Consider the following 144,179-nt stretch of genomic DNA (forward strand, 5'->3'; position numbering starts at 1 on the left):
TGCAATGAACATAGGGGTGCATATATCCTTTCACATTAGTATTTTCTTTCTCTTCAGATTGTCTCATTCATTTTTGTTATCCGCCAGGGCCCAGAAGCTGAATTTTCTACCCTTGTGCTCATTTTTACTTAATTATCTTTGCACGTCTAATACCTAATATATCACCTGGCTCCTAGTAGTGTACTCGATAGTATTTGTGAAATGAATATATCTGTATAGCTGAGGACCAAAATTAAGTTCCATAGAGAAGGTCACTAAGTCACACAACATGAATAAAAAGCAGTAACCTGTTATTGAGTTTATCTTGAATAAAATTACACATTTACACTTACTTGAGGGACAGCTCTGAACTGTAATTCTGGGGCATTGACTTGTAGGCTTTGACAGTCTTCGAAAAAAATGTTAATGCTTTAATGATTCAAACCAATTGGTACTTTCCTTTCTGTGCACTCTCCTATACTTCAGAGCAACTATATCCAAAAGAAGGTTACACTGCCTGGAACACAGGCTACAAAGTAATTTCACTCTACATGCTATATATGAATATCGACAGTAGATGGCACTTTTGTGCTCTGCTTGAATTTTCAACTTTTGAAATGAATTATCTGAAGAATGACTGGAACTAAAACAACCCTTTACAGTGTTCAAAGGGATAAATTTAGTTTCCGATTTGAGGGGGGCTTGAAAAAGGAGGGTTAATTAAAGGATCACTTTGCCCTACCTAGTACTTGGCCTTCAATGATACCTTGTAGATTTTCAAATACTGTGAAATATTGTGACTTCCATTCAGATTAACAAGTTTGCAATTTAGGGAGGTCACGAATAATTGTTGTAGCAATTACAAGAACTCGAGCAGACTTGAAGTTAGGAAAAAATATCTCCAGCCTTGGCTACTTTGCAAATGTCCATCTGAACTTTTGATGTTTGCAAAGGTGAGGAACAGCAGAGAGAAATAAAATCGAATATTAAAAAGAACTATGGGAGGGGCAGTTTGAAGTAATAGATGAGAACAGTGGAATGGAAACAAAGATGTTACTTTTTTCCTTTTTGTGAAACACTGTTAGGCTAAGATACTGAATTTTACACATTTACAATATGCTTGAAATCAATGCAAAAGGCATCATGACTCAGTGATTGAGAGAGAGAAGTTTGCACAAATGTAGAGGCCAGAGGGGAGAGACGTTGAGGGGCTGGGAGATTACAGTAAATGGTTTAAAAAGTACAAATTAGTGATTGATAGATGGTCACAGAGTTGGAGAGCATGGCATAGGGAATGTAGTTAGCATTAATGTAATAGCTAGGTGGAGAGCCAGAGGAGAGACAGAGCAATTAAAGGGATCATTTTATTAATTATATAAATGTCTAACCAATGTAATGTATATTCGAAACTAATAATTTTTTTCTTTTTTTTTTAAAGAGAGAGAGTTAAGTCTGGAGGCACCCACCAAAATTTAAAGCTTAGCTACTTCCTAGCTGTATACCGGGCAAGTAACTTAATGACCCTGCACGTCGATTTCCTCATCTGTAAAATGGAAATGGCAATAATAGCATCTCTCTAATAAGATTCTTATTAAATGTCAGAATTTGTAAGGTACTTAGAAGAGTACCTGGCATGTGGTGAGTATACTATAGGTAGATGATAAAAAATTTTTAATTCAACTTTTAGTTAGTGGAACAATAAGTAATTTTCTTCTGATGGATTAAGAACATGTATTTTTGATAACTGAAAAAAAGGTATTTTTTTTTTTTACTAAAAGACTAGAGGAAAAACTGTATTTAAAAATCTCTGTGTTCTAATAAGCTAGTTTCTACATCTGCAACTTTTGCTTTTTCTGTAATCTACTGTACCCAATTATTAGACATATCTTGGCTGTGAGAAAGCCTGAAGTCTTGGTTATTCTCAGAGTTTCTAGAACTAGTTTTTATTGTTGACAAATATACATACAAAATTTACCATTTTAACTATTTTTAATTATACAATTCACTGGCATTAAGTACATTAATTGCAATCATCGTCATACTTTTCCAGAACTTCGTTATCTCAACCAGAAATTCTGCACCCATTAAACAATAACTCTCCATTTTCCCTCATCCCTAGCCCCTGATAACTTCTATTCCATTTTTTATCTCTATGAATCTACTTGAGATACCTCATATAAGTGGAATCATACAGTATACGTTCCTTCATGTCTTACTTATTTCCTTAGCATAACGTTTTCAAGGTTCATCCATGTCACAGCATGTATCGGAATTTAATTCCATTTCATGACTGAATAACAGCCTATTTTATGTACATATCACATTTATTTATGGATTTATCTGTTAAACATAGAGTTGTTTCCAATTTTTGGCTATTGTGAATAATGGTATGAGCAGTTGTGCACAAGTATTTGCTCCAGTCCCTGTTGTCAATACTTTGGGGTATATACCTAGGAGCTAACTTTTTAGGAACAGCTGAACTGTTTTGCATAGTGCTATACCATTTTACATTCCCACCAGAATCCAGCATTATTTTTAAATATGTCAGCCTTAAAAACAAAACTAAACAAACAAACAAAAACAAAACACCATACCTAGACTGGGTAATAAGCAAATCTTAGGGTCCTGATGCAGTTTGCTGACAAATTGCTGCATCACTTCCTAGACTAGAATGTACATAGCTGAGACTCCCATAGCAATCCCTTAAGGGGCTTATCACATCTTATTACAACAAGTAGGACCCTGGAACCCACCCCATATGTGTTGAATCAGTATCTCTGGGAATGAAGTCTCCTAAGTTATCATTATACATGTTAAAATATGAGGCTCAGAAATGTAAACTGTTGAGTTCTTGAGGGCAGGGAAAATATCTCAGTCACCTTTACATCCCTCAGAGCAAAACATAAGGCAGATATTTAACAAACATATATTCAAATTAAACTCATACTGCAATCTAAAGCTATTTCCTATCTGCCTAATTGCTGTGTACAGTATTTATTAAAACTAAATTGTATCACTTAGACAACAGTTAGAGAACTTCTAATTAAGTTGTGTAGTATACCTTTCATTTGCATAGATTTTACCGGCTGTGATCTATTATGCCATCTTCTGTTGACAAGAATTCTTATTCTATATGTAATTTTCAGCTGAGTCCTTCATGCTTTAAGGCAGGGTAAAAACGGATGTGGACTTGGAATTGGAAGAGCTGCCTCTGTGTGATCTTTGACAAGTATATGTAAAATATCCAAGAATCAAGTTTTTAATCTGTATTCGTTGGTAACACTTTGTAAGTTTATCAGCTTCATAGTGTTGCAGAAGCACAAATGATACTATGTGTAAGAAAGCCTGCTGCAGAAATTGCTATAGTTAATAAATATGTGGCCTAATAATTTAAACACACACACACACACACAAAATGTTTATTTTTAAGTCTTCCCAAAGACTAAATATGCTGCTGTATAACTTGGCTGCTATAAAACATACACAAATGAGCAGATTGAAATAGAAACACATAGGAGAAAAGTTTCAAACGGAGGGAAAACATCCATTTATTATTCATCACGTTGATATCACGCAGGGCATTGTGTGAAAAATAGTAATTAAACAAATTCAAATCTGTCCTCTAGACGTTTAGTTCCTTTTTATATATTAGCAACCAGCAAGCTGCCATAATTCACATCAAAGCTCCATTGCCCGTCCTAACAAGCTGACGCGGACCTGCTTGAAATTCGCAGACGCTGTCACTTTAATGTGTAATAGAACTCTGATTGCATCGATCATAGATAGACTCATTATCCTCTCCCTCCGAATCCCCTCATTCCTATCCTAGTTACTACCCTCCTTCTTGGGGTCAAGCCGCGGGAGTGCGAGTGTTAATACACATTGGCTTTGGTGTGTGGTCGCACAGGACCCTGGGGCGTCCCGCCTGTCAGCGTGCTGAGGCCGAGCCGTCTCCGGCGCCCGCGGAGCCTCGGGGCTCGGCTGGCCACGCCTGGAGCGCGGGGTTTGACTGGGCCGCCGTTGTTGTAGAGACCGGGAGGCGCCACCGCTCTGGGCAGACGGTTCCGGGCGCCGCACGGTCCCCCCTTCCCACCCTATCCCCTCCCTTCCCCGTTTCCCCCACCGACAGCAGCCGGGAGCCCACCGCTCCCCCCATGGCCTCCGCCCCGGTAAGGACGTGCTGGGGGGCGCCTCCCGGCAGCCAGTACTGCGGGCTGCGGGGCAAGGTCGGGGCCGCTCCCGCACCTGGCGGGAGGTGGAGGCAGGTGTCCGCAGCCGAGTCCTGAACCTCCTCGCCCCGGGCGCCCGCGTCTCACCCTCTGCTCCGGGGGCTTTGGGATCGCCCAGCCCTGGCCGGGCTCCCGGGCGCTCCTCCCCGCGTCTCGGAGCTCGGGACTAAGTCCCTGCAATCCCATGGCCCCTAGAATTCTCTGAGGGTTTCCGTGGAGCGCCTGCGTCAGAATCACCTGGGAGGGTTTTTTAAAGTACTAAAGCCGGGGCCCCGCCATGCACCTGTGACTGCTGTGCCAGCGGCGGGGCCTGGGAACCTGCATTTCGCACGAGCAGCCCGAGAGGTTTCTCAGGCGCGCTCGATCCTGGGAAGTGCTAACAGAGGATTTTGCAGGCTCTGCGGTGGTGGCGCCCCTCGTGTGCTCGTGCGGGGCATCCTGCTCCGCAGACCCACGGCCTATGTGGCCGTTCCTAGGCCGGACCCCGCAGGAGGGGACAGCGTTCGTCCCCGATCCCCTGAATTCGAGGTCTGCACCTGCTTTCAAAACTTGACAACTTTCCTTCCCAGGAGGACCCCGTTTTGGAGCGTTATTTTAAGGGCCACAAAGCGGCGATCACCTCCGTGGACTTTAGTCCCAATGGCAAACAACTTGGTAAGTTTCTTCTTTTTTTTTTTTTTTTTTTTGGTGATCGGCAAACGCTCTACTGGTCTAGAACCTTGCCTCTTGTCAAGCCCCCAGGAGACTCACCGAGGACCAATGTGGGTGTTGAGGGCGACCGGAGACTCGGGGAACCCGGCGCAGCCGGGTACAGTGAGAGCCAGAGTGGGCCCGAGCCAGGGCCACCTTGGTCACACCGGTCCCGGACCGCCATCCTCTCCCGCACAGCCTTCTCGTGGGCCTGGGCTGGCGGGCAAGTTTCACGAACTAACCACTAGGAGGAGCGAGTGGGAAAGGAAGGGGTTTGTCCTCGGCCGAGGGAGGGTGGGGTGTTGGCTAGAGAGTTTGTGAAAAGTTGTGAGACGTGCAGGAGGAAGTGGGGAGAGAGGAGTTGGGGCTGTGCTGCAGGCGGAGGACTGAGAGGTCTCAGGTGACCCTCGGGAAGCCCCCGTGGATGGAAAGGAGACGAGCGCCTACACGAAAGGACGGACCTGCTTGAAAGTTTACCTCTACCTGTGCTGGGAACTGAAGTTGCGGATCCGCCAGCCCTTCCCCTGCGTGGTGACTCTAGTGGCCGCGTCTGTGCTCTGAGGATTCCGATGGCCGTGAGGTGGACCTGGGCAGGCAAAAGCTGCCTGCTGCTGGCGCTTTTAACAGTGGCCTATATCCTGGTGGAACTCTCGGTCTCCAGTTTCCATGCCTCCCCAGGAGTTGGCCTTGCCTGGGAGCGGGGGCCAAGGCAGCTCTCAGACCCTGAGAAAATGACAGAGGATTTGTCTCGACCGCTTTATGAGAAGCCCCCTGCAGATTACCATGCACTTGGGGAGTGGGGGAAAGCCAGCAAACTCCAGCTCAACGAGGCTGAACTGAAGCAGCAAGAAGAACTCATTGAGAGATATGCCATCAATATTTACCTCAGTGACAGGATTTCCCTGCACCGCCACATAGAGGATAAAAGAATGTACGAGTGTAAATCCAAGATGTTTAACTATAGGAGACTTCCCACCACCTCTGTTATCATTGCTTTTTATAATGAAGCCTGGTCGACTTTGCTCCGCACCATCCACAGTGTTTTAGAAACTTCTCCTGCAGTCCTTTTGAAGGAGATCATCTTAGTCGATGACTTGAGTGACAGAGTTTATTTGAAGACACAACTTGAAACCTACATCAGCAATCTCCAAAGAGTACGCTTGATTAGAACAAATAAGCGGGAGGGGCTGGTTAGGGCCCGCCTGATTGGGGCCACTTTTGCCACTGGGGATGTTCTCACTTTCCTGGATTGTCACTGCGAGTGTAATTCTGGTTGGCTGGAACCACTTTTGGAAAGGATTGGTGATGACGAAACAGCTATTGTTTGTCCTGTTATAGACACCATTGATTGGAATACTTTTGAATTCTATATGCAGACTGGAGAACCCATGATTGGCGGGTTTGACTGGCGTTTAACATTCCAGTGGCATTCTGTCCCCAAACATGAAAGGGACAGGTGGAAATCAAGAATTGACCCAATCAGATCGCCCACCATGGCCGGAGGACTATTTGCTGTCAGTAAGAAATATTTTGAGTACCTTGGAACATATGACACTGGAATGGAAGTGTGGGGAGGCGAAAACCTCGAGCTGTCTTTTCGAGTGTGGCAGTGTGGAGGTAAATTGGAGATCCACCCGTGTTCCCACGTGGGCCATGTATTCCCCAAGCGGGCACCATATGCTCGGCCCAATTTCCTACAAAATACTGCTCGGGCAGCAGAAGTGTGGATGGATGAGTACAAAGAGCATTTCTACAATCGGAACCCTCCAGCAAGGAAAGAAGCTTATGGTGATATTTCTGAAAGAAAATTACTACGAGAACGGCTGAACTGCAAAAGCTTTGACTGGTATTTGAAAAATGTGTTTTCGAATTTACATGTTCCAGAGGATAGGCCAGGCTGGCACGGAGCTATTCGCAGTATGGGGATCTCTTCTGAATGTTTAGATTATAATTCTCCTGACAACAACCCCACAGGTGCTAACCTTTCGCTGTTTGGATGCCATGGTCAAGGAGGCAATCAGTTCTTTGAATATACTTCAAACAAAGAAATACGGTTTAATTCTGTGACAGAGTTATGTGCGGAGGTTCCTGAGCAAAAAAATCATGTAGGAATGCAAAATTGTCCAAAAGATGGGTTCCCTGTTCCAGCAAACATCATTTGGCATTTTAAAGAAGATGGGACCATTTTTCATCCACACTCAGGACTTTGTGTTAGTGCTTATCGGACACCAGAGGGTCGACCTAATGTTCAGATGAGAACTTGTGATGCTCTAGATAAAAATCAAATCTGGAAGTTTGAGAGCTAGAAGAGCACAACAGCACTTTCATCCTGAGCTGATGATGATATATTTAGGAAAGTCAGAGCTTCAGTGAAGATTGTATTTCATCAGCAATCACCCAATGGTCATCTGCGAGAGCACTGTAGAATCTGTGGTTCATTTTGGTCTAGAACACTGAAGCTGGGTGCAGGGAGAGCTGCTGTTTAATGTTTCAAGTGCCTTAAAGGTGATTTTATTTTACAACTCTGTCATTTTGGTTTCTTGCTTCTCAATAAAGAAGTCGAGTATGAATAGAGATACACAAAACAAATATTTAAGTGCCAGACTTGATATTAAAGAATGTAATAGTCCAAGAAAAATAAGAGGTGATTTATGTTGATGGGTAAGTTCACCGCACATCCCATTTTTTAACCAAACTCATAAATGTGCAGTTTGGGCTATTGTTATTTTGATTGTATATGGAATTTGAATTTAGCTAGCACATTAAATTTTAGGTTTTGTTTCTTTTTTATTCTAATTTTTCTTTAATCAAATGGAAATCAAAGAGTCGATTTTAAGAAGAAAGACCTAGTTTAGATGTATGTGTCATTAGAAGAGGGCGTTAGTTCGAATGTGACTTTGAAAGTTCTTAACACTTAGACATCTCTAAAATATACCAATATCTGAATGAAATGGGGACATCTTTACATTCCACACTCTGTAAACTTGGACTTAACTTATCTATATTGATACCTCAAGTTGCTCTGATTTTGTAAGCTGTCCTATTTGTGAACCTGTTTGTATGTTAGGGCATTTTTTGATTGCACTTCCTTAAGTTGTGAATGTACTAGAGAGAGACTCATTCAGAATACTGTACTTCCTTCCTTTTGTTAATGCTTAATCACTTAAAATAAATTCAGTTGAGGCCTCTTTGCAGTTAAACTCAACTGTGTTTGCTGAAATGTGTGAAACTGAAAGTGGGCCGAATTTTACAAAGGCTGTGGAACTCTTCTGAGTTCTTGCTGATTAGGGCATTTAAGCACTTATCTTAAGAAAACAAGGGGAAAAGACTGTCTTGACAATGGTGAATGCTGCCTTCCAGCTTGTTTTCAGCACCTGTTAGGAGCCTGGAACTTAGGCAGCTTTCACTAAGTGGGAGAATGAATGACTCAGAGGAGGAATGAGACTTTGGTTAATCATTTGACCAAATGACTCAGTTTGGGCCTCAGTTTCCTCATCTGTAAAATGTAGGTGCTGGATTAGATCTTAAAGATTCCTTCCAACTCTGAAATGTTATGATTGTACATTACTCTCAACACAGATAATTTGAGCAATGCTCAGTCCAGTTGTAAAGCTGGTAAAGGGAACTGGTTTTAAAACTTAAGTGAGCTGAGCTCATGCTAATCGGTTTCTTTTGAATTGAATGGAAAGTTGTGGTCAGTATTTGTATTCATTTCGTTTTGACAACTGTTGAAACAGTTTTTGTTTTTATCTTTAAGATTTCGAACTCTAAAGATAATCTTTTGGGCTAAGAATATAAGTATTTCCCAAACTAAATTATTTGAGAAGTAAACTGGTTTTATGCCAATATTATATCCAGAAATCACAGGCTAAATTTAGAATTAAATCTCAATTAGTTCACTTTGGTCTAGATTTTTGAAATATTCATGCTTCATAAGGAATTAGTTTACAGTATTCATAAGTAGTTTTTGGTGTCTACTTAATGACTCAGTAGTAGTAATTTTGCAGAATTTGAATTTAAGAAAAATTTTTAGGATAACCATTTCATAAAGTAAAATTGCTATGTATGTTGAATATATTGTTTCTTTTTTACTTCTTAAAGTGAAAATGTGGTAATAACTTTCTGTAAGTTATCTCCCAATTGTAAAGTTTATCAAAAAATTGCCCAGATTCCATGTGCAATGTATATGATCCTGGGTATAATTTAAGGAGGATTTATAATAATGTTTCTAATTTTACAAAAGGGTTGATTGACAATAGATATTTTCATAAATCCACCTTCTTTCTTTGCTCCATCTGCCTTTTTAAAAAATTAAATCACCCTTTTTTTTAAAAAAAAAAAATTATCTTTGTCGTTCTTTTTAGCACCCTATCAAATGAGAACTAAAATTGTTATATTCTGGAAGTACTTTTTGGAATTATTTTTATTCTAGTATTGTGCCGCTCATGTCAAAAGGAAAGGGAGCATTGAAAAGTAAAGTAGTACTTAATTCTTTATTTACCTTTTATCTAAATTGTAGAGTGTGACCCATTAATCTTTTTGGAAGAAATTTTAGGCTAGGTAAAGACAAAAGGTTATTTTTAAGTTGTGTAATACTAGTAGGTTTAGGGTCTCAATTTTAATTAATAAATTACTTAGTATTGACTCATTTCTTTTTTTTATTTTCTGTTTTAATAATATTTTTTAATGGGCACAAAGAATGCTAAGGTTCAGATTAATGTCTTTTAAATGATGAATTTTCTTCTGTGTGAGCAGTTTCCATCTTTTTTTTCCCTTTTGTTAATTGTATTTGCAATATTGATTAAGATATATAAAATAAAACATGTGCCTGATTATTTTCGCAAGTGGATTCTGATGATTTTAGTCTATGGGATCACATTTATTGATGGGAACAGATGTAAGTTAGCTTGTAATTCTTTAACTTATTTGAAAATGCAGACAGAATATTAAAGAATTAAGTTTTCTATGTTATTTTGCAAGGTGCCATTAACCAGCATGTATTCTGGAGTGGTGTTAACACTATTTATGCACTCACTACTCATAAGCTTGGAATGATCGGGGATCTTTGGGACCTACTGGGGGTACTATAAAAGGAAGCAAGTGGGTACCTGGGAACATTAGTACTAATTTCACTTCCCTGGCTGAAAAGCAATATGTCTGTCTTATAAACCCCAGAGCCTCACACTTCCTTCAACCTTCTCTCTGCATCACCCTGTCCCTAAGTGCAATTTCTATCCACCAGTAGCATTTCTCTTTCTCTTTAGTGATTCCTCCCTAACATCCTACACTCTCGCCTGACACAATGCCTAGTAAATACTAACCTAAGGGCTTAGCTTTATACATCAGATGTCTTACAGCCACATTTAAGATATGTATAGGTAAGCGAAACATATTTTCACTGATCTCTGCTTTTTTATACTGTTTAAAAATTACTGTCAATACATGTGTTTTAATCTTGCTTTCTTACTGACTGCAACCCTGTGAAAATCATTTCATCTTTGTGTTTCAGTTTCATGAATGCAAAAAAACAAACTGCAAAATCCATAGAGACAGTACATTAATGATTGCTGGAGGCTAGGGGAAGGAAGACTAGAGAATGATTTCTAATGAGGATGGGTTTTTTGGGGTATTGTCGTGGTGGCGAGAATGTTCTGGAATTAGTGACAGTGATTGTACAACTTTGGGAAAAACAGACTTGCACACTTTAAAAAGAGACTTTATGATATGTTAATTATATCTCAATTTTTTAAAAATGGGGGGGGGGAGGGAGGGAGAATTTCATATGCCCTAGAAAAGATTCTCTTTTCTATGTTCCTCTATGCATACTAGACTTTAAAACAAGCCAGCGGTATTATCATTAATACTTGAGTCATTTTGTAATTCAGTAGAATTAAGAAAGATAGATATTATTTGAGTCTCCCAGTTTAGCGTTAGTCTGTGGGTGGAAATCAATTTGTATTGGAGTCTTTCCTAAAATTCAGAAATGCCTCAATCATTCTTTTTTGAACAGCAGGTAGAGATTATTATAAAGGTGAATGAGTTCCCGAGGTGTATAGTTGTTCATGGCAGAACTGAAGAGCAGCGAAATCCTTAGAACTTGCTAATAATCTGGTACTATTTTTCCTTTTGTGCAGAGTTTGATCACTTTCTCAGGCTGGCCTGGGAGAAATGTCTACACTACAGGCCAGCAGTGTCCTAAGCTGTCTGGTCTGCATTCTAAGCCCCTTATTTGCACTTACTTAATCCTATTCGAAAGGGGAATGGGAGGTACCCTTTTTATTAAGTACTCCTTTTTTAGTTAATGCTACTATGTGCCAGATGCTGTCTTATGCTTGGGTATACAAACAGAAGTTAACAAAAGAGGTGTGCCAGAGATGTTATGAATTCATAGACCAGCAATAGACACAAATAATAACAAACACACAAATTATGTGCAAGTACAACTTGAAACAGGAAAATTATTGAATGATGTGAATAAAAGGGTGCTTTAAGGAAAGAGTACCATGTCAACATTTAATTTTATGAGGTCATAGAACACATCTCTGTGGAAGTTAGATTTAATTCAATGCCTGAAGGAGGAGTTAGCTAGGTAAAGATTGAGAGAGAATAGCATATGCAAAGAATATCATATACAAAAAGGGTGAGGAAGAGTCTGTCATTAATCAAGAAAATAAAAGGCAGCCAGCATGGGTAGAGCCTATAAACCAAGGAAGAGGGAACTTTGAGAGAGAAAGTTGCAGGGGGAGGCAGAGACAGCTTGGGTAAGGCCTTGGAGGATATAGTAGGTTAAATGGTAGCCCTCCAAAAGATATGCCCATGTCTTAATTTCTGGAACCTGTAAATGTGACATTATTTGTAAATAAAGATTTTTGCAAATATAATTAATTTGAAGATCTTGGGAAGAAATCATCTAGAATTATCTGGGCGAGCCCTAAATCCAATGACAAGTATTCTTATAAGAGACACACAAAGAAGATATGAGAAAGCCACATGAAGCCAGAGGCAGAGACAGCAGTGAGTGATCCATAAACCAAAGAGCTCTTGAAGGCACCAGAAGCTGGAAGAGGCAAGGAATGAAATCTCCTCTAGAGTCTTAACAGGGAATATGGTGCTGCTACCACTTTGATTTTGGACTTTCAGTCTCCAGAACTGTGAGAGAATAAATTTCTGTTGTTTGAAGCTCCCAAGTTTTTGGTACTTTGTTACGGCAGCCACAAGAAACTAAAACAGAGGCCATGTTTTAGGTTATTCTGTGAATTGTGAATAGTTGTAAGGAAATGACATGATCTGATTTGTATCTCACAAAGATCATCTATGTGGAGACTGTGAACTGTTAGAGAAAACTATTTAGAGTTTTTATAGTAATACCTGCAGGAAATGATGGTATTTCAAAGTAGGATGGTGATCTTCAAACTAATGTGGGAGTTAATAGTATACAGATGATATTTAAAGCCAGGCAAATAGATAAGATCACCTGGGAAGAACAGAACAATGAGGGCAAAGGCCTGCCTATGTCTGAGGCCTAAAGATCTCCAACCTTTAGATCAGAAGAGGAAATAACAAAAGAATCTAAGAAGAAATAATCAGAAAGATAGGGGGAAGCTATTGTAGTAGAGTGTCATGACAGCCAAATCTAGAGTGGGTAGAAACGTTGACAGGAGCAGAGAAGATATTAAATAGTCATTAGAGAGATTGGAGGAGGGAACTATTATGGAATTGAGCATTGCCGGGCAGAGTAGGAGATCCATGTAAATTAGCCATCATGAATTTATCTTGATCCCAGTCTGTCTGGGGTCGTCACGTCTAGCAGTTCTCACTGGCACAGAGATAGTCTCAGAGAAAGCAGAGTGATTGAGATTTTTGCCAGGTTAACTTGAAGGAAGAAGAGAGAGTCAGGGGTTGAAAATATATGTAAGAGGGTAATTAGAAATAGGATAGTTGAGTGAAAATGGTGAAAAGAGCCTCAGTGGAGAACAGTGGTCAATAGATGAGAGTTCTGGATGAGATGGAAGCTACTGAACAAGTGAGCTGTAAGAAAAGAAAGTTGTCAGAGGATGACCAGTTTCAATTAGTATTCAGGTTTTGTTGTGTGACCACAGAATAGATTGCTGAGGAAGAGAAGGTCTTTTGGGAGGCCTGGTTGTCACCTCGATCTGCAGTGTTCTTTACCACCTCATTTTTTGCTTGGCTGGCTCTTTCTTATCCTTCATGCCTCCACTTAAAATGCTACTGATCACTCCATTTGCATTAAGTATTCTGACCCGAACAAAATTCTCATTATGACTTCCTGCTTTATCTTTCATGTGTTGCTTGTTTCCCTCTTCTCCACTTGAATGTAAGCTCCCCATTTAGAGATTTTGCTTATTTTGTAACTTAGGATGTCCTCCGCCCTACCCACAATGCCTTACATGTCAGAGGAGTGAGATACTTGTTGAATGAACAAATACCAGGAGTTGAAATAGAGAGACTCCTAAAGTAGGTGAAATATGAAAGAGAAAATGATTATCACTTGAAAGGGTTTCAGCAAACTTGGTGTCCCCAAGCAGGATCAAGGTTTAAGTAGTTAAGGACAAGGAGGAACTTTCAGAGAGGAAGACGTGGATATAAGGGCAATTATCTAGAGGGTGCCCCACTGGCTCAGTGGTAACTTTTGGGAAGGAGAGAAGTCATGGGTGTCAGGTTCAGCTGAGGGCCTATCCAAAGCATGATGGACATGAGAATGCACAATGATTGATGATCAGAGGGGCTTAAGGCTTAAACTTATGGAGAAAATAGATCATGAAGCATCATGGATTCTTTTTTTCAACTTTTTTTTTCAATTACAGTTGGCATACAACATTATTAGTTTCCGGTGTACAACATAGTATTAGGCACATACTATACCTTACGTAGCGATCACTCTGGTGAATCTAATATTATTGACTGTATTCCCTATGCTGTACATTACATGATGGATTTATTCTTGATAGCCTTTTGGAAGACGGTGGGCTCTTGGGTTTTACAGGATAGGTTGAGAGGTAATCAGAGGAGAGAGAATGGGAGAAAACAATAACCAGTGAAGTGTTATCATCTCTTTTTATGGGTGTAGAAACTGAAAGTTCAGTGACTTTTCTGAAGCTTATATAGCTAGTTAGCAGCAGAGCCTGGTTGAGCCTGGTTTGGAGTCTGATTCGAGAACCACACTCTTTTTCCATTAGTCAATCTCTTTCCCAAAGGACCACACTCAAGTTTATATAAACATTAGAAGAATATAAAAATATTTTCACAGAGTTTGCAGAATCTGAGCTGCAATTTTGAAGTTTCAATTTAAAATTTTTAAATTTTAATATTGAAGTTGACAATTTTTCCCCTTTTTTTCCCTGTAAGTTTACCCTGTCCTTGACTCAATCTCTTTAATATGCATGCGATGTTTATAGAATAAATAATTACAGAGGACATGTTCATTTCTCCTTTTTTCTAACTGAACAGAAGTGGAATTGTTACCGGAGAGTAGGGATCCTCTCCCCGCACGTTGTCCAGGTTCTTGATGTCTCAAATAAAGAATTGAGCAAGACACTGAAATATGGTAGAAAAGAAAAAAAATTATTAGAAGGGAAAGTACACTTCCAGAAGGGGAAGCGGGCCTGAGCAAGAGAAGCGTTGACTCAAAAGGCCTAGTAACAAAGCCTCTGGGGTTTTTATCCCTCTTTGCTGTGGCTTGTTACTTTTCTTAGAGGAATGGCCTTTCTTGATTGACAACTAAGATTGACAGGACTCAGTGATTCATCATTTTGCAGTCTGTCCAAGGTTGTTCCAGAATTCAGCCTGTTATAATGATATTAATGAATTCCAGGCATATGCATCATATTATAATGACGGTATAATGAGGTTCAGGTGAGTTGGTCTTTGGGGTCTTCATTGCTCAAGTGCGAGTGACTAGGCTTAAATTGGCACCTAATCCTTTGCCTACTTGTTTCTTTGTAAGAGTTTAAAAAATGCCTTTTGCTTGCTTAATTGTGGGCTGATTAGGGCGGACCCCTTCTAAGATAGGATGACCTCAGTGTCTTTGCAGGCAGACTGGAAACCCCCTGACTTTCCTGCCTAACTCTTTTCTAAGAGTCATGAACCCCGTTATTATTAGTATGGATGTTGAGGGATGGCAGGTCTCTTCTTCCATATGTGCTTCCTGCTGAGAATGGCCGTAGTCCTTACCTACAGGGGTTTCATGGAGCTCTTTCCCTTTCAGGCTCAGAGTGGGATCTTCAGTTTCCTGCTCAAGTGCCACCTCAGTCCCTAGACAAGGAAAAGAAGATACAAACTTATCGTTTAAGTCATATATCTATTAATTTCTATTATTAATCTGCCTATTGAGTAAAGGAAAACAGATTTGGTTAAAATATTTCTTAAACAGTAAAAAAGACCTTCGGCCTAAAGGCCCCTCCCCTCTCAGACTCTAAGGGCTGGTCTGATTAACACGGTTTCTGCTTACAATGGGGCTGATGATGACCCTTATCTATAGCCAAAAGATCTGAGTCACCAGTTTGGGGCAATTATCAGAATTTGAGGGAGAGGGCCTTTTTCCCAAAGAAAGGAAGGAAGAAAATTTCTAGGTTTAGTAAAAAGATTAAGAACTCTGCCAGAGACGTCCCATTTCACTTCCTGCTAAAAGATTAAGAATTTTACAAGTGATGTTCTTCCTGTCTCAGAATTACATTTGGAATTTTAAATTATTTTTCTCACAGTGAAACCATAATAACAGTTTGCCAGAATTTTTTTTTTTTTTCCATTATGGTTCTTGATGGCAACTTGTATAGTAGCTTTGTTGAAGTTTCTCTTATTGTTATAGTTTTTAAAATTACTCCCAAGTGCTAAAATAATCTTGTGTCCTAAGAGGGAGTAGTAGAGTGCAGTATTTCTCAAATTTCGATATATATCAGAATTAAGTGAGAAAGTGGTGAAAAATTCAGATTCCTGGGTTTCACTCCCAAAGAATGTAACTTACTAAAATTATACATTTTAAGATCCCTAATAATGGAGATAATTTATAAATCCCCAGGGCTTTGAAAGGCACTGGGTTATTGGTTAAATGCCCAGGCTTTGGAGTGTGATGGAACTGGGTTTAAAAATGGAGCTCTGCTACCTTCCATCTGTGTGACCTTGGGCAAGTTACGTAACTTCACTAAGCCTCATTTCCTCATCCATAAAAGAGGGATAATGATATTTACCTGACCTGTTGTGAGGATTAAATAAAAGAATGCTTATGAAGTTCTTAAAAGTACTTGGGCCACAATAACAGTAAAGGTTTGTTGTTAACACTCCCCATAGAGATGTGGAATTTGAATAAGTTCAATTAAATTTCTCCAAATTGTCATTACTAAAGATTATTTTTAAGCACTCACACATTTCGTTTTGTTTTGTTTTAGGCCATGCTTACACTACCAAGATAATTACTTTGTGTCAGGTGGTAGGAAAACATGCTTAATTATTTCCTCAGTCAGGGCAGAGAAATTGAAATTAGTGCAATCACTTAATTATACTGTTATACAGTACTAGGAATGTATAAACTGATTCTGAAAGTGTGAGATTGGGTATTCGATTTTATCTAATTAAGATCAGAATATTGTGTTTTTGTTGTACAACCCTCTCCTGTCTAGGTTTATAGATGTGTATGCCTGGGGATTGCATTTTATTTTTCTTTTCTTAAAAATATTTATAGTCTACGGGCATGTTGCCACCCTCAACATGCCCGATCTCATCTGATCTCGGAAGCTAAGCGGGGTCGATCCTGGCTAGTACTTAGATGGGAGACCACCTGGGAGTACTGGGTGCTGTAGGCTTAAAAAAAAAAAAAAAGTTATAAAGGATTCCTCATAGATTTTCTTGGAAGATTTCTTTGTTTATTTTTCCTGAAGAAGGCAGTACAGTGTTTCTTTTGTGCCCCAAAGACCACCATGAACCTGGAAATGCAACAAAATAATGATGCTCTCAAACTAGAAAGCTAAATTTAATTTTATAGGTATATTTTGAAGTAGGACATAATGAGGGTAGAAAATATAGAGAGGGTCTTCTGAAGTAATTGAAAAATTCAAGAATTTCTATAGGAAGGTGATTGAATTATTAAGACTCTCCTGAATGTGGAATGAAAAAGCTTTATAAAGTTGTGAAAGATACAATATTGTGAACACAGACATTTTTAGTAAAATCTAAAATATATACGCTTTGACCTATCAATAATTCTTTGGGGGAATTTATCACGATGATGTATTGCACATGTCAGATGACATGTATATTACAGCATCATTTATAAAAGTACAAGACTGTAAACAACCTAAATAGGGGAGACTGGTTAAATAAATTAAGGTATAACTATACCGTAGCATACCATGCAGCTATTAAAAAGAATAAGGCAGAACTGCCTCCAGTCATGACAGAGTCATTGATAACTAAACTTGCCCTCGAGCGGAAAACAACTGATTTCAGGCAGTTAGTAACAGAAAGTACAAAACTGTTATTATTTCAAGAAGGGAAACACATCACCATAGCTGTCTTGCTGGGGCACTCCTGCTGCACATCAGAGAGGCAGAGCCAAAGCAGAGTGACAGCCTGGCTACACTGAGGCAGCAGAGGTCATACTTCTGGCTGTGCCAGGTCTGAAATTTGCATGGCAGGATTCCTGCGTTGTTACTAAGGGTAAACAGCCACAGAAGTCTTTGGTGGGTGGTTATAGTTTTGGCTGAGGGTCGTGCAACACGTGTGCAAGTTGAGTATTTGTGAGGTCTAGCAGAGACTGCTTACTTACTGCTGGACTGAAGTGGAATGGTGATCCCAATGACAATGCAGGATATCTCTACATTTCTAGCTTGGACAAAGTGGGGAAACCTCACTGAATACCACATGTATGTACTTGAGGCATCAGGGAGGACAGGTCTTAGGAATCAGGACCACACCTGAAATAGTGTGTAGGCCCTAAGCCTAAGTTCAAAACTGAAATAGATTTACTCTAACAAAGAATAAAACCAATTCTGACTTGACCAAAAAGGATGAAACTGGATCCTGAACTCTGGCTAATAGGATTGTTTTTGCAGAGATATAAGTTAGTGATTATCATCCTATTATTTGTGTACTGTAGGCTTGAACAAAAACATACTGTGCATAATTGGAGCCAGGTTTATTACTGTGAGGAAAGTTATAAATATGAAGGGGGGGCACTAGAATGTATTCTGATAGATTGAAATTGGAGTTATCAGTATGAACTCATGGTTTTTAATATCTTTACATATAGATAGATATAGCCTTCCTACATCTAATTTCTTAGTTCTGCTCACTGAAATTTCTCATTATATCTTATTTCTTAGCTCTATTTGCTGCCAGACATACTGATAGCAATGAGCAAACATAGTCCCTAGATCTTGGTTTCAAAATGCCATTCTCCACTAATAGGAATCAGAGGTTCTTGAGGGAAAAGAAGCCAATTCCAGATCTGGGGCAAAGGAAGAACATCTTGGAACATTTTCTAATTCTAGAAGTAAGAAAGTACTCAAAGAATGATGGACACATATCAGAAAGTCCCAGAGGCCAGCTTTAAGGGGCTCATATGAGCCAAATCTGGAAAAAATAAGAGTCTAAATAAATAAGGATAACTATGGATTATAACCCATTGAGTAAAATAATCTATGAGTCCACACTGATAAATAAGTAAATTAATAAGTAAATGGAGAAAGAGGGAAAATTCTGTCTTACAATAATAAATTAACAAATTAAATATTAGTTTATTAAATAATTTAATATAATTGCTAATTAATTAATAAATTATGGGTTGGAAAATCACTAAGGGATGCTAAAATTAGTGTGGGATAGTTTTTTGAGGAAGAGGCTATTTATATAGTCTTAAAATATCTCCCCACAAACTTCTTATTAATTACAAAGAGGAAAGATAGTAATTTCACAAGGCAAAATCCACCTAAACCAAGTGATCAAAGTGAATGTTACCAACATTGGGACAAACAGACATCACGTGCATCTTAATACAATGCACTGATCAGAGCACAACATAACTTTTGTTATCAAAAAAAGATATGTCCTGAATCTAACACAAAAATAAGGCTTACAATCGTCAAGAATATCAAAGCCAATAAAGACAAAGAATGACCTAGGAAATCTTTCTAGTTCACTGGAGACTAAACATACATGGCCATTTATGCGGTGCATATCCTGGATTACATCATGGACTGGGGAAAATAGCTATAATTGGCAAAATCCATATATGGACTGTGGATAAGATAAGAATATATTAAAAAGTATTTAATTTCCTGACTTTGTTAATTGTTCTATGGTTTATGTCAGTGAATGTCCTTGTTCTTAGGAAATACTTATTGAAGTATTTGGTGGTAGAAATGTTATGATTCTAATATTTCAAATGGTTAAGGTTTTATGCATATATAAAAGTATATATGTAGAGAGAGAATGATAAAACAAATGGACAAAATGTCAACAAGAGCAAAATCAAAAGTAAAGAATATAAGGACATTTCTTTTTTTATTATTAAATTCGTTGGGGTAATGTTGGGTAATAACATTTCTTATACTACATTGTAATTGTACTATAAGTTTGAAATTGTCAAAATTTCTTATACTACATTGTAATTGTACTATGAGTTTGAAATTGTCAAAATTTCTTATACTACATTGTAATTGTACTATAAGTTTGAAATTGTCAAAATAAAAATTTATCAAAATGGGGCAGGGAGAATAAGGGCAGCTCTATGTACTAATAAAGCATGATCTTCAATATATTATACTAAGTGGGCTGGACGAGAGGAGGATGGAGAGGCAACATGCAGAATGGTGGGAGTAGCATGCTACCATTTTTATAAAAAATGCATGTTAATAGATGCATATATTTATTTAAGCAAATAGGTGGATACTCTAGAAAATGGTTAACATTGGTTACCTCTAGAAAAGGAATCAAGTGGCCAATGGGTGGAAGGAGATTTTAGTAAATACTCTTTAGTAATGTTGAAATACATGTATCATAAGTACATGTATTACCAATTGTAAAGATAATTTAACAACAAATGTAAAAACTGGAGGCAGTACTATTTCTTTCCAGAAAATAGTATTCCTGACAGGGCAGACTTCTAAGTAATGGTAGTTGATTTTGGTTAAAGTAACAGGTGAGAGAGCGTGGGTTGACTAAAGAAAGTTATTGCTGCTTAAGGTGATAAAATAACTGTGGGCCTTTTGGACATTATGGAGAGCAAACATGTTCTCCATTAGTGTGTTCTTTGTGTTACGTGGGTTGAGTAAAGAAAGTTATTGCTGCGTAAGGTGATAAAATAACTGTTGGCCTTTTGGACATTACGAAGAGCAAACATGTTCTCCATTAGTGTGTTCCTTGTGTTACTGCCAGAAACAAAGCACTGGCGTAGGCGAGCATGGACTTTGTTCTTTTTTTTTTTTTATCCTAAGGAAGATTTCTTGAAACAATGAATTATTGTTGTAGAATATAATTTTTTTAATGGGCAGAGTTACCAGTTAACCTTTTCTCTTAACTTCCTTCCTTTGACATTTTGTTTCAAAATAGACCAGCCAGGTGATGAATGGTACAGCTTTGACATAATGAACTATGTGCTAATGTTTATACAGGGTGTGGTTCAATGGAAATGGATGAAAGCAAATTCCAAGTTGATACCATATGGCACTGACATTGATAATCAGATACCTTTTATTATCATGGTATTAAGGTTTGGTGGGATGAGGTTAAGGGAGTAAGAAGAAAAACTCAGTGTTGGTTTTCACAATTTTTAATGAGAATACATTCATGAGGTTTTTAAATATTGTATTTTTTTTCTATTTTCCTGAAATTTGCAAGAAAATATAGTGTGCCCTGGGCCACACACATCTCTGTTTCTGGTGTTTTATAATTAGTAGACCTCTGAAATGCCACCTTACCCTAAGGTCAGGCTGTCCTAGTCCTTTAAACCTTTGTTTATCTTGCTCTTTCAGTCACTTCTTTTTTGTAGGCTTCATGCTGATAATAGCAAAGGTTGCTTCAATGTGGGTATGTAGCTATCAATTCTATAGTTTTGAGGGTCCACTCTGGTCCAGGTGCCCTTTTCCTCTTCTGATGAAGTATGTGAAGTCCCAAACCCTGGGTCGCCTTCTCAGTTAAGCTTCATATTCCTCTCTCTCCAGCCCACCGCCCCCCCCTTAATTATTTGTTGCTTTACCATGATACTATAATAACATATTTTTCTGCTCCTTATCATATTGAATACTAGGGACCCTGTAAACCTTCAATGAGTTAATGAATCAATTGTGTTTACTAACTCTCTACTCCTTCCCTCCCATTTTCTCCTCTATTCACACCATTGCAACTTTGTTTCTACCATTTCACTGAAACAATTCTTACTGCGAAGCCAACACCAACGTTTGATCCTCGGGCCCAGGGCTGCCTTCATGGGCATATAATCTGTGTAGTTGTACAGATCCCCACCCTTAGTTTAATGCCCTACGATTTCTGTCTTCAAATTCTTACTTTTTCTACCAGTGCCCCACATTTACATTTTACACGGGACCCTACAAATTATGTAGCTGGTCCTGTTCAGGCCTCATCTTACTAAATCTCCTCAAAGCATTTGACACAGCTCATTACCTTCTTGGAACATTACTTTCTTAACTCCTGAACACTACAGTCTTCTCGCCCCCCTCCTGCTTTATTTATGGCTCCTTCCTTTGCTCCTCATTATCTCAAGGGTGAATATTTTCACCCTCTTCTTTATCTGTACTCACTTCCTGAGTGATCCCATCCAGTTGCCAGCCTTTAGTGTATTATCTAGACTCCTGTTGCTGCTAACAGTAACAAAAACAAAAACTCTAGTAAAAATAGCTACATTTGAGTGTTTTCTATGTGCTTGGCATGATTGCCAGGCATGGATTACTAGTATTATATTCACTTAATACTTTAAATACCTCATCTTGCAGATGAAATGTCCCAGGCATAGAGAGGTTGAATAAGTTGCCCAAGGACACACAGCTGGTAAGCCTGGATTTTAGTCAGGAAGTCTATTTTGCTTTTTTAACCACCACACTGTATAGTCAAATCCACTTCCTGAGCTTCAGAAGGGTATATCCATCTCCCTGCTTGGAATTTGAACTTGTATGTCAAATAGGCACTTCAAACTTTATATCCTAAAAGGAACTCTCGATTCCCACCCTATCCTGCCTCACTCTCAACCTCCTCTCCTAGTCTTTCTAGACTCATTATTAAATGACACTGAAATTCACCTGGGTGCCCAGGCCAAAAGCCTAGCACAACTACTGCTTCTCTTTTCTCTCCCTCACATCTAACCCATTAGCAAGGCTTATAAGCTCATCTTTACCAAGTATCTTGGTTTCGACTACTTTTCTTTTTCCACAGCCTCCAGCCAGTCCAGATCACCACCTACTCCTGACTAGATTATTGCAGTAGCCTCCTAATTGATTTCCTTCTTCATTTCTGTCCCCCTATATATTCTGTACACAACAACCAGAGTGATATTTTTTCTAAATGTTTTATTGAAGTATAAGATATGTACCAAAATTGGACAACTTGATAAATCTTCACAATAATGACATGCCTATTTAACCAACACTCAGAGCAAGAAAATTACCAGTACCCCCAGAAGCCCCCTTTGTGCTCCCTTCTAGCTACTATCCTCCCACCGTTGCCGCTCAGATGATCTCTATGCTGACTTCTTACTTCATTGATTAGTTTAACTACTTCTTGAACTTCATATAAATGAACTTTAATTGCACAGTAGCTACACAGTATGAATATACCACAGTTTATGTATCCATTTTGCTTTGATGGATAGTCGGGTTTCTAGTTTTCATCTATTTTGAGTAGTACCAACACAAATATTATTGTACATCTTTTACTAAACATACATACGAATTTCTGTTAGGAGTGGAATGGCTGAATCAAATGGTAAGTCTATTCAGCTTTAGTAGATATTTCAAAAATAATTTTCCAGAATGATTATAATCACAAGCGTTATTTGAGAGTTCCAGTTGTTCACATCCTCACCAAGATTTGGTACTATTTATCTTTTTCGTTAAAGCCATTCTGATGAGTGTCATTGTGGTTGTCATGTTTATTGGCCAGTTGGATATCCTCCTTATTGAAGTGCCTGTTTAAGCCCTTTGCCTATTTTCCCGCATTTTCTAATTGATTTGTAGGGTTCTTTTATAGTCTTTGTTATATGTTAGATGTATGTATTGTAAATATCATCATCTGCTTTGTGACTTGCCTTTTCACTTAGTGGTATCTTTCAATGAATAAAATTTTTTAATTTAGTGTAGTACAAATTATTATTTTCCTTTAGTAATTTTAGTAATTTAGTAATTTTCACATCTTGTTTAAGTAATTTTTGCCTTCCTTATTGGCCATGAAGATATTATCCTATGTTCTCTTCTAAAAGCTTGTTTTTCCTATCACATTTAGACTTACAATCCATATAGAATTATTTTTTAGTATAAAACGTAGGAATCAAGATACATTTTTTCTTTATGAATATCCAGTTGACCCAATATCAGTTTTTGAAAAGACCATCTTTTTCTCATTGTCAGGCAATTGTCTTAAATCAGTTCATGAGACCCCCCTGCTCAAAATCTTCCCATTGCACTTAGAATAAATATACACCTGTTACCATGGCTCCTTGCCTGGCATCTCGGCTTCCACCTCACTATTTGCTTGCTCCTTGGCTTCCTGCTTGCTTGTTTGCTTTCCGGCTTGCTTGCTTGCTTTCTTGCTTGCTTCTCGGCTTCCATCTCACTATTCTCTTTTTCTCCCCTCCACCGTGACCTCCTTACTGTTCCTTGGTCTTCCAAGTGCATTATTGTCTTAGGCCCTTACACATGGGGTTCTTCTGGCCAGAGTGCTCTTTCTTCACATCTTAGCCTGGATCATTTCTCATTTCACTCAAATAAAAGTCTGTTCAAATATCCTTTCCTCAAAAAGGACCACTAACCACCCCATGTAACATTAAGAATGAATAACATAAAAGTCCTCTGAACATGTATAATGTTATTTTTAAAATTGTAATTGACATTCAATATTATTTTATTTTAGTTTCAGGTATACTCCATAGTGGTTTAAACATTTATATAATTAACAAAGTGATCCCCCTGATAAGTCTACTACTTACCTGGCACCATACATAGTTATCACAATACTATTGGCAATATTCCCTATGCTGTATTTTATATCCCTGTGACTATTTTATAACTGCCAATTTGTACTTCTTAATCCCTTCACCTTTTTCACCCAGTTCCCAACCTCCCTCCTATTTGGCAACCATCAGTTTGATTCTGTATCTATGAGTCTGTTTCTGTTTTGTTTGTTTGTTCATTTATGTTGTTCTTTAGATTCCACATATAAGTGAAATATATAGTGTTTGCTTTTTTCCAACATATTTCACTTACTATAATATTCTCTAGCCCCATCCACGTTGTTGCAAGTGGTAAGATTTCACTCTTTTTTCTGGCTGAGTAATATTCCATTTATATATATACCACATCTTCTTTATGCAGACATCTATTGCTAGACATTTAGGTTGTTTGCATATCTTGGCTATTGTAAATAATGCTACAGTGAGCACAAGGGGACATATATCTTTCAAATTAGTGTTTTAGATTTATTCAGATAAATACTCAGCAGTGAAATTGCTAGGTCATAAGGTAGTTCTATTTTTAATTTTTTGAGGAACCTCCATATTGTTTTCCATAGTGGCTACACCAATTTGCAATCCTATCAACAGTGTACAGGGGTTTTATTTTCCTCCACATCTTTGCCAACACTTGTTGTTTGTTGATTTATTGATGATGGCTATTCTGACAGGTCTGAGGTGATATCCCGTTGTGGATTTAATTTGCATTTCTCTAATGATTAGTGGTGTTGAACACCTTTTCATATGTCTATTGGCCATCTATATTTGGAGAAATGTCTATTCAGATCCTCTGCCCATTTTTTAATTGTAGTGGGGTTTTTTTGGTATTGAGTTTTTATAAATTTCGAATATTAACTCATTATCAAGTGTATCATTGGCAAATATTTTCTCCCATTCAGTAGGTTGTCTTTCATTTTGTTGGTGATTTCCTTTGCAAAAACTTTTTAGTTTGATGTAGTCCCATTTATTTTTCTCTTTTGTTTCCCCTGCCCTAGGAGATATATCAGGAAAAAAAATATTACTAAGAGCAGTGTCAGAGAATTTACTGCCTATGATTTCTTCTAGGAATTTTATAGTTTTGGGCCATACATTTAAGTCTTTAATCCATTTTGAGTTTATTCTTGTATATGGTATAAGAAGGTGGTCTAATTTCATTATTTTGTATGTATCTGTTCGGTTTTCCCAGTACTGTTTCTTGAATAGTCTATCTTTATTCCATTGTGTATCCTTGCTTCCTTTGTCACAGATTAATTGATCATGCAAGCATGGGTTTATTTCTGGGCTTTCTGTTCTGTTCCATGGATCTATGTGTGTTTTTATGCCAGTATCTTATTGCTATAGCTTTTTAGTATAGTTTGATATCAGGTAGCGTGATACTTCCAACTCTGTTTTTCTTTCTCAAGATTACTGTAGCTGTTCAAAGTCTTTTGTGGTTCCATATAAATTTTAGGATTATTTGTTCAAGTTTTATGAAAAATTCCACTTGTACTTTGATAGGGATTTTATTGAATCTATAGATGGCTTTGGGTAATATGGTCATTTTAATGATATTAATTCTTCCTATTTATGAGCACAGTGTACACTTCCATTTATTTGTATCTTCTTTAATTTCTTTCTTCAGTCTCATAATTTTCCTAGTACAGGTCTTTTACCACTTTGGTTAATTTTATTCCTAGGGGTTTCTTTTTGTTTGTTTTGTTTTGTTTTTTTTTTTTTTTGGTTCAATTGTAAATGGGATTGTTTTCTTAGTTTCTCTTTCTGATAGTTCACTATTGGTGTATAAAAATGTGATCAGTTTCTGAATATTAATATTGTATTCTGCTTTACTGAATTCATTATCATTTCTAATAGTTTTTTGTTGGACTCGTTAGGGTTCTTCATGTCATCTGCAAATAATGACAGTTTTACTTCTTCCTTTCCAATTTGGATGCCTTTTTTTCTTGTCTGATTGTTGTGGCTAGTATTTCCTAAACATGTATGATGTTATTAATGAACTTTTTCCCCTACAATATTGTGATTCCTTGAGGTAAGGGATTGTGTACTATTTTCTTTTCTATATCTTATTCGCAACACAATACATTAGAACTCAAATAAGCACTAAGTATAATGCACATAATTCATTGTTTTCAATATTTTGTCTACATTAGCCCCATATAATTCAGACACTGACATAAATATTTAATAATTTAATGAGCTGTGATGGAATATCAACTTTTTATACTTATTAAAAAAAAGGATGTAGCATACAATATTACAGTTTGAAACTTATAAACTCATTTTAACTGTTTTACATGGAAACAATGCATAGGCTAAGTAAGCCCAAATAAATTTTACCTGTGGCTGAGGACTTAGAAGGTTTTCAGTGACTTTATATATCTTGTCTAACAGTAATACTAATTTATAAAGTTTCATTTCTTCTAAGCATTCTGTAATCTAGACTTACTGATTCTCATTGACCTGATTCCTATTATTAGGAGTATTTTGGGGGCTACATGCATATACAAAATTCAGTCTAGGGGCAAGAGTTAGACCTACTTCTCATTTGTTTACTTGTTCATTTCTTTTCCAAGGCATTTATTTCCACCATTGATTGCATTGTTTTCTTAAAGCCTTAAGCTAATTCTGACACACATAATTATTTTATTAATCATAGAATGTTGTGAATTAACAGAAGAAAGAGACTTTTAACATCATCTTGTCTAGCTATAAAAGACAGTATTGGGTCAATTGACAAAATTGGAATACAGTTGTTAGATTAAAGCATTATCAATAATAAATTTCTTGAAGTTGATAACTAACTGTGCTATGGGTATTTAAGAAAATATCTTTATTCATACTGAAGTATTAGGAATCAAGGTGCCATGATGATATATTTACTTACTCTGAAATGGTTCAGGAAAAAAGTTGTGTGTGTGTGCAAGTTTATGGAGAGAGAGAGAGAAAGAGAGAGTGAGTGAGCGAGTGAGCAAGCAAGTAAGTGCAAGAGTGAATTATAAACCAAATGGAGCAAAATATTAAAAACAGGTAGATCTGGTAATGGATATGTTAATATTCTTTATACCAGTCACGTAACTTTTTTATAAAAGTAAAATTATTTCCACAAAAAAAATTTTAAAAATATCGTCTCATCCATCCTTTCAGGAAAACTATTCAGTCCTCATGACACAGAGATTAAGTAACTTTCCCAAGCCACCCTGAGAGTTAGAGACAGAACTGAGTCCTAGTCTTGTGTACGCTGTTATACTGTGCTGCGTTCTAGTAAATAGTCACTGAGCTCTAAGGGAATGTAGAGGCCAGCAATCTTGTTGTGTGTGGTTACAGCCAAGCTTACATATTCATGATGTAGCTTTGGCTTTCATTTAAAATATTTTTACTATATTACCTGGTCAGTCTTTCAAACTCTAGCCCCTCTGTTATCCTGACATCTTGTTATTAGATATGCTATGCATCGTAACGAGACATGCCTACATGTTTAGTTTTAATAAACAGTGGTTTTATTCTTTTTCTTGATAGCTACTGCTTCTTGGGATACGTTTCTCATGCTATGGAATTTCAAGCCACAAGCTAGAGCTTTCAGATATGTGGGTCACAAGGATGTTATCACCAGCGTGCAGTTTTCTCCGCTTGGAAACCTGTTGGCATCTGCTTCACGAGACAGAACCGTTAGACTCTGGATTCCCGATAAGTAAGAGAAACAAAGAAACACCTAATATGCTCTGGATTTAGAAATGTGAAACGAAACTAGAGCCTGGTTGCCCTGGACGCATTTCTTGGGAAGGCCTAAACTCCACAGTTACCTGCACTGCATTTAGTCTTAGTCACACACGAGGTATCGAGTCAAACTATTTCAAAGCACTTTTCCTTGTCTTTAACTCATAATTATGTCTTCTATTTGAAAATTATTTCTAACCATGGAAATATGCTTAATATGTATTAAGTGTTTTTTGGGTGGGTGATAGTTATCAAACCCTTTGTAAATCTGATGTACTTTTATTGTCGCCCCAGAGAGATGGACATCAGCATGTATAACCAAAAATTTTACAGTTTATTAACCACTTAAAGCTCATTCAAGGATCTTTAGGGCTTTTTGGGTCCCTATTAAAAACTCCTGTGCCAGAACTATTTTTTGATGCATATTATTCATAATTGGGCTCCAGAATTTTCTTTAACAAAATTTTTGACAAAAATGTAAATCATTGCATTTGTTGTAATGTCCTATCCTGTTATAACAAATCTCTCTGTAAGAAGCTTTTCAAACCCTAGCTGATAGCTCATTAATTTTAAGCAATTATTGAGCTAAATTTTTAAAAAAAGTTTTTAAACTCTTAATTATATAAATTTTCAAATACACTTGAAAGAGAATGAATAACACAAAGACTCCCTCACTCCATACCCATTGTCCAGATTCAACAGTTACCTGTATTCTGTCAATCTTGTTACATCTGTTCCCCTATACTTGTCCCCTACCGTTTTTGCTGAAATATTTTTAGAATAAATCTCGTACATCATATCATTTCCCCCAGTAAATACTTAGGAGAATAAGAATTTGAGCATTTTCCATGACTCGATTGTGGCGGGATTTGATTTGTGGTATGTGACTGAACAGGCTCAGGCACTCCCAAGTGAGAACTCATGGAGCATTTCCCTGTCAGTGGGCACTTTTTCCCCCTGCCACTGCCCAAGGGAAACGCCATGCTAAGAAATCTGAATATTATCCTGATGACAGCAAAAACTATTGAGGAGAAATGACACTGCGGATGGCAACATAAAGGGTTATTGTAAGGATGAGAGACTGGTTTGGGGTCCAAAAGGGAAAGCATTTTCTAAAATCCTTAATTTGGGGAATTTAGGACCAATACAACACAACTTCAGTCACCTATTACTAATTCAAAGAAATCTCAGTGAACAAACTATACACGGGTACATGAGCTAAAAAGCACAATGTATCATTAATCTGTACTGGCTAATCTAACAATTAAGCTTGTATAGATATCTCTAGTTCCTCTTTCTGAGTCTATCATAGTGGGACCAGGGCAATAGTGGATCATGGCAACAGGAAGGAAACTGATATATCAGCTATCTATTGCTGCTTAAAAATCTTCAAATCATAATAGCTTAATATAATAACTATCATTTCTCACAATTTTGTGGGTTGTCTGTATAATTCTTCTGCCCCATTTGGTCTTGCTACCACTTATGCAGCTTCATTAAGTTGGCAAAAGGGCTGGCGGGTCTAATACCTTGCTTTTATTCTTAGTGCTTTGGTGCTATCTCTTGGCTAGGGCTCCTTGGTCCTCCATCTGCCCCCTTTCTAGTAGGATAGGGACTTCCTTATAGCTTGGAAGTTGGGTTCCTAGGTAGTAAAAGCAGATGTTGTTAGACCTTTTAAGGGCTAGGCCAGAAACTTGCACAGTCACTTCTGCCACATTCTGTTAGTCAGAGTAATTCACAACACCAGCCCAGATTCAAAGGGAGGAGAAATCAGCAGATTCCACTTTCTGTGGGGAGGATGGTAAGTGTATACAGAGATGAGAGGAGTATTGGGCAGCCGTATGTGCAGACAAACACCCCAGCTGGTGACTGGAAGGCTAAGAAATAATAGTAGGAGCGAGTATGGAAGCCTGGAGTTTGTCATGGTAGACAGTCAAGAGAATTTGGGCAGAAAAGACAGGTATGTGGGAGGCAGAGCACCTATATTACGGGAAGGTGAGGAACTAGAAACCAGTTAAGCACTAGCACATCGAACACAAGGCACTGCTATCTTGGTTTTTTTTTTATATGCTTCCTGTTGAGACCGGATTCAGTGGTTAGGCTAGCATACAGCTGAGCAGAGACACTTTTAGAAGGGAAGTAGGATAGCCCACTGGAGTATGTAGTGTAGAACTAAAGATCAGGGAAGATTTTGATGATACCGTCTCCTGGCTTCCTGGTCAGAGCAGACACCAAGGCCTTCTTTGTTTTCTCTAAGCCTCATACTTGAATTCAAGCCAAACTGCACTCTGACTTCTACTCATAGACTTCCCTTGAAACCGCACTGAACTAGTTCCTGAATGCTTCCTCCTATATTTTTCAAATATTGGCTTTTAGTTATTCCTGGTGTAATATCAATGTGTCAGGTGATAGAGATTTATGACAGTTGTCTTTGCCTTCTGTAGGAGGGATTTAAGAACCTTTATGTATTGACTCTTCCACTCTTCCTAGTAGAATTCAACAAAGTGTATTGAGCTCTTTGTATATGCCTGACATTGTGCTAAATGCTGGTCTTACAGAGATGAATTAATCACCATTCCTGTCCTCAAAAAACTTACTGATTAACAGGAGAGAAGCGGATCTTTTTTTTTTTTTTTTTTTAAAGTACTATATAATAAGCAAAATAGATGTAGCAGGTACAGACCAATTAAACCTGTCTGGGTTAGTCAAGGAGGTCTGGTAATAGGGGAGGTAGTTCAGGCTGAGAAAGCAGAAAACGCAAAGCCAGAGGTGTGTCTAAAACACTGGGATTGTTCTCAGAGTACAAAGTTCAGTGTAGTGGCAGGATGCTTCACCAAAAGGCTTGGGTATTGTACCATTTTTTGGAGGGCAGCCAGTAACATGTTTACACTGGGATCTACATGCTCGGAGTTACTTTTAGCAAGGTATTAAGCACAGTATGTGGGTGACTGGAGGGAGCTGAAGGATTAAAGCAGGAAGACCAGCTAAGAGGCTTTTGCAATAATCAAGGTGAAGGATATTAAGGGTACGTATATTTACCTACCTTAATGCAAACATTAACTGGGATAGAAAGAAGAAAGATTCAGAAGAGATTTAGACAGTGATATTACCATCACTCAATAGTTGCGTGACCTATTGAATGTAAGAGGAGAGGCAGAGGAAGGATTGAGTGTAACTTCCCAGGCTTCTGAAGATTCTGTTGCCCGATCTTTTTCAAACAGTTATTACAACTTTCCTCATAAGTTATCACCTGTATAAATAGGACTTTCCGAATGGAAAAATTGCTAAGTCTGGATGTAGTATAAAGTGAGAGTGCCTTGGGTGCTTGGGAACTCTAACCCAAAATGGTATTTCCCAGATGTCACCTTTTACCTCCAGCGTTATCCAGTAGCCTGCCCCTAACTCTTTGAAATTTTTTTCCTCCTGCTTCTCCTTCAGTGCCACATATTATTTTCTCTATCTGTTCTTCCTATTCTCTTTCCCCACTCTAGTGAAGGAAAAAAAAATGCATCTGAAATTTCAAGGTGTTGAGAACTGAAGTACTATGTTATTGCTAATTAACCTTTGTTTTGCTTGCCTTAGGAGTGAGTAAGGCCTTAGGTACAATGCAGGGGTCTCAGTTCTTATTACTGGTAAGTAGAAATGCAAGTGGAAACTGAAAAGGGAAATCACCTAGAGATATTCTGTATAGTGTCACCAGTTCGAAAACATTGCTTTGGAGCTATTTATTTAATCAGTCTTAGCTTTTCTAGATAGCACATTCTTTATATATTGCTCTTCTAGAGAAAAAAACAGGAACTTAAAATGCATGGTAGAGATTTGCTCAAAATATTATTTCCCTAGCTTTCAATTAAAACAAAAACAAATGGAATTAACAAAGCCATCTTGAAACAGATTGATGAAGAATGCAATACAATATAATCTTTCATGCTTTTGTTAGTTTTACAAGAGTTAAACTATTTTATATGTTTACTGATGAGTTATTGATTATAATTAAATCAAATGTTGTAAATATTAAACTGTTCATTTCCAGGAGAGGGAAATCCTCTGAATTTAAAGCTCATACAGCTCCAGTTAGAAGTGTGGACTTTTCAGCTGATGGACAGTTTCTGGCTACAGCTTCCGAAGACAAATCCATCAAAGTATGGAACATGTATCGCCAACGCTTCTTATATTCCTTATACCGACATACACACTGGGTACGCTGTGCCAAGTAAGTGCAAAAAAATTCATAACAAGATTTCCACATTTCCCCCGTGCCATAGTCCGTGTTTGTACCCTAACTCCCCAAAAAGGAGACTGTGGGAAAAATCCTTCCTTCCTTCCTTCCTTCCTTCCTTCCTTCCTTCCTTCCTTCCTTCCTTCCTTCCTTCCTTCCTTCTAGTAAATATTTATTTTGTGCCTGGGAACAGAACAGTGATGGGAACAATGATAAACAGTTAAAAATCCCTCCTCTCATGAAGCTTATGCTCTAGAGAAGAGAGACAGACAATAAACGAATAGGAAAATGGATATGGTAGGTCAGATGGTGGTAAATGTTAGGATAAAACACAGCTAAATTAGAATGGGGCCTACAATTTTAAACAGGGCATTAAGCAACTGCCTCACAAAGTGAGTGACCTTTGAGCAGAAACTAAAGGAAAAGAGGGAATTGAGGCTTGAAGATATTTGGGGAAAGAGTATCCTGAATAGAAGAAAATGGTGTGAAAGCCCTGAGGTGGGAACCTGGTGACTGATTGAGGACAAGGGAGGAGGCTGGTGGGGAGCAGAGCAGGAGAAGGGAGTAGGAGAGGCCCAGGGGAGAGGAGGCGGGTTAGGAGCAGCTCTGACGCAGACCCTGAGTGCAACGAGATGCCGCTGGCGCATGTTCATCTCTCTGGCTTACGCTTCAATGGGATCACTCGACTGCTGTGTGAAGAAGAGACTGTGAAACAGCGAGGTGTTAGGAGGCTGTTGCAGTGGTTCACATCCTGGCTTGGACCATCCAAGGTGGTTGAACTGGAGAGTTTGAGAAGTGGCTGGATTCTAAATATCGTAGTTTGAAGTGTTACAACCAATAATACTTGCTGTCACATTTCATATGACAGAGAAAGAGAGGAACCAAGAATGACTACATAATCTTGGCAACATTCTGTTGGGACAAGTGCTATTGCTGGTGTCATTAACTGTCAGCCAACAGCCTCAAAGACTTTTCTATTCCTAAGACACACTACTAAAGTACTTGCAGTATATATCTTGTTTCCCCATCAGAAGCACCCTGTTGTTTTATTTTCCCCCACTTTGCAGATAAGGAGACTGAGTTTCAGACTTAAAAGTTAAACTCATGTAGTCAAAAGTGACAGAAACGCAAAGAAATACTTTTTTTTTCTCTCAAAGTGGTTTATTGGCTGATGTGTTTTATAAACTTGAAGACAGGAAACAGGGACTCCAGTGCCCTAAGGCTTCTCTCTAGGTTTCTCTACATGCTGGCTCCATTCTCTCAAACACCCTGGTACTGAAGTCACTGCAAACTCTAGGCTGAAGTCCTCACAGCTTTGTGACTGGACAGGAAAAGCTCAAAGCGCCAGTTAGAAAAGTACCAGGGGTGACTTTTAGCTCAGGCCCTGTGCTCATCTCTTTGCCAGGCAGTGAGATGCTGTGGTCTTCTCAGTTTCAGCAGCCACCTGACCGAGACCAGTTACCCTGGCCAGGGAGGAAGGTTCATACCAACCCCAGGTTCTGGTGCCAGAGAGAGAGGACAGTTCTCACAAGAAGGAGGCTGGTACAGACATGGTCCCTGGGGAAAAACTGAACCCTGTAGCCGCTCAACTTTGTGCCCCCTCAATGAAACAACATGCCAGGTGACCCCCGCTGGGATGTGGCGGAATGGGAGTATGAGCCCAGCTCTACTTGTCTTGCCTTAGAGTCCACACTCTTAACCCCTGTTATGCTCTCAGTGTGACATTATCACTCAGGAGATGTTGATTATAGCCTGTGGTAAAGAGTGCAAGAAGAATAAAAAAGACCAAAGTCTATACCTTTAGTTAATAGTATTTTTATTCTAAAGGTCTCTGCTACTTTGGGCTCCGGCCATCTCAGCATTATTTCTATATATGCCACATAGCTATGCGGTTAAGAACATGGACCTGGGACCTAAATATATAGGTGAAAATCCCAGCCCTGCCACTTACCAGCTGTGTGACTTTTGAGAAAGTTACCCAACTTTCAGTGCTTCGATTTTCTTACCTGTGAAAGTAGGGTGATGATGATAATAGTTACCTGCCACATAGACTGTCATGGTATTTAGCTGAGCAAATACTTATAGAACATACACATAGTAATCACTAGATAAATTTTAGCCTTCATCTTCATCACCATCATTGACATCTGATTCTTATTTAATTTTTAAAAATACTACATACCTTGAATTAATAATTTTTTTTCCACCTAAGGAGGAGACGTGTGATGGTCCCAAGAGGCTGGTTAAATCATTTATTTGTTTTATAATAATGAATACATTATTTATTTATCAGTGATACTATAAATAAGAAGAGGAGGCAGAGATCTATCATCTAGTAAATCAGGCTTAGAGAACAGATAGGCAACTGGGCTGGGTTCTGGAAAGTTATTTAGCTCCCGCTATATGTCAATTCTGAATATCTTTATCAGGGAACTCAGCACAGCAAAATCACTGAATATTGATTTAATTAATCAGGATAGAATGTTTCATGTGCATTCTGACTAATAATAAATAAATAACTGTTATTTATCTCAATAGGCTGGATTCAAACGCATTCTCGATACCCTTCTAAAAGCAAATTGAGGTGGTTTGTAGTAATGGTCATACCTGTGTACATATCAGTCATTGAAGGGAATGCAAACATAATCCTGCCTAGAGCCATGCCCAAATAGGGCATGATGTTTAACCCGTTTCCTGCAGCAGTGGTATTAATGGAATGATGGTGTCTGAAATATTCTAATTTTCTGAAAAGGAGGAATTCTGTCAAGTTGTTCAGATGAGAGAAAACTTTTCCTGGAGTAAATTTTAGGAGGTACTTTATTCCTTGTCCTTGTATCGAATCATCTATGTGTAACATAAATGGAAAGAGAGAGAGAGAGAGAGAGAGAGAGAGAGAGAGAGAGAGAGAAGAAAAGAAAGAAAAGAAAGAAAAGAAAAGAAAGAAAGAAAGAAAGAAAGAAAGAAAGAAAGAAAGAAAGAAAGAAAGAAAGAAAGAAAGAAAAGGTAATGATAACGTAAGAAAGAATTTAAGAAAAGTTGAAAGGTCACCAATAAAGTGAAATTTTAGTCTTCAGAATATTCCTTTAATAAGCATGGCCCCCACTCTTTACCACATATCTGTGCTGGATGTAGAGCTGAAAAACACAGTATCAGCCTTGAGGAGCTTTTACAGTTCAATTGAAAAAAATAACAAATAATTATAAAATGGTGTGTACTATGGGAAATTGATATATAAGATGATAAGGGAGTGTGTGAGTGGGGCATTGAACTAGATAGACTCTGTGAGGAAAAGTCAAGGAAGACATTCTAGGCCCAGAATGGAGGCAAGGGAAGAGGAAGAGGTGGAGGTAGTGTATTTTCAGATGGGAAGTAGATGGCAAAGAACTGACCTGAGAATGATGTTGATGCCGAGAAAAGCAAAGCTATGAGTGAAGACAAGAATGAAGCCGTCTAATCACATGGTACCGTTTCTGGATACAGCTGTACCTGGAATTAGAGTAGTGGGGTGGGGCAGGGAGGAGAGACTGGAACCTTAAAAAATTTCCTTTTGATTTTTTTTTAAGGCACTTTCCATAGGAACTGACAGTGGAGCAGAGTTTTGGGAAAATGGGACTTATCCTTGCATCCAGTCATGTGCACTCAAGACACCCGTTTTATCTCCATCTCAACACCATTGCCCTAACTTTTAGCATTACTGGCCCTTGTAGAAGCTTTTGCAATAATCTCCTAAATATTCTCACTGACTACAGATTTGTCTTCATTCTACCTTTCCCTCTACTGCCCTACCACCTCCAAAGAGACCTTTGTGAAATGCAAATATGGTCATGCTGTTCCTCAGCTTAAAAGCACGCAGTGACTCCTTGCCCTGGCATGTTTGCTCTGCCTTTCTGTTACGGCCTCATGTTTTATCCTTTCAACCATCCACTTTGTTGCAGCTATGTAAGATTCCCAAATGTGTGAGGGTCCATTACGATCTGTGCCTTTCCACATGCCGCCTACCATGTCAGGAATGCACCCAATTCCACTGATCCTATTGTGCATCTCTTCCTCCAAGAAATGTTTCAGACTCTCCCAGACCACATTTTGTATGATTTCTTTATGCTACCACATTGCCCCGTTTATGAGGTCTGTCAGTTGAGGCCTCTCTTTCCTATCAGACTTTAAATTACATATATTTTATTCATGCTGTATTCTCTTTCACTGTTCTGAATTCTATATATACCACAGAAAGAAAAACAGACAAAATTCCTTCTCTAATGGAGCTCCTTCTACCAAAGGGAGACAGACAATAAACAAATATATTAGTGATATGTGCTCTGCAGAAGAATACTATAAAGTAATAAGGTAGAGAGTGATGGGCCTGAGGTGGTCTTTTACATATGATGGTCAGGGAAGGCATCTCTACTAAGGGACATTGACTGAAGTGAGCGAGCTGGAAAGATGGTATTGGGAAGATTGTTTGGAAGAGAGTCAGACACAGGGTGAGAAGCACTGTAGAATGTTAGCTGTAGAGGGGGAATGCTCAGAAGAGCTTTACAAAAAAAGTAAGTCAAATGAATCAATGAAAGGTCGACCTCTAATGTGCAAGTTACTATGATTGGAGTTTTCATAGACTTCTTCAGACAAGAGTATTTTTGTGGATTTTTCACATCAAATTTACAAGTACTGTACATGCATCTTATACATAGAGAATGTTTATGTAGCTTTACTACTTTCTTTTTCCATTTTGATCTACCTCTATTTAGACTGATAATTTTTATACTCAGCATACCTGGTTGTAATGGAATACCTTTATCTTGCTGGTACCTTGTGGTTCTGAGTTTTATGTTTTTTGAGGTTGTTAATCAGTTTTTTTAAATAAGTTTTTTTGTTTGTCTTATTACTGTTTGGAGGGAATAATTCATATGAAATTCTGCAGAGGCCTTTCTGGAGGAATGTTCTTAAATAAATAATTTGGTTGAATTTAATGAGTAAAGATTTCATCTTCTTGGCAACTTTCCATGTATGTTCTCTACAACATGCTTAGATATTCTACCCACTCATTTATTACATACAGTCTTTTTTTCTTGGCTCATCTTATTGCAGTTAGACATCAAGAGAGTTGAGAGGGCCCAATTGACCACTTGGGCCCAGCTTCTCAGAGTGTTCGTGCGACTTCCTATGAAAACTCGGCCTTGATGGGGTCATCCCAGTGCAGGAATTTCTCCCAAAAGTCTGAAGGACCAGAAGTCCTGTTCCCACTCTTTATTCAGAGGTGGGAATGCTCAGAGGGAACTGAGTCACATGTAATAAATTTAGGAGAGTCTGAAACATAAACCCGATACCAGTTTACTTATTTACAATGAACATGCTAGCTTTCAAAGGGACTGAAAGATTGGTGTGCCTCAGTCAGAGTCTTCATCCTTCGCTAACAAATTCAAGACCTCTATGGGCCTTGGAACTAAAGGAAGAATCTTGATGGATAATTTTCTTAAGTAAGGATAGTGAGATGTGCCTATCTCTGCCACATATAATACCTACAAAGGAAACTGCGTGATCAGTTCTGTTGGCCAGGTACTTGCTCCCCTGCACTGACTGCTCTTACTCTTGCCTCTTGCCTCTTGCCATTGCTGAACATCGCCTCTCTGCTGACACAGTATCTTTCAGATAGTGCGGTATTATTGATTAGTTTCAGCAGAAAGACAGCATAGGGTAGTTAAGAACGTGATTCTGGGAAATGACATAACTTCTTTGGGCCTTCATCTGCTCCTCCGTAAAGCGGGTACAAAAGGGATAACTTCCTCATAGAGTTGTTATGCAAGTTAAACAAATTAATGAATGTAAGAAACGAGGTCAGCTATTAACTACCCTCACATTCCAATTTTTTCTCCTAGGGATTATACTAGAGTCACCTTTAGCCTGTGTCCAAAAGTCATTTCACACACTTGCATAGTTTTGGGGTTACTACATACAGGTAATGAATGCATTTTATGTATTTAAATATTGAAGGATAACTCTATTTGCAGGTACTTAGATCTGAAAATCTCTGCCTTTTAATTGGAATGCTAAGTCTATTTATTTTATGTAAATAGTCCTATGATTAGGTTTAGTCTGCAGTCATACTATTTGTTTTCTATGTGTCCCATTTGTTTATTTCTTTTTCTTCTTTTTCTTTTGGATTGAGTATTTCTTAGTATCTATTTCATCTCTATTGACTTTTTAGCTTTACTCTTTGTCCTGTTTGTTTGTTTATTGGTAACTTCTAGAGGTTGCAATATGCATCTTTAACATATCAGTCTACTCTCGAATTAATTTTATGTCATTTTATATGTCATGTCAGAACTTCTAAAAGTTCTGATGTTCAAACTTACAAAATTATATCTCCATTTACTCACCTACTGACAGTTTTACTTGTATATATGAAATAAGGCCACAATACATTAGCAACCATTTTCTCTTTTAAAGAAAATAAGAAACAAAAAAAATATTTTCTATTTACCCCTATATTTACCTTTTCTAGCACTCTTTATTCCCTTGCATAGATCCAAGTTTCCATCTGGTATCATTTCCTTTTAGTCTAAAAAACTTTATTAACTATTTCTTATAGTGTGGGTCTCCTGGTGATAAATCTTCTCAGCTTTTTGTTTATTCTTTTTAAATGATATTTTTTTCTGAGATGTTACAATTCTAGTTCAGTGGATAATTTTTCTCTTAGCACTTTAGAGATGTTGTTCCATTGTCTTCTCATTTGAGTTTTTTAATGTGAAGGCAGTAGTCATTTTTACTTTATAGGTATTGTGCCTTTTTCCCCACTGCTCTTAAGATTTTTTGTTTTTAGTAATCTGCCTATGTATGGTTTTGTATATTTTTCTTGTGCTTCCCTGAACAGTATAAATCTATGGACTGATATTTTTTTCACATTTAGAATACTTGTGTCTTCATATATTTTTTCCGCCCTAATCTCTTTCTCATCCCTTTCTGAGATTCTAAATTCACATAATGTTTGACCGTTAGATCATGTACCATAGTTTATTAAGGCTTTGTTCATTTTCTCAAACTATTTTTTTTCCTTCTTGTGCTTCAGTTTAGTTTCTATTGACCTGTCTTCAAGTTCACCAGTGTTTTTTTTCCTTGCCATATCTCGTCTACTGTAAGCTTATCCATTTCTCTGATGAGATTCCCCATTTGTTTGTTTATTATACCCATCTTGTCTTTTAAATCTTTGAATATATTTATCATAACCATTTTAAAGTTATTGTCTGCCAATTCCAACATCTCTGTCATATCTGGGTCAAATTTTTTTTTTTTTGTATTTCTCATGATTTTTTTTTTCATCGTGTGCCCATTCATTGCTAAATGAGATTATGAATTACTTTATCATCTTCTAAAAAGAGTTGAATATTGTTCTGGTAAGCAATTAACTTTCTGCTGGCCCAGCTAGACTCTGTTGATGCTTGGATTTAGATTTTATAGGGTGAATCTAGAGTGGCCTTTACTCTTAGGCTATAGTACTAGTGGCCTTTCTACAGTCTCAGCTAAGTGCCTGGAGTATTTAGCAAAATCTGCTCAAACTTGAACATCTCTCAGTGCAAAATAACCTCTGCAATCTTTGTTCAGCTCACAGTCTCCCAGTAATTGTTCTCTGCCAAGCCTCATTGTCCTGTGCATTGTGCATAAGCAGTTTTATATGTGACCAAAGACTCAAGGGGACTTGTAGGCAGACTTTTGGGGGGGTTTCTGCTCTTCATAGCTTCTCTCTTATACCCTGCCCACAAAATTCCAGCCTCTTAGTAGTTCTGAATTTTAATTTGTTTCCTTTGCCCAGTGAGACTGTTGCTGTCTCTTTGGGCTTTATGTCCTTGTGCCATGGTCTGAAATCTGGTTTGGATTTGGTGCTCATCTCATTTATTTCCATCTCTCAGGATTCACATCCCTGTGTCGTTTCTGCACAGTGTCTAAAAAGAGTTACTCCATATATTTTGCCCAGTTGTATCATTGTTTATGGTAGGGGTATAAGTCTGATAACCATTACTTCTCCTGTCCAGACCTGAAAGTTCTGTGAAAGGAATTTCGTAGAACCTGGCAAGCTAATTTCAAAATTTACATGGATGAGTTAAATGTGCAAGAATAGCCAAGAAAAAAATGAGAAGAAAAATAATTGGAAGAAACTTATCTAGCCAGCCCTCAGAACACAGTATAAAATTATAGAAATTAGAATATGATGATAAGGGCGCAGATTAGGAAAATAGGTTATATAAAGCCCAGAAGCAGACCCATATATGTGTTATGATAGAGTTGGCATTTCTAATCATTTTTAATATGTAGTTAAGATAATTGGATTTCTATTTGTAAAAATTTAAAGTTGGACCTTTATTGCACATAATACATTTATAAAAATTGCAGATGAATTAAACAGTTAAACATTAAAAATAATCCAAGTGATACTGCATGGATAATATATTTGAATGAATATAGAGGGTCAATAGAGCAATTTTTTCTTCCTTCATTACTTGAATCTTAATTGTATACTGTAGACTTAAATAACTGCAATTCAGTGTCTCTGTGCCCACTACTTATTATGAGCTTTTTTCTGGAGCCCAGACTTACTCCATGTGGCACGGAGATGCTGTCTATCAGTGTAAAAAGAGATAAATAGCTATGTTCCCTGGACTAACCATTGATTATGACCATGCATCTTATTTTACAAAAATATTTTTAAGCTATACCATATAGTGAGAAATATATTCATGCTTTTAAAATATAAATTAGTATATTCTTTTTAGAAATCAATGTGCAGAATATATCAGCAGTCATTGTTACAGTGATTCCATAAGAAATTTATCCTAAATATTCTTTTGTATTCAAAGGAAAAAACTTTATGTTCAAAGATATTGCTTTCAGTATAATTTATAATGGTGAAATACTGGAAATAACCATTTTTAAAAAATAAAGAAAGCTAGTTAAATAAATTTAGATTATTATGTATTCATTAAAAGCAGAATATATGCAAATAATGACATGAAAACATGTTTATGTTGGGGGAGGGAGAGCAAAATTCAGAACTCTTGACCAAAAGATAAAGTACCTGTCACATACAAAATATTAAATGTAATGGGATTATGGATTTTTTAACTTACTACATTTCCCAGTTTTTTTAACAAGTAATTTTTCTTTAATGAGTAATGAAGAAAACATTTATTATTATATATATGTAGATAGACTGATATATCTATATGTATATAATATGGAGGTGAGAAATATCTCTTTAGTGATTAAAGAATTCTTCTAAAAGTTAAAATTATTGTAGCCCTTATTTTTTTTAAATAATGTATGCTGTGAGATAACTTATGTTTCTTTATGGTGTCTTTAGTCAAAAAAAGAAAGAGGCTAATGAGACAACTTTTCCAACATTATTGCTTTTCTAGCATTATTTTTTAGGGGGGAAATCTTTCACCTTTCAGTTGTTGGTAGTGTTACAAGTGATCTTTGACCTGAATTGCAAAGATTCTCTTTTATAATGGTAAAATATATATAAAATTTACTATTTTAACCATTTTCAGTATACAGTTCTATGGCATAAGTGTGTTCATGTTGCACGACAAATTGTAAAGATTTTAATTGTCAGCTCCCATTGTCTATAATATTCAGTTAGTCCCAATTCTCTTAAAAAAAATTTTTTTTAATGCCTTAAATGTTTACTGAAGATGTACTCAGCACCATGCACTGTGTCTAGGATATGACAGTGAATGAGACAGATGTGATTTCTCTCTCCTTGGAGCTTACATTCATTAGGGAAGCAAACAGAACATGTGGTTGCAAGGGTGATGTAAGTGTGAGTATGAGATATGCTAAGAATACCTCCTGGGGAGCTAACTTACTGTGGGGTGGGGGTGGGGGGTTCAGGAAGGCTTTTCTTGAGAAAATGAAGGGAGTAGAGATTTAAAGGATGAGTCAGATTCTTTTAGGTATTTTAAACTAGACAAAGAGTAGGGAGCAGTGTTCGAGGCACAGGAAACAAACAGCACAGCACGTGAGGAAATGCCTGAGGCAGGAGGTAGGAGGACCCGAATAAAGAGAGATGTGGTATCAGAAAAAGTAGGACATTGAAGGTGAAGAGTCAGGAGAACAGATCCTGGAGAACCTGAGAACTAGTGGTAAGGATGTCAGACATTTTCCCAAGAGAAATGCGAAAGCACCAAAGGGCTTTAATCTGAAAATTTTAATTTAAGATTTAAAGATCACTTTTGTCGCATGTGGAGAATGGAAGAGAGCAAGGCCTATTATAGTTTGAGGAGACTGGGGCTAATAGCGGATTGATATGCGGGTATGTGGAGTAGAAAGAGAAATCAAGTATGACTCTTAGTTTTCTGGCTTGAGAAACTATTTACAGAGAAAAGGAACACTGGAGAAAGAGCAGTTTGGGAAGGAAGATGGTGAGTTCAGATTTGGACAAATTCAGAGTTGGAAGTGCCTGCAGGATATTCCAAGAGGAGACACCCAGTAGGCAGTTGTACTTAAGGGTGGAGATCCCAAGAGAAGTCTGGGCATGTAATTGGTAAATGACCCAACAAATGATTAGCATGTTTTATGGCATGCTTAAATCTCTTTATGTCTCTTTCATTTGCTTTTTGTCTCAGCAGTTGCAGGAATGAGTCCTATTACTGCAATCAACAACAGATGGTTTCTCTTCTAATGCTGACCAACACTTAAAAAACATAAATGTTTTGCTTATTGCCTTGAACTTCACCTTCCAGTATGTAAACACAAATGCCCATCAGATCCCTCTGAGACTGCCTTTTTTTTTTTTTTTTTTTTTTAATGAATCTATGAGAGTTTTAAGTCTGAATGCAATCCAGACTCTCTCCTTATCTTAATAGAAAATGGTGGCTAGGGTGGTTGTGAGTTTCACAAGGTTACAGAGCTGGGCAGTTGCAAAATTGGTCCTACAATTTATGATTCTGTACTGACTGTGCAGTCTTATTTCTAGTCATTTTTACTGCTCCCCCCTCCTATTGAATGGCTGCTGGCTTCAGAGTTCCTTCTTACTAATGATTTGTCTCTTTAGTTGACATGGAACATGGTGGTGAATGAGACCAAAATCTCTGTCTTCATGAGGCTTTTAAATTAGGGAGGAGGTAGAAGCAAGAGGGCACATGTGAACTCTGTGAACCAGTTTTTCTAAAAAGAAGTTCAAGAACTTCCTCATTTTCTCGAATAAGTACCAATACATTTTAAGGGATTAAATAGTAGTTTAGTTAATTTCTCAAATGCCTCACAGAATGTCCACATCTACTGATCCATTAGTCACTTGATTAACGTAGTATTCATCTTGGTGACACACTCTCTGGAAGTTTTAAAAGGTAGACGTGAATAAGAGAAATCTGTTAAAGTCTAGGTAGAAATTTTATATCCTCTTACCATTCTAAAAGTCAACAACACAGATGTTGTTTGAACCCTAAAAAAGGAAGGACTGTCCTTTCCTGATCAAAGTCAGGGCAAAGAGAAGTGTATTTTATTGGTGCTGACTTATTTTTGATGTATCTAATTAAAAATGAAAGTAGAGAAGAGAAGATGAAAACCACCATCTTTAGCTCCTCCAAAGGCAAAATACATATATGGAGAGTAGTATATGCAGGGATTATAATGTAGTGTCCAGAGGAAGGCCTTAACTGAATCCCCCTTTGACCCTGTGGGGTTAGAGATAGAAACCTCTGCTCCCTCTAGTGCCAGCTTCTGTCCAACCTCTTCCACTCTCCACTTGTCTGATGTTCACGGTCCCTTCATTTCTTTAGCACATGGGAATTTCTCTCAGTCTATAGCCCCTCCTGCTCGGGGTAGATTTTAGCAGGCCAAGACACCTCCTTTTCCTTAATTTATAAGTTTCTTTAAAATCCTATTTCTTCTATGGAGCTTCTAATGTCAAGTTGGCATATTTTTTGTTACAAACTCTTTTTATTATTATCTAAATTATATTATTTGTGTGCCCTCCCACCTTTCTCCTCCCTAGATTAAAAGCCTCATGAGGACAGGGATTTTACTCTCATTTGGCACCATATACTTATGACCCAGAACAATGCCCAGTGCCTGCTTCTGGCAGGTGCTCAGTAAATATTTAGATGAATCAGTCAATGAATATCCTCACCCATAAACTCCTCAGGAATTCTGACAGCATTTGGTAGCTAGCACACACAGATTTTTATTAAAGTGTAGTCTAGTGGTTAGCCTGTCAGTCAGAGTTCAATCACATAGCATCTGGCTCATGGTTCTCTACTCTAGGACTTTCTGTGCTTTAAATACTTTGGCTAGTAGAAGAAACCTTCCTTTCTGTCAAAGACTTAAGCAGAGTGACTGAGAGATTTGGCTACTGAGCCAGATTGTCTAGTTCATACCTTCTTGATTGTGTGACTCTAACAGCTTATTCATGAGTAAATTGTGACTAGTAGTACCACCTGTTTTGTAGGGTTAATTAAGGATTAAATGAGTTGCTGTAAATAATGTATTAGGAACAATTCTAGAACTACAGGCACTCAACAAATGTCGGCAAGGATAGTGACGATGATGATAGTGGCAGGATTTGGCCAATAATATTGTAGGGTGAATATTTTTGTACTTTGTTTTTAATCTGATAGTTCCATTTTATTAATTTTTTTCATCATTGCTTTCTTGAAATGTAAGAATCAAGTCATCTCTTAGAAATATTCTTACCATTTGAAATACTCATATTAAGTAATTTTTTTAAAAGATAGCTTATTAAGAGACATAATTTGATTCCTTGCATTAGTTGTTTACATTATTATGTAAAGTTTATTTTCATGGGAACACTGAGTAGGTTTTTCTTCCCCAGGGTCTATGTAAAATAAATTTCATCTTTTTGAAGCATTTCTATAATATTGCCCTTCATATTTGAATCTTCAACACCTATTTTCTGGTGGATAAGATTAATAAAATATGTTGTTATACAAGTAAGCTGAACTACCAGCATGGAAGGTATTTTCTTGCAAGGTTATTTTCTTGAAATTTTAAAGATTATTTTACATAGAACTTAATTATGCTACTATGTTCCTTTTTAAAATATGGTGAATCCATAAGTGCTAGATCACAAATTTATGTTTAGCCTTAAGAACAGAGAGGGAGGAGAGAAGAGAGAAGAGAGCGAGCAGAAAATTAAAATCCTTTAATTATAATCCACACCTGTAATTGATGACTTTTATTGTGATCTAGGCGTAGAGGGAAATACAAATAAAATTGTAACATAATTAGGTTTTTGTTATTTCTGAAACATTAATAATAGAAATACTATTCATAGCTTTCTAATATTCTAAATTTTTTTCTTTTTTCTTTTCTTTTCTTTTTCTTTTGGCCCTCTGCTCTTCCATCTATCCTTAAAAGGCACTTAGAGGGGAAAATAGAACCTTGGAAAGGCTCTTAAATGAAAAGATAGCATAAAAACAGTAGACAAGGTGTCTGAGAATTTTCTCATTTACTTTTTAATGGGGTCATGTGGATGATAGGTGTGTCCATACGGGAACTTCAGTTCTTTATAAATGAGTTAACCTATTTCCAGTCCATTGGAGCTCTCTGGCCTCCCCATGTCCAAGAAGTTACAGGCTTGGGGAGCTGGGTCTTTTGTTGGGGTGGGAGTGATTGTGATTATTAGGACCCTTTCACAAAAATAAACTTCTTTCTTGTGCTTTCCAGATTTTCACCTGATGGAAGACTAATTGTATCATGTAGTGAGGATAAAACTATTAAAATTTGGGATACCACAAGCAAGCAGTGTGTCAATAACTTCTCAGATTCTATAGGGTAAGTCTGTGCTATTCGTACATTTATATAGAGTAGTTTGATAAGGAGATGCTTAATTATTACCATTTGAATAAAGAAATGAGAGTAAAGAAATCAAAATATTAGATCATATTTTTCCTCCTAGGTTTGCGAATTTTGTGGAATTTAACCCTAATGGTACATGCATAGCTTCAGCAGGTTCTGATCATACTGTGAAAATCTGGGATATAAGAGTGAACAAATTACTCCAGCATTATCAAGGTAACAATGTCCATAACAAGAGAATTCAATTGTTCAATGATTTTCTCTGGGAAACCCTTAAAGTGACAGACTATCCTTCTCAGTGTGGTCTGACCCTCTTAATGAGAGTCATGAGCTGCTTTTGAGCTGATTAGAGAACAGTTAACCCCCATCAACAACATGCTCTGAGAAGCTGGGGTAGATGCCAGAGTGGAGAGGGAGGTGGAGGGACCTTAAAAACGATGCCAAGACTGTGAAAAAAAGAAGTTATTGTGAGATTTTTCAGACTGTGCTTGTCTGCATTATGTGAGAAGTCAGGGGTAGAAATGGACTCAGAGGAAGTTATATGAGCACAAATACTTGTTATAACTGGTAGAAAGCAACATCCTACTGTGCCTATGTATTGAAGTTGAAAAAGAATCAATTTCTTGGTTTATATTAGATTTATATTAAATCCACATTTCCCTTTCTTAATAAGTGTAATATTTTCCAGGTAGCCGACACTGTTAAATCCTCACAACAGCTCTAAGATGTATTATTATTACCTTTGTTTTATTTTATATCATTATTATTTTTTACTCCTGTTTTAAAGATAAGGAAATTGAGGCTTGCTAAAAGAATTGATAGAACTGACTTGGGTCTTTATGTTTACAAAGTACAGCTAAGAACATGTCAATCACTGTGTTATACTGCCTCCTATTGGAAGGATGGTGTCCAGAAATGAATTCTCAAGCTGGCAAGACTCCCCTTCTCCAAATGTATCTCCACACTCTTCACCATCTTAGTACCAGGCCATTAATTGGTTAATTTAGTTGAAAGCTAGGTTATATACCTTATGGGAGCCAGTAGTAATCAACTGTTGGTTATATTGGTAATATAGCTGAAGACTTAATAGTTATGTGGTTAACAAAATTATCTTTCCATGACACACTCTCATTTTTAAAGCCATTCTCTCTCATTAGCTGGAAGCTTAAGCTGTATGATGTCAAACTACTTATTTATTTTAGCGAGCTCTGTGGACTTTTTGTGTTCTGAAGACATGGCCTGTGATTCTTGTTTTCAACCTAATATTGCTAATAGGGCAAAAGGGCATCTTTAGAATTAAGAATTGTTCTCAGAAATTTTTACTTTGTTTTCTTTAGCAATTAAGATTTGTTCTCTGAAACTTTTGCTTTGTTTTCTACAAATCAGTTCACAGCTGTGGAGTTAATTGTGTGTCATTCCATCCTTCGGGTAACTATCTCATCACTGCTTCTTCAGATGGTACACTTAAGATTCTGGATCTCCTAGAAGGAAGGCTCATATATACACTTCAAGGACATACGGTATTAACATTAAGATTTTTGCTTTTTAAATAATATATGTTTTAAAGTTTTGATCCATTTCATTACATGTCTGTTATTTTTCCAAGTGTACATACACATTACCACTATTGTAAAATTTTTTTTGGCCTTAAAGGCAATGTTTTTATTCTCTGGAAAAAACTCTCAGAAATATTATAATTCTTGTCTAAATTAATGTGTATCTTTCACTGGCCATTAAATTAATCATCCACTGGTATCTTCATCGGGATGTAATTTAGATTTGACTGGGTAAGTGGTGATAGATAAATTTTTTCTTCTAATCCTTCTTCTCATGTGGAGGCCATCCCACTAACTCTGACATTCTGAGCCTCTCATACTCCCTCAGTCACTTCTTCCTCTAAGCTGGTGACATTAAAAGAAGTAGAGCCCAATACCTTCTACTCTTGGGAGTAAGCCTGTTCTCGCTGTTTTTCTCTGATACTTTTCGTAGGGAGGCCTTTCCTTGTCCAGTCTTGCCTGTGACGGGACACTCAAATCTGTCTTGTTCTGGAATTCAATTCTAGAAAGCCCATTTTCCCACAGATAAAGCCACATTCTTTCTTTATAAGTCTTTATTAGTGAGAAAGATGACATTCTGGCTCCCATTTGCCTTATATATTTGTCTTATACCTCGATTGGTTTAGAACCCAGTAGGAGGAGAGATCCTATTTATTGAGCCTTTTCAATTTCTCCCTTCCTCCCTTCCTCCCCCCCCTCCCCTCTCTCTCTCTCTCACACACACACACACACACACACACACATACACACACACACACACACCACCTGGCATATAACACACTAAAGATAAACTTTTTTAAGTATGTAAACTGTTCTTCCTTTCTGGGTAAATATTCAAACTTCTCTAATTTTTTAGAATGCATCCTCTTTTTCTTTTTCTTTTCTTTTTTTTTTTTTAAGTAGTAGATACTTCTTTTAACCAAGTATAAGCAATTTATATCCAAAAATAGAGTGGGCTTTGTGGTCTAGAGGAGAAGGGGTTCTTTCTGGCTTCCTGTGTCCTACCTGGCTTCCTGCTTTGCTTTATCATTTGTTCTGCAGCTGTGTCAGAGTGAAGCAGAAATAGATACTAGCCAAACGTGTACATATCCACAGATTTAAGTTGAATAACAACCACTAAAAGTAGCCAAGGATTAAAATGTCTATGGAAATAGTACAAATTAATAGAGAATAAAGATACTATTTTAGGGAAAAAAGTATGTGTGAAGATGGGATCTTTTCATAGTCTGGAGGAGAAGGTGTTTATAAGGCTACAGTACTTAAGTGTATGGGATGGTCTACTTGAAAAATATATTTTTCCCCAAAAGTTTTCTTGCATAGATTAAGGACATATTTAAAAACCAGAATACAAGGATATTTTTGAATTGAGAAATAATTACTCTTATCTGGATTGAAAAATTGACCTACAGGCTGTGCATCTTGCAACTGTGCCAAGAGTAGTTTTGTCTAACTTCACAGTCATTGATCAGTTTCATCTGGATAATTGCCCTAACTTCCTAACTGGCCTCCATCCATTCATTCTTACTTCATTATTCTCACATCAATTTTCATCAGTCACAGTTCTCTTCCTATATATATCCTATTTTTAAAATTATTAGTAGCTCACTATTACCCACATGAAGGGCTAACTCAGTGAAGCCTGTTATGGTCAGGAAATGGCCTTTGTTCATATAGCTTCATTCCCATCACTCACAGGAGTTATCATTCAGTTTCTGCTAGTGACTTGTTGAAAAAAGAGTCCAAATCCAGAAAATCTTAACAGAAATTCTTAACTTACACATGTATAAACTTTTCTTTAAAGGAAAAAAAAAGCGTATTTTCTCATTTTTATTAGAATTTCTTTTTCAGTAAGTATCATTTGCATATATTTTAATATAATTGGGTTCGTTCTTTGATTATCTTGCCTGCATTAGTTGTTAGCAACTGGATATGTTCTCTCAGACTTATTATGTAACTAGTCTACATAAATTAGGCCCCCAAAATTAATATTCACAGTCCTCTTGGCCATGAGAAAGCATGATCAAGTACTTTTTCTTTTATCTCCATTTATTTCTTAGGGACCTGTCTTTACTGTTTCATTTTCAAAAGGTGGAGAGCTATTTTCATCAGGAGGTGCGGATGCACAGGTTTGTAAATCTTTCAGCCTTCTCTTTGATTTGGTTAGAGTAAAGGAATTCAAGACTTCAGTGAAGACTTTTACAGCCAACTAGATGACATATGTGAAGATGAGTACTGAGTTTATATTTTAGTTTAATGCCAGGAAGTTCGCTATTTCATAGCTGAAATAGTGCCAATTCTAATAGGTTTTGGAAGTCAAGCAGCAGTTATTTTCTTTTGCTCATCTACACTTAATTATACATGTAACTAACGTTGAATGCCCAATGTCGCTGTGGAACTTTCACTTGAATTATTGCCTAATATTTTGTCAGTATGTTTTATTTTTCAAATGTTAAGATTCTTGGGGATGGTAAATTTAAATTGTTTTTGTAGAAAATTTGCTTTTATTCGAAAGTCATTTATAGTCAGATTTATTGAATAAAGTAAACGACATGGTTTTAGGCTTTGAAAAAAATAAAATATTAAGGTAATAATATGAATTTAATATGAATTTTAAACTGGGCGTGAAGGCGATTCAAAATGCTAAATCTCTGCCTCCCACCCTTAAAAAAAGCATCAAGAAGTAGTAATGTTGAAATCTATGTCTAGCCTTTCTGACTATTTTGAGGGACAATTCTGTGTATATAAATTTTTTAATTCTATAGTTTGCACATGCAAGTTAATAACTGCCAATGTGATTAATTTTTAATAGGTTTTATTATGGAGGACTAACTTTGATGAACTGAACTGTAAAGATGTTTATAAAAAAAGTCTCAAAAGATTACATTTTGATTCACCACCACATCTTCTTGATATCTACCCAAGAACACCACATCCCCATGAGGGAAAAATTGAGACTGTTGAAGTGAGTACTTTATACATATTTCTCCTGCTATTTGTAAATGTACATTTTGGGGCTATGGGTTACTAGGTGCTTGAAATTATACTTAATTATATAGTATAAGCAGCACTTCAACAAATAATTATTTTCCCTAATGCAACTATACATATGGTAGTGTGTAATAATTCTAAAGCCATTCATATTTGCTTCTTGAAGGCTTAGAAATAGAACTTTAAAATTGTATTAATAGTAATAGGAAATGAGGACTCAAATCTAAGGCCTCTGGAGACTGAAGTCTGAACAGGCTTCATATTCTTGATTTGTTTAGGGAGCTCATGTCATGGTTGTCATGAGAAGAGGGCTGAAGGGTAAGAATTTTTATAACAGTTATTGAAATAAATATAATCCATTTGAATCCATTTTACAGCAAAGAAAAAATCTTATGGACAATAAAAAGAAGAGATTTGGGCATTAAACTTAATAATTGAGACTATTTTACTATTTGCTTATATATATTTTCAGTATATAATTATCTAGCTATAGGTTTTTGTTAACAAGTTCCTTTAGGTTCTATAGATTTTAATGTTCTACTCTCTTCAAAGGAAATACTCATTTTTGCTGGATACCTAGCTGGTATTACTCTATTTCTTTTCATTTTGCATGATTCTCCTTAAGCCCTTGTCTCTTCTAAGAGTCGATACCAATCATTACTTCCTTTTCATTGGAATTTTTAATTTTGTCATTGACAGAGCCCTTCTTTGCTTTTAGTTTAAGTATTTTGAGTTCATAAAGCTTATTCCTGAGTGACAATTCACAGTTGCCTCATGCACTATTTGGGCTATGGTTCTGTACCCTTTATCATGGTCTGTGTGCCCCGCCCCCCTCAATCATTTATTTAATTTTCGTTTCCTTAGTCTAGGTCTTTTCTGTTATCTCAGGTATTTCTGTTAGTCTCAGGGTGTGTGTGTGTGTGTGTGTGTGTGTGTGTGTGTGTGTGTGTGTGTGTGTTGAAAACTTTTAAACTTTTGGGACTATTTTCTATATTTTATTTAATCTATCCACATTTTAGTATTTATGTCCAGTTTTTCCTTAGTACTATTTATTTCCAGTTCTTTGCTACAATTTTGGTCCTTTCCAACTTCTGATTATCTTCTAAATAAAGTATTTACCATTAGACTTTACTACTTCTTCATGCTACTTATTGTATCATTTTTTTCTTTTCATTTCTTTGAAAGAAAGAATATAATGTAATTTATGTGTGATTCACCACATTTGTGTTTTAGTTTCTACAATAATGGATGTATTCTTTTGATCCCCTGTGATCACATGTATTCACATAAAATATATGTGAAAGATATCTTAATTCGAGTTTCCTTTCTTGGTTTAACCCAAAACAGTTTTATTGACTCTCGGTGTTTTTTATTCTAGCATTTCTGTGGCTTGGCTGAGCTTAACCAACAGTGTGTTGCTGCCCTGTCATCCACCCAGCCACCTTTCCAGAGTGATTGGTTGGCAGAGCTACAGACTGAGCCTGAATCTCCTTTCTCCTAATGCAGTGATATTTCCATCACACCACACTACCTCAGTGTTGGTGGTTCGAGCCATTCAGGCCATTTTCTCTGTGATTTGCTGTCATTCTCACCTCATTTAAGAGTGCTGGGCTTTCTTTAAAATGTCAGCAAATTGTCTGAGGAACTCTTCTCTGACAGTCCAGCCAGAAAGCAGTCAACTAGCTGGGTTGCTTTGTATGACCAGGTCAGGATGACCCAGGTGGCGCAAAGCCACTCTCAGCTGTGATTTTAACATATACACTTAAAAAAACTATTAAAAACTAACTTTTTATCTTGGAATTAGAGTTCAGTTAACATAGTACAGAATTTTGAGCATTGTCACTAAAATTACATTGTGGCCTTAAGAAAGTCAGCCTTTGTGTTCTCAGTTTAAATGATCTATAAGCACTCATGGTTGCTTAAAATTAAGTAAACAATATTACTTACATGTGTATAACGCCTTCATAGCCTGTGATATACAATGCCAGAAAAGTGATACGATTCTGCATTTGAACAACCAGTTGTTCAATTTATTTTTCTTAAAAATCTCTCCTGATAAAGCAAGGTATAAAGTTTTCGGGACTGAAAACATAATTAATGTTATGAATAAATAATCGTTAAATATCAAATTATTTTTAAAGACTTCAAATTAATGTCTGTGGATGTCTCATAGAGCCATGAACTGTTAATTTGAAAATATCACCTAGAATAGAATAGCATGAATCAGACTAGAAGTTGTGCTGTGTTCATTTAGATTAGGTAAACTTTACTTTGAACTACTAAATTTTATGGGTTGAATTTTTTTCAAAGCTTTAGGCAAGGTCAGTTTATATATGTTACTTTGAAAATATTTGAAAAGTAGCAAAACCTTTTTTTTTTTGAGGTTGGAATTCATGGTTAAAAGAATAAAATGTATTATTAGATGATAAATGGCATCTAAATAATCTAATTTCACCAACTTTCTCTTTTTGAAGTAGCTATGAATGTTTCATTTCTGAGTTTGAAGCAACATAGCATTCCTGCAATTTACATTTTACTATGTTTTTTTCTATGAAGCTTATTTGAGTTGCATAATTTCAGTCTTCTGGGTGAGATTGTTCTTTTGCAAAAGCCACCCATTTGCCAGCCTCAAAGCTCCACTTGTTTGAAGGTGGGGGACCCTGTGGAATCTTAGACCTTGGATACCAGCTGACTAAATATATAAATTAGTAATTCTTACATGGGTAGACAGGGTGTTAGCAGGTTGCTTTTAGAAGTGATGAGAGAGATCACATGAAAGAAGGTATGAAACATAAAATCCTCACCCTGGCTGTGTGAAACAGACCCCTCCTGTGTCCTTTCTATTGATGTAACTGCGGATCCTTTGTAGCATTCCTGGCCTAGGCACTCCATCTTAATTAAAAACACGAAAACTTTCTCTTTTTTGGTGGGAAAGAAGCCCAATTATTATTTTCAAATAATGTGTCTTAACCCTACCCACAATCCTCTGTGGCACATTACTAGGTCATGCTGACTTTATCTTCTTCAGACTGCCATGAGCCAAATTGCACAGTTAAAAGCAAACTTTCCTTCTTTAAGGAGAAACTTAATGTATAATAATATTTCTTGAAAGTCTGGCCACAATTCATTGTTTAAAGCTATAAGTAATCAATTTGTCTCCAAGTTGGAGATGGGTTTTTATCTCAATCATCTGTAAAGGTTGAGAACATTATAATTTGTGATAAAAAATGACTTCTCTACCAATTTTGTATTTTGGTTCTTGTCGTGATATATGTTTTTATTGTTTTGGGCCTCAATAAATGTTCTTCAGCAATTACATGATAATAATAGTAATTATAATAATAATATCTAATACAACTTTATTTTAATGGCTTTACATAAATGAAGTCATTGAATATTTTTATCCCATGAGAAACTGAAGTATGTGCAAGTTAAATCTTAAAATTAGTAAGTGGCAACATTAGAATTTCAACCCAAGCACTTTGGTTCCATTATGTACTTTTAACCATTTTGATGTATTGCTTTGATATATTCAAAATTAAATTTCATCCTATTAGCAGATATTAAGTATCTATGTGCTGGACATTGTACTAGGTTTACAGTATGCAGCAGGGAACCAAATAGCCAGATTCTTTGCCCTTCCGAATTTGTTAGTAGCAGTGTTTGTGTTCATGGAATACTAAGTATTCTGGATACAGAGAACCTCAGAGTGGGATGGTTCTTTTTGAGATCATATAGACTAACCTCTCCCTCATGCATGAATCCCTCAGTTATATGCCCTTGTTCAGTGATAGATTTCTCAAGCTCCCACAAGGCAGCCCACTCCATTTCAAGGCAACTGTAGTTGTTAAAGCGTTCTTCTCTTTAATAAAAATAGAGAGCTAGAAGGTACTGATAGTGTTCCTGGAGGTTAGCTAGCAAAGAACTTAACTGTGAGTGTCCCCCGCTTCAACATGTGTTCTTTATGGAGAAGACTGTAAACTTTTACTTAGTACGAATTTCCTATTCCATTTACAGTTTGTGGTAGCAACTCGTGCCACAATACAGTAAAATACTGTTGTATCAATAGTTTCACAACTTGTAGAAGCTTAAGGATTTCTCTATGAGAGATGCTGACCATTAATTTCCATGTCATTTAGAATTTTTGAGCAGTTCCAATTTTAGGTGATACTAGATTGTATTTTTCATAGGTAAACAATTCCATATCTACGCTAGGTGGCAGCAGATAAAAGACAATAAAATGTCTGCAGGCAGTCTCTTTGGACAGCGAGTCTAATACTGAAAGGAAAGTGGGCCATCTTTAGGCTTCTTTTCTTTGCCTTAACTCTGGACTAAGAGCTGATAGGAGGGGGGCTTGTGTTCTGCTTTATGGAACAGCCAGAAAGGAACGAAAGTGTTGACAGACTGCGTGGATAGCCCCCATTCTCACCCTGCACAGTTCTGATCTCTTCTGTAGCATGGGGATTACCGGGTTTGTACACCTCCGCCTCTAACACAATTGACTGGATAATTATAAAAGCTTCTTATTATTTCCAAAACTACAGCTATGCCCATCAAACATGATAAGTGCTTTTAAAATCATTCCACTCCTTTTACCTCTGGCTCAGTCCTTATCACCACGGTCCAGGACTGTTGCAGTGGTGCCCTCCTTGTTACCCCTGCCTTATTCTTGATACTCAACACGTCTCTGTCAGGTTAATCCTTCTAAAGCACATTACGCCTCCAATTTTTCTGTGCCTTCCCAAATTCCTTCACCGTTCATAATTTGACCCTTGGCAACCTCTCTTATTGCTACTCTATGCAAAAGTCATGTCAGCATTCACCACTCTGCTCAGGAATGCTTTTTACCTCTTCTGTGCTCTTGCTCTGTTTTTGTTTTTGTTTTTGGTTTCTAAACCTTCTTTAAAGGAGCCATCTTAAGCTCTGCTCCACGGGAAGTCTTTCTCACTAAGGTGCTCAGTCAACAGTTTCTTCTTGAGGTTCTTCGGTGCACTTATTGTTGGTTATCATTCATTTCATATGAAGTTCTGCTATCTTTGTTACCCTTTGTTGACTTCTTAGTATTCATAATGTTTACTAAATGTTTGATGATGTAGTTTCTTTTTCCTTTTTTTTTTCAGTCTCCTCAAATTCAGAAAGAACCTTTCTCAATTTTCACCACTCTAATTAGTCCCTTGCCTTTTTTTTTTTTAATTTACTTATATGTTTGAATCTATATTTAGTTTTGGATGGTTTTAAACTTTATATAAGTGAATATATTTTCACTTATATAATATACTGAATATATTTTCCTATAACTTTTTCATTTAACATTAAAATTCTGAGGTTCATACATATGGACTCTGAATTCGTACACTCATGTGTTGTTGCACATAGTTGTATTTCATTTCTTACGCTGCTGTACAGGATTCCAGTGAATTTACCACAGTGGGAATTCCCACAATTTATGTAATTATTCTAACGTTGATAAATACTTGGGGATTTCTGGTGGTGGGTTTTGTTGTCCTTGTTGTTTTGCCATTACAAACAATGCTGCTGTAAGTAATGTTGGCATCAATGAGCTTTCAAGTTTTTGTAATTTAATAGGTATCAAGTTGTATGTAGTTTACTTTAATCTTTTTTTTTAAATCTAATTACTAATATTTCTGAAAATTTCTGCATTTGCTGGTTAACTGTCAAGTTTTTTTTCCTATAGTTTTTTTCTTGGGATTGCTGTGTTTTTCACATTTGTTTTTGTAAGTTTTTCTTACATATTTTAGATATTTATCCTTTTTTGGTTTTAGACATCATACTATTTCCTTCTATTCCATTATCTGATTAACTTTGTGGTGTCCATTGTGAAATAGAAAACCTTAATTTTGATATCATAGATGCATTGAAAAATTTTTTCTTTATGGTTTTGCTTTTACAGCTTCGGGTTATAAAACTGTAACTTTTGGGGTTGCAAAGATATTGTAAGAGATGTATTTTTATTAACTCTATAATTTTATCATAGTACTTGGGTTTCTAGTTTATCTGCTGTCCACCTTTGTATTTAGTATTAGGTAGGGATTCATATACTGAGCCAGTTTTCTCAACTATAAAACATTTTTCCTCTTGATTTATAGTACGATTTTCCTTTTATATCTATTTTCCATATATATAGGACTCTGTATCTGAGCTCCTTATGGTATAGCTTTCTATTTAGTTAAACCACTTTTAGTGTTTTTACATGAGTTTTATCGTTTTTTCCCATTAAGCTTATACACATCTTTGTATGTTTATTTTGATGTATTTAAAACTTTTTTATGATAGTGTAAATGATAGCTTTTTTAAATTTACATTTTCTGTCTTGAGGTGCAGACATGCAGTTGATTTTATATATTGATTTTCAATCTAGTAAACTCTTTTATTCTAATGATATAGCAGTAAATTCTTTTGGGATTCCTCCATAGACAATTATATAGAATGACAATTTTATTTCTTCTCTTCCAATTCTTACATCTTAACACCTTTTATTTCCTTGTCTTAATTAACTCGCTAGGATTTTTTCTGCATCTTTTAAGGTGGGTCATTTTATTTTATTTTTAAAATCCCCTTTCAGGTGAATTATATAGAGTTTTCTAATGTAAAATCAACTTTTTGTTCCTGGAATAAATTTAATGTGGTCATGATGATCTTCTCTTATACATTTATAGATTTGATAGACTAATATTTTATTTCAAATGTCTACATCCATGTTAATGAATATACCAATATATTTTCATTTTAGAATATATTAGGAAATACCCTCTAGGTTGTTACAAATGGCATCTAGTTTCTTATAGTATAAAAATCTAATATTAATTTTTTATGTACATATACAGATTAATCCAAAACTTGAAGTAATTGATTTGCAGACCTCTACTCCCCCCGTCGTGGACGTCCTTTCTTTTGATTCTACCACAGTAAGTTTTTTTTTTGACATTTAGTGGCATTTAATTATTTGCTACAATCCATTTTTCTTAAAAAGTGTGTGGGAGAGGAGATAAAAGGTGGGCTAAATTGCAAAAACTGTGCAAAAAGTCATATATTTGCAAAATGTCTAAATAGCCACAAGAGAAAAGCCTTCACTCTGAGGACACTGAGCTGTCTAATCCATACTCACTGTTTCGTCGCAAGGTCCCCTCCCCCCGCCAGGTGCCCTCCAGGTTACATTTCACTTGCTGTCACAGGACAGATTTCCTTCGTTAATTGCCTTTCAGAGGTATTAAATTTACTTCTAGTCTTAGAAGCTGTAAGAAAAGTATCATTTTCCATTGTTTATCCTTTCTGATGAATTATGCAAGCATTAAGAGATATTTCTAATACTCGCAATTTTGTTTATAAAAATTCCATATGGATAACTTATTTACTCAGTGTATCCAGTATATCCAAAGTCTTCAAAAATTGAGAGTCTTAGCCTTTGAATTTGAGTCTGTTCATCTCTGCAAGGCAGATCATTGTTGCTTTTTTGATTCTGCTAGTCGGTGCAAACTAGTCAGAACAAATGGGAGGCATGGCATGGTTTTTGGTGACACTACCGTGACAGTGTCAGTATAGTTAAATATTTGGGGTAAATTATTAATGCATGGCCAAAAAGGAAAACAAACAAAACAAACACTTGACATTATGACATTACACATTCTCCAATAGATCTGTATTAATTATAGAGGAATTCTGTAGAGGAACTACTCCATCTTGAGTCTGTCCTCTACCAGAAAGAACTGTACTTATTAATGGGTCCTTTCAGTGTTAATTCCAGACAGAGAAGACTCCTAGATCACTCATGAGAGGTCCCAGGGACAAGAAATCAGCTGGAGAGGCAAGCAAGGGGCTGATTATCAAAGAGAAGTTCAGGAATTGGTGGTCACAAGTAGGACCCCCAGCAGTCTGTGGTCTTGTCTCCTACAGTGTTCATATTCATAAAATAACCCTGCTAGCACTTGTGCATTAATAACTTATGACATTAAAAAATAACTAGACATCTAATTGTTGCCACAGTGCTTGGTTTTATAGTAGGTGCTCAATAAACTCATGTGCAATCAACCAAAGGGCATGCTGTTGAAATTTACAAATTCTGGTGAGTTGGGTTTTGCCCCTGTAGTGAGATGAGCAAAAAGTTAGGTGGTTTTGAAATGTGCTGCTTTCTTATGGGGTAGTCAGTAGACTAAAATTGGACGTTTCTGACTTAGAAGATATCACAGATTGTCAGTAACCTTTAGTCCACATTTTGAGATTCCCTCTCCCTGCCAATACCTTCAAGCTTTGCAAAGCTTCATGACCTGAAGAGCCCAGATGTCCTCAACAGTGTGCTCTGGAGGTGAGCATAACTGCCACCTAGCAATTATTAACAGGATGTCTGTCCTTGGATGGTAATCCAGACGTGCGAAAGTCAGCTAGTCTCTAGGACCCTAACTCAGGAGTATGGTGTGCCTGTTACTTCTAAAGGACAATTCTGTATAATAAGCACATGACAAATTTGTAGTTGTGATACAAAGCAGAATAATAAGATTGAAGGGTACAATTATTATCCACATAAGGATAATATTAGGTTAAATTATACAAAATTACCATTTTGTAGGCTAAATGGGTCTAACATGATTTCCCATGGTTCGACCCAATATGTAAGCATTAAAAGGAAGACTCCATTGTTACTTTGAGTTGTATTCTTGATGCTACATGAAAATAAAACAATCAGTAAAACAAAAACTCGTTTGGTATAAATTGGTTTGGTATCAGGTTTATGAAGTCCCATCTAGGTAGATTCTTATAACTTGAAAGATTGCTGCTTGTCTCCAGGAAAGGCATAGAGACCCTGATTTTATGTATTTTACAGGACATTTTCTGAATACATGGATGCTAATAAAGCATTTAGATTTTTATAAAGACTATCTCTAAAGTGCTTTCCTTAAACTTTTTTCTCTTTTTTTTTCTTTATTCCCACCCCACTTCACGAACTCTTCCCCTTTGACAGCCATCAACTTGTTCTCTGTAACTATGGGTACCATGAGGAGAATTTGTCTTTCTCTGATGTACTTCGCTTAACATAATACCCCTTAGGTCCATTCATGTTGTCGCAAGTGGCAAAATGTCATTCTGTTTCATCGCTGAATAATGTTCCTGTGTGCGTGTGCGTGTGTGTATGCATGCATGTATGTGCGTGTGCCACATCTTCTTTCTCCAGTCACCTACTGATGGACATCTAGGTTGCTTTCATATCTTGGCTGGAGGTAGCAATGCCGTGATGAATATAGTGTGTCTTTTCAAATCAGTATTGTTGTTTCCTTCAGATAAATACCCAGAAGTAGATTGCTAGGTCATATACATGGCAGTTCTATTTTTAATTTTTTGAGTAATCGCCATGCTGTCTTCCATAGTAGCTGCCCTATTTACAATCTCATCAAGAATGTACAAGGGTTTCCTTTTCTCTACGTCTTCACCAGCATTTATTATTTGTTGATTTATTGATGATAGCTATTCTCAACAGATATGAAGTGATAGCTCATTGTGGTTTTGATTTGCATTTTCCTGATCATTAGGATGTTGATCATCTTTCCATTTGTCTATTGGCCATCTATATGTCCTCTTGGAAGAAATGTCTATTCAGGTTCTCTCCCAGTTTTTAATTGAATTGTTTGTTTGGTTGGTTGGTTGGTGTTAAATTGTATAGGTTCTTTATATATTTTGAATATTAACCTCTTATTGTATGTATCATTTGCAAATATCTTCCCCCATTCAGTAGGTTGCCTTTTCAATGTGTATATATTGTATTTAACTCATTGATAGATAATTGTTTAGAACACTAAAGTGAAATCACTTTTAACTGTTTGCCTTCCCATTAAGCTACTAGTAAGTAACTCTTAATTTGTAGTCCTCTATACATTGGCTGCTTTTCTTTTGCTTCTGAACAATAAATCAGACATAATTATGAAGGAGATTTGTTTCTACTCTGTCATGAAGCACAATTGCATTAAATATTGGTGGTGAGAACTTTACATGTGATTATAATTTTAAAAACCCAGAAAAATACTGGAATCCAGTTAAAGCAGTATTTAAAGGTAGTGTCAGTTTTCGTTATTGTAGTTACTATTTATTTTGGGATTTGTTTGTTTGGTTTTGTGAACTGGAAGAAAGTTTCCTTAGAAATGCATTTTATCAAGATGGGACATAAAAAAAGATTACTCTTTAAACCTTAATTTGTCAAATTTTTTAGTAAGATAATAGGTTTGTTATGGCATAGGAAACAGTTGGCTTTTATTTCTGCTTTGGCTTGAGTTAATATTATATTCAGGAGGTTTCATAAATCTAAGAGTACTGATATCTATGCTCCGATGCCTTCCTACTACAGGAAAGAAATTAGGGCATACAGTGTAACAGTTGGTATCTTTGTGACTTGCACTTGTGTCTCTAATACCAGGCAGGACATTTGTTACAATATTTCAGCATCAAAATAAACTGTACCAATCTGCATTTTTAAAACTTGCTTGTAAAAAATGTTTCTGTGAAGACCTATATGGGCTGTCATATAAACATAGTTTAATAATGTTGACCTCAAATTCTTGAATCTTTATTCTGGTTATGTTGTTACTTATTATATACTGATTTTCTAAATGTTATTTAGTTCAAGATTCCATTGATTCTTTTAATGTTTTCATTTATTCAGCTACAACTAGACCAGGGGTTTGTGTTCAGGATTGGCCAAGGGCTTTTAGCAATAGCATTGATATGTGGCGTAGCCACATAAGATGTTCCAGAAATTGCCGCCCCCATCCTCACCACCACCAACCCATCCTAAAGGCAAGCAGCAAAATGGGAATTTCTCTTCTGTTTCCTAATATAAAATATCTTTTTTAAAAAAAAATAAAATCCGACTATAAAAATTTATTTAAAATATTCTAGGATTATTAAAATGTCTTATTTTTAGATAAATCATATTTCTAAGTTTTGACATATTAATTTTACTATTTGTCCTACAAGTGAACAAAACGAAATTGATAATCTTCCTAGTGTTGCTATAATTGTCAAAACACTAGACTCTTCTCAGAAAACTGAAATGTGTTCTGATCTTCATTCTGACAACTGTGTAGAGAATATGAGCATAATGTGTATACCTTTCTTTAGAATTAGGGATAATATTTCAGGTCAAATTAATTCCTTATAATAAACTGAGAATTTGTAATTACATCATAGAAAAATATCAAGGTCTATAGTCTTTTATTGCTCTGTCAATCAAAATACTTAAAGCCTTACTACATGGAGGAATTACATGAAAAGCTAAGGGGGATATTAAGCTAGCTACCTGACCTCAAGAAACTTAACAACCAAGCTGGATGGAAATAACAGTATAAGAAATAAGTGGCAGTTTCAGTACACTAGATGCCAAGTGTACATGATGATCCAACGAAAGGTGGTTAATGGGAGTATTCAAAGCTGATCATTATTGGGCTGCAGGAAACTAGAAGACTTCCCTAGAAAAAAACGTTTGACCAGTTCTTGACCTGACCAGAGATGGGTAGAATTTTGATAAGGACATTCCAGGTGGGGACAGCAAGGTATAAATAAATGCCTCAGAAATCATTGAAAATACAATGTGTACCATGGTAATAAAAGCACACCAGCCTAGTTTGGGGTCTTTAGGTTGCCTAACTCTATGGATAGTGGATATGGTAGAATGCTGGGAGCACCCCCACTCACACACATTTTTGGTTCTCAATATTTCTTGAGTAGCTATTCTGTGCCACTCACTGTTCCTGACTTTAGAAAAAGTCAAACAAAAACACCTGCTCTGGAAAAAACTACATTCTGCATTCTAGTGGAGGAGACCAGCAATTCACAGATTAAAAAAAAAAAAAAAAAAAAGACTATATAATATAGTAGACCAAAAAAACCAAAAACCAAAAAAACAATGCAAAGGTGAAAAAAGCACTGTAGGCACATAGGAAGAGAGGTGCATTTTAGATAGTATGGCCAGGACAAGAATCACGTTAGTGGTGACATTTGAGTAAAGAACTGAAGGAATGAAGGGAACAAGTCATGCGATCATCTGGAAAGGTCAGGCAAGTAGGAACAGTGCTAGAAGACCAGACTGAGAGTGAGATTGGAGCCACCGAGGGTTTCCTTCAGAGAAGAGACAGGATCTGACCTGTGTTAACTGGTTCACTCTGGCTACTGTATTGAGAATTGGCTGGGACTAGTGGTAGAGGGGAACAAGGAGATGAGTTAGAAAGCAGATGAAGTAATTGGACAGGAGGCCATAGTGCATGATCCAGGGTGGGTAGCAGAGGAGGTGATGATAACTGATGGGATTCTGAATGTATTTTAAAGGCAGAGCCAAGAGGATTTTCTGACAGATTGGATGTCAGCTGTGGGATTCCCTATCTCCTTTCCCCAGGGACAATAAGGTGTGGCCCTGAGTAATCTCAGAATAGCCAAGATTATTTATCTTCTGGCTCCGCATTGTTTTGCCAGTGGGGTTACTGAGAGAAAAAGAATTGTGGTTTTTTGTTTTCTTTTCTAGGATCAGTAAAATGATCAGCTGAATCAATGCAAGAGATACTCTGCTGTTTCTGTCTTTAGAAAGTGCAGTGGTAAAACATACTCCTCCCTAGATGTCATTTAGATTTGGATTTTTCAGCAAAGTGCATTGATTTCCGTTTGGGAAAGATTTTTGCATCAGCCTATTTTTAAGAAGGAAAAAAAAGTTATACATTTTCATGGAGGTTATCATATGGTATATGCTATCTGAAAAATATTAATGTATTGACAAAATATATGAACATCCAAAGAGTAAACTTGCAGATACAGAGAGAATATTTCCATGGATGTTGTGGCAACCGTTTGTCCTGGTTGCTAAACAACATTGCATAACTAAGAGTTATTCCAGTTCCTAACTGCTTATGTAAGCAAAGATTTGGAAAGACACTTGAAAGAACACAGTGTATGCAATCCTAAGTGTCTTAAAACTAAAAATTATAACTTTAAAAGTGTAATATGGCAATATCCAACTTATTGTCCCCAGAGTCCCCTTTACTTTTCCAGGAAAATCAATAAAAATCATGTTGTACAAACCTGCTTTCACTCTTTTTCTGTATGCTAGCATTCCTGGATTTACAAACAGCCTCTAAATTTGAAGGTAGGTGAGGTTCTTTTTTAAGTTTTTAAACTTTGCAACAGTGTATAAGGTGGCATTTGATTTGTAAATTTAGTGCATATGATTTGTGAAACTAGATATTTTAACTTTGTGGATGCTTACTAAGCTTTAGGAAACACTTTTACAGTATCTTTAGGCATTGGTTGGGGGACCCTGCAGTATCTGTCTCCTGTTCTGCTCTAAACATTTGAAAGGATATGTACATAGGCATTTGTAGAATCCTAGTCTGGACTCACTAGCTGGTGCCTTCCACAGTTCATCTTCCTTTTTAAAAAGACTTTCAGTCCTAATTTCAAAGAGTATGTCAAGTGATCAGATACAGTAATTTTTTTTATTCAGTGACTCAAAAAGTTAAGTGTAACTCAAAGATGTTTAGTAGGAGTAAAAGAGGAATTCTTATCAGAGTTGAGAAATAATTTAAAACTGACAAGAAAAAAATTCCGGGGTGTTCTTAGTTAAGTTGTGGTGGCCAGAGAGTGAGAGAGACTGCAGTTAGGCAGTTAGCCTGTCAACAGCTGGGGATCAGCTGACAAAGACTGCTCACATTACTGATTGTATGTTGGAACTCGGAATTAACTTCCAGGTGGCTGTTCCCCTGATTATCTAAAAGAGAATAACCAGGTGCCACTGAACCCCAGGAGCCTCAGCTTCTTGCTTCCACATGAACTTTCCGGACTGTTGACCACAACCAATCCAAAGAAGCTAACACTTCTTCCTAACAGACTCTGCACTGACCCCAGAACTACCCCCGCTTCACCTTCTTCCATCTCCCTTACCTGTAGCCAATGTATATTCTTTCAAAACAACTTATATCTTTCTTCCCCAAAACATCATGTATAAAAAAGTACTCCTCAACTCCAGGACAGTGAACCCGTTGCCGTTCCCACCTAGTGCTGCTGCTGGTGGTTTAGACTTCATGTTCCAGAACCTGGTTCTTTATGGCCCAATAAACCTTTTCTTTTCAAGAGACCAAGGAAGTTAAGTTTTTTTTTGTTGTTGTTTAACAAATCATTGCCCTTTGAAATGGTAAGAAACAAAATAATTAAATTGTCAAAGGCATTTAAAAATAAAACATACATGGTAATTAACAGAAGTAAAAGATGAAAAATATATTGTCACAGATCTCTTACCATTTAAAAATAGAAAATATGAATTATTTTAGAGATAGGGGAGAAAATATTAGAAACCAAAGAGACTTTTTCCAAATTAGTTATATCCTTGCTTTTGAAGTACATCATGACCCACATGTTATAAAAACTACCAACAATTATGAATGTGATAGCTGACTTTTAGATGTTTTAGTATTATAAATTTTTTTTAAAAAACTAAAACTTTTTAGTCTGTTAAAGGAACATCACATTTTTTAAAAGGAAATAGAGATATGGAAATCTGTAAAATAGATTAGTAGTGTGGGTCACAGGCTATTTTCCCTCCAAATAAAATACACTTTTTGATAAAAATCATAATAATCACTAAGTTCCATGTTTGATTTAGATATACTGAAAAATTTACTAATTTAAGCTTCATTCCTTTTAAGTTTCACAGTTATAGGGGTAGAAAGCTTACATTAATGAGTTTCTTTTTACCAAAAATTTTATACTAATTAAAAATTTTTAAATAGCCCCAGTTAAATAATACTTGATGCAGTAAAACTGGTCCTTTTACCTGTTGACAAAATTGATATAGGACTTGTGGGGGCACAAAAATAATTTTCCTCCCACCTTCTAAGCTCTTCTAGCTGGGGTAATAAATTAACGTAAAACAGATTTTGTTTAACAAAATGGCCAGAACTTATTACAACTGCATAAGTAAGGGTATCATAAGAATATGAGACCAAAGAGGCATTGGGCAGTTGAGGTTTATATGCCATTCTGGAAAAAGGAGAGGAAGGAAGGGGTCTGGGATTTCAAAGAGAAGGCAGGTAATTCACAGGTAAAAGAGAAAGAGCAAACATGTGGTAAACAAACTCTTGCTGAGCCACCAGAATATGGGACACAGAGGAAAGTTCAACAAATAAACTTTGCTAGATTTCTTCCTGTCCTGCTACATTTATATTATGATGCTCAGGTGGTGGTCTCTTGCTTCATGCAGGTTTTCTATCTGAATTCCTTTAGGTGGGTAAGAGGGAAAGATCAAAAGTTTCTTTTTGAATCTTTTGTTTCTTAATAACCAGCTTGAAATCAGTATCTTCCAAGGCATATTTTGGGGTGGCAAAACTTTGGTCATCCTCAGGTTAAACTTTTCTATGTGAAATGTAAAGAAAGAAAGGAAGGAAGAGAGAGAGGGAGGGAGGGAGGGAAGGAACAAAAAGAGAGAGAAGGAAGGAAGGAAAGAGAGAGAGAGCGAGAAAGGGAGAGAGAGAGGAAAGAAAGAAGGAAAGAAAGAGAAAAGAAAGGAAGTGGGGAAGGAAGGAGGAAGGAAGAAAAATAGAGCATCAGAGAAACTGAGAGTCTACAAAAGGATTTTATAAAACATGCCCTTTGGGTGCCAAGCAGAGTAAATGCTTTTTAAAATTTCCTTTAGAGAATTAGCACATTTTTGGAAACTGAAGGTGTTGAAGTTTTAGGTATTATTTCTGCCTCCCAACTTCCTGAGATACTGTATTTCTGAATTGCGACTCCCAACTGCTGCAGTGATATCTATCCCAGGCCTGTCCCAAGCCTGGGAATCTAAGCCACATCCCCAGTTCCCACAGCTGAGACTGAGGCATGCAGAAAATGCCTGACAGCTCTCGGCCCACACATCCAGTAACAACTGGTTCCTTCCTCTTCCTGTAGAAGAGCAACATCCTCTGAGATGATAAGAAATGCACCCTGAGGAATGCAATAACAGCAGCGAGCTTTTCACACAGGAAATTAACTAAGGTAGCTCTCTGAAAAGTGCTGTCTCCTAGACTGTCAGACCATAATGAGCTTCCTGCTGACCTACAGGGTGGTTTAGTATGGGAGCTCAGTGCCATTGTGGTTCTGTTGGAGTTTCATGGAAAATAGTGAATTTAGCTTTCAGCTGTTCAGTACATCTGTATCCATTTGGTTTGGAGTTAGTTGGTGCTGCTTCTGCAGTAAAACTATGTTGCCTTTGCTCCTTTCTTTAGCCACTCACCAGCTAATTATAAGATGGAAATAGTCACAAGTCTACTAAAGTGAATTTTTCAGTCAGTTCTTGGCACTTTATAAAATCAGGTTATGTGAAACATACTAGGGCTTCAGGAAAATTAAAAACCTCATAAAAATTAAAAACACTGGCTATTAAGGCCCAGCGTTGGTCCTTGCCTGGTTCTTTCTAATATCGTTCAGTTTCCTTGCTTTTACTTTCTAGGATAGTCCGGCATCAGTAGAAGATATTATACTATGTACACAATCATACCTCTTCAAGAACACATAAAACTCTTGCTTTAAACCAACCCTCCCACCAATCCCTGTCATTTAAAAATTCAAATTGACTTTTACAATTAAAGATGTTCTAGTATAATCTGACCTTTTTTTTTTTTCTTCCTCATTCCTACAGTATTTTCTTTTTCCTTTGCTTGAGATAATGATGGCCTCTACAAAGCCCAGTTTTTATATCATATATACTTTTTAAATTGCTTTCCAAATCACTAGAGAATTTTGGTAGGTTTTGGTGTATAATTATGGTGGCAAAATTCTTTCACTTTTAATGTATTTGTTTGGATTATTTTACCAAAGCACATAAGAGTTACTTGTTTGTTTTAAGTTGAAGGGGAGATGGAGAAGGAATGCCAGGCATTTCCTCTTCATTTTCAGAATGTCTTTCTAATGAACATTCCTCTTCTCTCCCAGGAACAAACCATCTTAACTTAGTGATGGGCCTCTAAGTGTTTAGTTTCTAATAACCCAGCCTCTTTTCTCGGTTCCCTCAGACCTAGGGACGTAGTTGCTTCCCACATTTGCTATTTCTTCTCACCTCCTCTCAGGGCTCCCTTTAAGCCTTTACAAACTTCCAAACCTGTTTAACTAATTCCCTATATTAAATTCTCTTTGTTAAAATACTACTGTGGTTTCTGTTTTCCTGCCGGATCCTGAATGACATTCTAAAGATCCTAAATTATCCTAAAAATAAATAAATAAATAAATAAATAAATAAATAAATAAATAAATAAATAAATAAATAAATCCTGAATGACATTCTAAAGATCCTAAATTATCCTAAAAATAAATAAATAAATAAATAAATAAATAAATAAATAGATAAATAAATAAGACGAAGGGACAAAGACTTCTATTCAAGGACTTTTATTCCAGTATTATTTATAATAACCAAAAAATGGACACAAATTTCTAAATTTAAGAGGGTATTAGTTAACTAAAAGTATCATATAGGAAGAGATGGAATATTATATAGCCGTACCATGTTGAGCAACAACTAAATGCAATGTTTGTGATTCTAGGTTTGATTCTGGTCAGTGGAAAAATTCATAGAGAGACAACCATTGTTAACATTTTGAAGTATAGTCTCCCAGGTAGAGGATGTGGTTATTAGAACCTAGAAGCTAGGAGAAGAGGCCCCGCCCTTGCCTCAGGAGCTCAGAGGACAGACCCCATGGAACTGGTGACCAAGCTGATCTTGGAGGGTTCTAGTTTATTTGATGGGGTTAAGAGCTGTTGCTGAGAAGTGGCTGATAGGAACTGCAAGCGAGCTGGGAGGAGCCAGTCTCTTCTGTGCCTCTGACCTCTGGTCTCCCTCTAGTGCCTTCTACTGGCAGAGCAACTAGCAAGAGAAAACTAGTTTGCAACCCTAGTCTCAGTATCACAAATCAGACTTTGAAGGGTGGCTGTGGAATCAAGAGACATATTCCATAAGAGGAATTACAGAACTGAAGGGTAGAAACTTTTTTAAAAAGGCTTTATAAAGCAAATTCACTCCAGAACGTATCTGCACGTTTGAATTCCCACTAGTAATATATGAGCATACCTATTTCCTACACTACAACATGTATGCTAGGTGTGTATATATCCACCGCATGTATATTTATACACCACATGTGTGTGTATGTGTGTGTGTGCATATATATATCGTATATGTATATATATACCACAATCAAACTAATGGACATTTTCATCACCTATTGCTACTTTTGTGTGTGTCTGTGTTAAGAACTTCTGAGCTTTGACTTTTTTTCATGATTATTGTTCATTTGTATTTCTGAGAATTGCCTATTTGTATACTCTGCTCATTTTTCTATTATTCTGGCCTATTATTTATCCATATGAACTTTAGAATTGTTTTGTCCATTCTCCAAAAACATGCCATCGCTATGTTGATTGGCATTGCATTAGATTTATGAAATAATTTGAAGAGAACTGCCAACTTCACTGTCTTGTGTCTGCTTATCTAGGAATGTAGTGTTGTAGATAGGTGTATTAAATTTTCACCGAATCAAATTTAGGCGCATTCTTATTACATGCCTATAGTTCCCATAAAAAATAGCTGCCATCTTTTATATACTACTAAGCGTTTTATCTCTTTATTAACTATGCACATGGATCTACTCCACAAATTAGTTTTAAAGAGGTAGTAAGGTAACTTGCCCAAAGTCACACCAGCTAGGAGGTGATGAGGGCAAGCTGGGGCCCAGATTGGACTAAGTTCAGTGCTCAAACTCTGAACCCCTGCACAATACTGCTCCCCAAATAGTTAAGATACCCAGATCGCATGCCTTATCACTCTGAATTCTGGTTTTACCTTCCTTATTATCAACATGACTTAGCCTAAGTGAATATTTCTTCACTGTAGTAATAGTATAATATATTATAGTGTAGTGTAGTGTAGTGTAGTGTAGTGTAGTGTAGTGTAGTATAGTATAGTATAGTATAGTATAGTATAGTATAGTATAGTATAGTATAGTATAGTATAGTATAGTATAGTATGATAACCAAAAAGGCCTGATTAAAAAAAAAAAAAAAAAGACAAATATTGAGGACCTCTAGTTCCAGGTTGGGAGCCTATGGAGAAACAGTCCCTAGAGTCAATGTTCATAATGGTTTTTTGAGGCTACTTTGGGATTTTATACATTGCTTATTACTTGCCAAGTACTAAAATCCTTGGCACCTACCAGACTTTAGCAATCAAAATCCTTAACTTAGTGTTCAGATCCTCGTCAAAAAGAGTTGTGTTTAAGATGCGTTTCTCTCTTATTGGTTATCCAGAAGGCGTGCCATATGGTGTGCTTGTCCTAGGTTATTCAAGCCTAATTGTGTGGATATAGCTTCCTGATATGAATAGTTACTTGTTGCATTATATCTTTAAATCTATTTTATAATGATACAATGGCTTTACCTACTTGGCGGGGCTTTGTTGTTACTTTTCTTTTACTGCTCCCGTAGACCTCCAGCCTCATCCTCTCACTAATTATTATTTTTTGTTTGTCCGTTGTTTTAAGGAAGGATATTCTTCGTGGCAAGAATTATGTGTGCGTAAGGTTTCTTTGGTGGTGTTCTTCCTTTTCTGGTGTGTGCAGGCATTATTTCTTTTGTGAACTAGATGATAATATCAGTTTTTATCAGATTTGGTTACAGTGTGGTTTTTATAAAGCGAAGCCTATTTTCCAATGACTTTTATTTTTAAACAGAGCTATGTTTTCTTGGTAAATATTCTCAGTTTATTGGACTGGAAATCTTGTGGCTTAGGCTCAAAAGCATGTTCAAACCCATAATATTTAGGTTATTTTTCTAGTGAATTGAGCCGATTTTACAACTATGTGCCTACTTGCAAAATCCAGGCCATGTCCTCCAACCTTTTTTCTCTCTTGACATTGTTATTCCTCAGATCACAAGTACCCCATAGTTCCCAGGGGATCCAGTCCTTCCACGGTCACAGACCCTCAGACTCAGTTCCCATCTCTGCTTTGGGAGAGATTATGTAATAGAGCTGGGTTAACAGTGTTAACACCTTGTGCCCATAAGGGGAACTTTCAAAGGCATTTCATAGTCCCCTGGACAGTTCTGTTTGAAGCTTCAGGTTCAGTGATATGAGTCCTCACCTGCATTCTCTAAGGTTGATCTTACATAATATAAGTTCATTTTAAATGACATCTAGCATTAGGCAAAGTAACATGCTGAGTGAATGTTATTCTGAAATCAGAAATATGCATTTTGGGGATGACAAATAATTTAATGAAATTTCAGAATGATAAATAACTTATTTTAAATAGAACTGGAAATGCATTATTAAAATAAAATGAAAGCAATTGCATGCTTTTGAAAATTTAAAGAATTTAAGAAGCGTACTTTCCTAAATTTGTACTTTTAGAGAATTCTCTGTACTTTCTGTACAATTCAGTACACAGTGAAATTACTGAAAAGTTTAAGATATTAATACTGTTTAAAAAGTTATATTATTCTCTTTCAAGAAATCATTTATATAACCTAAGCGTTCTGTGAATTATAAATGCCACAAAACTGTGGTTGTTTTACATTTTGAGGACTAAAGTATGAGTGTCACACCCTCTTCCTCCCACCTCTGGAAAAAATAATCTCTTTCTGAGATTGTTTCATACAATTAAATGACATGTCATACAATTAAATGACATGAAATATTTCAAGCAAATAAGATTATGGTTTTAAGAATTATGTCACCATTTTTTAAATTAATATACTGATAGGTTTATCAACAAGAATTGGGAAAGCATTTTTTTAAATTTCAAAATAAATGATCTCTCCCCTTAAGTGCATTAAAAACTTTTTGTTTAGAGAGCTCCGTTTTCTCTAAGATATATTATTAATGCTTGAATTAAGTGTTAAGATCTTTTTATTTCTGCTATAGTCTACTGTGACTATTTTATGTAGTTATTAGTCAAGGGAAATGGCATTCATGGGATTTATATCTGAAACTGTTTTATTTGTTTATTTTTAGGTTTTGCTTCGGCACTCTTTCCAGGCTGTTCTCTTGGCAACAGTAGCATTGTTTCTGCCTGTCATGTGTTCTTTGCCATTCATATTACATTATATTCCCGATCACAACTTATTTCTTACAAATGTTCTAGCTTTTGTATCCAGCCATTGACGAAAACATTTTTTCCTACAGTATTTTTAGTCAAGATTCTTATTCTAAATGTTAAAAAAGAAAAAAAAAATTGTGAGAATTTTGGCAATAAATTTTGAATGGAAAGAAATAAGAATATACTAAAAGTTTTTGTCTTTTTCCCCTGCTGTACCCCTCACGGTGCTGTCTCTCACACCAGGGTGGGAGATTTGGATTCCATCATAATAACTAGAATGTGCTTTGTCCCTCAGCTTTTCATGTATCTGGCACGAGAGGGTCTGGAGTACTGGTAAACTATATGTGGTGACTGTGGCTAACCGGCTTGTCAGAGTAGAAAGGCCAGTACTTACGGAATCAGTTTTTCTCTGCCCATAGCTCTACAGACTCCAGATGAGTGAATCTTGACAAAAATAGAACATCTCTCAGAGTACTAAACACAGATTAGCTGGATTTCTGTAGAAACTGAGTTCAGGGTGGTGACCCTTGTATTGTTAGCATGAAGGGAAGTGACTTGGCCTAAGTCAGAGGCTAGCTTAATAGACATTGTTCATTCCTATCACAAAAATGAATGTGCCAAGCACTGGGTAGAAGCTCTGAGGGTTGGGAGAAAGGATGCGTTTGGGTTATAATGGTAAGCAAAAGGCATCATGGAGATTTACATGGTACAGTAAGAGTGTGAATTTAGGGCATTTGACTTAATCAGGAGTGTAGATGAGGTTGAATCAGGGAAAGTTTCCCTGAAAAAGACATTTAAACTGAAATATAAAACCTTGCTGTAAAAAATGTGGTCCCTGGATGGTTTGTTTGGACATCACCTGGTGGGAGCTTATTAGAAATTCAGATTCTCAGGTTTCAGCCCAAACCTACTGAGCCAGTCTCTGAATTTTACTAAGATCCTCAAGTGATTCATGTGTATACTAAAGTTTGGGAAGAACTGATCTAAAGTTTCAGTAGGAGTTGAGGTGAGAGTGTTCTAGTCAGAGGAAACTGTGTATGCAAAGACTGTCTCTTATAGGGGAGCATGGTACACTCTAAGGACTGAGAAAAGGGCTGGAGCCCAAGGATGGTGTCATAGCAACCAAGAGAAGAGTTTTTTGAGAAGATGGAAGTGGTCAACATTGATGAGAGGCAGGAGAAAGATTGAAAAGTGTTTGATGAGTTTAGCGAGATTTTTGGTTACCTTTTGAAGAGCTTTTTTGATGGAGTAACGCAGGTGCAAGCCAGTATTAAGTGGGTTGAAGAGTGAGTGGTTTTATTCAGTATATTTGCTGAGTATCTCTACATACCAAGCAATGAAAATGTAGACATGAAAGAATACGCCCGATAATAGTGATATTTTTAGATGTAGTTTGTTTTGGATCTGTTGAACAGTGATTTTTGTTTTAAATATATATTCAGCATATACTTATTAGTTTACTACTTAGTTAACATTTATTTAGGATGGCTGATTTGTTTATCTTGGACCTGCCACCTGCCCTTAAATGGCTTATTTTTTTATTTGAAAAATCAGACATAGATGGGAGAATTTAAAAAAAAAAAAAGGAATATAATGGATAAAGAAATATTTTTAATTCAACAAATTTTATCAATTACTTTGTATGTGCCTTACACATTAGTGTGTTTTCAGCTGTCTGAAAGAAGGCATGCTAAGGCTTCTGCCTTCTAGAAAGATGCAATTTAAATTTTAGTGGTATGGTGGTAGGACATAATATGATGAATTGATGGTGATAGGTAATTGAACACAAATTATAGATTAAATTCTTTACCTACAGTGTCACAACAACCTTATAATGTAACTCAAAATTATTTTCTCCATTTTATAGATGAAGAAACTAAACTTAGGTCAAGTAATTTGTCCAAGGTTACACAGTTAATACAAGGAAAAGATAGCATTAAGTCCAAGTCATGTGACTTGACATCCCATTTATATAGCCAACACATGACATGATAGCATAGATTATTATTTGATATCACAAATAGCAGAAATATGAGGAAATATTGAAAAGCAAAATTAAATTCGTTTAGAGATTTAAAAGAGCAGCAAATTGCATCTATTAGGGAAGATGAGAAAGGCTACATTATTTGGTAAATCCAAATTAAAGTCGATTAATATATTGTATACTATGTATATTTTTTGAATAATTTAATGAATAATAATCGACAGAAAGGTGGTTCTCAAAACCCAGCTGTGAATATACATTACTGTTATAATCACAGTTATCATTAATCTTACCAGAATATTCACATTATGCTAAATGGTAAATAGAGCAATTAATAAATATAATATTTGCCCTCTAAAAGATGTTCCATAAAGCTTGCCAGTTTTCTGAGTGTAGTTTTGTTAAAGGATTGATTGAATTCCTGCCTTAAGTGCCCCTTTGTAGCATTAAAACAAATGCAATAAAGAAGCTAAAGTCTTATTCAAGTGAGCAAAGTATGATTTACTTTGTATGTATAATTTAAAAGAATTATCTCATGACCTTTAACATACAGCTCACTTCTTTTCAATTTGGCACTTGAAGAGTTTTGAGGAGCAGAAAATAGGGCCTGTAAGAAAGGCCAAGAGATGGCATTATTTATCTCAAAGAATAAGCAAGCCCAGGAAATAATTTTTTAGAAATGTATTCTATATAATGCTTCTGATTCGTTGATAATTTTATGTTTTACAGAAGTAATGAGTATAGTTACTCGAGGATGTAATTTATTTAACTTGATTTGGTTGCCTTTCTGTGTACATTGTTATGATACTAAAGTGATGGTGTTGTGTTTACTTTGGAAGCACTTATACTAAAATCAAAATGATACAAAGAATACTAAAGTGGCTTCCATGTGAGGAAAACGTGAAATTTATAAAATATTTCACGTCTTTTGGAATTCTGTGTTTGTAGGTAGGGAGGTTCAATGTCATGAAGGTGTTAGTTCTCCCCAAATAAATCAACAAATTCAAGGCAATTCCAATAAACGTCCCAGTATCAATTTTAATCAAACCTAAAAAGTTGATTTAAAGTTTATACGAAGAGCAAAGGGCCAAAAATTGCCAGGACAGTTTTGAAGAAATTTGAAGGTTAGGGGCTCATTCAGTTCCTAATGTGATAGCATTACAGGGAAAGACAAAGAGTTCACGAAGGAGAACACAAACAAAGACTCGCACGAATAGAGGTGATTGGTGTATGAAAGGCCTGGCTTAGCAGACACACGCACAATGATGGGTTAGTCACTAAATGGACTTTTCAATAAATGTTGCTGGGACAAACAGCTATGTGGAAAAAAATTAAATTATTGTCTTACTTTTAACCACAAACAAAATCAATACCAGATGGGTTAAAGACTTAAATGAAAAAAAAAAATACTTAAAAAATTCTGAAAGAAAAAAGAATATATTTATGCATTCTGGGTAAGCAAAGATTGCTTAAACAAAATGTGAAATGTACAAATTATAAAAGGAAAGTTTAATAAATGTGACTATACTTAAAACAAAAACTTGTGCAAGTTAAAATAAAAGTCAAGACAGACCACAGAGTAGAAGATGTATTACAAAGCAATGCTATCCAGAATATATAAAGGACTCTTAAATAGAAATTTAGAAAAAAAAATAGACCAGTTAGAAAAGTGGACAAAAGATTTAAATGGGCAATTTATAGAAAAATTATCAATATACATGCAAAATATGTTCAAGCTACCAGTAATCAAGGAAATGCACTATGAAATTAAAACCGTGAAATATCATTTCCTGCCCATAATTTGGTTAAAAGTTTTAAATGTTTAACAAATATTGTTGAATTTGTAGAAAAAAAAAAAGGGAACTTTCTTCTGATTATAGAAGAATAAGTTAATTCTACCATTTTGGACAATACCTGGTAAAACTATGACTTAACTATTCCACTCTAGAGAAACTCTCATACCTGTATACAGAGACATTTATGAGAGTGCTTAATGTAGCATTCAGTACTAGTTAACAGTAGAAAGGATGCATAAATTGTGGAATAGTCAATCAAGGAAATACTGTTTGATAGTGAAAATAAACTAACTTACCTGCATCTTTGAACAAGTCTGAAATTGTTGATTAACAGAAAATACCAAAAGGATCTGATATACTACTACTTTATGTGAAGTTCTAAAACATGCAAAAGCAATGCTGTTTTGAGGCATGATGTGGGTGAAACTAAACCAAATATGGCTTTCCAAGTCAAACTTTCATTTTTTTCAAGATGTAATGCTTACTTGAATATAAAATATTACTTTGAAAAAATACATCATTATATAATATAAGCTATTACCTGCCTCAGAATTTAGATTCTCTCTCTCTTGCGCGCACACGCGCGCGCACACACACACACACACACACACACACACACACACCCCTCTTTTTTGAACAAAGAGTGAAGTATAACTACAAATAGTGGTTTATTTCCGTTCTAGTAATTTCAGCATGAGAGAGGTAAGAAGAATCTCTTACTCCGTAGCCCTTTGAGGTGAGACATCGGGATTCACAAAAGAAGTAATGGCTACTTATTTTCCCTTTTGAATTTACAGAAAGTTTTATTGGTGTTATATTTGTCTAGAATATGGGAATAACATATAGTTATAGCATTTTAGTTTAATATTAACACAGAAGAGATAGCATTAATTCTACTTCACTGACTACCTGTTCTACTAACTACTCTCTCCCCCACCCACTCAGCATAGGGCATTAGGAGACACATTTTCCTTTAAAGAATTCATAGTTTATGTTTGCCAATCATGTAAGAAATGACACATAGAAGGGAATTTTTGTACAGATTTTATTTGTCCTTGATGTACCCTACCCATTCATGGCTTCAGAATTAATAAGCTCTGCAGAGATGTGAATAAAGATTAAAAGACAAAAACAGACAGCAGATTTGTGACCTTACCAAGGGACTGAATTAATCATTCAGATATTCTAGTTGATAGCTGCGTAGGGGTGTGTTTTTCAAGTCTCTGACAAAAATCAAATTTCCAATTTGATGTGAAGAAGAAAATCAAAGCTCTCTGTAAAACCTTATGCCTAACGCCAGAAGGCACTCTCTTTGAGAAAAATATGCGTGATTTCTCCCCAGGGATAAAGAGAAGTCTTTCTCAGCTCAGAGAATTTAGTTTGGGAGATACAGATTTCACATGACACCCTCTGATTTTTTTCTTAGAAAACTTAAATCAGTCAGACTCTGTCAGGTGAGTATGTTCTTACCAGGATACACAATACACTGTGCAGACATATAAGATAGAAGAGATATGATTCTCTCCTTCAGGATCAACAGCTTTTTGTTTCTTGAATTTTAGAAATCGAAAGTGAATCCTATATTGTGATTCTGTGACAACCCCATATGAGTGACTCTATAGCTCTTTTTCTCTTTCCCTGATCAGTCCATTTACTTCTTGGTTAACACTGGCTTTTGATCTCAAAGAAAGAACCAAAGATAGAGCAACATTCTGAGTCACTTCTGAAAGACAGCCATCCTCTCTGTGTCAGGATTCTGAGATGAACTCAGTGACTGTCTGAATCTTTTGTGCTGATGGTAAACTCAGTGTCAAGCCTCCCACTTTTTGACTGCCACTTCCTCTGGTCCTCCAATTTTGTTAATTCATCAACCCACAAAGGCTTTCAATCCATTGAGCTTCCTGCCTTTTCACTGCCCACTTCATATGTCTGTGTCTCTCTCCTTTACCTGACTTAGATTCTATAGTCCATCTATACAGCCATGCTCTTACCCCTTTCTTCTGCTGTTGTACTCACCAAAAAAAAACCTTCAACCTGGTTAAATCTAATTCTCTGCCTATTCTGTGCCTACACCCAAGCAACTAAATTTTACTTAACAGCCATGCTGACAGATCTCACCTTAAATTTTTTTATAGAAAGCTCTAGGGCTCTAGGTACTTCCTATTCAACCCATTTGCCATGTAGTTATTGTCTCACTGTGCTGTGACTTCAATGCTCTCTTTCTACTACATCTTTCCATTAGCACACATTCGCAAAGTACTTTCCATCATTAAAAAGTAAAATTTTATTTGATCCCTCATCTTTCTCTAGTTCCTCTGTTTGTTCGACTTCCCTTTATATCACAAGTCTCCCAAAAGAGTTGCCTATATTCAGTCTTCATTGTTTCACTTTCCACTTTTCTGAATCCACTCGAATTAAGCTTTCGTCCCTGTCATTCCACTTGTGTGAAGGTCCCAGTGACCCATTTAAATCAGCCTCTCTATAGCTCTTGGTCCTGGTGATTACTCATCCTTCTTGAAACTCTTTCCGCACTTGACTTTTGGGCCACTATTCCTCCTGTCTCATGAGCCACTAGTCACTTTTCCTGCTCTATTTCTTCTTGCCTTCTACATGTATTTGCAACTCTTCTCTTGTTTGCTTCATCCCTGAGTGATCATTGACCCATAGCTGTAAATATTTATATGCCAAGCATCTCAGCTCCAAGAGGACAGAGGCTCCTGCACTTGAGATCCTTCTAGGACCCTTCCAGACCTTGCCCTATGTACCTCTTTATCTGAGTATTCATTTGTATTTTTTATAAAAACTAGTTTTATACACACACACACACATATGTATGTACACACATACATAGTAATATATAATAGTAATATCTATATTTCCACAGCCTCACCACAGAAATCTGAAATCATATATTTACAATTGCATTCATGACTTTTCCCCATGGAAGTCTAATAGGCATCTCAAACTTAACATGCTCAAAACTTATTCTCCATCTTTCACAGTGAAGCTACATCATAATGTAACACCTTACCCAGTTTTATTCTTCTTATAACCCCTGTCACTTCCTGACATTGCATCACATATCTATATATTTATTTTTCTACTTCATCCACTGGAGTATAATCCATGGCAACAGAATCTCTTTTGTTTATTCATTCCTTGTAGTAGGCAGAATAATGGTCCCGTAAAGACGTTCATGTCCTCATCCATCCCCAGAATCTGTGAATATGTTTCTTTACTTGGCAAAAGAGATTTTGCAAATGTGATAAAGCTGAAGATCTTGAGCTGGGGAGATTATATGGATTATCCAGGTGGGCCCAATGCAGTCTCTTAGGGAAAGAGAGAGGCATGGGAATTAGAGAAAGAGATATGACAATGGAAACAGAGATTGGAGTGCTGTGACTTGGAGCCGAGGAATGTCGACAGCCCCTAGAAACGCAGGGAACAAACAGATTCTCTCCTAGAGCTTCCAGAGGAAACACAGCTCTGCTGGCACCTTCCTTTACTCCTATAAAACCTATTTTTGACTTCTGACCTCCAGACTTAAAGATAATAAATTCGTATTGTTTGAAGCTACTAGACTTGTAATTTGCTATAGCAGCAGTAGGAAACTAATACACTTCTGTATCTCTGGCACCTAGAATTTTCCTGTCCTATAGGAACTAGCTAAAATAATTTTGTCCAAACGAATGGTATATCTTCATTATTTCAGATCCCATATAGAGATTATTGAAGATTCTAATTCCTATTTTAAATGTTATCATTAAAAATAAATGATCTATTCTTTTTTTGAAAAATAATATTTGCTTTTATTTTTGTTCAGGCAAAAGATTTTTTGTTGTTGTTGTTATCCTAGTCTATTTCAAGCAGGCATTTTATAAGTCTATGTGTGTAGGGATTTAAAAATCTCAGACCGTCAGGAATGGAAAGGACTTTAAAGGGCATTCAGTTGAATTTCCTGATCCAATGTTTGTATATTTCTCACAATTTCCCTGACAAATGATCATCCCAAGTCTATTTTAGAACCTTCAATGATGGGAAACTCGCTTTTGCTGGAGGGGTCAAGGCCATTTCTGGATAGACTTTTCTGACTTTTGTCTGTTTTGTTCTCCACTTACAGAATTAAACCAAGACTAGAAATGTTAGCTATAAGCCCAAACTGACTTTTTTGAACCCATATAAAGATATATTCGAAGTTTAAGTCGCTGATTATCTTTACATATGAAACACGTACTTTTGCATTCACACTTGTCAGAAAATCATTCTGCTGTTCCATCAGAAACCATCAAAAATGCTTTTGGGGGATAAAAATCAAGAAGTGATTTGCAGTTAAATGGTAAATGCTTTCTTTGTTCTCTCATTGTGCCTCTAAGGAAGCATTTAAGATAGTAATTTTTAGAAGAGAATGGTACTGGTTTCACCTTGGGTTTATACCTCTCTCCAATTGCTGTAAAATTATTAATATTTACATTTTGTGAATGGCTCAGCTGATACAGGACAGTCAATTGAGTTTAGTTCAGCAAATAAGGAGCCCTGTCTATGTCCCATGCACTCTGCTATGAGGAAAAAAAAATGATAAAGTTATGGCTTGTGCCCTATAAGATAAGAGAGTATCCCTTATAACCTCGTAGGGAATATAGACATATGAACATGAATATAACAAATAATGATAAATGCTCTATTGATGGCACAAACAAAGGCTTCTGAGAGTAAAGTGGCCCCAATGATTTGTTCTGACTTGCCAGGCCAGAGAGTAGATGGGCGGAAAGGGTAGTAGAAGGAGGAGAAAAGAGGAAAGGAAGAAAGGCAATAAGTGTAATATATGAACTCTCGTGTATAGTTGAGTAACACAGTACCTTGAATGTTCCATTGTTAATTGTATAAATAGTAATATTTTAGGTGTGTGGACTATGATTACATTGTTGAATGGTTAATTTCCCAATAAAAATTTGCTTTCAAATGCCACAATTTTTACTTTCTATTGATGCATTAAAAGAATTCATTAATGTAAGTGACATATGAAAAATTAATGCATCAAAATTAACTATGACAGTTAAATAACCTGTTAAGAGTCATTCGCTCCCAGAATGTGACAGGTTTTATGTCTAGTTCTCAGGACTATCAAAGTTGTTTGCATCAATCAACTCTATCTTTACACTATTTTATATATTCAGATAGAAAGTGAAGCCTTTTGATCTGTAGAGATAAGGATTTCTTAGCCACTCCAATTCATTCATGCGCTTGGTGAAGCTGCATTTTCCATCTCTGAGGCGGCAACCACGGGCTTACCCAAGGATGGTGATTGTCCTGCCATCCTTTTGGATGAAGTAGGGCCCTGGAGAACTTGTAAGTTCCATGAAGGAAGATGCTATATCTGACTTGTTCTTTACTGTAGCCTTAGTTTGTTGAACAAATCAATGAATGAATTATTGTTACCCCACTATACTTCAGGTGTCAGCAATAAAAGTGATAAGTAAGAAAACATAATGTGATTTCTTCATTTTATGGACTATCAAAGCATTTGTTCTTTTTTTGTAGTCTTTCAATCTTTTGTCTGCTTGTATTTCTTGTTCAGTGTGCCTGGCACTGCAGGAGATCTCAGCCTTGATTTGTCTTAATCATGAGAACAACAAAGAATCCTCCAGAGCAGGCATTTTGTTTGTTTTGTTTTGTGAATGAGTGCACTGAAACTTCCCCAAGATCTGCATCTCACTTTTTCCCTGTACAAACAGGATGCAAAGGCCAGGCTGCTTGGTGGGAAAGGATCTCCTAATATCTAGAAGCCGATACTTTGAGAGACAGAAAGACATTTGTCAGTTGGCTAATGTTGCGGGATGAAGCTCTAATACTTTTTCTTCTCTCTGCCCATACCCTTTCCCCTTTTTTATTCCACTTTATATGTCATAAAATAGTAACGTATTTATTTCGTTGCTGGTCCCAAAAAAGAAAACTGCTATTAAGGTGAATTGAAACTTTTGACTGTTTAGTCTATCATCTTAATCTTTTCTTTGCCTATTTTCCTAGTGCCCTTTCTTCACTAAACACCCTGACTTCAAACCCCCAAAGTTCAATAACTGATTTGTTAATTAGGTTGAGGCCTTTTCCCATGAACAGCTAGAGCTGCTATTGATATTTATGGCCATGTGGGTACATATTTAGATATGTTGTGATCTGTGTTAGAAAGACTGTCTTGGCTATGGGGAGTTTGATTTTCATCTGTAAGAACAGGAATAAAATCTCTATGTAACGTATTCAAAAATATTCACGTTCTTGCTAAGTCCAGGGGGTACAGTTGTGGGAAGAATAAGCATAGCACGGTCTAGAGAGGGAGACAGACAATAAGACAAAGAATGACTATATAAACATGAACTCTGTTTTGGAGGAAAATATCAGAATACCGTTTTAAAGAATGAAAATTCCAGCTTCAGTAGAATGTTCAGAGACGACTTTTCTGAAGATGTGACAATTAAGCTAAAATTTAGAGATTCAGTCATGGTAGGAGGGAAGAGAAGGTCATTGCAGGCACAGCAGAAGCAATGTTAAAAATAAAAAGTCTGTCCTTTGAGCAGGAATTTTTTTGAGGTGGAGATAATTGTGTCTGGCCATCCACACATTGTCCCTAGTCAGTGAGGTGGTGGCTACGTAGGATCAAGAATGCAGACTGATTATGAGACAGGACTTCTTGGTGAATCATTTGTATATGCTATACTCATCTTAAAACTGCTTTCTTTTCAGTCTTTGCCACTAGCTAGTAGCTGGGGACCCAGGTAGATAAGTACTGTATGTTATTTTCTCTGTTCGCTTTGTTCAGAGCATGAATAGGTAGGTCATAACTGCTTCTAGTTACATTTACTGAGAAGCATCTAAAAGCCTTTATGGTAACTTGTTTTTTCATGATCTGCAATTGATAAAATTTTGCTTCTGGACATTTTAAGGATAACTTTAGCTTTTCTTTCTCACATAGAGTTGAGTAATTCAAAGTGATATTAATGAGATTTTTTTTTGTAATTATTGGGGTGACATTGGTTAATAAAATCAAGTAAGTTTCAAGTGTATAATTCAACAATACGTCATATGTTTAATGCATTATATGTTCACCACTCAAAGTTACATTTCCTTCTATCACCAAATATTTGACCTCCGGGACTCCTCTCTATCTCCTCCCTCCCCTCCTTCTGTCTAGTTGCCATTAATCCACTGTCTATGTCCACAAGTAATGAGATTGTTTTGATGGTATGGATTTTAATGAGTATGTCATACTCTAAAAAGGCATTCTCACTCAGGTATCTTAGGTTCACGCTCTCATATTGTCAGGAACATCATAAATGTGGGAAATTTGGGGGTACTGCTCAAGACCAGATGGTTTTTAGAGTTAAATATAGCCTACTAGACAACAAAGCAAAAGTATAAATTCCTAAATTTCAGAGGAAGGAAAATAGAAAAGATAAGGTTGTCAAATGACTACAAGTGCCAGAACCTAAGCCTCAGGGGAGCGGGTCCTCGCTGCTTAGAATCGTGTTCCAGGAATAGCCGTTGAGTGAACTAACAGAAAGACCTTAGTAGATACACATGACTAAGTAACAGTACCAAGATGTATACATATTTTTAAAATAAGCTTGGACCGTGAATGGTGGATTTTGTATTTGTTTTTATTATTTTCAACAAATGATGAATTAGTAAGATTAGGAGAGATAAAAAGTTGAAAATTTTTATCTTGCAGAAGAAGTCATTGAAAGGATCATATGGAACAGTGGTTTTGATCCCAAAGTTACAGTACACAGAGTACTTTGGCATCTCAGATTTATGACTAGTTATGTGTCCTTCCTCTCTCCTACCTGTGTGGCCCTGGATAAGTGATTTAATCTTTCTGTATTTCTGTTTCCTCATTGATAAAATGAGAATAATAGTAGAACCTATCTGATAGGATTATTGTGGGAATTAAACCAATTAAAATGTGTAAAGCACTTGAAATAATGACAAACACAGTAAGCTCTGTATGTGCTAATCGTCACTGTCCTGTTCGTCGTTCTCCTCTTCCTCTTCAACATCATCATATCATGAGAAGTATACTTTCCATGTTTGAAGTAATTTTTGTCAGGAACTCTCACATCCCAAGTGATAACCAGAAATGAAAATGGTTAAATTAAAAAAAAAAATTGGGGGATGCATATATTTAGATGTTTTCTTGAAAGCTTTAAAGAGATATAATTCACATACTATAAAATTCACTCTTTAAAGCATATAGTTCAATGATTTTTCATATAGTCACAAAATTGTGCGACCATTACTACTGTCTACTTTTAGAATATTTCATCACTCCAAAAAGAATTTTAGAACATTTTTATCACTCACATACCCGTCACCAGTCTCTTTCCATTCTTCCTTCTATCCAGTCTGTGGCTACCACTAATCTCCGTCTGTATTCACACATTTGTCTATCCTGACTACTTCAAGTTTTCAAGTTTCATCTATGTTGTAGCATGGATAAACTTCATTTATTTTAGTGAGGAAAAAATATCATTGTAAGGATATGCCACATTTTGTTTATCCATTCATCATCACAGTATATGGATGCATATGGGTTGTTCCTTTTTTATTTTTGGCTATTATAAATAATGCTGTTATGACATTCTTGTACAAATTTTGCATAAGTTTTTCATTTCTCTCGGGTATATACTGAGGAATGGAATTGCTGGATGATCTGGTAATTCTGTGTTTAACATTTTGAGAAACTAAAACTACACCATTCTACAATCCTACCAGCAATGTATTAGGATTCCAATTTCTCTACTTCTTTGCCAACATTCTTATTCTGTCTTTTCTATTTTAGTCACCCTAGTACATATAAATGGTATCTCATTGTGGTTTTGATTTGCTTTTCCCTAATGATGATGAGCATTTTTATGTGCTTATTGACATTTGAGTAACTTCTTTGGAGAAATGTCTATTCAAATATTTTGACCGGTTTTTAATCGAGTTATTTGTCTTTTTATCTTTGAGTTTTAAGAGTTCTTTATATGTTCTTCATACAAGTCTCATAAAATACATGATTTGCAAATATTTTCTCCCAATCTGTGGTTTCCCCTCCCCATACTTTCTTGCTGGTATCTTTTAAAGCACAAAAGTTTTTAATTTTAATGAAGTCCTCTTCCTTCCTTCCTTCCTTCCTTCCTTCCTTCCTTCCTTCCTTCCATTCCTTCCTTCCTTCCTTCCTTCTTTCCTTCCTTCCTTCCTTCCTTCCTTCCTTCCTTCCTTCCTTCCTTCTTTTCTTTTCTTTTCTTTTCTTTTCTTTTCTTTTCTTTTCTTTTCTTTTCTTTTCTTTTCTTTTCTTTTCTTTTCTGCCTTTTCTGCCTTCCTGCCTTCCTGCCTCTCTCTCTCTCTCTCTCTCTCTCTCTCTCTCTCTCTTTCATCAGTCAGTCAGTCAGTCATTTGTACTTTTGGTGTTGAATCATAGATGTTTTTGTCTAATATAAGGTCATGAAAATTTACTCCTATGTTTTCTTCTAAGTCTTTTATGTTTTTTTCTTATATTTAAGTCATTGATCCATTTTGAGCTAATTTTGTATATGGTGTGAGGTAAGGGCGCAAATCCATTCTTTTGGATTAAGATAGCCTATTTTCCCAGCACCATTGGTTGACAAGACGATGCTTTCCCCATTAAATTGTCTTGGCAACTTTGTCAAAATCAATGATCGTAAATGGAAGGGTTTATTTCTGGACTCTCAATTCTATTCCATTGACCTCTATGCCTGTCTTTATGCCAGTGCCTCACTGTCTTGACTACTATCGTTTTGCAGTAAATTTTGAAACTGGGAAATATGAGTTCTGTAACTTTGTTCTTCAGTTTTATTTTGGCTATTCTTGGCTCCATGCATTTTCATATGAATTATAAGGTCAAGTTGTCGATTTCTGGGGGGAAAAAAAGGCAGCTGGGATTTTGGTAGGCATTGCATTGAGTCTATATATATTAATTTAGGGAGTACTGCCATCTTACAATATTAAGTCCTCTGGTCTGTGTACATGGGATATAGGATGTCTTTCCATTTACTTAGATCTTTAGTTTCTTTAAATGATTGTTTATAGTTTTCAGTATACAAGTCTTGCACTTCTTTTGCTAAATTTACTTCTATTTGAGTCTTTCTAATGCTGTCGTAAATGGAGTTGTTTTCTTAATTTTATTTTCAGATTATTCACTGCCATATATTTGGAGATTTTTTGGGTAAAATATATATAACTTACCATTTTAATCACCTTTAAATATACAATTCACTGGCATTAAGTAGGTATTTGCAGTGTTGTGTAACCATCCTCACTATCTATTTTGAGAACGTCATCATTCCAAACAGAAACTCTGTGCCCATTAAGCAATAGGTACATTATTCTGCATTCCTTCTCCCCGTCCCCACTCATAGTGACTTCTACTGCACTCTGTCTCTCCGAATTTGCTTATTCTAGGTACCACATGTATGTAGAATCATACAGTATTTTCTTTTGTGTCTGGCTTACTTCACTTAGCATAATATTTTCAAGGTTCATCCATGTTGTAGCATGTATCAGAATTCCATTCTTTTTTATGGCTAATAGTTCATTGTATGTATATACTACATTCTGTTTATACATTTGTTTGTTGATGGATATTAGATTGTTTCCATCTTTTGCTATTTTGAATCATTTTGCTATTAACATTGCTCTACACTATTGGTTCATGTCACTTTCAGTTATTTTGGATATATACTTAGGAGTGGAATTGCTAGATCATATAGTAATTCTATGTTCACCTTTTTGAGGAACAGTAAAACTGTTTCTACAGGAGCTACAGCATTTTATGTTCTTACAGGCAGTGCATGAGGGTTCCAATTTCTCTATGTTCTCAACGACATTTGTTATTTTCCACTTTTTTTTATCATAGTCATCTTAATGGATGTGATTGGTTTTTAGATTAAGAATCAGAGTGCTTCTAACAATCTTTTTAATGGTACAACAGCCAATCCCCTTTAATATATATGTACAAAGTATATATTTATTACATTGAAAAAAATTAATGTAATATTGTGAAATTGAGAAAATGTAAAATTGTGAATTTTCTCTATTATTAGCTTTGTTTTCTTCTTGTAACTGTAATTTCCATGCTTTGCTATAGTTGAGGATAAACAATTACATGAAAGCTGGGCTTTGAATATTGAAAACTTTTATATGTATAGCATTTTAAAGTTCGGAAAATATAACACTTCCTATCTTTTCTATGATGCTGAAGACAACGGAAACTATTGTTAGATCTCTACCAGACAAGGGTGAAGAGATGTGTGGATATTTCATCAATCCTTCTTTAATGTCATCAGAAAGTTCACCAGCCTTGAAAAAGAAAACAGACGACATGAGTGACCTTCCTTCTGAGAGTCAAAGAAGCATACCACTCGCTGTGACTGAAGCTTTAGAGCATATTATGGAACAGCTCAATGTTTTGACAGAGGTGGGTTGGCATGCTTTGCACTTGGGAGTAAGATGTACCGAACAATCCTGGTTACAGCAGGTAGCAGAACGAGCAGAGCAAGGGGAAATTTTTCTTTCTTCAAAAGGCAAGCTCACAGTGGCAATCAGTATAGCAAAGCATGCTCTGCTGAGCTGCTCTAGCAAGGTCTTATGGAGATGAGGTCAGAGCCCATGCACACATGTGCTTCTGTACACACACACACACACACACACACACACACACAGCTATATCTGGCATCTAGGGGCCAGAAAGCATTAGAGACTATGAAGTACTGTGGTGAGCTTCATGCTATAAATGCATTTGATTCTGGACAGTAATGTTTTACTCTAAGAATTTTTGATGTATTGTGTTCCGATAAGAACATTATCAAAGATATATTTAGAGCCATAAGAAAAATGTATTGGGATTAACCATTTCTAGTTAGAATGAAATATTAGCTATGTTTACAGTTCTTCACTCTAAAGGTATTCTCACTGTGTAATACATAACTTCTCTCATTCCAAATTTCTTACATTGATGCTGTGTTCTTGAGGTGATGGTTTTTGCATTCCAATTTTAGAATATAGCCTAGTCCTTTGATGCCAGTTTACCTTTGCAAAGAAGGAAAACCACAAACGTTACTATACCAAGGTCTTCCAACTCTCGGTCAGGAGATATAAATGTCATTTAAGGGAAGTGGTGTGTTGAAATCGATACACTGAGAGTTTCTCTTCTAGATCTGCTGATTCACTGTTTCCTTTGAAGAAGTGTTCTGTTGTTCCCCTTTGATAAATAGGCTAAAGATACCAATATTTGTCAGAACAGACATTGTCACAAGTTATACAGAAAGAGAGGCTATAATGTGATCATGAGAAATGTCAATTACGTTTCCAGAGTATTTCAAGTTGAAATAGCTCTTGTATAAAAATAACCTAAATCTGTTCTCATGCCTGGCTGTACATTATAATAACCTGGAAAGTTCAAAAGCATACAGACACCTAGTTCTCATCACAATAGGATTCATTTACACTGGTTTGGGATCAAGCCCTGGGCATTGGTCTTTTAAGCACCCCACAGGGTTCTGTTATAGAGCCAGGGTTTAGAGCCACTAAATACAGGGTGAGATTATTCAGCTCCACGCCAGATTTAGTTTTGGTCAGCTTGTTTCCCACATTGCCACGATGTGCTCGCCTACACCAACGCAGTGTTGGGACCTAACATTGGGTCTTTGTTAGGGCCTCTCCCAAGTGAATCTTCGTTCTCCACTCTTTTGGCTTCCTGATCCATATCTCCTTCTTTTTAGCCAATTCAAGAATAAATGAATCACTTTAAACTTTATTGAATGTCTCTATGATTTTTTTCTTTAATTTTGAAGAACTGGCTTTCTTTTACATATGAAAGAGATTGAAAGCAGGCAAAGCACACTTGCAAAGTGGGAACAGCAAATCTGTGGGCAAGTAGCAAATAAAATGAACATGTTCTGAATCATTTTAATTATGGATGACTGAACCTCTAATTCAGTGGCCATGTTTATAACTATCTTTACCAAACTATAATTAGAAATAAATTAAAATGAAATGTTTTAGCTGGTAGATAGAGTTAACCAGTGTTATAGGTATTGATAACATATGTCTCATCAGCCTTAGCAGGTGGAATTGTGATAACATGTTAAAGTATCTGGCAAAATGCTTGCATCATAGTAGGCATTCAAGAAATGATAGGCTATATTACCAGCATCACTATTATTTTTAGTTAGTCATAATGTCTAGTATGGACTATGAAAGAAAAAATGTTAAATAATGAAATTTTTAAAAATCAGTTATCTTCAAAGGATGATAGGGCATTGTTTCATTATCGTTGAACTTGGTGACTAAACCACGCATTTTTTCTTCCTTTCTTCTATGAACTCTATCACTGGGTAACCAAATAGTAGATAAGGGGAATGTCCCTTATTTATAAATTATTACAACTAATTATTTTTTAAATTATAGAATTCGAATATCGTTATTTGCAATCTCCAAGAATCAGTAGACCTTGGCATTGAGTAGTTACTCACATCATGAAAAGAGAAAGGACCAGACCTTATTAATGTATCTTCTAATGGGAGAATAGATCGCCACCTACAGCCTTACCAAGGGATCTAACCTGTCTTAGCAAGCCTTTGATACAACTGCCAACTGACAGAAAATAAGGGTAGAAGAACAAACTGCACTCTACCCTGAGTGTGCCATTTCTAAAATCCAGACTTGTGGAAATTCTACAGGTCGAATGGACTAAGACTGTCAACAGACAAATTATAACAAAAAGAAGGAGAAAGGATGCAGACCTATAAGTTAAAGGAGACTTGAAATGACATATCAAGTCTTGAAAATGGGTATGACAAAATTATAGTGGCTAGGGATATACACCTGAAAGATAAAATGATACAGGAATACGAGAAAGTGATTACCGTAATGGTCATCATAGTGGCTATTATGGGGGGAGAGCAAGAGTGGTGTTTCTGACAGGCACCTAGAAAGGTATGTGGGGTAGCTCGTAGAGTTCTAGTTCCTGACTTGAGTGCTGGCTATAAGAATATTTTTCTCATGAGAACTTATTAAGCGAGATGCATTTTATGCAGCTTCCTGAATCTGTTTTATTTTATAATGCAAATAATTTTTAAATTATGTAAAACAGGGATCCCCAACCCCTGGACCCCAGCCAGTCTGTGCCTGTTAGGAACTGGGCCACACAGCAGGAGGTGAGCAGTGGGTGAGCGAGTGAAGCTGCATCTCTGTTTGCAGCCACTCGCCAGCGCTAGCATCAGTGCCTCAGCTCCACCTCAGATCATTAGGCATTAGATTCTCATAGGAGCACTGGTCCCTGGTGCCAAAAAGGTTGGGGACTGCTGATGTAAAAGACTGAAGATGTAGTAGTCAATATCGCAAAAAATTAGATTAAAAGTAGCCATGTGTGTGTGTAGTCATATACTTGTTTATTAGCTGAAAGAGTTAAACTAGCTGACTCCTGTTTGCCAGGAACTCACTGAAGCATTTTCCCTGCATTATTTCATTCAGTATTCCTAACAACCCTATGAGGTGTTATTATTATCTTTTGGGTGTCAGACCTGGTGGCAATCATTACAATATTTTCAAAGTATATGAGGCATCCATGTATCTAGAGTAGAACAGGTATGGCCCATCATAGAGTGATTGTAATAGAATGACCAGTGATGACATTTAAGTAGCACTTGAGCTGGGCATGTGACAATTTATTCCTACCTGTTCCCCACACTTCCATGTAGCTTGTGGCAACACAGGTTGCTGCATGTGGCCTCTTCCCTAACACTGATGCTTTGGAAGATCAGACGTAAGAATTGTCTACAGAGGCCTGTTTTTTTATTCCTTTTCCCCTAAATGTATTAGCTTTTTTTTCTTTTTTTCTTTTTTCTTTCCCTGAAACTGCTTGATAGCACTTTGCCCTGTGGTAGGGCCCAGAAGCAGAGCAAGTTCTGGGGCTCATTTTTGAGCCAAGTTCCTGGCAAAAGGGTAAGCATTCCAGTCTAAAAAGGATCTCCTCTGCAGAGATTGTCGTCATTGTTCTCACCACCAGGTCACCAGCCATTGATTATTTTGTCCTCCTTTTTGCAGACTGTTTCAATCTTGGAGCAGCGACTGACTTTGACAGAGGATAAGCTGAAAGACTGCCTTGAAAATCAGCAAAAACTTTGCAATGCTATCCAACAGAAAAGTTAAATAGAAAAATATAAGCAGAGGCACTATAGATGAACACATGTACAGAGGAATGTAGTATAAGAGGCTTCATGCGACACAACCATATGCTAATTACCATGGCATTTCTTAAAAGGGTGAGAGCAACAGAACAAAAGGCAGAAAAGGCATAATTAAGGACTAATTTAAACACACAAATCAATGTCAAAGACTAATTCAAATCATTACCATTTATGATTAGAGAAATAAAGTGATAAGCATTCAAGTGAGTCTATATTTTCCCCATATATTTTTAAATGTCAGTTTTCATTGATAGTCCAAATCCTACCGGGAAAGTAACCAAATCTCTGGATTTCATTGTTAACAGTCATTTCAAGTTGACCGCGTTTTGGCAATTCCTTAAAGCAATTAATGTATTGTTTTAGTGAGCACTCAAGGTGAAATAATTCACTTACCTCTGAAACAGCACCCTATGCGCAGAGAATGAGTTAATGACCTGTTTTGTATTTCCTTCAGTTCACAAACATTTATCTTTTCTTGCCAATACCTTGAAAAAATGATCTTATAAAAATTCCCAAAACACAGAATTTCCACAGCAAGAATACACTTATTTTAATTAGTAACAGTACATGCATAACAAAGGTCAGTAGGTTTTTATTTAATTTATGGTGTATATTGTTTATCCTTTGACCAACCTGAAAGAAAATGAAGAGTTAAAAATATGTGAATCACACGAATCTTTTCTTTCATAGATGAATAAACTAAATGATTTGAGTTGTATTCAAGCCTGTAATCTCAATTTACAAAGATTACGTTAATGTGATTTCATTATGCTCAAAAGCCAGAATGATACCACAGCGATATTTTAAGATATACACACATGGATGTTCACATGCTTCAGAAATATTGCTGCTTAGGGTTATTTTGGCAGCTGAATAATAACTACTTAAAAATCCTTCTTATCATCATCTTCTCTTTTTATTTTTTTAAAATAAATTGTGATTTTAAACTAAATAAAAATGAGCCAGTCATACTAAAAGAGCTTGGTTACAAGTTAATAATTTTTTTTTATCTTAAACAAAATAAGAGATTAAATTGAAGAAAAAAAAGATTAATTTTAGCTTGCTTTTCCGTTAACCTATATCAAAAACAAAGAAGATAGGAGAAGGCAATTCACATTTATGATGTCTATAAGTAACATGGGGAAAATACTATCTACATTTTGGAAAACAAGAAAAAGTTAAGTCTTATTTATGTAGGAGTTTATATTTAGAAATTTTTCTAAAAGCAATTTCAATTTTATCTATGAGGTGGGTTTTTTAAATCATATCATTGTGTGTGTTTAAGTGCCTTTTTATATTATACTAAGCATCAACTTCTAGACATTTCCAAGAGTTTATAAAGACTAAATGGCATTGTATTTTTATAACCTCATTGAAAGACTAAGAAATGAAATGTCATACTGGTTTTCATTTACTCTTTTTTTATGCTTGAAACAATAAAGACATTTATTTACCTATAAACAAAACTTTTTCCTTTCTTTTTTAATGACTGAAACCTGGAAATACTAAACTTCTTATCATCTAGCTCACTCAGCTTTAATGTGCATAACAACCTCCTGGAAAACTTGTCAAAAAACAGTTTCCTGGGCCCCATTCCCAGAGTTTATGATTCACTAGGTCTGTGGGGCCCAATAATTTGCATATCTAAGAAACTCACGGGAGGGGTTGATGTTTGTCAGCTGTGGCCTACACTTCAGAAATCATTGATCGAACTACAGCCACTTCTTACAACACGATGTTGCCACATATTTTTAGTCATCGCAGACCTTTATATGTGATATAAAAACAGCAACGTTATAAATTGAAATGCCTTGAAACTTTTAAGAGAGTCATTTAATCTACCCTACCCCTTTTTTTTAAAAAAAGCTTTTGCAGATTCATCTTGGTATTTATCAGATAGCATCCTCTCATATTTTCTAATTTATATATTCAACTGCCTGATCAACATCTCAACTTGAAAGACTAGTAAGCATCTCTAAATATGTCCCAAACCAAACTCTGCTGCCCACACCCCTCCCCACTAACAACCACCCACCAGCCAGCTCCGCCCCTAGTCTTCCCACCTTAAAAATGTCAGCTCCTTCCAGGTGCGGAGGCTGAAGACCTCAAGGTCATCATTGACTCCTTTGTCTCATATTCCACATTCCATTCTTCCAGTAAATCTTGTCAGAACACATGAAACACACAATCACTTCTCACCACCTCCATCATCTGCTATGGCCAAGTCACCATCCCTCATCTCTTACCTGAACTGGTCTCCCTCCTGGCACCCTTGTATGGCAAGCCAGGGTGTGGCTCTTCATCTCAGAACCCTTCAGGTCTTCCCATCTTAGAGTGAAAGCCTAAGACTCGGCAGTATATGATGTGCACCTCTATCTACTCCACATGGACCTGATGCCCCTCCCCCTTGGGTCACCGCTCACTTTGAAGAAGCAAACCAGCTCCCACCTGAGGGCATTTGTTCTTGCCATTTCCTCTGCCTGGAATGCTCTGTCCCCAGATATTCGTCATCACATTTCAGCCCTACTCACACGCTACCCTTTTGAGAGCTGCCCTATCCAACCACCCTGTATAAAATAGTAACCATCCATCTACTCCCTGCATATCTGCTACAACATAGATTGCAATACAGTTGCAGTCCTGCCTCTTCCACTGTGACCTGACCTTCTCAAAAAGCAAAGACTACCACCCTTAAAAATTGTCATTGTCACCTTGCCTTATTTATAGCAGGAGCTAAACAAATAGTTGTTGAATAAATGACGACTTTCATTTATTCAAGTGGCTTTAAAACCTTGCTCTTAGACTGAGTGGACTGGAAGAAATAACATTTCTATTTTAGATGCTTTAGATCTAAATTTAGATGTAAATTTTAGATGCTTGATATTTGGGGCTGAGTGGGCATTGCTCTGACCTGCTATTTGTGGTACAGTTAAGTAGTTACATGTTCAGTAGTTACAGTCTTTGAAACCAGAAAAGCTTGGGTGCAAATTCTGGCTTTGCTTTTCTCTAGCAGTGTCACTTTAAGGAAAGGTACTCCCAAAGCTTAAGTTTCCTTAACTTTAAAAGGTGGTAACAATAGCCTTTTATTATTAGAATAATAATGTGAACTATGTTTGTGAAATGATTAGCACAGTATCTATAACAAAGTTAAGTACTCAATAAATGTAGCTGTTATTGCAATGTATTAATTGTTTTGTTTTTTTGGACTGCATTTCTGAATAATATGATTTCAACTTTATGGGAGAGATATAGGAACTAATATTAAGTGGTATGGGGGAAATAAAGGAGTTCTGTGGAAAGTAACCTCACAGAGTAATCTGATCATAAATTCCTAACTGGCCAGGTCATGGCGGGAGTCAGCCCCAGGCCTATAACATTTTATTAAAAGGGTTATCTTTGCCTTAACAAACCTTGTCCATTGTTCCCGTGCATCGAGGTTAACACATCTTTAAAATGTCCCCCTTCTAATACATTCTCACTCTTAAGAGTGTAACACTTGTAATCCAATCCAATCCTGGCCTTGCTCTCTTCCACCTCCATGTACTCTTTCTTATGTTGTTTCCTAAATTTCAAAGGCACAAAAGGAAACTGCATGACTCCGGAGCATTTGAAATCCTGCTCCCCAGCATATGTTATCAATTTGGGCTCAAAAAAACTCTTATGAAAATGCTCTCTATAGGTGGTAACAAATGACAGCATACTATTTAATCCAAAGTTAACATTTTGTTTTTAAAAGTTCAACAAAAATAATAAATATATATAGGAAATTCGCCTTTCATACATAGAAAACCTCAAGGTTCCGGCCAAACATTGCTGCTGAGTGGAACTCAGCCTGAGAATAAAAATACCATAATTATCCTAAATAAAGGTGAAGCAAAAACAGAAAGTGAGAGAAGGGCCTGGAATGTGAACCAATCTAGAACTCATATTATCTGCCCTTTGACCACTTGGAGAACAGGTATTATTTGTTTGCTGCCTTTTCTCTAAAGATTAAGGCAGTCCAGATCTTCACTTAACATTTCATTAACGTGTAGAACAAATTTGAGAGTTTGTTATTCCCCAAATGAATTCTATGCATCTAAGAAGATTGAGAGATGAACCATCTGTCCCTGGGTAGAAATATCTGGCTGCTGAGAGAAAAAAAAATTATTCTAATATTTGGAGGTATTGACAAATAATCATACTCAACTCAGGAGCAGATTTAATCATAAAAACAGACAGGTCTATAGTATTTAAGTGGAATTATGCCATAATATACTGTATACTTAATTTTCCTTGATGGCTTATACAATGTTTTGCTTTAGTAAGTCACGAGGTTTTAGCTTTAGGCACCAGAGCATTTATGAATGTACATTGATGCTAGGAACATAATGTAATTGCCAGATTGTCTTCTATAAGCCCCAACTGTGACTCAGCCAGATAACACAATGGCAGCCTGGGTTTACTAGGAAAATAGGTCAGTAGCTTGCCAAGGGCAGTGGTTAATGAACGGTGAAAAGGGTGTGCACAACTACTTTTTTCTTTGTAAAGTACATCAGTTGCATTTTCTTTGGGGTCAAATCTCAAACCTGTTCCTTTTAAAAATAGACTCCAGTTTGAGTTTCTTTTCATAAGAAAGTAGATTGCATGACAAAAGCAGTAGAAGAAATGACTCATTCATCTAAAACCTCTAATATTATAAAGTAAAAATCCATGAACAGGAAAAATTAATGGAAATGCAACATAATTGGAAATATCCACATTTCAGAAGTAGAATCTAGTTAATCCATGTGATATAAAAGTACACATAAAATAATTACAGATGAAACATATGCAAAGAACTATGCAGAAACTGAGAAAATATATTTTTCTGCCCAAGCATACTTTAAACAAAAATCAACCATGTTCTGGACCACACAATAAAAGTCATAGTTCTAAGTAACATATGTCCAGAGAGGAAAGCATAAAATGAGAAATAAGAAAAAAAAAAAAAAAGCTAAATTACATAGAAAATACAGACAACTTAAACTCTACTAAGTTATATTTAGTCCAGAGAGAAATCCCCAAAATTTAGTGAAGAGTGTTTTTAAATACAAATAGAAATGCAATATGCCAAATTAAACAAATACTGCCAAAACAATGAAAGTACGAACCAAGCATCTTCCTAAAAATGTAGAGAAAAAGCAGTAAGCAGATAATACTTGTTCTCCAAGTGTTGAAAGGAAAATATGACAAAGTTAAAATAAGAAATGTAAAAAATAGTTCCACTTAGAAAATTCTAAAGTTAATCATTAACCCAAAGGAGGTAGGGGACTTGTTTTACTTCAAAACTAATTAATAAAAAGAATTAACTTAGAGTTAAGCCACCACTGAACATTGTTAAAGTAAATCCCAGCCATGAAGCAGAATGTAAAAATATGAAGAACAATCCTATTTACAGAAATCCTATTTACCTTCTTTGTTTCAAGATTTTTTAAGTGGCTCTTGAATAGCACCTACGTATGTATTTTTGATTTTGACCTGTGCGGGCAAGAGATGGATCCGTCAGGCTGACACTGTAGCTGCTTTGACATAAATCCTTTTCCTTTACTGTCACGCCCTAATCCTTTTGGAATAAAAAGTGTGACTAGGACACATTTGTAGAGTAGCACACTGGCCTTCCGTGAACAGGAAACTTCACTTTCTTCTCATTCTTTGTACAGACCTATCATTAAGAAAATTAATCGTCCGTCTCATTCTTTGACCCTGTCCCTTTCAGTGACTCACAACCATGACCCGGAAGGATGAGAACGGCATCTATTGATTTTTAAATATTTATTTCAAAATGACTCAACGTTAACTAAATAATACATGTAAATACTTTTTGAAAAATGCAAAGAAAAAAAAGTCTGCATGGATTACTTTTGGATCACCTCTCCGCCTCGTTCAAGAAACTACCCGTTTGCCCAGATCCTCCTGGGGCCCAGAGAAAGGAAAGTGAGAAACCACAGTGTGTCGAGGACTGTGCAGCTCTCTGCTGGACACACCCGGGGAGCAGTCCGAGATGGGGAAAGAGCTTCTTGTGGAGCTGACTTCAGGATACTTTTGCATCTTATAATTCTAATGAACCACAATTGCTACCTTAGGTTGTTTCCCCTGCTTAATCCCCAAAGGAAATCCCTGTGCTTTTTCCAAGATAAAAAGTTAGAAGAAAGAGTAAGTCAGGGGAAGCGCCCAGGCCTTTTGCTATAGAATTTCACTGAAGCCTGTCCAAGCCTGGAGGATGGAACCCGAGGGCTCTATACTGTTTATTCCTACACCTGGATTGAATATCAAGGTCTGTGAGGAGATGAATCATTTAAAAACCTGATGTTCTTGTAGGGGCTGTTGCTTTTTTAGAACTCTTAATAACAACTGTGTCAAAGGCAAAAATCACATAAAAAGTTCAAAGTTGTTAATCCTCTTTTTGCACCACTTTCAGCAAGCAAGAGAGTCAGAATTTCGGGGCACGAAGAACCTCCCTGACTGGTGATGTTGATCATTCTCTCTCAGAAAAGGAGAGAATGAAGACGTAATATTCAGGGCGAGAAGAGAATAAACTGCTAGAGGTGGCAGTTCTCACTCAAGGGAACACCTGTCCAAGACTTTCATCGTTTGTGTTTTCACTTTCTCTTTAAACTGAGCGATGAAGGCAAAAGACCCAGGGCTTGGTTTTGAACCAGATGGGATCATGAAATATACATATAAAAGAAGTTGTGGCCTCAGAGGGTCCCCACTTAAATGTTTCCAATATAACCGTACGTATTCAGGAGAGCACATCAAAGATCCAGGGACATTTTGGAATCAGCAATGGAAAGTAATTATACTGTTAATAAAAATAAAAAAAAAAAATTTTTTTTAAAACATGATAAAATCCTAGACTATATTAATTCACCATTAATATAAGCATTTGATGTTTTCAATTCATAGTAATAATCCAGTTGTTGTATAGCCAAAATGTCTTATAAGCAGCTCTTCTTAATCCCTCTTCTGTGAACTTCACCCAGTGTTGATCAAGCTGGCTGTTAGTTTAGCTGCAGAGGCAAACCAACACTCAGACCACATATTTTATTTGGCCTCTACAGTATTTTGTTTTCCCAATTAGGTGTCAATATTGAAAAATTAAACAATTTCATTCAAAAATCTGTGGGAAAATCAGAAGACATAGTATATATTATTGTCACACATTACCCATTATGTATTATACATTACATTGTTATATATTGGCATCAGTTTCCCATGGCAACAACTTCCAGTTCACCTGTCTGCTTGTCTTGATGGTTCTGACCTGCTATCTGAACAGTGTGGCTTGTGTGTCTCAAAGGCATGGCTCTCATGATTTCGTAGTCTCAGAAATAGTAGAACTAAAGCAGCACAGCTTTCTTTTGAGGAAGTGGAAATACAGTGATGGATTTATGCCAGAGCCTGGGCCACAGCATAGCCTCTTCACTCATTAGCCAGTGCTCTTTCTACTGTTCTCTACTGCCTCCTTTAGTTTACACTACATTTCAAAATGGTAAATATATTTCAAAATCCATAAAGCCTTAATCATATGTGAAGAAAATAAAAGAAAATCACACTATGGTCAGTATAATTAGAAAAATGTTAAAATCATGCATTGAGAAAAAGTGACACTAGAGAATTTTTTTCTCCTATTTTCCAAACTAACTTTAATAATTATGTGTTAACTTTTGTAATAAAATAAAATCCTATTTTTAAACATTTTAAATACATTGAAGCAGACACTTTGCCTGGTCATGACAATCCTACTTCCCTTTGCCAGAAACTCACTTCCTCGCTTCCTTTGTAGCTCAGCTTGGCCATGTGCCTCCATCCTGACTAATGAGACAGGCGGAAGGGGAAGTGTTCTGGTAGTTCAAGATTTTAGGACTTTCAGTCTTGAACATAGTTATGTAAAAATGCCAAGCAAAATTCTGGAGGCAGAATTACAGATTCTAACCTTGAATGGAAAAAAAAAAAAATACGCACAAAAACATAGACCTTGCACCCAGTTTTAGGTACTTTATCAAATAATATGATTTACACACTTAGGTTTTCTATTACTTACAGCCAAAAAATAGCTACATGTAAGAACATTTACATGTTCTTTCAGATAATCAACTTAAATACATTATCTGGAGTTTAGATTTAAATTTTTTTTACCAATACTAAGCAAATTGAAATCAATACTTTTGATTTTTTCTTCCAACAAAGGAGTAGTCAGAAGATCAATAGAGGTCCCCCACACCATATTACCTCAAGAGCATCCAGGTAATCATCCACTCCAGTTCATTTTCACATATTTGTTCTAATAATCCTTGGGTTCCATGGGGCTGATCAGACAGGGAAACCTTACTCTGATCATACAAAAAAAAAAAAAATGGGAAGAAGTTCTATATTTGATTTCATAAAAATATTCTCCTTATGCTGAAACTGCAGAGCACATGCTTAGGATGGCTTGCCATTTGATCTGCTTCACTTGAGATGCTGGTTATTGGGGGTAAGAAAGTGAAACTATCATTTAGAGAAAGGAGATAGCAGAGAAGAGTAGGCAGAGATGCTGAAGAGATCGGAAGCCATTTTATAATGATGGTTCAAATGTTTGGAAATCTTTAGCCTGAGGAAGAGAAGACTTGGAAAGCGTGAGAGCTCTTAGTTAAATTCTTGAGGGTTCAAAGATTAGAGATTCATTTGTTTTATTCCAGGCGATGCAGGAGTTTTTAGAAGAATATATGTAAAAATTTAAAAAGGCAAGAATTTCAATTATAATGTCAGGCATTATGATAACCCAGTCAAGCTTGTTATAAAAGAAAGGCATTGTGGTCTAGCTGGGTCTAACTGAGTCTAGAACTTAGAGCTAGTGCCGGAAATCATTCAAAATTATCAATCAAGTCTACCAAAATTACAGGCAGCCTGGTTGCTCAACCACACCCCCAGCAGTAGGACTCTGATCCCGGTGCTTCATCATAAACGTGACTTACTATTTTTGTTTTGTCTCTGCTTTGCTATTACTATCTAAGTGACCTTCCCTCATTTTTCCAGTCCAAATCTTGATTGACAGAATCTTGCTGATGAATTTCATTATCATCATCCCTAACAAGACAAACACTTGTGCTGGGCCCACTCACAGGTCACAAATCAACCCCCAGGTTGCCCGGGATGGTGCAGTCACTTAGGCATAAGTACGTTGCTGGGAACTGTGGCTATGGATGACCCACCTGCTCAATCTTAAGATCCTCTAGGAAATAGTGGATACTGAGTATTTGAAAGTCTGCCACATAAAAAGTCTGAACATTTTCAATTTTATTCCTGAAGGTCGAAGGAAGTAGAAACTATAGAAGGGTAGACTTTAACCAAATCTAATGAAGACTTTCAAACAGTAAAATAAAAAAAATTAGTCCTATCTGAAAGCAAAATGGACCTCCTTTAGAAGCAGAGGGTGGCTTGTCTCTGGAGATGTTTTAAGAGAGGCTAGACTGCCACTTTGCAGGAATTTGTCACCTAGGAAAGAAGATAGAACACTTAAGATCATCCCCTACCCTGAGACTCCAGGATCCTGTGGTTTACATCTGCTGAACAGGTAAACCGAGAAGTCATTCTGGGACTCGAGGAGATTCACAGTCTAAGAAGGCATCTTAAGCCTCACGAAACTCTCAGAATTGTCAGGCTCTGACTCTTCTCTGAGGCAGCCATTCGACAGGTGGTAGGCTTGAGGGGTCACTTGTAAACCAAAGTGACCCTAAAAAATTTCAAACCCAGTTCTCTTTGAGGGGCGATTTGAGAAAGTAGCAGGCCCTTGATGGTAATAAGAGCCTCAGCTCTTAACTACTATTTTGAATTGAGGTATTGAAGATTCACATTAAGAATGTGTGTGTATGTGTGTGATACACCTTATCATATAGTAATTTACCAAATGAATTAGTAACCTAATGGCTGCTAATGTTTGCAGCAGGACAACAGGAGACTAGCTGTAGGGAGTAATTTCTTACATTTATTTTCAGGAATTTCTCGGATCTTTTCTTTTGGGGCACTGTTAGGGGGAAGGAAGACGAAAAGGAAGAAGAGAGGTGACACCTAATTGGACACCCGCTCTAGGACAAATGCCAAGCACTTTCCAAGGTGTCCTATGGTGACCAGGCCTGAGCCCTAGAATCTGTCTCTCATCTGCTTTGAGTGAGGAATGAGTCATGGCCCACCTTCAAAGCCAGTTGTAGTCATGCGAAAGCACTGTGCTTGTGACAGTAACTATTTCACAGGAAAGAGGGAAAGTCCGACCTGCATTGATTGCTGTTTATTGTTTGCATTAGATGAAACTAAAGCTCCAATGTTAACCCAACACAGGAGTGTTCCTAGCGGCGGCTTGGCCGACCCATGCAAAGTTACTTACAAATTCTTGAATTTGCCGATGCTATTTAGAAATTAGTGCAAGTGTAATAATGACACATTGTTCAGTTCTTAGCACTAGGCAAGGGCCTGTCTCGAAAAGGATTTTACTTCAAAGTTATGAGGCAAAAGGCTGAGATTAAAGCTTAAAGAAAATAACCTTTGGAATTCAACATCCAGTGGGGGGAACTGACAATCTGTGTTCAATATTTTTTTTCAGAGGTATCTTGAATGTAGGTCTGCTCCTAGAGACCAAGGCTTGTAGGAAATCCGGGTAGGGCTAAAGGATAAAAAAAATCCAATTGTGGGAAAGCATGGGAAGAGAGAGAGAGAGAGAGAGAGAGAGAGAGAGAGAGAGAGAGCGCGCGCGCACGCGCAGGCGAGGAGGGAGGAAGGAAGGAAGGAAGGATGGAAGGAAGGAAGGAAGGAAGGAAGGAAGGAAGGAAGGAAGGAAGGAAGGAAGGAAGGAAAAGAAAGAAAGGGTAAAGGCAACTCAATACACTGGTATTTTTAAAAATTTATTTCTTTAAATTAATTTCAAGTATACAGTACATTGATTAAACATCTACATAGTTTATAAAATGATTCCCCCAGTTTCTCCCTCCCTCCCCTGCCCCTCCACCTATTTAACATATTAATGCTAATTGCAATCCCTTTGCCTTGCTCCCCTTCCCCATGACCAACTATCGGCTACTAATTTGTACTTCTTTAACTCTTCACCCCGTTCTCCCAGCCCCCAATTCCCTTCCACTCTGTCCATCACCAAATTGTCCACTATATTTGTGAGCCTGTTTTTGATTAGTTTGTTCTTTTTGTTCCTTAGATTCCACATATAAGCGAAATCATATGGTATTTATCTTTCTCTGTCTGACTTATTTCATTCAGCATAATAACCTCTAGGTCCATCCATGTCATTGCAAATGGTAAGTAGTATTCCATTGTGTATATGAACCATAATTTCTTTATCCAATCATCTGTTGATGGGCATTTAGGTTGCTTCCGTATCTTGGCTATTGTTAATTGTGTTGCCATGAATATTGGGGTGCATAGATCTTTACAAATTATTGTTTTGGTTCTCCAGAAGTGCAATTGCTAGGTCAAAAAGTATATCCATTTTTAATTTTTTGAGAAACCTTCCGGACTGTTTTTCATAGTGGCTGTACTAATTTGCAATCCCACTAACAATGTATGAAGGTTCTTTCCATTTTCTCCACAACCTCACCAACATTTGTTGTTTTTTGATTTAATGATGATAGCCATTTTGACAGGTATGAGGTGTTATCTCATTGTGGTTTTAAGTTGCATTTCTCTGATCATTAGTGAGCCTGAGCACCTTTTCATATGTCTATTAGACATCTGTATTTCCTCTTTGGAGAGTATCTGTTCAAGTCTTCTGCCCATTTTTTAATTAGATTGTTTGTTTTTTTGTTTTTGAGTTGTGTAAGTTCTTTATATATTTTGGATATTAACCCCTTCTCAGCTGTATCATTAGCAAATGTCTTCTCCCAAAGAGTCGGTTGTCTTTTTGTTTTGTTGTACACTGGTATCCTTATCTGTCCCTCTGTTCTTGCCTGTGCTTCTGTCCCTGCCTTCTGCCGTTCACCCGAAGAGGAGGGCATTACACTCAGAGGGTCCCTTCCTTGACCCAGGACAAGCTAACCCAAGATGTGGAACTGCTCAAGGAGATGGTGATTGGGAGGCCTTGTGCGGGAAGAGGCTTACCTGAGCCAGGTACAATATCCTTAGTTCTCTGCTGACTGAAATTTCACATTGTGGAGGATAGTCTGTTACCCGCCCCCAACAACCACTCCACCTTGTCCTCATCTTCATTGTGTAGTTGCCGTGTATGAATAGGACCCTTCCTAGCCACAGGGGTGAGCCATGGCCAGTTAAAGCTACGAGGGCAACCCCACTTCCCTAGATCTAATGAGTGGTTTAGGGATAGTCAGTCTGAGCAGAATGAGTACAAGCAGTTGTCTGCCTGGCTGTGACGGAGAAGCAGCGGACCCAGCTGCTGCTCATAGCATCTAGAAATCTCAGAGGGAAGTCACCCTGTGGATAAAGCTGACCCATACAAGAAGGGCAAGCTGTGAGGATGACTAAGTGCCTGAGGGCCATCTACCTTTAGATGTCTCCCTTCAGCATTGTAAATGGTTCACACACCTTTGGGACCAAGTGAACCTGGAGAAACAAAAGTGTCCCTGGATGTTTTGTGATAAGTGTTAAGTAGGAGGGAAAGCATTTCATGGCCAAAAATGCTTGCAAAATACTAAATTACACAAAATGCAGCAATTTGTAAGCCATTTATGAACTAATGTATATTATAAATGTCCAGGAGGAGCTCCTGTATGAAGAATTAGACTTACTCAACCCAAGCACCTGATGGGTTTTTGTTTTGTTTTCACTTGTTTTCTGAGAACACATTAGTGTTTCGAAGAACACAGCTATGCTGAGTCATTATTGGGTATTTACACTTTAGTGCGTGAAGTAGCAAGAGAGAGAGAGGACAGTGGGCACTGGACTTGGAATGTGAGAAAAAGAAGGGCAGGGAGCAGGATTTCTTCCTTCCCAGACCTAACCAAGATCTGGAACTGAGAGGGCTTGATAGGGGGTGACGTGCCATGCTGGCTCTTTAATAGTCGTCACCTCTGGAGCTTCTGGGAGCTCCCCGGTATTCTAACTCAGCAGGTCTGCAGGCAAATTACATACATGTATATATAAGCTAGAGGTTATATATTGTATATATAATAGTAGATATAGATATTTGTAATTTGGTTTATGGTAATAGTGGACAGTTTTGTTTTAATAGTAATGGTAAGTAACCCAATGACTCTTACTTTAAGATATTCCTAAACATTTTTTCTCCTTTGTTTCTCTAATTTTACTGTGAAATAATTTCAAAGTTACAGAAAGTTGAAAAAATAATACAAAAAACTGTCATATACCTTTTATCCAGGTACCTAATCGTTAACATTTGTCACTTTTCCTATATCTGTGTATCTATTTTTCTATTTCTGTCTCTCATTTATGTTTCCTGAAACAATTGAAAGTTGCAGACATGATGCCCCAGTCCCACTAAAAATGTCAGTTTGAATTTACTAAAACACAGGGACGTTCTCCATAGCTCAGCCATCAAAAGCAGGAAGTTGACATTTACACAGTGTCACCATGTAATTTTACCTGTTATTCTAATGTGTACAGAAATGTTTTTTTTTTCTTCTGTTTCTGGATCCAATCCAAGAAATGTGCCTCATTTACTTTTGATGTCCCTTTAGTCTTCTTTAGTCTGGAATGATTCTTCAATCTTTCCTTGTCTTTCATGACCTCAATATATATGAAGATTTTATACCAGTTATTTTGTAAAATTTCTCTCATTTTGGCTTTGTATGATTTTTTTTTTATGATTAGTATATGCATTTTGTCAGGAATATCACAACAGTAGCGCTGTGTTCCTCTTAGTGTTTCATATCAAAGGGCACATAGTATCAATCTGTCCCATCATTACCATGTTCATTTTGATCTCTCTGGTCAGAGTCAGGCAGGCAGGGAGGTGTATTTAAAATCACAAACTTGAGGTTAAATGCTGCCATTCTAGCTATGAGAGTTGCCTGTACTCCAGCCCTACACTAGAAGTTGAAAAACAACATAGGATGAAAAGAAAAGCTCAAGAAGTGTGTTACTGAGGGCAACCAGATTTATCAATTTTATAATTCCCTTGATCATGAATGAGAAAAAAAGCATGGTTTTTCTTTTTCTTCCTTCTAACAGAAATGTGTGTGTTAGAGTTGACACATTCAAGAAGTATCAAGTTTGCTGTTAAACAGATTATAAAACATGTTTATGCAATATCAAACCATGAAACTACTCTAGGTCATGTCTCTGTTGCTTACTCAGACATCCATGTGGATGAATCCATTTTAACCTTCCAAGTTATCCAATGTAATCCAAACATTAATAGTGAATAAGTTGCCAATGGATCAGAGAAGTGGCAACTTGGGGCTATAAAACTTGAATTCTGGAGCAGCTGTTTCACAGGTAAGTGGTACAGCCTGGAAATGAGGCAGATGGTCTTTTAAAGAATACCCAGAATACCCTGGGGAAAGGGATGGGTAGAGATTTCAGAATCTCTATATAGCATGGGCTTGGGGCAACAATCTGGTTAAAAGAGGAATGGCTGAGGGTTGTCTTAAAGCTATGTCACAAGCAGCACAATTTTAAAACTTAAATTATATACATTAGATCAATAAAAGTAGTAATATTCTCTAAATATGCTTTGTCACCCACCAAATATTTTATTGAGACAATATCCATTATACCTATCAAATAATATGATTATTATTTGTAGCAAATGACCTAAACCAATCTGGTCAATAGACAATTATGAAGTTCTTCCTAGTAAGTTTTGGTAGTTTCTTCTAACATTCTGGTGGGCATTATTTGATCCGAACCAGTTGGTGTGTCACAATTCAAGAATGTCTCAGTACAAATTGGTCAAACATAAGCACACATTTGAGCAAGCAGGCAGGCATGAGCACTCACGGCTTTGGACAGCTCCTTCTGCCACTGTTTATGTCAACTGGCATCTCATAGGAAAGGCATAGTCTGAAGTGCACTTGCTGTCATGCTCACAGCAGGACGGTATAGGTGATATTTGAGTTGGATCATTCAAGAGCATCCTTCAAGGAGTGGAGGGACCCAGGGCTAAAAGACCCGAGGACAAGAGTGAGTGTGGGCTGCTGGGCTTGCCCATGCCTGGTCAGTGGCTCCCTACTCACCACTGGTAACTCACAATTTACCATAAACATTGTTTCTAACATTTTTATGCTAAGCAACTACTCTTAAGTGTTGATTTATGTAAGTATACTCCATATGCTAAGTAACCAACTCTAAGGTATGGATTTCACACACTTCACATACTAATTAATCATCCTTTGTGTTGTTGATTAAAGTTAATGCTTACACAAACTACCTATATTGAAGTATTTTAAAATAAATTATCACTTAGATATTTTTAGTTCGGGTGGTTTTGGCGGTAACGAAGTGGTTGATGGAGATTTTTGGTAGGGATGTAGCCACACTATGGTGTTACCAGGGTTTGCTTTAAATTTAAGGAAATTCAGAAAGCAGGCTACAAGACATCTTAGGAATCATGATAGAAACCTAAAGGTGCCACACAGCACAGAAACATTGATCAGGTTCTTCTGTTGTTTCCTCATTACAAATTTCTCACTCTGCTTATTATTGAAAAATCAGAAAATATAGTCACAAAAAAAATTGGCAATCAATAATCCAGGTTGGCAAGGATTACCAATTTTAAACACATAGATACATACAGATATATGGAGATATGCAAATAAATATATTTTTCTACAAACGTGGAAACTTTCTTTTTCCTCTAAATGTATGGTCAGTAACTGTCAATATCAATGTTTACATTTGAAAGGCTGCACTGATTAATAAATTGGTTCAGTATAACCAATTTTCTATTGTGAGGCTCTTAGATTGTTTTTAACTTCTTGCTCTTACAGTCTTGCCAGAGAACATCCTGGCAAAATTCTTTAATCGTTTCCTTAAGAAAAATTCCCAGAAGTGGTGCTGCCAAGTGAAAGTTCATGCATATTTAAGTTTTCTTTCTTTCCTCATCTCCTTGTCCTTAAGTAACACCTGTTCATCTCCTTAATACTTCCCAGTAATCTCATCACATTGTCTTAGTTGACTCATTCTTCCACTCTTTCAGACTCCCCACTCTCAGCTGATGAAATCGCTTCCTCTTTTGTGAGAAAATAGATGCTACCAGAAGGTCGTTTCCATGACCCCCGCCACCACTCCTACCCACCTTCCAATAGCAGTGACCATAAGCCCTGCCTTCCCTTCTCTCGCATTAGAACTGCCCTCTTTCTGGGCCCTGGATCCCAGCCCCTCTGGCCTATCCATGGCCACTGCTCCAGCAAGTCCCTTTTCTTCTTCCTGTGCTATCAAATTTTTCTCTTTACTGTGCATACAAACCAATCTCACTTTCCCTATCTTTAAAATATAAACAGAATCCTTCTCTTGGCCTCATTTCCTCTTCTAACTACAGATCTATTTCTCTTCTCCCCTTTGTAGCCAAACTCCTGAAAGAATTGTCTTAATTCACTATATCCAGTTCTTTCTGTCCTTTCTTAAACCCACTCCAATCAGGCTTTCGTCTGCACACTCCACCAAATCCGTTCTTGTCAAGGTCACTTAATGGCTTCCACGTTGCTAGAGCCAATGGACAACTCTCAGGCTCATCTTACCTAACCCATCAGCCATAGTTGAAACAGATCATCAGTCCCTCTGCCTTGAAAGATTTTTTCCCACTAGGCTACAGAACCTCATGAACTCATGGTTCACTTCTTCCTTGTCAGCATCTCTTGTGGGCTCCTCCTCATCTCCTTAATTCTAAAGTGCCCAGGAGGCAGGGTTTGGACACCTCTTCACTGTTTAAACGCAGTCTTCTGGTGATCTCACCAGAAGACTCTTGGCTTTAATATCGTAGATATGTTGACAAACTTCCAGAATTAACTCCCCAGCCCCAGGCTCCTTCTCCCACCTGCCCCTGAACTCCAGATTCAAATGTTTCTTGACACTACAAAAATAACATGTCCCAAACTGAACCTCTGGTCTTGCCCCATCCCCTACCTGCTCCTTCTATGGATGTCGCAGCAATGGCAACTCCAACGAGGCACAAACCTTGGAATCTTCCTCAGTCTCTCCTGGTCTCTCACACCACCCACCCAAATCTTGAGCAAATCCTGTTGGCCACACTTGCAGAATATATCTAGTACCATATGACTATAACTGTCTCTCTGGTCCGAACCACCAGAAGGTCTTGCCTATGTTATTGAAATAGCCTTATGACTGGTCTTCTTGCTTCTTCCTTTGCTCCTGAGGAGACTATCCCCAAGGCAGCCAGAGTGTTCCCACTGAAGAATGTGCCAGATAATACAACCCCTCTGTTCAAAATCAGATAATGGCTTTCCATCTCACTTGGAGTAACAGCAAAGTTCTCGTGAAGACTCTCAAGTCTCACATTATTGGTTCCCTTCTTTGCCTTTCTAACCTCAGATCTTATTACTCCCTGCTTCACTTGCTCTGTTCTCCCCAGCAGGGCCCTTGCACATGTTATTCATTCTGTGCGAAACTCCTTCTCCACAAACACCTGAAAGGCTTACTCTCTCACCTCCTTTCAGCCGCTGCTTGAGTAACACATTTCTCTGAGGCCTTTTTTGACATTTATTTCAAAATCATCCCCACTGCACCCCCAGTATTTCTGATATCCTTCACTTTATTTCCCCCCACATCACTACACATTTTATTTATTTCCATTGTTGCCTAGATCTCTACATTAGAATCTAAGTGTTTTGAGGTTTGCGGTTGTATCCCCTGCACCTGAAGCAACCCCAGCATGTGGCAGGTGCTCAATAAATGTTTATCGTGTGAATAAATTTTTTTCAAAAAAATTTTAAAAGTAAAAGGAAATCATCAGGGGGAAAAATCACATATTAAAAAAGCGAAATATTATACAGCCATGAGGAAAAAAAGGAAATCCTACCATTTGTGATATCATGGATGGACGTAGAGGGCATTATGCTAAATGATATGGGTCAGACAGAAAAAGACAAATACTGTATCACATCACTTATATGTGCTATCTAAAAAGGCTGCTAGAAAGTGTTAATGCTTTTTTTTTCAGAGGTGAAATAATTTGCTGGTTGTTTGTTTTTTGTTACAACCAGAAAATAATGGAATATTGAATCTGAGAGGCTTTGATTGTCTTGGGTGTCAGCTTAACATTCCATAGCTGCGGGGAGTTTTTATATCCTATAACGCAAAGTTTACTAAATGGCAGTTTGTTGTCAGTTATGCATTTACTATGTCTTCAACATTTAAATCACTTCTATTCCATGTTTTTGGTAGAATTGTTTCCTAAAGAAAACCACTTCTCGGTTCTGGCTCTCCCTCAGAATTGTGTGTAACATCTTCGTCATGGTAGGCCAGTTTTTCTAGAAACTTTGTTAATGTGTTGTGAAAGATTGAAAATTTGATTATATAGTGTATATGATATTAAATTGTGAATTAGTGGGACTTTGATGTCAGCATGTCAGCATTTGAAAATATTGGTACTCTATATTCTATTGAGGAAAATTAGCCTCCAAATTTTAAGCTGGAAAGTCGCTGGAGTAACTGCTTAGAAAAGAATCACAACTACGTGACTAGGTTTTTGTTATGTATGTTAGAAATGGTGTACAAATAGAAATGTCTGTGTACTTCTCAAGACAACCAATAAAATATCAATTATGAAAGAATTTTTTGAAGCACAAAGTTTTTTTTTTAATAAAATGGCTGCTAGGAAAGGGAGTATATTAGTGGTTACTAGGGGCTTCAGGGAGTGGATGGGGAAATTTGATCAAAGAGTACAAACTTCAATTAATAATCCAATGTACAGCATGGCAATTCTAGTTAATAATGCTGTATTATATACTCGAAAGTTGCTCAGACAGTAAATCTTAAATGTTTGCACCACAAAAAAAGAGATGGTAATTATGCAATATGATGGAGGGGTTGGCTAACGCTATGGAGGTAATCGTTTTGCAATATGTAAGTATACCAAATTAACACACTGTACATCTCAAACCTACACAAACAATGTTATATGTCAATTATATCTCAATAAAGCTAGAAAAAATTATCCATAACCATACTGTTAAGAAAACCATCATTTACATGTGCATAATCTCACATTGTTTTTACTATATTCATTATATTTTTAGTGGAGTCACTCTAGACATATTTTTTAAATGTGCTCTAATATTTTTATATGCATATAATTTAGATTTGAACACATACCTGGCACAAAACCTTTCAAAAATACTAAGCTAAATCTTACCAGGAGTGTGTGAGAGTCCAGTTTGTATATTCTCCCCCAAAACTTGGTCTTATCAGATTTATTTTGCATATAATCCAATCAATATTACAAGGTTGACTCCAATCTTGAACTCTTTCTTAGTTTACTTTCGACATCTTCCCAGATCCCTATCACCTTAGTCATTTGTCACTATACACACATTTATCTCCTTCTTCCCTAATAATTGTAGGGATTTAAGGAATGAAAATTGCTCCTCTTCGAAAAAATATTGAACACACTTGCTGGAGAAAATTTCCAGAATTTGAGAAGCCTGATTGTTAAAACTGCAGAGCCTAATAGCTTGAATTAGGATGCCTGAATTAGCCAAACGTGGAGACAAGCTATTATTTCCTAGCAGACATTTAGACGACTGTCATAAACTGTTGCTTTCCTGTATAGTCAGCTGGTTTATGCATTACTGACTCTGGGTGGGGCAGGGGTGCCACTTACATAGACTACAATGAGAAGTCGCCCCCTGGAGTTGTGCAATGTGGCTGCCCCCAGAAAGATCTGATTGAATTACACTTAATTCAGTTTTAGGAATCGTTTCTAAGGTATTTTTTCCTCTGGTTCTGTCCTTCCCACTCACCATCTATTGAGCATTTGTCTAAGGAAAGTAGATTGCTGTCATGATAGTCAAACTTGAAAAATTATTTTTTTAGCCTCTCTCTCTCTGGTGGACAAAGGAGACACAAACCATTTGGTCAAGCCAAATAAGCAGACATGTCTGTTGAATGAGTTCGCTAATAGGGTCCTAGAGGGGGAGTTTGGAAAGAAAGCAGACTTCTGAGCTCTGAAACCCATTACATCTTTGGTGGGCCAACCAGCATCTGGTATGCTCGCATGTAGTCCGGTCCCTCTTCACGTCCTGATGAGTTGCCTCCTTCACCTATTTACTCTGTCCCTCAACCCCTACACTTCAGGCCCACAATGTACATGATGGGTCTTTATGTTTTTGAATCTAATCTTTTCTAATTGATGTAGAGCTTTTCAAACAGTTTTTAGACCCGAGGATCCCTTTCTACCAAATCGGGAATACACAAAATGCTAGCAGGCAAAACAGGTTGAGGCAGAGCTGCTCTGGCTGCAAAGGTCCTGCTTTTCCCGGATGGTGCTCTTTAGAACCTGTAGGCCTCTTGCAGGGAGACTGGGAAAACCTTGCAGCCCTGGGGGAACTCTCACAATGAATCCCACTTTCCCTCCCATCCCCATCACAAGGCTGGAGATTACAGAGAGGCCCTTGCCTAGTGCAAATTTTTTAGAAGAGAGCACCAAAAAAACTCAGTAATCAAGATTACAAGTATCTTAATGTAATATTTTATTTTATTTTATTTATTATTTTTTTAGGCAAGGCGACCCTTGGTTGGCCTCACAGATTGCAAGGAATTTGTCAGCTTACAATCCCTTATTTTTTTTATCTTTTCCTCCTACAGCACTTGGTCTTCCTAGGTGGTCTCCCATGCAAGTACTAACCAGGCCCAACCCTGCTTAGCTTCTGAAATCAGATGAGATTGGGCTTGTTCAGAGTAGAATGGCCATAGACTTTTAATGTAATATTTTAAATAATCAAAATTAATGCAAAAAATCCAGGATGAACAAAATATTGATAAGTTTAATAAAGACGGAATCAACAATAGTGCCCTACTGAGCCATACAGGGCCTGAGCCAAAAGGAAAAGTCAGTCTTACTGATACTTTCTTTATCTTGATTATTGAGCTCTAGTATCCCTTTAAAATTTTGAGCCTGAAGTGAATGCCTCACTCTCCTTGCCCGGGTCCCCTAGTCCCCTTTACACCTAGTACTCTACATTTTCCTAGAACTGAAGGTCTCTTTTGTCTCTCATCCCCTCTTATACTATATGACCCCTGAGTATTAGGACCGTGTCATGCTCATCTTTGTATCTCCGACATATTAAGAACATGGGAAGTGTTTAATGAACATTTTTTGAATAAATGGATTGGACTAGAAACCATTGCCCATGGGGTTTTCCATCTGGCTCAACCTCTAACCAGCCTTGTGATCTTGGGTAAATCATAAGTTCTCTGGTTTCAGCATACTCATTTGTTAAATGAAAGACTTGCTAATCTTGAATGACCTTCTGTAGCTGTCTATAGATGTCATCTACCTACAGAAGTCCAAACCTCTGCAAACATTCCCTGCCTGGTGGTTGGCTGATGGTATCAATAAGGCAGCTGCAAGAGTGCTGGTGTTTTGCAACAGGTTAGCAAGCTGGATTCAGGAAAGCTATGGAGTTCTTTGTAAAATGACCTCCTGGCTGGATCATTGCTTTGATCTTTCATTTTGCTGGGGCTGTACTTAAAAAGATAGAGGGTAATTTCTCCAGTAATGCTGCCCTGGTTGGGAAAAACAGGCATTACCTTTTGGTTAGATTGACATTTGTTAATCAGTGCTTTTCTCCTTCTAGTTCCATGCCCACTGGCCTGTTATCTTTAAAGGTGGTGAAAGGCCGTAGAAGTATTGAAGCATTTTATGTGTCCCCACCATCTCATTGTATGTGATTGGGAGGAAGGAAAAGTCAGACAACAGTGAAGGAATTGAAACACGTATAGAAACATGTATCCACAGAGCACCTACTGTACACCTACTATGTGTAGTCCTCTGTGAGAAGCTCAGCAGACAAAGTTCCTGCCTTCAGTGGGTTTGAGACCCTTCCAGGAGAGAAAACATGAACAAAGAAGCACCTCAAGTTGGTTATACAATCAACTTCCAAGATGGTAAAACAACAGGAGTCAGAAGAGTAGGAGAAAAGGAGGAAGTGAAACACCTTTAGGTGCCTACTGTGCAGGGACTTGAAAATCTTATGTAATCTTTATGATTAACCTTTTGAATTAGGTGTTAATATCTCTAATATACGAATAAGAATATTGAGGCTTGAAACAAAAAATCAATCAGGAGTATTATGTGCTTCCCCAAAGTGTTCGCGTACAAGTTCTTCTAATGTGTTTGAACTGGATTACTTGACCTGGGTGCTGGGAGGTGTAATCAGATTAGGAAATACTGCTCATTTTACTTCTCCATCTGTGATGCAGGCCTTGGGTTTGGAAATGGCTTTTATTTAACAATCTCATCCAGATAGCTTTGCCTATTGGGATAGCACCAGGGTGTAGAAGCTCTAGTTGGGGGATTTAAAACAGGACATTAGTTTCATTTTCACACTGAATGTGATTTTGGCCCTACCCATGGGCCATCAGAACAAAGATTTTTGTGGATTATTTGGTAGTTACAAAAGCTCCAGGTTCGGTGATCAAAATTCCCCACCTGGCTCCATGCTCAAGGATTTTTCTTTCTTCTTTCCAGAGGCAAGCTAGATCCTGCTGTTTCCATTAAGGAGGGCTCGGGTGGAAAGCTGCCTCTTGTCATTCTAAAGCCATAACCTTGAAATGACAGCTTTGAAGGAGCAGAACCTGTAAAACTCGCTTGGTGCTTTTTTTTTTTTTTTTTTTTAAATCTCTCTCTCTCTCTCTCTTGAAATGAATTTACCCTGTTGTTGATGTTCTACCTCTCCTCCCTCCTCCATCCCTGACCCCAGGCAGTGGGAGAAGGGGTTGATATTTAATCATCCCTGAAAGATGGCAATTTGGCAGCCTTGGAATGTAGAGGTCTGTTTACCTAGAGGCCAAATGTGAAGCCAGAAACAATGCACACATCCCTTGCCTCAACCTCAGTCTGAGGGACCCAACAAAGCTCTCAAAATGTTTGTGAGACCCTGGCTTGTTTGCCCACTAAGTATTTCTACCTTTAAATAAAATCAGATGAATCAAGGCTGCAGCATTTGCAATTCTTGAAGCAACAACCAGATCAATAAAAAGAGGAGTAATGAGATTTATCTGAGGCATGATTATAGCTAATTGAAAAAGCAAAATAAAATAATCAAAGGGGGTTTTTAAAGTCTTAATTTTAAAAAGTGATTTTTTTTGTTTGCTTCTGTAGGATGATTAGAACTTCCATTCCATACTTGTTCTGACTTTTTTTTATTAGCCAATGAAATCTTAATAGCAATACTGGTGCAGAACTTTTTGAATGTAAAATGTAAATCATCATCACAAAGGCCAAGAATAGGAAATAGCAGAGAGATGGTATTTGATGGGGACTGAAATTTCCAAGTAAGTATTTTGGGTGGCTCCTCCATTTAGGCAGCATGTACTTGCTTCGAATCAGAGCCATGAATGCCTTCCTTGGCCTCAACTTGCAGCTGAGAGCATGATGCATCTTCCCATGGCCACACAGTTTTGTTAGCACTGCTGGACAAGTGCCCAGGAGGTGGCCAGTGAGTCAGCAGTGTTTCTCAGGATGGTGGTACACACTCTTTGGAAAACGCTAGAGACTGTAACAGACCTACAGGGAAGAGGCAAATTAAATAGAAAATATGGCTCCCTGGAAGAGCTGATAATTCTTGAAAAGAAGCTGAATTCAGAAAACTTCTCATTAGCAAGTGAAAGATTGCTAATGTACCCAAGCCCAACATGGCATACAGGGCACATCTCTTCCTAGCCTACACCACCTACTTCACACACTGTGCCTTCCCTCACCTTCCTTTACCTGAGCAGCTTCTACTCATTCCAGGAGACTCAACTTTGACATCAGCTTTTCCAGGAAGATTTCTGACTCTCTAGAGGATAAATATCTTTTGCTTCCTCATGCCTGTCTCAATCATTGCCCTTATCACAGATCATGGGACTATTTATGTGTGTGTACGTGCAGGTGTGTGTGTGTGTGTGTGTGTGTGTGTGTGTGTGTGGACTGTGACCTCCATGAAGGTAGTGACTGGATTTTGCTTATCATGTAGCCCCAAGACCAAGCCCAATGCCAAGCACAGTATGAGTATATACCCAAGAATAGTTAGACAGCAAATCAATAGACAAATAATTGCTGAAGGTTTGCAATGATAAGGAAGGACTGACCACAGGATAATCAGGGAAAGGCTCTCAGAGGAACACTGAGTAAAGTTTGAGGGAAATGAAACTAATTGGATTGGATTGGGAGAAAGAAGATTGAGTGTATCATTTACGGGAAATGTCAGTAGCTGCATCGCGCTGCTCTCATGGAACATTGCATGGGGGATTAATGCAAATGGGATTAATAACAGAAGAGAGAGGATAACTGGGGGACTGGAGAGCACCCTGCATACTGAATTTGGTAGGCAGACCATGTAATTCTTTCTACTACTGTAGTTGAGAGAATGAACCGATGTCAGCAGTGCTCTGATCAAGTTCTCACCAGAGAATCTATATTCAGCTTATTTAAATCCTCTGTGCTTTCAGTTTAAAGCAGCACTTCCTTCATTTCCTGTCTGAAACCCTTATGCATATTTCAGTGGTGGCTGTGGATTATTTCCATGTACTACGGTAAAACTATTCCCATACAGGTCCAAGCCAATTCGTTTTTCCTTAGGCCCGCAAGTTCTTTATCTTCGAGCAACTTAATCTCACAGTTATTATGATTTGAGCATCATTTCTTATGTATTCTCATGTAATGAAAAGGTTTTACTTGAGTCCTGCAATCACAGCGGCACCATCAGGAAGAGGAAATGAGCAAGGTTGTTAACCAGAACATGTTGTACCTCTTTAAACATTAACCATTGTTCAGGTCTGCAGACCTGGCTGCTAAAGGCAATGATGGGAATCAGGAAAGACAAGCAAAAAAATCATACCTATGGAAAATTTTACAGTTCCCATATCTGCCTTGATCCACCAAAGTATTATATTGTATTGTATTGTATTGAAATTTTTTAAGAAATAGAAGTACAATAAAATTGATCTATCACTTATCTGAAAATAGTTCTATATGACCTACAGCATGTTCTAAAGAGCAAAGTCATTCCATCTGACAGCATATGAGCTAGGATGACATTATGCCGTTAGAACATCACTATGGAAGGAGTTTTTGTTTCATGAGAAACTTTGTTTTAGCGATTAGAAGGAACTTGACAATCTTAGCTCTTTGCTGGCATAGCCTGAGTAAAAATGGGTTCTTACTGCTTCTTCTAATTTAAGGAGTGCTTTTTGTTACTATCTTGATTTTATTTTTCTGTAAATGTGAATCATGAAAACAAGCAGTTAAATTATTCTATCAGAAATGTGATGGCTGCAATCATCACCATCATTGTCATTTTGTTATTAAGCACTTCCTATGTGCCAGGTACAGTGCAAATGATTTTTATATGAGTTCATAGAAACTGGTACTTACTTCCATTATTGTAGTTCTCAAGGTGAATTAAAATACGTTGTACAGCATCTCTGTCTCCTCTATATCCTGTCTCTGCTGCAGTAAAGCCATTAAAATCTGTGTCTTCCTACTCCCCCACCCCACCCCCACACACAATGATGCAGAAGACCCATTTGGGTCAAATATATAAACATCTTTGTGGAATTTCTCAAAGTCATATTTGATCTAAATGATGGCTTGCTTGACAGTTGTCACTGTCATGTTAAAATGCAGACTGTGAATAATAATAATGATACTGTTTGGTTGTTTGACATTAATGCTGGTTTGGTTTACAGAGACGCAGAAGCTTCCTTGTATCAGTTAGACATAGACTGGATAGGCCAGCAGGCCACATTGTTGGGTCAAGGCCTGCTGTAACATACACTTAACGTAACAGAAGCACACGTACTGTGAAGGCACTGTCATTCAGAAATATAAACGGCCTGTGTGTTGGGAAAGCTTTCCCTCTGAGTTCCCTGTCAGGGTTTCAGATCAGAATGTCTTCAGCCTTTTAACTTTCAGATTGTCTCTGTATTGAGGGGTCTCTCCTTGTTCACCCTGACTGGCCTTTCTTTTTTTTTTTTTTTTTCCTTTTCCCCACCACTCTTAGCCTTTGTTAGGCACCTTGCTTCTTAACTATTTGTTCCCACAATTCTACTAAAGATACAGTGGCATCTTTGGCAAGGCACCTTGTTACCAGATGGTTTCTGTCTTGTTTTAAACAACCCTCTTTAGTGCCTACTTTGCATGGCTCCTGGGCTCAATTAACCTTCATTGTCCAGCAAGAGAGCTACTCAGACAATTTCTGGTGAGATAAAATTGAACCTTTCCACTGAATAACAACAAATAATATTAGTGTATACACTAAAAGAACATTAGTGCTTCTGATTTCGCACAAATCAGAAAAGGTTATTTTCGCACCTCAAAATTAATGGTCAATGAATTAGCAGGATTCCTGATCCTATTAGAAATGCTAATCTCGTGAGAACAGAGAGAACCATTTATGAAAGAGGCTGAACTGTGCTTGTTCCCACTATCCTGGGTGAGAACGGTAGGAAAAGGGGAGGAGAGAGAATATTTGTTCAGCATCTACTGTATTTCAGACATTGGGCAAGAGGCTCTCATATTCTTCATGTGGTTAATCCTCCCAGTAAGTTTTCGAAGGAGGATTATGATCAGGCTTGTTGTAACTCATGAAAAACCTGAAGATCAATGAGATTACGTAGTAGCCTGACCTGGGCCACACGACCAGGAAGTAGCAAACTTGGAAATGGGGACTTGAACTCAGGACTTTATGAGTCCAAAGTCTGTCGTGTCCTCATTATAGCAGTCACAGAGCTTGATTAAGCAGCTGGTAGAAGTTACTAAAGACCAAAAAGCAAGGTACAGGTCATCTCTTTGAAGTCAACTTCGGTCTCCTGCTTCCTAGACTCCGGAAGTCCCTCGCTTACTGATTGTATCCCATATAACTAAGATGAGAAGTTACATTATCCTTGATGGACTCTGGGAAGTCATGACCTTAGAAAGCAGGATTTATGACCACTTCCCTAAAACTGACTGGCTGACCCTATGCCATTTGACTAGGGACTGGCCCAATGACTAGAAAGGGTTTGAAAACCAGTGGAGCCATTCTCTATCCCTAACCAACTGCATCTTGTGTGTGTGTGTGTGTGTGTGTGTGTGTGTGTGTGTGTGTGTGTGTGTGTGTGTAAATGCCACACTATAAAACCATTACTTAGGACTTGCTGTTCACTTTCCAAAATATCCTACTGAAATGCAGAGACTCTTTAAAGGTATTACTTGAAATTTTATTTCCCAGCATCCTGGCAGGAGGTAGTTGGGCAAGACCCATAAGCCAGTGTTTGAGTGAAGAACCAAGTAAATGCATTCTAGGAGGAAAATTTCTCCTTTACCACATCATCCCTCACTTTGTGTTCCGTCCTGTCTTTATGTTTCAATTTTCTTTTTTGTAAAATATCAGTAATAATGGGACATTGGGAAAAGGAGTTTAAACCCATCGTAAATAGAAACATGAAATAAACTCAAATGATTGATTTTATAGAACCATGAACCAAACTAACTCTCAATATTTATTTTTTAATAAACAGTTTAATTTTAGAATAGTTTTAGATTTGTAGAAAAGCTGCGACGATAGTACAGAGAGTTCCCCTGTAGCCTATGCCCAGTTTCCCTTATTGATAATACCTTACATCATGATAGCACATGTTACAACTAAGGAATAAAAAATAAAACAGTATTATTAATATAAAAATATAATTTATATATTTGTATAAAAATACTCTTTATATATAAAGCCCATACTTTATTCAGAATTTCTTAGTTTTTACCTGATTTCCTTTTCTGTTCCAGGACCCCACACAGGGTATCATATTATTTTAATTGTCATATCCTTTAGGCTCCTCTAGACTGTGAGTTTCTCACACTTTCCTCATTTTTGATGACCTTGATAGTTTGAGGAATACTGGTCAGGTAATTTATAAACTGATTTTCAATTACGGCTTATCTGATGTTTTTCTCGGGTTCTTACAGGGATTATGAATTGGGGGGAGGACAACTACAAAAGTAAAATGCTCTTCTCATCACGTCATATCAAGGGTATGTAACATCGCTGTTGATTTAACATGTATCTTTAAAGAAAATAAATCATGTGGTAAGTCAGTCTGAACCAGATCTGGTCCTGTACATTTTCTAAAATAATTGAACTGGCACAAAATCAGATTGCCAAACTCTCTTGAAACAAATGAATGTTTCATTCAGTCCCAGTCCTTGGTTATAAGGGTTATGCAAGCTCCTTCTGTAGAAAACATTTGGAGTTCCTAAGAAAAAAACGACTGTCTTAAATATAGAATGTAGTTAGGATGCCATGTATGAAGAATTTTACTGAACTGAGAGAGAGCAAGTGAGTAAGCATTGTCATTATAGAACACCAGCTGTGGAACCCTGCCGCTTTAACCTACAGGCCTAAAGTCCCTGGAAGACAACATCAGCAGTGAACCAGACTCGCACATTTCCTGCCTACCCTGAATTCATAACATTTCCAAACTGCTGGGCTGCTCCTAGGAGTCTGTACCATTACCTTGTAGGGAAAGCGCTGGCAGAATCACTTTTCATTTGTGTTGCATAAGAACATCATCTTTATTTCAATGATTTAACCCTGATTAAATTTAGCTGTCAGCCTTTAAAGTTCTCCGAGAAGCTTTCAAACTCAGAAAGGGAAGAGGCATGCCAGCAGGTTCTCTGTAATCTCTTCCCTCCCACCTTCTTCATGCAAGCTCCTTTCCAAGCAGCTGAGTTAGGCAGGGCCAGTGTCATTCAGAGAGCAGTCCTTGGCCAGGCTCAAAGGTGCAGATTGGAATGGCTTCTCTCACTCTGCAGCCCTGCTGGGGTAGGGGCGGGTGGGGGGGTGGTGGCGGGGGGCAGGCTCCCTTGGCTGCCACTTTTGCATTGTTCAGGTTTAAATTGCTTCCTTTAGTTTCTTGCTCCTCAGGTAAATGCAGCCTATGGTTTTGGCTTTTTTCTTTTTCTTTTCTTTCTCTTTCAATGCTTCCCTTTCTTGCCAAACTATCTTGTATTTTTCCTCTTCCTGTTTTGGCACTCCCATCTCCAGCCCTCCTGTTTTCACTGAACACCCAAGGTTAAATACTGAGACTACAAGGCCTGTTTTCCCTAAGAAGTGTCTGTGTCTTTTCCTGTGCTCTCCACTGCCTTCCTGCCATTAGGGTGAGTACAGGGGGAGGGGACAGGAATGGCTGCAGTCGCCCAGTGTTCTTCCTTGGGGGTGGCATATGCAGTTCACAGGTCTCCCACACCCCTTTTTATTTGTTCTTTTAACAACCCCAAGGGTCTCATTGTTGCAGACCGCATGTTAGGATTTTCATCTTGGGCTTATTGTGTGTTCACCATGTGGAAAACTAAGTAGCACTATGTAGAATGACGTAAAAATAGGTCATAGGAATCCTTGAAGTCGGTTATGGCTGGTACAGATAGCACTGCATTCCACTTTATTAGTATCCTAAAAGGATGTATAAGAAGATGTTTTGTAATCAGGTTCATGTGCTTCAGGCTTGATTGACTATCAGGACCAATCTTAGATGTTATGCAATCCCCAGCTGCTTTGATCTTCTCTGTTCTTGTCAGTATACCCAGCTGAATAAATAACATTACTCCAAGCATAGCTTCCTGGACAAATGGTAAAAAATTGATAATGTTCTACATTTTTTAGAAGCACAGGTGCTGCAGATCAATGGGGCTAATCTTGTGGAAACCACTATTGCTAAGCCTTTTTATAAGACAAAAAGCTTTTATGTTTACAGGTTCATAATGGGGAGGTAAAATGAATTTTATGGGAGCTAAAAATGTTTCCTTTAGAGCTAATGGAGTATTAACATTCAGCATGGTTTATGAGCTCTTAATAGAAAAAAAGAAAAAGTAAAACAGCAAAAAAATAAAAGTAATAAAACCTGCAGCCTCACCACCAGCTTATTACAAGTTAACTTTCTGCTTATGAGTTTTTTAAAGATGACTCCCCTGAAAGCTTGAGATTAAACACTATTATGAACAGATAATCATTCTCCAGGTTTGTTTTTATCAGACCGGATCCAGGTTGAATTGGAGACTCTAACTAGAATATGGCTAGTTTACAATTGTTCAGAAATGTTTCTTATAATTGAATAGATCGTCTCATAACTGGGTTCTTGAATATAAGTTTATCAAGATTCCACTTTACTTGACATGGATATTCTCAACTCCAACTCCCAAAAGACTTTTCTTTGTAAATTTATAGGCAAATACCCAGACTCATTCTAGCTTTTCTCCAGTTGGGAGAAACAACATAGAAGTAAGTCCCGTTTTGTGGGTGAAGACATATTGTGTGACTTTAAGTAGATCCTTAATCCACTAGGCCCTCTGCACCCTCTTGCCTAAAACAGGGAGTGGACTAAGATATAACTCTAATAATCTGAGCTCCTAATTAGAACAGTGATCAGAAAACATGATTCTGCAGTCAGAAAGCCCTGGTTTCAAATACTGGTTGCACCCCTGAGTAACTATGTATTGTTGGACAAAACAGTTAACTGTTATGGACCCCAATTTCCTCATCTGTAAAACGGTTATAATAATAGCTCCTAACTACTTCTGATCAAGATGGCAGAGTAGGTAAATGCTGTGCTCACACCCTCCCACAACCACATCAAAATTACAACTAAATTGTAGACAACCACCCTTGAGAACCACCTAAAGACTCACTGAACAGTACTCCTATAACTAAAGATATAAAGAAGAAGCCACATCAAGACTGGTAGGAGGGGCAGAGATGCAAAACGAGGGGTACATACATACAATGGAATACTAATGGCCATAAAAAAGAATGAAATCTTACCATTAGTGACTATGGAAAGACCTAGAGGGCATTATGCTAAGTGAAATAATTCAGACAAAGACAAATACCAATACCACATGATTTCACTTATACGTGGAATTTAGAAAACAATAAATGAACAAACAAAACAAAAATAAGCTCTTAGATACAGGGAACAAACTGATGGTTGCCAGATGGGAGGGGTGTTGAGAAACTGGGTGTAAAGGGTGAAGGGATTAAGAAGTACAAATTAGCAGTTACAGAACAGTCATGGGGATGTGAAGTACAGTATAGGGAATATAGTCAATAATATTGTAATAACTATATATGGTATCAGGTGGGTACTAGACATATTAGGGGGAATCCTCTATAAATGTCTAACCAGTATGCTGTGTACCCTAAACTAATATAATATTGAATATCAACCGTAATTGAAAAACAAAAAAAATTAAGAGAAAAAAAGAAAAAGCATACATTTTGATAAACCATAATTCATGTAAATCAAAGAGCAAGAAGCAAGGAATACAATAGTTTATTACGAATACATTATAAATTCTGTAGTTCTAAAATATTCAACTAAATAAAAAATTCTAAGAACACTAAAAAAAAAGTAGTACCTATCTAAAGGTGGGGTAAAGTTTCAATGAGATAAGTACATAATACACTTAGCATAAGGCTTGACTTATAATAGGTATTAGGTAAATGTTAGCTTTCATTAATAGAGACTTCATTATTATAATAAATGGTTTATTTGTATATAGTTTCCATCTGTTCTCACTGAATTGATCAATTTTTTAAAATAAAATTTTTTATTTTTCACTCATAGTTGGGATACAATATTATGTTTCAAGTGTATGGCATAGTGTTTACAGATTGATGACTCCAATAAATCTAGTACCCCTCTACTCCCACACATATTTATAACAATATTATTGACTATATTGCTTATGCTATACTTTGTAACTCCATGACTATTTTGTAATTACCCATTTGTACTTAATCCTTTTCTCTTTTTCACTGACCGCCCCCCTCAAACCCCCTCCCATCTGGTAAACCTTAAAATCTTCTCTGTACCTATGAGTTTCTTTCTGTTTTTGTTTGTTTGTTTGTTTGTTTCGTTCTTTAGCTGCCATGTGTATATGAAATCATGTGGCATTTGTCTTTATCTTACTCCACTCAGCACAACACCATCCAGATCCGTCATATAATATCTTTTCTAACCCTTTACTTTTACTCTGTGTGTGTCTTTTAATCTGAAGTAAGTATCTTGTAGGCAGCATATGTAAGGGTTTTGTTTTCTTATCCATTCAGCCACCTCATCTTTTGATTGAAGCACTTAGTTCTTTTTCATTTGAAGTATTTATTGAGAGATATGTAGTTTTTGCCATTTTTTATTCTTATTTTTGATACCTATTTTTTCTTCTTTTTAAAGAAGCCCCTCCAGTAATACTGGCTTGGTGGTGATGAACCCCTTTAGGTTTTTCTTGTCTTGGTAGCTCTTTATCTGTCCTTCAACTGTACATGATAGCTTTACTGGACAAAGTAATCTTGGTTGTATATCCTGGGTTTTCATCACTTTAAGTATTTTGTGCCAAGGTCTTCTGTCCTGCAAAGTTTCTTTTGAGAAATCAGCTTCCAGTCTTCAGGGAGCTCCCTTGTAGGTAACTAACTGCTTTTCTCTTGCTGCTTTTAAGGTTCTCTCTTTGTATTTAATCTTTGGCATTTTCATTATAATGTGTCTTGGTGTGGGCCTCTTTAGGTTTATCATTTTGGGGGACTTTCTGAGCTTCCTGGTGTTGTATGTTTCCTTCACCAGGTTAGGGAAGTCTCCCATCATTATTTCTTCAAATAGGTTTTCAACTTCTTGCTCTCTTTCTTCCTCTTCTGGTACCCCTATGATGAAAATATTCTTACACTTGATGTTGTCTCATAGTCTCCTTAAATTATCTTCATTTTTTTGGATTTTTGTTGCTGTTCTGATTGGGTGTCCTCCTTTTTGCCTACTCTGTTTATTCCCTTCATCTCAGATATTGTATTCTTCATTTATGACTGGTTCTCTACTATAATTTCCATCTCTATTTTTGTTTTTTATTTATATCTTTCTTAAAGTTCTCACTGAGTTCATCTACTCTTCCCTTAAGTTGACTGAGCATCTTATAACAATGTTTTAAACTCCACATCTGTTAGACTGCTGGACTCCACTTTGTTTAAATCTTTTTTTCTGGAGCTCTGTTTTGTTCTTTCATATGGGGTGTGCTTCTTTGTCTCCTCATTTTGGCTGCCTTTCTGTGTCTGTTTCTATGTACTATGTAAAGCTTCTAAGTCTCTCGGTCTTAGTAGCACGGCTTTGTGGGGCCCCATGGCACAGTCCTGAGAGGGGGTCCAGCCTCAGGCCAAGTTTAGCCCCAGATGGTACCCCTCCAGGGCCACCTTGTAAGAGTCAGCAAGCAATCCACAGATGGCTGACAGCTGTGCTGTGCTTATAGTCTCCTCAAGAGGCCACGTCAGAAACCAAGGCTGGCCGCCACCAGTATGGGGCTTACAGCTGCTTAGCAAGGCATACAGTGCAGACCGAGGGCACCACTGGATGTGGCTTGGGTAGGGATGGTGAAGTTCCAGGGAGTCCTCTGGTTGACGCGACTCTGTTATCCAGTTTGATGACGTCTCAGCTATGGCGGTGCCTGCGCTTCACACTGAGAGTGAGGAGGGCTCAACAAAGGAACAGTGGATGCTACTAACACTCCTGCCCAGGAGAAAGCTACCCTTCTGGCCCTTGCCCTGAAGCCTGACTCAGTGTCCCCCATATGCCCCTGGTGCCGCCCCTACCCCAACAGCTGCCCCAGTGCTAATGCTCAGGGCAAGCAAGTCCAGTCACAGTTGCCACTCCTTTAAGAAGACCATCTGTACCTGCTGGCTGCAGTCGCCATAGCCTCTGTCTTGCTCAGCATGCATGGGAACGGGCAGCCTCATATTTCTGCCCCCTTCTACCATTCCAAAGTGATTTTTTAATTCTCTCCCTAGGGCTTCTGTTCATCCAGACTCTGAACAACTCTGCTTACTGTTTGCTCCATGGTTTCATCACAAATTTGGTATGGCTGCAGGAGGAGATATACGAAGCCTCTACCCTCTACGCCATTTTGGATCGCTCTCTGAATTGATCGATTTTTATAAGGATGGATGAATTAGGCAAGTGGGTCACAGAGAACTGAGTCTCATTGTTATAAATTCAGAGGTTGCTGTTATTAATATGGCATTGGTATTCTCGTTTTTAGTGTTTTTGACACAAAACAATAATTACGTATGCTGTGTCCTCTCTAGATTGCTTCTTATGACCATCCTTCTAGAAAGCAAATGCTCCACTGGAAATGTGGCTCTTTTTCTGAATGGTCTCTGAGCCAGGAAAAAAAAGTTTTAAAAATAACAATTTTGGACAAATGATGGTAGCAAATTACAGGGGTATATACTTTCTAGGAGTGTGTGTGTGTGTGTGTGTGTGTGTGTGTGTGTGTGTGTGTGTGAGTGAAAATGTTTTGTGTCCCAATCAAAATATTCTGGCTAATCTCAATCAAACCCACAGCAGTGGAACACTTTTTGATGAAAAAGATGGTCGTGAGATGGTTGGAAAAGAACATGTGAAGGCTATGATGCTGATCAGGAAAGGGGAAAGCCTGGCTCCTAGTCACACTTAACCTAGCTGAGAACACTGGAGAAAGCTGTGTAAGCCTCAGTTTTCTTATGTGTGAAATCGGAATAGTACTTGCTCAGTCCTTCTCGCAGAATCAAATGAGATCATGTGTGGAAAGAGCTCTGCAGAATCACAGAGCATCCCACAAATGCAAGGGACTCATTAAAAGATTTCGAATGAGAAAAACGAATACTGAAAAAGTCATTGAAAGTAAAAGTTTCCCTGAAAGATTTTCCTTCCTTGGGTTTATTTGAAGTCAACAATTTCCTGTTTTGATTTTCCTTGTCTGAAGTGTTTGTCTAACTAATTGGTACTTCACAAAAACAACCATTTCCACCTGGAAAGTAAGGACATCAGATTTCCTTTCTCTCATTGGTTCGTCGCAGGGGCTACCCTTAAGCCAAGCAGACCTGAAACTAAGATTTTTCTCCATTAGAACAGAAGCTCCTTGAAGTTAAGTACCTGCCTGCCTGGTACAGGATATAGTGCCTGAAACTTAATAGGTACTCAACAAATATTTACTGAATGAAAGAATACATACCTACATTTAGTCTTCCCCATTGTGAGGTAAACAGTAAATGTTTAAGGAACTATACACCCCTTTCTCTGATACTTTCTGGCTCCCTAAACTCCGTGAAGACTGGTTATTGCTGATTTAGGATGCTTTTCAAATCAAAGCTGAAAATAACTTCAAAAGACTGTGGCATCTTAGGGATACAAAATGCCACAACCATGAGATGCTGCTTATAGGAAAGTAAAATACAGTCCGATTCGTTTTCAGTTGCTGTCATGCAGAAACAGTGGTTCCAGCTGACTTTAAAATTGCTGCCTAAATGAAGGAATAAGGATTTTCCGGGAAATGTAGGCTCTTAATGGAGGGTTGTGGTTTGAAAAGGTTCCCACGCAGTGATTTTTAAAATGCCGATTGACCTAACTGCAGTGGCTGCTTTGCCATCATAATCTGTTATATAATTACTGTTGCAACTTGAGCACTGCCCCATACAAAGACCGATTTAACTCACCCACCTAGACCAGCACCACTGACCTTTTTCTAGAATCTATGGGGCTTATTTGAATTGCATTGGCCAAATTAGAGTATCTGGTGACTTCAACCAAATTAACTCCGGGGAAATTGACTCAGGGGCTCCTTTGCCTTCGCAGGCTTGTGCGGGATGCCATAAAGCCAACCTTTGGGATTTGAATGGCTTGAGAAAAATTGAGTTTGGTGCCTTAGTAAATGTTTGACCCCAAGTGACTCTCCCCAACTCTCAAATTCTGACCTTTAGTATTACATAATTGAGCCTGTAGCATCTGAGAAGCTATTTTAGTTCAAATTCTGTGATGGACATAACAGAAGCTGAATCTGGATATCTCAAGCAAACAAATGAATTTAATGGAAGGATATAGAGGTGCTCACAGAACAGAAGAGAAGCTGAGAAGCTTTACAAAACTACAAGGAAAGTTCCAGGAATTAAGCTGTTAGGAATAACACTTTCCTTGGGCCACTGCTGTCAGAGTAAATAATTTACAACCATTTTCAGTTTTTGTGTCATTTCTGTCAACATCAGAATTCCAGGTCAAGTGCATCTAATAGGCCTACCTTCAATCATCTTTTCAACTTTGCCTTGGCCAGGATAGGGGAAGGCACCATGATTGTTAGCAGTTTTCCAAAGAATAATCAGGACTCTCCTTCAGACTATTCTGGCCCCAGCATGGTAGCTTCCCTTTAGGAGAAGTGGTGCAGGTCTAAAGGCAGAGGCATGGAGGTGGGTTATCCTATTTTTAGCTCACTAGCTTCCAGTTCAATCTCATAGCTTTCTTCTTCCCCAAACATGAATTAACACATCAGATGTTCCCACACCAGGATGGCACAAGTTCTCCCTCAGCAACAATTTGGGCAGTTTAGAATTTTGGAGAAGGAGGAAAATGGGTAAAAGGAGAGAGACTGGACACGAGAGGAGTGGGTATTGTGTCTTCCTTTTGAGCTGCTCACTTAGTTTCAGCTCTCTTCTAGTAAACATATTTTTATTTAATTTGAGAGAAACTTGAATTATATTTCTACTGTAGTACCTTGAATTTTCTACTTATGATATTTTTAAATACGAAGAGAAAACTAAGATACAGTAATAGCCAATAATGTCTTCTTTAATTCTTTTTTCTAGGACTGACCTCTAAATTTTCTTATGATTTAGTTAATTATAACATGTATAATTAATTTAAAATATTCTTTTATTGATGTGATCATCATCATCAACAACAACGACAACAAAATGAGAGTGCCAGAGAAGTGGAGAAAAGTTTTGGGCAGAAACCCCTACCCAGAACCCCCTAGGCAATTTGCTCATTTGAGTGTTTGTCCATCCTCCAAATTTTGATCTGTTCTGCCCCAGGGTTTCCATGTAACTCACCTCTGAGGTGATACAAGCTAATAATCCATAATGTACCCAGGATTTCATCCCGATGCACCTTAGAGTGAAACAAAACACAACGCACACTAGAGAAGAAATCTCTTCCAATTCAATGTTGTGTCTGTGTAGGTTCTAGTGTGTTGGAATATCCAATTCTTTGGCCGTTTTAGGAATATATACGGGTTTGTTTCTCCCTTATACAATTTGTTACATTTTTTAAAGACTTTAGTATGTCTTATGTAGTTCAGTAAAAAGTTAATAATTGACTTTGATTCATGTTGGAGCGAATTCATATGTTCATTCTGCTTTTTTTCTCTTTTCTCCTCAGTTTAAATGACCTACTCTAGCACTGTAAATTTCCCTTATGCCTCTGTCACAGCCACAAAAGCAGAATGAAACTAATGTCCACTGTCCACCTGTCATTGACGAGCATTGTTCAAGTGTCTTTATATATATTATTTATGGTTGTAAGTATCTTTAGTGAACATATCTGTAACCCAAGACCCAAGAGGTTAAAAAAAGTATCCAGGGTCACAAAGCTATTAATTAGTGGGTTCATACTGGAAACTACATCAGATTTCAAAGCACATTCTTTTCATTGTATTATGTCAAATATGATAGTTAGATATCAGCTTATTGGAAACAACTAAGCATCCCAAGAACAAATGCATGTTAGTTCCCTAAAACTGAAATGTTGCTAGGAGAGATAGATGAATGGAAACAGAAAAAAAAATTGTATTTGAGATACAGTTTCTTGATTCTCTCTCTCTCTTTCCTTTCTGGACCTCCCAGAGGGGGAGAGGATTAAGTATTACTGAGTTCAGTGTTGAACAGTTTTAGGTCAGGGAGAAGGATGACTGAAGGCTGGGGCTGGGGTTGATAAAGTAATTCCAAAAACTTAGACTAGACAAAACAAAGCTTTCATTTAAATGGATATTCATTCATTCTTACTTATTCTTATTGTATGTGTGTATACGTGTCTATGAGAGGCCAGACATACAAAGATGAATAAGGCACGGTTCTTCTGTCTGTTGGGAAAGAGAGATAAGTTGAGCTATCAGAGTACGATGGGATAATATATATTATCTACTGCACTTAGATGCCCTTTCTCTAATCAATATATTGTGGGCACACACTTATTTTGACCATTCATTATCCACCACACTTTGATTTCCTTTTATAAGATCACCTCTCCCCCATTGGAGAGTCTGGTGAGACTGTTAAGTCCAGGTGCTCTCAACCCTCTACTCACCAACAGCCACCTGACCTAAGCTGGAACAATGTTTACTCCCTATAATTAGAATCTTGAAATAAAGATAGAAAGATAGAAAAAATCCCCAGAAATGACAGAAGATCATTCTGGCGCACGGCACTGACATGCTATTGAATGGCTTTTAGGCCTAACCTCCCCTCACCCCCACCAGTTTCTATAAATTTATGAGTCTTCTTGTCCATCCTGAAAGCTGACAGAAATCCTCCCAAAAATTTCCATTGTACAACAACAGAAGAACATGAGAGTTTCCCTTGGTGAGATATGGGTTTTGGAGGTAAGACTGAAGGCAGGGAGACAAGTAAGAAGGCTATTACAGTAATCCAAGTGAAAGGTAAGAGACCGACCTTGGAGGCTGGAAAGATGGAGAAGGAAAGATGAATGCCAGAATCAGAAGAGATAAAGCTAGTTGGATTTGGTGACTATTGGATGTAGAAAGCCAGGACTGTAAAGAGTAAGATGAGTTTTTTAGCGAAACAAAGTAGGGCAGCTCCCCTCACCTCTTTTCTGTTGATCTAAAGGGTATGTTTTGACCCGTCCTTGGTTTTGGCAGCATTTTATTTACCTGCTAAGGCTGCCTTCTTTCTTTTCTACCTTCTCAGCTCTGGGACAAACGCATCACTTCCTCCAAAAGAATCATCTCCATTATTTAGGAAACTTGGCAGGGACACCAAATTCCTTTTTTCATCTTGTCTCCTAAGCCCCAGGGATACATGTTCAGTGAATTCTTGGAAATAGTCCTGAACACCACATAGTACTCCAACGTCAACAAGCAAACTCTAACGATGACTGTGTGTCACAGAATGCTTACTACATTTGTGATCCCATTTACATTCTCACCTATGTGACCACGTCCCACACAGTTCACATAGCCTCACCACTCCTTCCCTGTAGGATTGCCAAAGGTGCCCTGTGCTATCAGTTCTGCCACAGAGGAAAGGTGTTCAAGAGCTTGCGGTCATGCAGAAAGAATTTAACAGCACTGGGTGTGCACAGCTTGACTTGGGTAAACTGTGCTCTCCCCTCAAAAGGCGCACACAGGACACAAGCAGACAGCGATGTCTATGAGTCAGTGCCCACTCTGCCTGCCTGTCCTTTGCACCAGTCTTTTGAACCAATAAATACAGTAACGCTCATATCTACAACCTCTTATCTGCAGGAAAATATGACAGTAGGAGAGTTGTGCAAGATGCTGAGCAAACATCTACAAGAACCAAAGGCCCCACCTCCACCCCCACCAGAAAGTACTTAAACCCTAGATTTGGAGGGGCTTACTTTTGAGATGGAACAGATGAGCTGACAATGGCTCTAGCTGGGTCTTTTTGCAGTTTATCTTATTGGAAGATACCTTGCAACCCGAGTAGGTTAAAAAAAAAAAAAAAAGATTAACATTTTAACAAAAATATTAGCGGTATTTGGAATATCACATTATTTCTCAGGTGATCTTTTGACAAATAAAAAATAAATATTGGTGTGTTCTAGTAGCTTTTGGAATCCCAGCATTTTCAGAATCACATTTAAGGTTGTCCAAGTAAGCAATATGCTATAGACATACATATTGTGAAGAAAATCTTAACAGGTGGTAAAAGGAAAAAAAAAACAAAATTATCTCACTTACAATTTATGCTGCCAAGTAATTTTTTACTGGATGATTAGATTATTGTATTTGTTACAGCATGATCACCTGTATTTTATTTTAAATAAGTTTTGTTCAGTTTCTTTGCCAACAAAGTGCACTTGATAGAAATGCCTCAAAATCAATTTACACTGCTTCACCAGTTTTATGCATTTTAAATTTAAAGAAACAACAATTAGAATATTTTCAATGATGAAAAGAACTCCATTAAGCTGCCACAAATGTCAAAAGTTCCTGGCTCCGCTAACACTTATGTAATTGTTCTGGAAACCCCACGCACCGGAATAGACCTACAACACCAGGCATGACTCACTGAATATTTCTATGCACAAACTCTCTCTCTCTTTAAAATGCTCTCCAGTTGGAATTTATTTTTTCAAAACAGAAAAAAAAATATGGTACATAAAATCCAAAAGTTGTTCCTGTAATTTTTTGGAAAGTACTGCCTTACATGACAGCATTAGAAGATGCTGCTGTTTTCATTAATAAAGCAGCCAGATGGGCTAGCATTAAAACAGGTTGAAACTTTGAAATCCTTCCTGGAAAAAAAAAAAACATAGAGAACATGTGGGTTCTCAAATTTCCAAATGGTCCTCATTTCCTCTTGTGACTTTATTCCCAAATTTGTTTTTAAAAAGTCCTGGCTGGTAGCATATGACTGGTATCCCAAACTCCTTGAGCAATGGTAAAAAAAATTAATACATGCCATGAAATGCCAATCAGTACAGGCAGGCCTGGGCCCACAACACAGAGGCTCATCGGTAGCATACATTCCGATGGTTTTATTGAACAAATTCTATAAGTCCAAATGCTTGTGGGGAATTCACTAATGCATATGGTATAATCTATACCCTGAAAAGCATATGTTTGGTGCCACTTTCAATACCAAGGTAGTGTATTTTTCATTAGCAATAGTCAGAATTGAGTTTAGGAATTCAATCAGTGGTGAGCCAAATGAGGTTTGTCGAGGGTAGGGTTCTGGGAGCAGTTCTGCCTGGCAATTCAAACAGGTCGTAGATGGGAGTTTATTTATTTATTTTTTTTTAAGGCAGTAACACGGCAGTTCAGGCAAATGGTTGTCATCAGAGACTTTCAGCAAGAGGTCATCAGTCTGTGTTCCACCTGAGGAAGGCAAAGAGGGAGTATCTGGCAGCCAATAACCATCAGTAGACCAAGGAGCCTGGAGTGGGGCCACAGGAAGGACCCACGCTCGGGGGAGGACTGATAAGAAAAGGCAGAATCTCAGTCTTAGAGAAACTTAGAGGCAGAATGTGGGATGGAAACTCAGTTAGTAGAACTGGATTACAAGGGAGAGCCTGTAACAGATATAAAAGTGGAAAACCGCTAATGGAACAGGAGCTCAGAACAGAACCCAGAGTCTGGCTGACTGTACACCGAGGTAGGTAAGCTGCTTATACTTGCGCCCAGCACCTGGGTGGGGCTGGGCTGCTGGTGGGAGTCTGTCTCTAGCCCAGAGTTGAGCCTCACTTCAAGGAAAGGCTTCAGGCAGATGGTTGGACACCGTCCAAACCACAATCCTCGTGGCTGCAAGCCCCCTTTTTCCCTTCCCCAACTTCTTTCCTTTTTGTAAGCTGTTTCTGTTACCTGAAATTCCCAAGCCCAGACTCTTCTTCAAGATCCCACTCAGAAAGCACCTTCTCTGGGAAATCTTTCCTGGGTCCTGACACCTTCTACACCTGATTTTGTTTTATTTTTCTCTACATACCTCTGTCCCCGACTACCCTTCAAGCTTCTTGTCAAATGAGCCTTGTCATCTCTTGAGCCTAGCCTAGTATTAGCATAGCATAAGATTTCAATAAATATTTGAGTGGAGTGACTGAACAATTCAATTCCCTGAATGGAGTAAACAAGTTTTATTAAATGAAATTTGATCAATCTGTACACAGGTTAATGAATGAAGCAATGGTTAACAATTTCATATTTGATAAGAGATACAAAATAATAACAATTGCTAACATTTAGGCTCTTCTTGCTCACTGTCCTGGGCTCAGTTCTCTATATAGATTATCATCTTTCATCTTTACAACTCAAGATGTAAGTGCTATTATAACACCCATTTGACAGATGAGAAAACAGAGGCATCGTGTTAGAATCTTAAGAACTCATTCTGATTTGGGATCTGTATATTCTACTCAGCAATAGGGTCCCTCACTTCTTGGGCCCTTCGCTTGCCATAGGGCACATGGTGGCTGTTGGGGATCAGGGAAGAGGTGTCATCAGGCTGTGCTTGTTTCTCTGCCTCCCTCCTTCTCCCCAGGGTCTCCCACTAACAAGGAGAGTATGTCCTGTGTAGTCCTCTTGCCAGGTCCCACGTCATATTTGCCCTTTCTCTACCGATTGGCAAGGTCATACCCAAATAGGACAGGGCCTCCTCTCCCCCGCCAGTTCTCTTTTGAGTTCTTTACCTTGCTAGCCTTAAGGTGCAGCGTGTGTCAGAAATCGAAATGGAACTATAAGGAATTTTCAAATCTAACTTGTTCCAAGGACCACATGAAGTACTTTACATATATTATCCAATTCAGCCTTCACTCCACCCATACGCATGAGGAACCTGTGAGTCCCAGAGGTTTAGCAACTTGCCTAATGTCCCAGAAGCTGGAAGCAGAGTCGAGATTTGAACTTAGGCCCATCTGCCTCCAATTTGGTGCAGTTCAATAGATGTCTCCTGAGCACCTATTGTTGTACAAGCTCATCCCCTTCCCACGCGGCATTTTGCCACCAATCCCCTTTGGTGTCAAGGACACAGTCAGACCTACCTTCTCTGGCTATGGGTTAGGGTCTCCTTTAAGTATGACTGGGGCGGCTTTTTGATTGACTTATTAGAAAGTCACAAAGATCCCATTCATTGGTGTAAAATTGGAGGCGGAAGCCATCTACAGCGGGTAATAGGAGCAGTGTCTCCAGCTGGAAAATCCAGCATCCCTCTCCTGACTGTACCATTCTCTCCTCTTATGCTCTTTAGCAACTCATGCTCTCATAGTTTATATGCAGCTGTTTTTGTCTACCTGTCCCTGATGGCTGATGATATCCAGCTATAGGATGATGGAGAGAGGAGAGCCCAGAGTCTACACCTATACTGTTTGCTTTGTGAAATTCCAGACTGTTTAATCTGTGTTACCTCATCCTGAGAACTCCAGATTCCACTTTTCTTAATGACTTTTCCCTCCTTCAAAGCCTACATAGTTATCTTTGAACGAGAAAAAGAATAGATGAATCATTTGCAGGAAATGGGGGGAGAGACATGTGGTTGGAACGGCAGATGGCTGAGCCTGTGGGCACATAGCTGTCTCTGTTGTTCCTTCCACCACCCTCTGGAAGTGTACATTCATTCAGGGGCGGGGGCGGGGGCGCGACTCCCGTTTTCAGGTACTAACATGTAACTCCACTTCCGCTCGGATTCTTCTCAGACATCTAAACTCCAGGGAAAGTGGGGAACTTTCTAGGCTCAGATCGGACTATTTATCCTCCCCTTGGAGTTTTGACATAAAACCTCCTACTACTAAAGTGAAAAACTACTTTCAATTTGTGGCAACAGACTTTCTCATGCTGTCTTTTTTCTCCTGCAGAATATGAAGTAACTACATAAATGATCTTTCTATGCCACGGTGACCTCATAAGGGATTGGCAAATGCCCAGAGGGAGGCTAGAGTGGGGAGACTACATCCAGATAAAACCATACATTAAGCAGGAAAACACAAACTCTTCATCGTGGGGCTTTTGTTGGTAGGGGTGTAGAAAGAATATAAAGATACTAAGATCTGAGGGTTGAAGGGACCAAAGTTTTGCCACCGCCCAAAACGTGCCTTTTGGGATATTGATTTTAAGATGGTTATTAAAAACCAAAAAACTCAGAAAGAACCTTTTACCCTCCCCCTTTTACCTGCCTAAAGGAAGCTAGAGGACCTGCCCCAGGAAGGGAGATATCATCACAGATAACTTATAGGTTAATATAAAATAATGAATGACAGACAGAGAGGAACCTAGCAAGGCCCATTTGTTCAAAGTCCTCTCTGTGTCCCATTGTTAAAATGGCCCAGCAAACATTTATTTACCAAACATTTGCTTTTCTATCTCCATGTGAATGGCCTTCCTGCCTTTTGAAGCTCCAAACCACATCCCTCCCCGCCCCCTTCTTCTTAGCTCCAGATGGCGTATGAATCTCAACTACCCAACACTTCTTTGTGTCTCATTATGACACCCTTGAATGTGCACTTGTATAATGAACTTTGGACATTTTCTCCGGTTAATCCATCTCTGTTAATTGGATTATTAGTCTAGCTAGAACTTAGAAGGTAGAAGAAAAGTTATTTTTTTAAGCCCCCACAGGAACGAGTGCCCAGGTGTTGCCCCCAAAGTTAGCTTCTTGCTCTAGGTATGGAAATGAAAACACTGTTGGTCGTTCCAGCTGGATAACTGAAGTTTCTAGAATCCCAGGAATCCAAGAGAACAAGCATTTTAAAAAGCTATGACTTTTTTCAGAAGGCTTCTTTTAGTCCCTACTGTTACTTCTATATAAATTTCCAATTATTTGGATATATATGCTGTTTTATTTTTAGATGTAGGAAACTCATTTCATCCATAAACTCTCTTTCACTGATTTTTTTCCTATTTCCATCACTACTACCTGCCCTTTCGCTCCCCTACACCTATACATACCAGAGGACTCTGCTGGGAACATACAAACGTACAGAAAGATTTTATCATTTTTTCCTTACTGCAACAGGAGTATGATAAAATATGAATCTAGAAGTTATAGAAATTGAGATATATTTCTTAACACAAATTATTCACCACTTGGAAATAAAGTCTTGTGGTTAAGAGTATTTTTTATTAATAACACTCCTTTAAAAATCAACTTTAATAAAAATGTTTAAGTATTAGAATTAGATTAAGAATGAGTAAACTCAGTCCAGAAATCACTCTAAATAATTATAAAAAGTATTTCGGCAATTATAAACTTGGTTAATAATAGAATTTCTGCTCCCGTACTCATGAAGATTTGATGACTCATTTATCTAAAAGTCGTTCATATTAGTCTTCGCAGGAGCACTAATTCTTGGATTCTAAAAAGCTTTAAAATTATTCTTTGTAATTTAAAAACATGACTCTACCACCTGACCCCCAAGCCTTGGCTTCTTTCTGAGTGGACAGCCTGGGCCCAGGCTTCTGTGAGACTACATCTCACTTGCTGCAGTAGGAGCCTGAGTCTCCAGGGCCCAGGCTTCACCTGCCAAGACTCATACTCCTTATGGACTACTGCTCTCCTCCCATCCCTTCTAGGCAGCCAGGTAAGATGTGGAATCGGCTTCCCTAATGGCTCCCTGAAGTGGCTGAGTAACAACCCAGAAGTGCTGGGAGGTTAAACTTAAATCAAGGGATTAGAGGCCAAGAAGATAAGCCTTTCAGCTTCCTTCCCTTCTCCCCACACACAACTAATGGATTGCTTCAAGGTGACTTGCCCTATGAGCAACTAACTGGCTTGTATTTCCTTCTGTAATCATGGCCAGTTCCTTAACAGCCACCTGGCATCTGCAGTCCTTTATTTTTGCCTTCTCTCTCTTTCTCTGTCACTCTTCCAGCCCTGGGATGCAACTTCCAACACAGCCAGCCTTAGCAAGTAATCTTTGCCTCAATTTTTATTATCTAGGGAATATGGCTAGGACAATGATTAAAAATAAAATCACATGTAATATCTTCAATCTGGCCTCCTGCCTACAGTCAATTTTCTTTTTAGTAAGAAAGAGGAATGGAGATCTATAATCCATATTAACTAGAGTCGCTCCAGTTAAGTGTTTCTGGGTTGAGAATGTTTTCTAAATCTCATCCACCTTTCCTGTGTTTTACCTCACCACAATAGGAATAGATACTAGCAGTTCTTTTCTTGGATTGGTTGCTTCTGCCCAGATTGTTGTGGTGAACAGGATGACAGATAGTAGCTTTTCCTACATACAGCCTACTCTCTGATCTCCATCTTACCATCTTTGGTGCTATCCTCCACCTTCTTTGTAACCTCTTCTCCCATTTCACATGTAGCGAATTCCTGGTATGTACTTGGGATAAATTCAGTTCAAAGTAATGTTCAAAATCCTTTTGATTCAAGGATATTCTGTTTTGCGTAAAATATGTATCTTTTAATCAGCAGCAACAGAATATCAGCTGCTAAACGCAAAATGATATTTGGGGATTGTAAACAAGACACTTTAGCATCACAAGTCTTTCCCAGCCTGAGAAAGAAAAGGGACTTTTTCATTTCTCTATTTAATGGGCCAGATAACATCTTCCATGGAAGGGTGGGCGTGAGGATAAAGGCTTTTAGACATTTAGTGCTGTCATTCTCCTTGCTGCTCCTGCGGAAGACAGGGACTGTGAATGCCAGAAGAGTATTATTAAGGCTGTTATTTTAATGAGTTAAAATTACTCAGAAAGTTTGCATAAATAAAAATGACCTAGACAGAGCTTAAGACAAACAACTCTTCTGGGATTGAAATAAAACAAACAAAACCCAGGGCTTTTTGACCCTGAGTGAGCCTAAGGAGTGAGAACAGTTTTCATTACCATGTGAGATTCAGAATGAGTTAAGAAGGGAAAGTCAGACATCCATAAGTTATGTCTCAAAGTTTGCTTTAAGATTATCAAGTTCCTTCACATCTTTTTCTATTTGAAACTAATGATTGATTAATGGTATTTAAGTTCAGTGGCTACAATGAACTTAATACTACTTATGAAAAATAAGGTATAAAAATAAAATAGGATTTCTATTTTTTTAATTACAAATCTAAAATTTACTTATTTACCAAATGAAGAATGTGAATAGACAGTTTACAAGAAAGGAAATTCAAATAGCTTGTAAACATACAAAAAGATGCTTAACCTGATCCTTAATGAGATAAACGCATATTAAAGTTACTATGAGATATCAATATTCATCTATCAGATTGGCAAAAGGTTTCAGAGTATACTTCAGAATATATTTCAGAGTAAATTTCAGAGATATGGGGAAATACGTTCCTGCTGGGAATGCAAACTAGTACAGTCTCTGAAGGAGGCATCTGGGTGATATCTATCAAAATTATAAATTCACATACCCTGACCAAGCAAGTCTACAGTTAAGAATTTATCCTACAGACATATTCACATACAAAGCAGGTGAATGTATAAAAAGCATATTCACTATAGTCATTGCTTGCAATAGCAAAAAAGATTAGGAACGACCTTAATGTTTATCAATAGGAAGATTGAATAAGTAAATTTTGCTATGCCCATGCAAAGTAATACTATGTAGCCATCAAAAAGAATGAGGAATCTTTGTTTTCTGATATGAGCCCACCTCCAAAATGTGTTCAGTGAAAAATCTGTATTTGCAATTCTGTATGTTTAGTCTGCTACAACTGCATACTAATGACATCAATAATATTAAATGTATATACCTGTATATGAGTAGACTTTCTCTTCGGGAGGATACACCCAAATTAGTTAACAGTGGTTGCTTCTAGGGAGAGAAACAAGGTAGTCAGGAGAGACTTTTACTCTATACCACATCTTTCCTTTTGAATGTTATTCCATGCACAAGTATTACCTATACACACATAACTTTATGGGTTAAAAGAAGAAAAACTGAATAATATATGTAGGGATTTGAAAAGGTTTTCATCTAATTTATGGGAAAATTGTAGTTCCAAGTCATCTGGCAACAGCATACAGATTTTTGTTTGTTTTTAATAGACTTTGTTTTTCAGAGCAGCTTTAGGTTTACAGCAAAATCGAGCAGGAAATACAGAGATTTCCCATACTCCTTATCCCCACATATGCATAGCCTTGGCCATTATCAGCTTCCTGCATCAGAGTGGTACATTTGTCACAGAAGATGAACCAACATTGACACATTATTATTATTACCCAAAGTCCATAGTTTACATAAGGGCTCACTCTTGGTGTTACACATTCTATGGATTTTAGAAATGTATAACATGTATGCAGCATTATAGTATCATACAGAATAGTTTCACTGCCCTATAAATCCTCTGCACCCCACCAATTCATCCTTCCCTCCCTCCTTTCAACCCCTGGTAATTAGCGATCTTTTTCTTGTCTCCATAGTTTTGCTTTTTCCGTAATGTTATATAGTTGGACTCATAAGTATGTAGCCTTTTGAGATTGGCTTCTTTCACTTAGTAATATGCATTTAAGCTTTCTCCATGTCTTTCATGGCTTGATAGCTTACTTCTTTTTAGTGCTAAATGATATTCCATTATCTGGATGTACTACAGTTTATTTATCCACTCGTGTACTGAAGGACATCTTGGTTGGTTTCAAGTTTTGGAAGTGATGAATAAAGCTGCCATAAACATTCATGTTTGGGTTTCATGTGGTTGTTTTCAACTTCTTTGGGCACATACCAACGAACATGATCGCTGGATCATATGATAAGAGTATGTTCAATTTTATAAGGAGTTGCCAAACTGTCTTTCTTCCAAAGTGGCCGTACCATTGTATTGTTGTCAGTGTTTCAGACCTTGGCCATTCTAACAGGTGTGCAGTGGCATGCCATTGTTGTTCTAATTTGCACTTCTCTGATGATACAGGATGCAGAACGTTTTTCCATGTGCTTGATTGCCATCTGTATATCTCTTGTGTGAGGTGTCCATTAAAGTCTCCGATCCATTTTAAAATCGGGTTGTTCATTTTCTTATTGAGTTTTGAGAGCTCTTTGTGTTGGGTAACAGTCCTTTATCAGATGTGTCCTTTGCAAATACTTTCTCTCAGTCTGTGGCTTACACATGTTTTAAAAAGAAGTGACTAAGTCACTTTTAAAGATTAAGTCAGAAATTAGGATGGTCAGATGGCCACATTAGCTTATTAATGAATGGATAAATTTTTATTACTTCCCTTTATGACTGAAGCTTTGTTGTCAGTGAAGCCACGAGTTTTATTGTTTTCCCTGAGCTCTCTGCAGTAAAGAAATCTAACTAGTAATGGATGAGTGCATGTAAATGCAGCCTGTGATGTTGTGATATTTAAACTACTCTTGAAGTAAAAATTAATTTGCTTAAAAATTAAAAAGGCAATTCTTCTATAATTTGTAATCTCCCAGTTGCTTTGTGACAAATTTCACCAAGTTTCCCAAGAAATGCCTATTAAGAAAGAACAAAAAAAATCAGAGTAATTGTAAATATTTCCATTTGAAAGAACTAATAATCATTTATTGCTTACATAAATGTATCTCGGAAAGTTGTATTTTTTATGTGTTCCTGACATGTCTCCTTGTTATATATCAGTCTATAACCATTTAGTTTTCATGTTAGTAAATGAAATATTGTGGAGTTCCCCAGTGCAAGTCCAAATTGTTCCATCCTGGGATGGAAGGACTCTGTTAGTTAGCTAACACGTAGTCGTCCTTTTGAATCTTGAACTTTGATACTGTTCTAATAGCACACTGAATGCTACCTTTGTAACATTCTCTCTTAGATCACTGTCCTTAAATGTTAGCTTCTTGAGAGGGATGTCCCCACGTGATTTATCTTTTTATCACTCAGAATATCTTGCACCAACTCAGCAGATATATCGAGCATGAATTTTTTTTAAAGGTAGAAGACATAGTCACTTTAGCAAAATTTAAATCACTTGTAGTCTGTAGTGCATTCTGCGACAAACACTGGTGATAGATACTTTTTCAAAAAGAGGAGAGAATTCTGATGGGGTCCTGGGCAATGACATGGGGATCTGTTTTTCAGAAAGGGCCATGCAGCACATGTAAAAAGACACAACCAGGTGCACCTTGCTACAAGGACAACACTCAAGTACAACCTTAAAGCATTTTGCCCAAACCTTAAATGAATGTGTTTAACGTCTACTACTATGTGACATCCCCACCCCATTTCAGCAGCAGGAATAATAGGAATAACATCCCTTATACTTTTGTTTGGGGAAAAAAAACAGTGGGGAGACAAGTCTTTCTTTACAAAATCTCACTTTATGGCACAGTGTTTGTAACCAAATGTGTTGCAATAGCATTTTCAAACTAAAGGCAACAGACCCTTGCCACTTCCGGGGCCCTGAGCACTGGTTGGCAGAAGCTTCTCTCCGAAGAGTATTTCTGGTGCTTTAACTCAATTTCAACTTTTCTGTAGGTTTGAAATTTTTATATAAAAAAAGGTAAAAGGCAGTTTCTCTCTCTGGAGAGAGATTATACCACTGGCATTTAGAATAGCATTTTCCCCTCTTTCCTGGCTACAATTACCAGGATCTCTCAGTACCTCCCTGTGTGGGGTAAGATCAGTATTTTGTCATCTTCTATTAATAGGGAGGGATTCTGAGTCACAGAAGGACTAAGAGATTTTCCTAGCCCGAGAAATAAGAAGAATAAAACAAAGCAGGATGATTAGTACAGTATTTTAGGAACAGGACAATTTGGTAGAACATCATTTTCCTGGACAATTGCAATTGTTTCCTAATTGGTTTTTCTGCCTCCAGTTTCTCTTCCCCTTCCAGTCTATTCATCCCTTTGTTACCAGAATCATATTCTGAAATCATGTCACACTCCTATGTAAATATCTTTGATGACTTCTCACTGCTTAAAGAAAAATTCCAAACTCCTTAGGATGACATCCAAAGCCCATTTCCATCCGGCTTTTAACTACCTTTTCTATGTTCTTTGCCACTCTGCACCTTCGGTACTGCTCAACTGAACTCCAATAGTCAAGTCAGTGCCTCCCAACCTTTATTCTTGCTGGCTGTTTCACTAGCCTAGAGGGCCTTTCTTCTCCTATCTCTACGGTTGGGGGAGAGGGAGAAATCTGCTTATCCACAGGGAACCAGCTCTGGGACCCTTTCTAACACCCAAGGTCCATGAACCATTTCTTCTACTTGCTCCCATAGCACTTTTTAAAACAATTCCAATTACTATACATTTACTTTGTTACATTCTAGTTACGTGGGCATGCCTCTAAACTCCCCAATCAGTGTGTGTGTGTGTGTGTGTGTGTGTGTGTGTGTGTGTGTGGCAGCAGGGCCTTACTCATTTGTATATGTCACAGCAGTCATTTTAGTTCTAGACACACAATAGGTGCTCAAATACTTGATGTTGTCCGTTATTAAGAGAAACTTTCTTTTAAGCAAACATATATGCAGATTTGAGTGCAATTTCAGGCTTCCTGAAAAAAAATCAGAGTATGTGCCGAAAATTGAGCTTGCGGGGACAAGCAGATTAGTTATATCTAATGTTGCATTTTTCTGTTAGGAAATTCTGATATTTGTGGGTAAATTGTACCATTTGATTCATCCTTCCAGGTAACCTTCAAGAAAACGTCTATAATTGACCAGAGCTGATGGGTTAGGAACCTGGCTGTCTGGGATATTCAAAACGTCTCAAAGTGTGGTCTACCTATATGAGACACCGCTGGCTACTGAACTAAAAGACAGTTCTCTGGGCTTCAAAGGGACTGAGATGTAAATAACCTGACATTTGAGCCCAACCTTCCTAGCTATTAAACTGTGGTAATGGTACACCTGCTTTGTAGAGTTATCATCATAGTTAGATTTAACATGTGCAAAGCTTGGCCTAGAATAGATTGTAGCCATTATGTTGCCATTTTCATGGTATATCCAAATATAACTTTTGCAATTAACCTATCAAATGGCCTAAAGCAGTAATGCTTAGACTGACTGACTCTCTCTCTCTCTCTCTCTCTTTCTCTCTCTCTCTCGTATATATATTCTTTGGTCTGTGAGTTCTTAAGTTTGATAAACTGAGCTAAAGCATTCCTTGTATTGAGGACACAGTCATTTCTACTGACTGCTGAGGCAAAAATGAGCTGGCAGGAAATAGTACCTTCTTAGAAAAATAATTAGTCCTCTTACACAATATCTATTTGTACTGCTCACACCTGAGTAAATAAAGGAACACAAGATGAGGAAGGAGAAAAGTCACCAGAGGAAATATAGCCCACACAAAGAGACACAAGGCAAGTGCTCTGTGTGCAGCTGAAACATGGCTAACACCCAGGAAGCTGAACACATGAGGCTTCATGACATGACCAGGAAAAGTTCTGGAAAGATGAATACATATAGCCCCTCACCTCCCTGGTAGGCAATGTAAGCCTGATTTCCCACTAAGAATCATCCCCGAGGCTTTGGAAATAGTACAATAGGAAGCAAGGTGCGATAGCACCCACCACCTCCCCTCTCCCCTCTAAAAAAGGTCAGAGAGCTTGGCTGTACGGCAGAGATGCCAGCTTCCTGAGGACCTCTTACACATACATTTACATAAGCTTTTATGTTTCCTACTTTGTGAAGATAAAGGATAAGAGGGAAGAATCAATGAGTGTTTAATGACTGGAAAGAAAGAGACTAAAGCATCTGAAAGAAGAAATCAACATTGTTATCTTTAAATTTTCTTGCTAAGGACTTCAAAAGAATATTCTAGATAAAGTCTCTGTGGGATCCTGAGTGTAAATTAATGCGCATTCCATTAGGTGATAGAAAACAAGCACAGAAAAGCTAAAGAAGACCGTAATTTGTAAAACTTTAGCCTGATTGGGGTCAAGGTCTGAATATGTCATTAGTTCACATTTTTCTTCAGGTTGTATCGTTCTGGCAAAGTATGAAAGTACCATGTCATTTATAGGAAAGCTCCAACCACTCCCTAGATGAGACTGTGGATTTGACTCTGGCATTGCTTGGCATCCAGCTGTTAGTCGCCATCTAACCTAACCTGCCTTTTCCCCACGCTCACATTTTTAGGAAAATCATTAACCTGCACTCACCAAGAACCTGTAGCCCTTCACCCTGGGGCAAGCTGTGTGGAGCTGCCACTGAGAAGCAGTTTGTTTGCAAACCAGGATCTACAGTCGTGGTTTTAATTTGGGGCTCATATTTGAAACTCCGTTGGTTTTCTCCAGGCACAGCCTATCAACGCATAGAACCTGTTTTCTCTTGTCAGTCCTTTGGGCCTCTTGGGTTCTTCAGCTCCTGCTGTTCAGCCATAACTTGCTGTCTTTTTGTGGCACCTGTCAGGAGACCTCAGCATGAGTTTTGTGAACCCCACATGTCCTTTGTTTTAAGTCAAACTATTTGAAACACATTTTTCAAATGCAGTTAAATTCTGTTGAGGTTTTGCTGTTCTGAAAGCCACTGTCACTTTGAGGGCCTCCTGGGACCTCTAAAAGCAAATCTTGATTATGCCACAAGACTAGATTTTCAGTCAGACCTTCGAAAACACTCTCTCCCTATTAGCTGAAAATCTGGTTAACTACTTTCACATGATGTGTTAATGAATGTCATTGTATTCATAAAGATTGCTCCAAGGAGATTAAAAGTCATGCTAACTTTTTTGGGTCTTGTAAATCTGAAATGCAGGAAAATTCCTGTAAAGTCAGAATACTTCACCAATAGCCAAGCAAACATTTATAACTGAAGAACTTTTAAGCAACTTCCCAGAGGGAAACACGGGAAAGAATTCAAGCACACACAGATAAACACAGAGAGAAATAATTGCTTCCCTGTTCTCAGACAAAGCCCTATAAATATAAATAATACCCTAAGCAGTGAAGTAAGGCCTCCGGAAATAAGGAAGCCTGTGATTCTTCCAGTTGCTAGAATTCAGAATTCAGAGTTTTTCCTGAGAACCTGGGCAACAAGACCAGAATGAGATTCAAAGCAGGATCATCAGCAAAAAGGAGTCAGCTTTGTGCAGAAATAAAGCAATGAGTTTTAAAAATATCTTCTTTTGAGCCCCCATTTTGTGCTCTACACTTT

At 37.4% G+C, this 144,179-nt stretch overlaps 2 protein-coding genes and 2 pseudogenes across 4 annotated transcripts; 3 read left to right on the top strand and 1 right to left on the bottom strand.

The window, feature by feature from the left end:
• Positions 1-3,818: 3,818 nt before the first annotated feature.
• POC1B (POC1 centriolar protein B) lies at positions 3,819-92,079 on the top strand. Of its 3 annotated transcripts, XM_016165157.2 has the most exons (13): positions 3,998-4,148; positions 4,778-4,862; positions 27,598-27,769; positions 31,829-32,008; positions 45,692-45,799; positions 45,924-46,039; positions 47,210-47,343; positions 49,437-49,505; positions 50,189-50,341; positions 57,213-57,293; positions 63,464-63,499; positions 86,509-86,724; positions 90,354-92,079. In XM_016165157.2, the coding sequence occupies exons 1-13, from the start codon at positions 4,134-4,136 to the stop codon at positions 90,456-90,458; spliced, it is 1,470 nt and encodes a 489-aa protein (XP_016020643.1). In that variant the 5' UTR covers positions 3,998-4,133; the 3' UTR covers positions 90,459-92,079. The 3 variants fall into 3 exon arrangements, with proteins under 3 accessions (XP_016020641.1, XP_016020642.1, XP_016020643.1); XM_016165155.2 differs by lacking the exon at positions 63,464-63,499 and having other exon boundaries at positions 3,819-4,148; positions 90,354-90,700; XM_016165156.2 differs by lacking the exons at positions 63,464-63,499; positions 86,509-86,724; positions 90,354-92,079 and adding an exon at positions 71,390-75,122 and having other exon boundaries at positions 3,996-4,148.
• Positions 4,961-9,202, top strand: LOC107520908 (polypeptide N-acetylgalactosaminyltransferase 4). The gene has a single exon (XM_016165154.2). It carries the CDS (start codon positions 5,468-5,470, stop codon positions 7,202-7,204), a length of 1,737 nt encoding a protein of 578 aa, XP_016020640.1. The 5' UTR covers positions 4,961-5,467; the 3' UTR covers positions 7,205-9,202.
• Positions 16,593-16,714, top strand: LOC118613934 (annotated as a pseudogene).
• Positions 92,080-111,229: 19,150 nt separating the features above from the next.
• On the bottom strand, positions 111,230-111,348 carry LOC118614129 (annotated as a pseudogene).
• Positions 111,349-144,179: the final 32,831 nt, after the last annotated feature.

The sequence above is a fragment of the Rousettus aegyptiacus genome, unplaced genomic scaffold, assembly GCF_014176215.1.
Source record: "Rousettus aegyptiacus isolate mRouAeg1 unplaced genomic scaffold, mRouAeg1.p scaffold_m13_p_2, whole genome shotgun sequence".
Lineage (NCBI taxonomy): Eukaryota > Metazoa > Chordata > Mammalia > Chiroptera > Pteropodidae > Rousettus > Rousettus aegyptiacus.

Bases quoted from the DNA above. Each gene is read 5' to 3' on its own strand.
- POC1B (XM_016165157.2), top strand. The intron at 27,770-31,828 runs GTAAGAGAAACA...GTTCATTTCCAG, and splicing joins AGACTCTGGATTCCCGATAA to GAGAGGGAAATCCTCTGAAT. The intron at 46,040-47,209 runs GTAACAATGTCC...TCTACAAATCAG, and splicing joins ATTACTCCAGCATTATCAAG to TTCACAGCTGTGGAGTTAAT.
- LOC107520908 (XM_016165154.2), top strand. From the start codon at position 5,468: ATGGCCGTGAGGTGGACCTGGGCAGGCAAAAGCTGCCTGCTGCTGGCG.